This window comes from Schistocerca americana, chromosome 4 (genome assembly GCF_021461395.2).
Source record: "Schistocerca americana isolate TAMUIC-IGC-003095 chromosome 4, iqSchAmer2.1, whole genome shotgun sequence".
In the NCBI taxonomy this organism is placed as follows: Eukaryota; Metazoa; Arthropoda; class Insecta; order Orthoptera; family Acrididae; genus Schistocerca; species Schistocerca americana.
In genome coordinates this window covers 328,183,324-328,327,502 of record NC_060122.1, presented here as the reverse complement: position 1 = coordinate 328,327,502, position 144,179 = coordinate 328,183,324, and positions in this window count along the sequence as shown.

The following is a 144,179-nucleotide window of genomic DNA, read 5'->3' as shown; positions in this document are numbered from 1 at the left end:
CGCCGGCGAGCTCCGCAATTAAATTTAAGAGGGAAACATTTTTCTTGTTGTTTACACCCCCTTATCTCCAGTCCGTTCCCTCAGCGTGATTACGGTCTATTTTAATCCTTAATCTGAATTTTTATCAGCCTCTCAGCACTTTAATGACTCCCTTCTGGTGATAACATTCACTAAAATGCAGAGCGTAACTTCCAAGATTTCTTTTTTCCGCATTATTAGTATGCTAAAATAAAAACGTTATTGATTAAAAAAAGCTAATTTGGAACAAAATACGCAGGGAATGAAACGAATATTTTCGGCTTTTAATTTTTTTGCTTTTATTTGCCTCCCGAGATACAGTAACAGCTAATAACTTCACTCTCTATAAAATCTTAGCCTTGTAAATACTGTTAATGTTATTCCTGTGCAGTCTGCTTTCTTAATTCAACAAAAAAATGTGGTTCAAATAGTTCTGAGCACTATGGAACTTAACTTCTTAGGTCATCAGTCCCCTAGAACTTAGAACTAGTTAAACCTAACTAACCTAAGGACATCACACACTGTCAGTAGGCTGTTTATGTTTTCTCTATGTAAGTAGGCTGTTTATGTGTTCTTATTGGCAACGTTACGTAGCGCTCAATATGAAAATCACTGGCTGTGGCTGCTTTGCATTGTTGTAATACTCGCCATTGTAGTGTTAGGCAGCTGGCTGTGAACAGCGCGTAGCGTTGCGCAGTTGGAGGTGAGCCGCCAGCAGTGGTGGATGTGGGGAGAGAGATGGCGGAGTTTTGTAATTTTTCATGAACTGCTATATTTATATATGATGATATCAAGGTAAATACATTGTTTGTTCTCTATTAATATCTTTCATTTGCTAACTATCCCTATCAGTAGTTAGTGCCTTCCATAGTCTGAATCTTTTATTTAGCTGGCAGTAGTGGCGCTCGCTGTATTGCAGTAGCTTGAGCAGCGAAGATTTTTGTGAGGTAAGTGATTTGTGAAGGGTATAGTTTAATGTTAGTCAGGGCCATTCTTTTGTAAGGAATTTTGAAAGTCAGATTGCGTTGCGCTAACAAAATATTGTGTGTCAGTTTAAGCACAGTCATGTATAAATGATCAAAAGGGGACGTTTCAACACATCCATGCCCGAGGCAGGATTCGAACCTGCGACCGTAGCGGTCGCGCGGTTCCAGACTGTAGCACTTATAACCGCTCGGCCACCCGGGGCGGCCGTAATTCAACACTCCCGTATGTGTCATATGGAGGGTACGCAATCTGATATTTTCGCGACCATTACAATTTGGCCCTCTTTGTAATCCTGTTCTTTGCTAACACACTTTCCAAGACAAGAACTTCCAATTCCTCTTCCGAAATGTTTTCGTCCCTTTGATCATATTTTCATAATGATACGATATTGAGAAGTGAACCCATCAATTTATACTTACTGTTTATAAGGACGCCATATCTGCTTGGGTAATTCAAATTTAATTTTTAAGATCGTTGACAACGAAGTTGTCAACGGTGTGGCAGCAGACATGTATTATTGACAATTCGATAAGATATATCTAGGAAATTAATATTTCTTTTGAGTTATGAGTGTTCCGACTGATATGACGCGGCCCTCCACGAATTTCTCTCCTGCGCCACCCTCTCCATCTCAGAGTAGCACTCTGCATTTCCCTCTAGTACCATGGAAGCCATTCGCTGATGTCTTAACAAATGTCCTATCATCATATCCCTTCTCCTTGTCAGTGTTTTCCACATATTCCTTTCCTCTCAGATTCTGCGTAGAACCTCCTCATTACTTACCTCATTAGTTCACTTTATTTTTTACATTCGTCTGTAGCACCACATCTCAAATGCTTCGATTCTCTCCTGTTTCGGTTTCTCACAATCCGTGTTTCACTACCATACAATACTGTGCTCCAAACGTACATACTCAGAGATTAATTTATCATATGAAGGCCTGTATTTGATACGAGTAGACTTTTTGCCAGTGCTAGTCTGATTTTTATGTCCTCCTTGCCCTTCCGTCACTGGTTGTTTTGCTGTCTAGGTAGTAGAATTCCTGAACTTCATCTACTTTGTGACAATACTGGTGTTAAATTTCTCGCTGTTCTCGTTTCTGTTATTTCTCATTACTTTCGTCTTTCTTCAATTTATTCTCATTCCATATTCTGTACTCTCTAGACTGTTCGTTCCATTCAGCGGGTCATGTAATTCTTCTTCACTTTCTCTCAGGTTAGCGTATCGCATCATTGATATCCTTTCACCTTGAATTTTAATTCCACACCTGAACCTTTCTTTTATTTCCGTCATCGCTTCTTCGATGTACAGATTTAACAATAGGGGCGAAAGACTACGTCGCTGTCTTACACCCTTTTTCATCTTAGCTCTTCTTTCTTGGTCGTTCACTCTTGTATGCCACTCCTAGCTCTTGTATATATTGTATATCATCCCTCTCTCTCTAAAGCGTACCCTTATTTTTCTCAGAATTTCGAACATCTTGCACAATTTTACATTGTCGAACGCATTTTTTCGGTCGACAAACACTATGAATGTGTGTTGATTTTTCTTTAGGGTTGCTTCCATTATCAACCTCAACATCAAAATTGTTTATCTGCTGCCCTTACCTTTCCTAAGGCCAAACTGGTCGTCATCTAACACGTCATCAATTTTCGTTTACTTTTCTGTACAATACTCCTGTCAGTAGCTTTGATGTACGAGGTGTTAAGCTGATGGTGCAGTAATTCTCGCGCTTGTCAGTTCTTGTAGACTTCCGAATTGAGTGGATGATATTTTTGCGAAAGTCAGATGGTATGTAGCCAGACTCATCCATACTACACACCAACGTGGTAGTCGTTTTGTTGACACTACCTCCAATGATCTGAGAAATAATGATGGGATGTTATCTATCCCTTCTGCCTTATTTGATCTTAAATCCTCCATAGCTCTTTTAAATTTTGATTCTAATACTGGATCTCCTATCTCTTCTAAATCGACTCCTGTTTCATCTTATATGACATCAGAAAATCTCCCCCCTCGTAGAGATCTTCAGTCTAATGTTTCCATCTATCCACCCACTCCTCTGCATTTAACGGTGGAAGTCCCGTTGTACTCTTGATGTTACGACCCTTGCTTGACTTCCTATAAGCTGAATCAGTCCTTCCGACAGTCATTTCTTTTCCGATTTCTTCACATTTTCCATGCAGCCATCGCCTCAGTTCCCCTGAATTTTCTCTTTATTTCATGCCTAAGTAACCTGTATTTCGGTATTCATGAATTTCCCTGAACACTTTTGTACTTTTTTCTTTCATCGATCAATTGAAGTATTTCTTCTGTTATCCATGGTTTCCTCACAGCTACCTTTTTTGTATCTATGTTTTTTCTTTCCAACTTCTGTGATTGCCATTTTTAGGGATATCCATTCCTCTTAAAGTGTTATTTCTTACTAAGCTATACCATATTACTGTATCCACAGCCTCAGAGAACTTCAAGCGTATCTCGTCATTCCTTTTTACTTTCTTATCCCATTTCTTTGCGTATTGACTGTTCCTGACTAACTTCTTAAACTTCAGCCTGCTCTTATTACTACTGTATTAAGATCTGTGTCTATATTTGCTCCTGGGTACGCCTTACAATCCGTTATCTGATATCGGAATCTTTGTCTGTCCATGATGTAATCTTACTGAAATCTTCTCATATCACCCAGCCTTTTCCAAGTATACCTCCTCCTCTTGTCCTTCTTGAACAGAATATTCGCTTTTATTAGCTGAAATTTATTACAGAACTCAATCAGTCTTTCTCCTCTCTCATTTCTTGTTCCAGCCTGTATCCTCCTGTAACCTTTTCTTCTACTCCTTCCCCTTAAACTGCATTGCTGTCCCTCAAGACCATTAGAATTTCATCTCCCTTTACGTTCTGTGTTACCCTTTCAGTATCCTCATATATTTTCTCTATCTCTTCGTATTCAGCTTGCGACTTCGGCATGTATACCAAAACGTTGTCGATTCTGATAAGAACAACCGTATCACTGAACTGTTTACAGTAACGCACTCTCTGCTCTACCTTCCTTTCTATAACGAATCCTTCTCCCGTTATATCATTTTATGCTGCTGTTAATATTACCCTGCACTCATCTGACCATAAATCATTGACTTCTTTCCATTTCACTTCACTGACCACTATTACATCTATATTGAGCATTTGCATTTCCCTTTTCAGATACTCTAGCTTCCCTACCACGTTCAAGCTTCTAACATTCCACGCACCGAATCGTGGAATGTTATCCTTTCGTTGGTTATTGAATCTTCTTCTCATGGTCACCTCCCCTTTGGCAGTTCCCTCCAGGAGATCCAAATGGGCGACTATTCCGAAATCTTTTGCTTGTGGAGAGATCATCTTGACACTCTTTTCGAGTTAAAGCCCACGTGTCCTATGGATACACGTAATGTTTCTTTAATGCAGTGCTTTCCACTGCCTTTTGCATCCTAATTCCGAATGTAGCAGGGATAAAACACAAGAAACCAAGCATTAGCTACAAAAATGAGACTGTAATTACGAGACGAAAGACGTGAAAGGGAACCAGATGTGCAAAAGGGAATGAGACAGGGCTCTAGTCCATTCCCGAAGTTATTCAGTCTCTACATTTAGTAAACAGTAGACGAACGAAGTAGATATCTGAAGACGGAATTATGGTTCAGGGAGAAGAAATAAAAAATGCGGAGGTCCTTTGATGACACTGTAATTCTGTCATCCATGGCAAAGGACTTGGAATATCATTTTAATGAATGGATACTCTCTTCAAAAGAAGTTAGAGGCTGAACGCCAACGAAAGTAAAACAAGGATAACGAAATGTAGGAGAATTACATCAAGTGATGCTGAAGGAATTTGATTATGAAATTCAGACAGAAAAATAACTAATGTTGGTTGACGTAGAGAAAGTTTGAAATGTAGAGGAGCTATTGCACGAAAAGGATTTCTAAAGAAGAGTAATTTAGTAACATCTAATATAAATTTAACAGACAACGAGATGCAGTGCGGAGAACAAGAAAACAGAAGCTGTTGAAATGTGGTGTTTTAGAAGAACGCTAAAAATTATATGGAAGATCAAGCAACTAATGAGAAGGTACTGAAAAATTACGGCAGAACTTGGTTACAGGATTTGATAATGGAGGGAAATATAAGGAGTAAATTACACAGGGAGACAAACAGATGAATATAGTAAGAATCTGACGGTTTTGTCAGTTTGGTGCAGTTTGCATTGTTGTCAGATCTCCTCCACTTCTCGTCCTCTCTTCTCCGCCATCCTCAAGGTCAAGGAAATCGTTTTGGGCATGTTTGTAGCAATGTTTAGCTATTTGAAGTTTACAAACATGCTGTAGGTTGCACAAGACATCAGCAGCAGTATGCTGAGTGCAAGTGGGAAATGAAAAAAAAGAATAAATAAATAAAAAGAATATAAGTTTAAAATGGACAGATATATTATTCGCCGTATTTTAAACAGCTTCGTGTTGCAGGGTACATTTATTTAAACATTTAGGTTCAAATGGCTCTGAGAACTATGGGACTTAACTTCTGAGGTTATCAGTCCCCTAGAACATAGAACTACTTAAACCTAACTAACCTAGGGACATCACACACATCCATGCCCGAGGTAAGATTCGAACCTGCCACCGTAGCGGTCGCGCGGTTCCAGACTGTAGCGCCTAGAACCGCTCGGCCAGATCGGCCGGCAAAGATTTAGGAACATTTTGTTTTCCCCAGACGCATTTGTAGTAGTATTTAATCATCGGGACTTTACAAAGACTCGGCAGGTTATGTAATACATCGTCAGCGGTGCACAGTGCATCTTGACAGCCGAGTACAGGCAGCTTCCACTCTACAAAGACGCAGTGCATCCTCTCGCTCTGACGGTGGCGAGTCTGTGAAACACATATCCTGAACTTCTGTAATGCACCCAATATCCAGTGCGTTCCTGGCTGACTACCTCATGTGTCTATCATGTGCCCATTCAGGTCTATGCACAGGATGTGACTGTAACTGGGATGTGCCTGTAATTACAACTCTCTTGTCCCCACCATTGTGAGGCAACTGGATAACAGTACAAGTACAGGGAGTGCTTGACAGGCTTAGAGGCCCCACCGCCTTCCAGACTGAACGGCCCTCCTACCCTCTGCCAGCATTAAAAGAGTTCCTGAGAGGATAGCCCACCACCAGCTCATACAGCTATGCAAGCACCCTCCTCCAACCCCCACTCGGCCCTTCCTGGCTCTGTGTAAACTATAGCTTGAATCCATATCAGTGTTAATCTGACTTATACAATGAAACATAACTGCAATGACTCCGAACAAGGGGAGGAAGGCCACTGGCAGACTCGCCTCTATACTGAAACTTCACGTAAAGAGCAATAGCATTTTTGTGTGTTTGTGGTTGTTTAAAGATGCTATCTATCAATTTTAGTTGATGCTTATAAGTACTTTTCTTTGTTTTCGTTTTTAGAACTACCGAGCCCATTTTCTCCTAAATCACAAGATTGTGTCATGACGCACTGCCTAAGAGATAACCAGATCCATGATAATGGTAATAAGGAGGAGAAGGCTGTGGTATCAATCGAATTATAACAGCTTTGCATGCCACGAATGTTGGATGCTAACACAAATGAGGGTAATACAGGGAGTCCCAGGAAGAATATCAGTATTCAGGGGTATGACAGGAATGATCATTTGAAGCAAAAAAAAACAAAAACAAAAAATCTCTAGTAAACATGGGATCCTAAAGACATACCTTAAGAGCTATCAGCATTTCGTCGACACTGTGAATCAAGTTTCTTCTACTGGAAGCGCTTTGTTTTGCATGCTTTTGAAGGATGGATTATCTAGTACATGTGAGCTCTAAAATGCATATCTTAAGAGCTATGAACACTTGTTCAGTAGAAGTATGTGTTTCAAATTAACGAAGATGAACAAGTGCTCATAACTCTTAAGATACGCACTTTAGAGCTCACATTTGCTGGAAATTATGTTCTGATTTTGGTCCATACTACCACCTCTCAAAATATGAAAACCAAAGAGCTTGTTTAGTGTCATAGTATTGAAGATGAAGAGGCTCTTAATTTATGCATTTTGAAGCCCATATGAGTGATCATTGCTGTCATACCCCGAATATTGACCATTCGGCCTGGGACACCCTGGGAATGGTTTAAGGCAGCATTTAATCAGCTGGCCCAGTTATAGCTTCAAATACTTCGTGATGAAATGACATCCATATGCAGATGGTCACTTACACTAGAAACAGTTCATGTATAAATAGCTTAGGCTTGCACATGATAGTTATTGGCTATACTTCTCTACCGCGTTTTTTACGTAGAAAATCCGTAATCGTCAGGTGCGTATCTTGCATGAACTCCAGGGCTATCGCAATCATCACAGCCGGCAGTGTTGATATCATCATTATCATCTTCTCCACAAAAAGGAGGACCATCACGACGACTCGAGCCGAGACTTGCAATGTCAGCATCACCCAGACACTAAACATCTGGTAGCTCTATAATAATCATCTGTTGGCTGTCAGCAGCTTCTAGGGCTGCCCTCTTATTGTCTATAAGCATCAGGTATGTCATCCCTCAATACCCTCTTATTCAGGGGTATGAGACGCATTTGGGGGAAGGATACTCTTTACCCATATCGACAGTAGTATAGTCGGATAAACAGATCGTATTCTTTTCCTAAACATGCGCCTACTAGTTTTGAAAGGATACTTCCTAAAATCGTAAATGATGCGCAGTATACCACCATTAAATGTAGTCTAGTACATTATTACACTGAACTCACACATCTATCAAAATTCAATGGCGATGTAGAAAAAAATTTATATATATATATATATTTCAGCTTGATGTCCGGATAGTTTTGGTCACATGGTGTACGTCCCCTGGAAGAGGGGTATACAAGAACCCCCATTTAATGGAGCAAACACACTTGAATTAAAGTCCAAATACAGCACTCTGATGTGAGTTTCCCCAAATTTTCTTTCTAGCATTTCATAGGAGTGGGCCAGTATGACATTCAGACCACTTAGAAATTGTGATGCCCTATATATATATATATATATATATATATATATATATATATATATATATATGGTGAATATGGCTCCTCTGAAATGCTACAAAGAGAATTTGGAGAAACTCGCAACAGAGTGCTATATTTGGACTTTAATTCAAGTGTGTTTGCTCCATTAAATGGGTCCTTGTAATACCCCTCTTCTAGGGGACGTACACTATGTGACCAAAAGTATCCGGGCATCAAACTGAAAGTGACTTACAAGATCGTGGCGCCCTCCATTGGTAATGCTGGAATTCAATATGGTGTTGGCCCATCCTTAGCCTTGATGACAGGTTTCACTCTCGCAGGCATACGTTCAATGAAGTGGTGGAATGTTTTCTCGGGAATGGCAGCCCATTCTTCACGGAGTGCTGCTCTGAGGAGAGGTATTGATGTCGGTCGGTGACGCCTGGCACGAAGGCGGCATTCTAAAACATCCCAAAAGTGTTCTGTATGATTCAGGTCAGGACTCTGTGCAGGCCAGTCCATTACTGGGATGTTATTGTATAACCATTCCGCTACAGGCAGCGCATAATGAACAGGTGTTCGATCGTGTTGAAAGATGCAATCGCCATCTCCGAATTGCTCTTCAACAGCGGGAAGCAAGATGGTGCTTAAAACATCAATGTACGTCGGTGTTGTGATAATGCCAAGCAAAACAACAAGGAGTGCTAGCCCCCTCCATGAAAAACACGACCACATCATAAAACCACGGCCTCCGAATTTTACTGTTGGCACTATAGACGCTGGCAGATGACGTTCACCGGGCATTCGCTATACCCCCATCCTGCCATCGGATCCCCACGATGTGTACAGTAATTTCTCACTCCACCCAAGGTTTCTCCACGGTTCAATCGCCCAATGTTAACGCTCCTTACACCAAGCGAGGCGTCGTTTGCCATTTACCAGCGTGATGGGTGGCTTATGAGCAGCCGCTCGATCATGAAATCCCAGTTTTCTCACCTCCCGCCTAACTGTCATAGTACTTACAGTGGATCCTGATGCAGTTTGGAATTCCTGTGTGATGGTCTGGATAGATGTCTGCCTACAACACATTACGATCTTCTTCAACTGTCGGCGGTCTCTATAAGTCAACATACGAGGTCAGTCTGTACACTTTCGTGATGTAGGTGTCCCTTCACGTTTCCACTTCACTATCACATCGGAAACAGTGGCTCGAGGGATGTTTAGAAGTGTAGAAATCTCACGTACAGACGTATGACACAAGTGACTCTTAAGCACCTGACCACGTTCCAATTTCGTGAGTTCAACGGAGCTCCCCATTCTGCTATCTCACGATGTCTAATGACTACTGAGGTCGCTGTTATGGGGTACCTGCAGCAGGTAGCAGCACAATGCGCCTAATATGAAAAAGTTCGTTTTTGGCGGTGTCCGGATACTTTTAATCATATAGCGTAGTTGCTATGAAGGGTATTATTAATGTCCGATGCAACAACTTCTGCTTAATATGGTCACTTTTGGCTTGCGAGAGAAATTATTGTACAACAACACCACTGCTGGATCAAGAAGAGATCTCACCTTTTTTAGCTCCAACTAAATTAAGATCATACTTGGCATAATTGTCCCAGATGCCTGAACTCATTTAATATGGACAAGTTGTTATCAGGGCATCTGTGGTGTCACCACCAGACACCACACTTGCTAGGTGGTAGCCTTTTAAATCGGCCGCGGTCCGCTAGTACACGACGGACCCGCGTGTCGCCACTATCAGTGATTGCAGACCGAGCGCCACCACACGGCAGGTCAAGAGAGACTTACTAGCACTCGCCCCAGTTGTACAGCCGACGTTGCTAGGAAAGGTTCACTGAGAATTACGCTCTCATTAGCCGAGAAGATAGTTAGCATAGCCTTCAGCTAAGTCAATTGCTACGACCTAGCAAGGCGCCATTTATCCTTTGCTGTGTATCTAATGAAGCATGTACAGTAACAAGACCAATGTTCACCAATTGTGGATTAAAGTTAAGTATTCCTGCAGCTACGTACTTTTCTTTATAGCATTCATTACGTATCCTGTTTCAGACCTCACGCCAGCCTGCGTGAGTTTAAGTGCGTGCCTTTCGGTTACCCGTCACTGTGGACTGGCTGTCTTGTCAGTCCACAACAGCATCTGCTGTACTTCGCTACACAGGACCTGGTACATGTAAAAATGTCTACGAAGGTGCATGTTATCTTAAAATTTAAGAAACTTCCCCGCCAGGGTTGCTTACCACTTGATGTATATGCCAACTTCAAGTACATCCTCGCATCTCTTGAGCCCTGTGAGAGTGATCCCACTGCTTCCCATATCAGCCTCAAAGAACATGTACCAAACGTGGCAAATTATCAGGTTACGTGTTCGTATTGCTTCTAATCACTTGGATTGTACGTCTAGGAAAATCCTCCGACATGGCTGGTTACTGAACTTAGAACACCTTTCCAGGGAAGTTGATTCGATTTACCACACTGACATTCCTATGACCATCTCATAGGAAAACAAAATATTGTATGACTCCGTGATCTGTGAGTTGGTCATGGGAAAATAAAACGTTGTATGAACCCGTGGTCTAGGGATAGCTTCTTTGGTTGGTAGTAAACTGCATAAATTTTCAATAAAAATCATCAGCTATGGCGCCCGAAGACTTCCGGCATAAGAAGGTACCCTCATTCAGCCAACTGCCTTGTCAAAGATGGCGGAACAGCAGACAGAGGTTCAGGGCACTCTGTTGCCCTTGAGGAGGGAAACTGACCCTTAATGTAGAAAAGCGGAAAAATCAGTGATCAATGGCATGAGAAAATAGAAGACAATGGAAACCACTGCATTAAAGACACATAGGACATGTGTCCTGTAATTGAAAAGAGTGTGACGATATTTGCATTGGCAAAAGATTCTGGACTAGTCCGCCATGTGGATGTCCGGGAGGGGACTGCCAAGTGGGGGATGACCATAGGAAAAAAGGCTGAATAACCAACAAACGAATAACGTTACAAAAGTCGGAACGTGGGAGGTCAGAAGTTTGATGGCGGTAGGGAAGCTAGAAAATCTAAGGAGGGAAATCCTAAGGCTTAATCTGGGTAATGTGAGGATCAGTGTTATGAAAAGGAAAGAAGACAAAGATGTCTATTTAGATGAGTACAGGGTAATATCAACTGCAGCAGCAGCTACTAGTATAAGGGGAGTAGATAGGATTTCTTATGAGTTGGAAGGTAGGACAGAGAGCGTGTTACTGTGAACAGTTCAGTGATGAGGTTGTTCTCATCGGAATCGACAGCAAATCCACACCTATAACGACCAGGCATACATGCTGACGTCGCAAGTTGAAGATAACAAGATACAGAAAGTGGGTAATTCACGTATGGTACATTTTCTCAGTGCTTCAGGCATTCATCCTATTCCTCAAGACATGGGAGCGATCCAAAAATTGTTACCACCTCAAAAAAATACCTCAATTGAAGTCGGTGTTGGGGCAGTTGAAGTACTACCAGCATTTTATCCCACATTCAGATGCAAAGGGAGATGAAAAACTAATGGCCATTTGGGTCTTGAATGCTATTGTAGGAGAAGGAATAGAAGAAAGGTTTACGAGAGAATATGGGGTTGATGCTAGGAGTAAGAAAAGTGAAAGATTAATTCACAAGAGGAAGAGATACACTTGGAAGAGGATGGGAGAAATGGCAAGATTTCGGATTACTTCAGGCTCAGGCAGAGATTCCGAAATCAGATACCGAACTGTAAAGCTTATCCAGGAGCATATATAGACTCAGATCACAAGTACTAAGTTGTGAAGAGATGTGCTTGAAGTTATCTGAGGCTATAGATACTTCGATAAAGACTAGCTCAGTAGGCAGTGCGGTTCGAGAAAAATGGACATCTCTAAAAAGGGCAGTCACGGAAGTTGGAAAGAAAACTATAGGTACAAAGAAAATAAGTGCGAAGAAACCATAGGTAACAGGAGAAATGAAAGAAGGAAGAACAAAACAAAAGGGAAATTCAGAAACCCAGAAATAGAAGTCGTTGAGGGATAAATAAATAGGAAGCAAAGGAAAGCTAAGACGGAATGTAATGAAATCCTAAAAGAAACGATTGGAAACGATTGTCGGAAGGACTCACTCAACACACAGAAAAGTAAAAACAACCATCGGTGAAATTAAAACAAGGGTGGTTACATTAAAAGTGCTTTGGGAATTCCACTGTTAACTGCAGAGGAGAGAGCGGATACGTGAAAACAGTACACTGAAATCCAGCATGCAGTGAAGATTTCTCTATTATGATAGAAGAAGACAAAGGAATGGATATTGAAAAGATACGGGCTCCTGTACTAGAATCAGAATTAAAAAGAGCTTAAGATGAAATAAGGCGGAAGGGATAGGTAATATTCCATGGAAATTCCTAAAATCATTGGGAGTAGTGGCCACAAAACGATTATTCATGTTAGTTTATAGATTCTATGAAATCGATACACCATCTGACTTTCGGAAAAATGTCATCCACACAATTCCGAAGACTGATAGCCGACAAGGGCGAGAACTACCGCATAATCAGCTTAAGAGCTCATGCATCGAAGTTGTTGGCAGGAATTATACATAGAAGAATGGAAAAGAAATTTGGAGATTTGTTGGATGATCGTCAGTTTGGCTTTCGGAAAGGTAAAGGCACCCGAGAGGCAGTTCTGACGTTGCCGTTGATAATGGAAACATGACTAATGAAAAATCAACACACGTTCTTAGGCTCTGTTGACCTGGAAAAGGTGTCCGACATTATCAAATGGTGCAAAATGTTCGAAATTCTGTGGTAAATTTGGGTAAGCTCTACGCAGAGGCCGATTAGAATGAACGGTCTCATGAGAACAGAATAGGGATAGAGAGTAAATCGAAGAAAAACGAAAGTAATGGGAAGGAGCAGAAATATGAATAGCGAGAAGTTTAATGGCTGGATTGGTGATCACGAAGTAGATGAAATTGAGAAATTCTGGTACCTAGTAAGCAAAACAACTAATGACGGACGGAGCGGAAAGGACATCAAAAGCAGAATACCATTGGAAAAAGGACAATCCTGGCTAAGAGAAGTCTACTAGTATCAAACACAGGCCTTAATTTGAGGATGAAGTTTGTGAGAATATACGTTTTGAGCACAGCATTGTATTGTAGGGAAACATGGACTGTGAGAGAACCGGAACAAAACTGAATCGAAGCAACTGAGAAATGGTGCTACTGAAGAATGTTGGAAAGTAGGTGGACTGGTAAAACAAGGAATGAGGAGGTTCCGCACAGAAACTTAGAGGACAGGAGTATATGGGAAACACTGACAAGAAGGTGGGTAAGGATGATAGGACGTCTGTTAAGACATCAGACAATAACTTCCATGGTGCTAGAGGGAGCTGTAGAGGGTAAAACTGTAGTGGAAGACAGAGATTGGAATACATTCAGCAAATAACTCAGCACGTAGGTTGCAGGTGGTATTCTGAGAGGTAGAGAATGGCGTAGAAGAGGACTGCGGGGTAGGCTGCATCAAAGCAGTCAAAAGACTGATGAGTCGAAAGAATGACCCATTACCATAGTGTAAATAGTATATATATGTAAATTACCACTCTGGAATGTGATACACTGACGTTGACGAGCTTTCGCTTTTTGATAATTGTAATAACTAACTTGAACGTCAGGTGCAAACTGCTATATCACCGTTCTTCCGTATGCTCTACAACATTCAACATTAAAAACTCATTTACTGAAACATGCAACAGATAGCAATATTGTTATCCTTGCTGACTTGATCGCAGCTCTGCACGACAGTGATAATCCCTGTTCTTTTAAATCGTAACTGCCACTTCATTACTGTTTCCACAGTTAATGAAACATCACTTAGTGCAAAAGCAATAGAAAATCAACATCTAGTATGGAAAATCACCTCAATAAACGTTTTGATCAAAATGTAAGGAATAATATCAGACATAATTTTGTATAGTTCTTTCAGTGTAATTTTAGAGATACTATTCTGAAGACAGGGCCCTGTCGTGCAGTATTTTTAATTTTATTTGAGAGTAGGTAATTTAATACAATTATTCGGAAAATGGTCCTCAAGCAAAAAGTAAAATCACCTGAATAAGTTTTCAATTTTTTAAAATATTTGCTGCACAGACTCTTTTCGACACACTGATAAGATTGCTCCATGTAAAGCATTACTCCAGTTTCTCAATAGTTTTCATCCAAGCGTGACTAAGGATGAACATGAACTGAGCATTTTTCATAATTTTAGAGTTCTTAGTACATTTTATTTACTTGCTAATGCAGGGGCTGTAGTGTTCCTTCAGTGCGTCTTCCGTGGCAGACGGTTGTCGACTCGGTTGTCAGTGGGATCCTGTTACGGTCTTTACGTCTGCACATGAAGATTGATCGTTCCGCCTCCGTAAAGACACGTATGAGGGAAATGAAACATAAGAAATAAAACACTTTTTTAAAGCATCACATATTCATCCTGAAACATATATAACTTCCATTAATATAATAAAATCTATGAACACCACCTTGCCATGTATAGTGTGTCGAAATTTATCTACGTTACGGCCCATAAACGACTAATCACAATGTCCACGTATAAAATGTCTGCATCACTTATCAGAAGTGTTATTTCAACACCAACCCAAAAATATGCAAGGATGTTAAAAACACTGATGTAACATACATTAATTCAAAGTCTAAAATGTCTATCAAAATACATGCCATATTACTTGTCTAACTTACAGGTTGAGCTGCACTGGATAACGAGCAAACTTCTGCCTTTGTTCCATACTTGGGGCAAAGAAAAGGGAGGCTTCAAATCAAAATTTTCAATATCGAAATTATTTATACTATTTTTTACAAGTGCACAAAACACACGTTAGCTAGTATAATGTGTCAGCTTCTAGAAGGGTGAAATAATTGTTCAACTAAAGTCTTAGAAACATATATAGTTAAAATTTGAATTTGGACTCTCAAATTAGGTGCCACATTGCTAACTGCTTGTTTTTCTGTTGTTCTATAACAGTACCAAAAACATATGGGTAAAAATTACACTTTAAGCAGGAAATTCAGTAATAGCTGACACTTTGCCTTTGGTGTACGTTTATGTTACTGGCAACTGTACAAACATTTCAGATGTGGAAATATTTAATTTTTAGATACTTCGTGCCTTGGAGCAAGCGTGGTACAGAGTCCGATGTTTGCTCGACGTCCAGTACAGCTAAACCCCTTAGTTACATGAGTAGTGTCACGGGTATTTCGACAGACATTTTACACATTAAAACACCATAAGTTACGCTAGTAATGTCAATGTGTTACATATTGTTCAGGCGTGAAAACTTATATTGCTGTTTTAACGACTGCTAAAATACATGGTTGAGCGCGAAGCGTGTGCGTGTGCGTATGCGAGTGCGTGTACGTGTGCGTGTGAAAGAGAAAGAAGGAGTGATTAAATTTACTGAGGAGGCAGAATTCTTTTTTTCAAAGGAAACCGCAAATAATATCGTACAGACGTTGCGCAATGTATGTGTGACCAGCTTCAGTGAAGCCATACCAGTCCAGAGTTGACAAATCTGTGTGGGAAAAAATATGCCACTGCTCTCCTCGTCTCTACCTGCCTCAGTCTGCTTTCTACAATTACGAGCAGACGTTACGCAGTATCCGTCGAGTATCACATCATCTTTGATGTAGGAAGCTTTCTGACTCATTCTGATAACTGAAAAAAATGGTTCAAATGACTCTGAGCACTATGGGACTTAACATCTGAGGTCATCAGTCCCCTGAAACTTAGAACTACTTAAACCTAACTAACCTAAGGATATCACACACATCCATGCCCGAGGCAGGATTCGAACCTGCGATCGTAGCGGTCTCGCGGTTCCAGACTGTAGCGCCTAGAACCGCTCGGTCACTCCGGCCGGCGACAGACAGGTAATGAGCTGTGATTGTAAGAGAGCAAAAGATGTGTGTCTCCCCCTAGGAGAACTGTGATTGGCCATGTGCAGCGACTGTTCTCTAGAATAACGGTCTGTGATCAGGAACTCAATATATGCCTTTAGACGCTTTCTGGTTGGTGAAAGGGGCGGGGATTAAGAAGTCGAAAAAATAATAAGTGGTCGCTAAGGTACAGAGTTGTGATTAGGAGATCTAAATTTTTGTTGGATTAAGAGCTCTCTGACTGGTCATTTCCAAGAAACGTACGTGGCATTGGATTTGGGAGAGGAATGATGTTGACGTCATGCGTATGGAATGTGTATGTGTACGGTACGTATCTACACACCGAAAAGTGGGCCCGATAGTTCGAGTGCACTGCTGTACTGCTACGTACGCTGTCATTTAGTAAGCATTCGTGAGTTCACACGCACTGCGGGATCACATCACACTAATCTTGCACACCTCATTTTGGGCCTAGAGACCGTCCTCGGCAAGGGTAGACGTGCATCAGACAGGTTCCAATAAACTTTAGACGTGCAGCTGGTTAACTGTACGATTCCCATTGTATCCGCATTTCATGTTTTACTTTGTTACACAGTTCCTGACATGAATATGTGCTATTTCAAAACATCAGCTCAATGAGGATCTCAGGAAAACGCGTTGTTTTAGGTACGACGTGTTATAATCGAATCACAGGAAACTGAAGCAACAGAAATCAGAATAGCGAGAAACTTAAAATCACCATTTGTGATCATGAATTAGAGGAAGTCAAGGTATTTTATCATCTAGGGAGAAAAATAGCCCCTGTCGGACGGAGCAAGGACAGAAAAACCAGACTAGCAAGGGCAAAAAAGGTCATGCCTGGCCAATAGAAGTCTACTGGTTTCGAACATAGAACTTAATTTGAGAAATAACCTCCTGAGAATTTACGTGTGGAGTACAGCACTGTATGGTACTGAAACATAGGGCCGCGCGGAGTGGGCGCGGGGTTTGCGGCGCCATGTCACGGATTGCGCGGCCCCTCCCCGGAGGTTCGAGTCCTCCCTCGGGCATGGGCGTGTGTTGTTCTTAGCACAATTTAGTTTCAGTAGTGTGTAAGTCTAGGGACCGAGGACCTCAGCAGTTTGGTCCCTTAGGAATTCACACACATTTGAACATTTTTGAAACAATGACTGTGCAAGAACAGGTAAAGATGATAATCGAAGAACTTGAGATGTGGTGCTACAGAAGAATGTTGAAACTTAGATGAAGTGATAAGGTAAGGAATGAGGACTTCCTCCGAACAACCGGCGAGGAAAGGAATATATGGAATACGCTGACAAGAAGGAGGGACAGGATGGTAGGACATTTTTTAAGAAATCACAAAATAATTTTCATGATACTAGACGAGTTGTAGAGGGTAGAAACTGTAGCGGGAGACAGAGATTTGAATACACCAAGCAAATAATCGGGGACATATTTTACAAGTGCTGCTCTAAGGTGAGGAGGTTGTCACTTGAATTAGTGAGGGGAAATTGAGAGAAGAGAAATTACGTCTCATACGGAGGTTCGTTAATATTCATTCTTTCCACGCAGCCTTCGCAAATGGAACAGGGAAGGGAGAATGATATTGACGACAGAAGTACCCTCCGCCACACATCTAAGATGGCTTGCGGAGTGATGTACAAATGTGGATACACGAGTTGTTCTCAGAAGCACACATCAGCAATGAGAGAACTCAGAAACTGTATCTACATTTAATAGTTAACAGCGAAAAGTAAAATTATAGCTTGCAGTTCACAGTAAGACATTATGGTGACATTTTGGTGCCTCTGTTGTCTGTTGCGCTTTCCATAACCATCTATTTACATAAGAAAAGTGGGAAAGACTGTTCCTCAAACTAATATAACAAGAAATACGTACTTATTCAGTGAGGGTCGAAGGACAATGCGAAAAACAAACAGTGAAAATGAAAAGTAAGAATAGGGCAAGAGGATAGGAACTTGTTAATAAGATTTTGCTGCAGCAAAGCTCTTCTCTCTAAAGATAGGAATATAGTCGACCACGTTGATGACGTAAAGGGTGCGGGAGAAAAGTAAAGCGAGAGGTTCTCACTCTGTATCTGCCACGAGGGACGCGAATAAATTGCGAGACGCCATCCGAGCGAGGAGCCATCAATTCTGCGATCCCGTCGCATATTTCTGTCAGCATATCCTCAGACACGTCGGTGTAAACCGCATTATTCTCTACCCCTCTGTCTTACACTATTCAGAGCTTTTGCTCAGAAGGCAGAGTGCCACGCAATGTGTGTTACTCCATATGTTTGTGTATGCCCCACGAGTGAAGTCGAAGCGCTTTCCTCCTCCTGTCATCAACACTGCGTGTAAAGATTCTGTTTATTGATTTCTACAGAGTCGACTGCATACAGTCCTGTCACGCGCTCATCCGCGTTTCCGAAACACTTAATTTTACGTCCCTGCGTCTATACCCGACGGGTAACGGGAGCTAATACTGCATCAGATAAACATTCTTATCATACAAAAAGTCATAAATTATATATTCCGGCATGTCTAACTCTAGAACTACACTAGAGAAGTACTGAGAAGTGCGCGATGGTGTGTACACGTTCCACTGCACTAGATGCTGTTTTCCTGTCCAGTTCACGGACCGAAGTTGGGAAGAATGGCTGCCTTCACGTTTCTGTGCAAGCTGGTTTTGCCTAATTTCATCTGCACTTTGTCTAGAGGACGCAAGGGAGAGGTCAGCCGGCCGTGGTGGTCTCGCGGTTCTAGGCGCTCAGTCCGGAGCTGCGCGACTGCTACGGTCGCAGGTTCGAATCCTGCCTCGGGCATGGATGTGTGTGATGTCCTTAGGTTAGTTAGGTTTAAGTAGTTCTAAGTTCTAGGGGACTGATGACCACTGATGTTAAGTCCCATAGTGCTCAGAGTCATTTGAACCATTTTGGAGAGGTCAGAATAACATATGTAGTTTTTTCCTTCAAAGCCGTGCCTTGAATATTATAAGATGGTTCTTGGAAGATGTACAGTTTCGTTTTTCAAACTTTTGCAGCTTAAGATGTTTCAATATTTCTGTTGCATTCTCTCCGCAATCTCAAAAGCCTGTGATCATTTGTACCTACCTCTATCCTCCTTGTATTAAATCAACGAAGCAGCAGTTTTCTTCACCTACAACTGAGAAGGGGACTATCTGACCTCTTAAGCGGGGATTTCCATTAGTCTCAGTTATGTTGTAGGAGGATCTGTGCTGAGTACCTCGCTACCTGCTTTTCACTTGTCGGCCAGTTTCCGAGAAAATGAACAACGAAATTTTATGCGTACCGTCTATTCCCGGAACATCATCAAGTTTCGACCAAACGAGGGTAGCGCAGCGTGTAGGGTTCATGGCTACCACTGTAGTGGCACCCGTTCAAATTTTTGACGTTGTAATTTTACTTATAAATCAATGATTGTAGCGAACTTCCTCCAAATGGGTGTTCTGTTTGTTACAAAATAAATTACGTAATCGGCTTACTGGCTACCACTTGCATCGCTTTCTTTCCTAGAACAGTATTCCGCATGGTATTCGTTCTAGAAGCAACCGAAACAGGATTTCGTAGAGCACCACGTACATTTAATGAAAGCTACCGCGTAGCAGACACACGAAGTTTTTAGAAGAAATTTCGGAAAATACAGTTCGTTTGGATTCACAAAGATTCTTTCTCAGATCAACTTTCATGCGAATCATGCGTATTTGATTATTCCTGTGAAAGGAAGTGCACTAAACTGATACGGAATTAAATAATGTACTTTTATGGAATCCTGCTTCGAAGCGATTTCTGTATTACTCCAGTGGGAGTATTACGATTTTTTGTCTTGAGACTTTTAACTTGCTCGCAAAAACAATTATCACATAGATGGAAAGGTGGAGTACAAATCGTCCTCTCTCACCCTCCCGCCCCCAAGAAAAGTAATGTAAAGAAACATACACGGGCAGATTTGGACCTTTACCACCAGCGCGACAGCCATTAACGTCAGCCGTTGCACTCTTGCGTGATCGAAACATAACCATCGTTACGGGTGTAGGAGGTACATATGAGACATTAGCACCGATTTTCTCGGAAACTAGGGCCCGGCGCATCGAAAGCATACTCAGGACACGTCCCTCTACAACGTAGCTTAGATTCATAAAAATCTTTAATGAACAGGTCTGATGGTTCCCTTGCGAGTCTATTTGATACTTAAATTTCATATCTTTTCACACTGTTATTCCTAAATATACCTTCTTTCTTCGTTCAGTGAAGTGTACAGCTTTTCATTTCTCTAGATTAGGAGTAAGTTGTGAATCTTTCCAGCAATCAGATTGTAAGTAGGCTGTATAGGTTTTTATGTTGGTAACGTCACCTAGCGTTCTGTATGAAAATCACTGGCTGTACTGTGTGCAGTCTGTGGCTGGTTTGCGTTGTTGGAATATTTGCTATTGTAGCGTTGGGCAGTTAGATGTGAACAGCGCGTAGCGTTGCACAGTTGGAGGTGAGCCGCCAGCAGTGGTTATTATGACTTTTGAACACTATTAAGGTAAATACATTGTTTGCTCTCTATCAAAATCTTTCATTTGCTAACTATGCCTATCAGTAGTTAGTGCCTTCAGTAGTTAGAATCTTTTATTTAGCTGGCAGTAGTGGAGCTCGCTATACTGCAGTAGTTCGAGTAACGAAGATTTTTGTGAGGTAAGTGATTCATGAAAGGTATAGGTTATTGTTAGTCAGGGCCAATCTTTGTAGGGATTGTTGAAAGTCAGATTGCGTTGCCGCGAAAAATATTGTGTGTCAGTTTAGTGTTGATCAGAATAAGTAAAGAGAGTAATGTCTGAGTACGTTCAGTTTTGCTCAGCTGTTTGAAAATCAAATAACGTAAGGGGTGTATCAGCACAGTAATTCATAAATTTTTCTAAGGGGACGTTTCATATGTCGACCCTTAGCCGAGGATACTTCACTGGAATCTTCTGATTCTTTTCTTGTAGATTGTGTAATTAGTGTAGCTATTGTTTATTGGTAGCGCGTAATTGTAGAGAGAATTTCCTTTGTGGTAGTAGTTTCTCATTGTTGTATAGTAAAACAGTTGTGGCATGCATGTAGATTTGCGCCGAGTATTTCGCAGCTGCGCTTGCAATTAACGAGATATTATTTTCAGTGCTATGCTAATATGTTTTCTTGTTTTTGCTCTTCAAATTGTGCTTTTCTTGTTATCGTGTGAAATACGTGATAATTATGGCGTGTGAAAAACGTAACACTAGGCTCCAAAGTAAATTGAGAAATGATAGTGACGACGATTGTAGCTTATCAGCACCACTGTGTAATGAATTAACAGACATTCAACGTAGTAATTTGGTAATTGTGCATAGGAAAATGGAGCGGGCGGCAAATAATGGTATAGACAGTGAAACAATTAGTGAACAGGGAAGCATTATCGATCGATCGGTCGGCAACAGCTCGCCTCAGGAATCCGAACTGACAGGACACAATCTTGCAAATACTGTAGGCTCAGATTTTGGGTCATCACCGTTTTCTCAATTAAGTCAAGATCCATTTTCTGCTTGTCAAAATGTGAATGTTGCCGGTGCAAATGCACTGCCGAAAAGCATAGAGGAACGGAGTCCAGACACTAATACATTATCATTGCAATTAATCCAATAAATGAATCAAAATCGGAGACACAGCAACAGTTAGACACAATGGAACAACACCAAAGACAAACACAGCAACAGTTAGACGCAATGGAACAAAATCAAAAACAGTCACAGCAACAGCTTCAAAAGTTAGACACTACACTTGAACAAACACGTGAAGGTTTAACTGCTGAGTTACTTAAAATCGAATCGAAATGTCAAAAAGTCTGTAATGACGTAAAAACACAAATTTGTGAGCATTTCCAACCTATTTTTTCGCGTCATGAAAATGCATTACAGAATCACGAAGCAGCCATAAAGGAACTGCAAACTATTGTTCAAGAAAATCACGACACCTTGTAAGCTTAAATTGACTCAGTTCGATCTACCGATTCGTTTACGTAACTTGCAAAAACTCAAGGAAACTTAAAGGACATAGTAGATACGTTTTCAACACAAATGGACACTCTGAAACTTGGTTCATAAAAATACACTGAGGAAATAAGTTCACTATCGGAGAAAGTAGCCAAACTTTCGGACCAGTTCAGTAACTTATCTACAAAGGTAGATGATGATATGAATGACACAAGACCCTAGCCTTCACAGAAATAGAAGAGTATGAACAAATTAGAAAATTCAAACAAAATCAAAATGAAATCAATACACAGTACAAAAAAGAGATCCGGGAAGTACAAGAGCAGTTGGCACAAGTAATACAAGAATTACATATTTCAGAGCACACTCGCGCTCCAATACGGGAAGAGAGACATAGAAATACGGAACAGCCATAAAATAATAAACAGGGCACTTCGGAAATTATGAAAGAAATTGGCAAGGCACACCGAATTTTGAGATGGAACCACCGAAAAGAAGTAACACTGACGGATTTACGACTTGCCGACATGATAATTTTGACTATAAACTATTCATTACTACACGTAAATTGAAAACATTTAAGAATTCTGGAAACGACATTCATCCACTAGCATGGCTTCATCAATTCTCTCATTGTTTTCCTTAACAATTGTTACAACAATTGGAAATTGACACTGACAATCGCGGGACGCGAAAACAGGAACACAAGAATTACAGGTCACATCCGTCACAATTCCACGATGAAAGAAATAACAACTGGACACGACAAGGTTATTCTTACAACGCAAATCGTGACCAAAACAGACACCACCCGTATGACAACCGTTTGCAGAATAATAGTTACAGAGAAAGCTCGCATTTCCGTAGTGATGAATATGACAGTGATAACCAGAGAAACAGACAATATGGGAACCAAAATAATTATTATCAAGGGACACAGAACAACTTCAGGTGCAACAGTTCAGCGCACAGTTACGATTCCGGGAGAAATTCTCCACCACATGACCGACAAATAAGACACTATGGAAACTATCGACATAACGACAGACCTGAATTTCATCAGAACTGGCGGGATTCAAACAGGGCAGGGCCCTCTCGACAAGGTGAATTTGTAGAAGTTAGGTCTCCTAATCTTAATAATGATGAGCGCCAACAAAGAGACAGACAATGACTCGCACCGCAGGCAGCCACGTGCGCCAGCTGGATAAGAGAAAAATAACATAGACGCTAACCTTGAGAAAAATTTTAGCATTCCTTACCAACGTATACCAGATGATAAATGCGTTGAAGTTGAAACTCTGCGAACTAGGAAGAGTAAAGGATTGCACCACATTTCACATATAAAACCATTTATTGAGAGACAATCTGCATTTTTACTTAGTCTTTGCTATAAAATTTTTCACTTCACGTTACTATTACTCTTTCTCACACTTAGAAACTGTTAAAATGCAACTATGTTTTAAAGTTAATTGTCCAGTCAAGAACCTAGGGAACTTATTTAGACAGTAATAACGAATGCATTGTTATAGTGAACAGATGACACAGTGTTATTGTGTGTGGACATTCCTGCTTGTTAGTTGCATGATTATGTAACGACTATAAGGCTCACATACATAGAACATTTACCGCCACTATTTTAATGCAACATTTTGGTTTACTTGAAAATACATTCTGGATTTAAAGTACTTTCTGAGAGATACCAGATGACACATTGGTTAGTTTATTTGACAGCTACACGACTATATCATGACGCTACTAATGAGTGACACAATGTACATTGTTGCTTTTGCTGTGTATCTGTTTTATATCTGCACAGTTTTTCTGCATTATTCTGGAAAGTAAAACATGTTGTAGTAGTAACGTTTGTGGTATAGCTACAATGAGACAGCCTTTTCCGTAGCACAACAATACATTACAGTACAGTGCTTTCTTCATCACGGCAATAAGCGTAATAACTACGATATCTATATGCAAAGAATTTCACTTTTGTTTATGATGAGGTGAGTACATTGACTTCTGCAGAACTTTGCTTACGGAGGACGATAACTACGACACTTCCACAGAATTATCTTACAACATGATGCACATTTAGCGCTACAGGATACGCATTTGAGTGATTAATTTTGTACTTAAAACATTTATTTTTAAAGATTTTTGAATTACAATGATACAAAGGTTTTCCGTGATACATTTCATTTCATTGCTGTAATCTGTAACATCTGAGGGTATTATTACATTAATCCTCAGGGGGGTACACGCCTACTTTGTGTACTAAGTGTGTAGCGAGCGCTAGGATCCACAGCTAATATGGTATTTGCTTATACAACATTACACATCGGTACCATATTTCTCTAACACAGAATTACACAGCGATCTGATTATTTAACAGAGAAACAAACATTTTTTACCACATCAGTGACAGATGTTTACGTAATTACACAGCTGGACCACTTCAAACATATGAAATTGTATTTTGTCTGTACTTTGTGAACCGTTCATATTTTTTCAGAACCATTGTGATACTATGAGAGCTTTGAATGATGTATTTGGTATGGGATCATGATTTTTAAAGTACGAGGGCGGTTCAGAAAGTAACCTCCGATTGGTCACAGTGCGGGTTGTGGGGGGAGTAGCGACGCCCTCTGTGCGTTCACGCACTCAACAGGTCAGTCGGCATCAAGCCGTGGTCGAGTGAACGTCTTACCTGCGCTAGTTTAGTTTTTGTGGCAGTTTGAAATGTGTGCTGCAATAGAAAACCCCGCCAAATGAGAAGTGCGTGCTGTCATAAGGTTTTTTACAGCCAAAGGATATACTGCAGCAGCTATTCATCGTGAGCTTTGTGCCGTGTACGGACCAAGAGTTATGAGTGAAGGAGTTCTCCGTGAATAGGTACGTTTATTTAAAAGTGGACGAGAAAACGTTCATGATGAAGAGAGGAGTGGTAGACCATCATTGGTGACTGACGAACTCGTTCAGACAGTTGATGCAAAAGTTCGTGAAAATCGACGTTTCTCAATGTCGGAGTTGTCTACTGGTTTTCCACAGATTTCTAAGACTCTCTTGTACGAGATAGTGACAGCAAGATTGGGTTACCGTAAGTTCTGTGCACGATGGGTGCCCAAAATTCTTACCGACCACCACAAAACTCAAAGAATGGCCTCTGCGTTAGACTTTCTGTCACGTTATGAGGACGAAGGAGAACCATTGTTAAACAGAATCGTGACCGGTGACGAAACCTGGATTAAGTACGTGAACCCTGAGACAAAAGAACAATCAAAGATGTGGGCACATTTAAATTCGCCTACCAAACCAAGAAAAGCCTCGCAAGATTTTTCTGCCAGAAAACTGATGGCAACGGTGTTTTGGGATGCCAAAGGGGTGTTGTTGGTTGAATTCATGGAACGTGGTACGACCATTAATCAAGACGTGTACTGTGAAACAATAAAAAAGTTACGACGGGCTATACAGAACAAACGCCGTGGTATGCTGACTTCCGGTATCGTTTTTTTGCACGATAACGCCCGTCCTCACTCTGCTCGCAGAACAACGGCACTTCTTGAGTCCTTCAAGTGGGACGTTATCAACCATCCACCTTACAGCCCAGACCTGGCGCCAAGTGATTATCACCTCTTCATGCATTTGAAGAAATGGCTCGGGTCACAGCAGTTTGATGACGACGAAGAGCTCAAAGATGCGGTCACAGGCTGGCTCCAGGCACAAGCGGGTGATTTTTATGCAGAAGGAATTTCAAAGCTTGTGAAGAGATACGATAAGTGCCTCAATCGCTATGGAGACTATGTAGAAAAATAGTGCAAAGATGTAGTTGTAAGATGTATATATTAAAATATTTTTATTTAACTTGGTGTATTTTTTTAAATCAACCGGAGGTTACTTTCTGAACGGCCCTCGTACGTTTGAGGTAGATGACACCATTGATATGAGCAGAGAATTTTTATTAGATTCTGAAGTTATTGCAGAAAGCTACGACGTTGTTGAGATTTGGCTGAGATTTTATGATGATATTATTATGATGACGATATGTATTACGCTGTTGAGGTATGTTTATGATCAATAAGACGATGCTACCATGTATGAGGAATGAGATTACATGTTTATATGCACATGAATGATGAATAGAAGTATGGGAGTCTGGCTTGTGAAAAAGGATGTTGGAAACCAAGAATCGTACTTTAAGAGTTATGACTTGTGTGCATGTGTGAATGTATCACAACACTGCTATTCACGAGATTTCGTTTCTACGCATTTCAACTGTAATTTTTCGATCAGTGAAATTTTTTTATATGAGACTGTCACTCTAGTGCAAACTGCTGTCGTAAATATTTCGGTAAGAAAGCTAAATGACCTTGACATAATGCGTTGTGGGCAGCTGCCTGGAGAAAAAGCCATTAGGTAGAGAAAAAAGAGGCCATTAACCTCGCTAGTTACATTCCTTTGTAGAAAGCATCGCAAATACGATTCGCTCATTACTTGGAAACATATCGTACTTTCTGCTACTTACTGAAATGCTTATAAACTGATGGGCAATATTCTTCCATCTGCACACCTGATTATGATAAGTGTCTTTCTACGAGAGTTGAGAGAATTTCTACTAACTTATGAAATGCCACATGACTCTTGAATGATATCTTTATGCTTTACTTTGTACATAGTTGCTTATATTATTTGATATCTGGTTTCCAGCTGTGCTGCAGCATTGGTTTTATAAAATAAAATTAAATGCATCTTCTAAAGTAAACACTTTCTATCAACAGATCTATTAAATAATAATTTTATGATCGACATTCTTCGAAAAAGGAGCACTTGGAAAGGAAAGAACAGTAAGAAAGGACTAATAACAGTAAACTGCATACATAATTTGCTTTTCAACTACTTGGTAATTTTTTGGTAGAATAAGTTGTTGTGGTGAACCACTTTAATGACATAGACATTAAGATGTGAATAGACATTTCCATTATCTGCATTGTTGTCTTTAGTGTACTATTTTTTCTACTTGTGGGTTTGTCATGATTAGATATAAGTTATTGCATTTGCTGCTGCTGTTTGCCAGGCATAGTGCTACTGAATATCACTTTGTATTACTCTGTTAAGCCAGTTTTACTACTGATTTATTTTTCTTGTTTCTGCACATTGCCTTATATTAGTTGTAATGTTGCATTTGCTTTGCTAATTTAGATACTCTGCTGCTTGCTTTGCCAATTTGCATCTTTTTGTCATTGCTCTTTGTGTTAATTGTTTTGTACTGCTGCATTGCCTCGTCCTTTAGTTTATGTATCTGAGATAAGTAGATTTGAGTAAGCTTAAGAGAGTGGAAATAAATGATGAGGTAAGAGAATGGAAAATAATTAATGATGTAAGAAATAAGTGAAAATATAAATACAGAAAGCATGCTTGTGTAGTATTTTCTTGGTGGAAACAAATGTTGAAATAGGAGGAAAGGTCAATGGAATGAAGTTTTGGGTTGGACTGCAGTACCAAATGTTACACTGAAAACAAACCCTGTCATTTCCTTTTGTGTTATTCCGCTATATATTTGTGTACCCTTGTGTATTTGTGTTCTTCCTGTCTTTATGTGTTTATCTGATAAGAGATATGTTGTAGAATTTTTCCTAATACTGTGTTATTTACTTTGTAAATATGTAGACATTATATATTCTATTCTGTTTCAATGCTCATGTGTGAAATTAATGTTTCGAAAACTACTTACATTATTTTATTTATTTACTTATGTCATAATTCCTGTAACACTGATGTATATGTTTATTTCTATTCTTTTGTAAAGCCTGTGTTACTACAAATGTTATCTGTACTATTATGTTCTTTAATGATGTATTTTGTACCTTTGTAATTGTATTCTTATGTTTTAAATTTATAATTGTATAGACACCAGTTCTTCAAATTAAGTAACATTTCACTGCACTCTTTCCTGTAGGTCATAGTATATGCGCAATAGATGAGAAGTTGGGACTGTTGGTGTTTGCGCATGTGTTAATACTTCAGCAAGGGACTGGTTAACAGCATTGCTGATTCTAAGGACAATCCCAAAAAAGTTTGTGAGTGCACAAGTGGTGGTTTATGGACTTACTATATTGTCTGCAAGACTCTTTAATGGTGATTGTACACCTGCACAGTCGCAACAGATGGCTGCTGGCCATCTCCACAAGGACTACAGTGGGTCTACACCTTTGATGACTCACCAATACCATTATTTCTACGAGGACTGCTGTGGGTCTGCACCTTTGATGGCCCACCAGTACCATACTCTCTACCAGGACTACAGTAGGTCTGCTCTGTGATGACCTACCTACTGATATTCTTCAAACCTTCGACTGACTCTGCTGTGGGTTTGCTCTGTTCTGGCCCATTACCTGCCTGCATGTCAAGAGTCAGCACTGTCTTTCCGTTGGAAGGACAACACTACTTCAAGACTGCTTGGAAATCCACTACTTCCATGTGCATTTTCTTTTTCTGATCAGACTTTGCGCAATGCAATTACTACTGTGATGAATGATCAGGACTGTGTTTATGAGAACTATTTTTGCTTTTCACCAACATTGTATCAATAAGTGTGTGCATTTAATTTCTTTGTTATTGTAACTATGAAAAATTTTTTCAAATCATTGTTGGCCACTGCCCAAAAAATTTGTAAAATTTTTTTGTGGGGAGCATGGGACCTATGTAAGTAGGCTGTATAGGTTTTTATGTTGGTAACGTCACCTAGCACTCTGTATGAAAATCACTGGCTGTAGTTCGTGCAGTCTGTGGCTGGTTTGCGTTGTTGCAATATTTGCTATTGTAGTGTTGGGCAGTTGGAGGTGAGCCGCCAGCAGTGGTGGATGTGGGGAGTGAGACGGCGGAGTTTTGAGAGCGGATGATCTGGACGTGTGTCCGCCAGAAAGAGTAAATTTGTAAGACTGGATGTCGTGAACTGATATATATATATATATATATATATATATATATATATATATATATATATATATATAGATAATGACTTTTGAACACTATTAAGGTAAGTACATTGTTTGTTCTCTATGAAAATCTTTCATTTGCTAACTATGCCTATCAGTAGTTATTGCCTTCAGTAGTTAGAATCTTTTATTTAGCTGTCAGTAGTGTAGCTCGCTGTATTGCAGTAGTTCGAGTAACGAAGATTTTTGTGAAGTAAGTGATTCATGAAAGGTATAGGTTATTGTTAGTCAGGGCGAATCTTTGTAGGGATTTTTGAAAGTCAGATTGCGTTGCGCTAAAAATATTGTGTGTCAGTTTAGTGTTGATCGGAATAAGTAAAGAGCGAAATGTCTGAGTACGTTCAGTTCTGCTCAGCTGTTTGAAAATCAAATAATGTAAGGGGTTTATCAGCACAGTAATTCATTTCGAGTGACATGACGTAGGCTTCCAGAAGGAATAATTGTAGCCACCACAATCTCTTCTGCCACCAAACTGTAGTAGTGTCGGCAGCATTATGCGGTGTCGAATGAGTTTGAGGGTGGAGGAGCGGGTAGGTATAGACTTGTCAAAGTGGGCGTTCCAATATCCTCACCGGAGTATATGGGTTCGCTGGTGGGCAGGAGGAATAATTTCAGGTATGCTTGCGTTGCAACCAGATTCATTTAGTTGTCTGGTACAGGTGTCTGGTGCTGAGTACAATCATGCTCCAGGCCTACGTCCAGCAGGTAATATCGTGGCAGCAGCAGTGGACAGCACAGCGTACTAACCGTGCTGTGGACGTTGAGTCAACAGCTGACACTGAGTCAAAGCCGCCGACGCAGCTGTATCTCGCAGCCACGCAGTGGAGGCGTCAACGGCTAGTAGGGTTCTAGTTCGAAGCCCCTATCCCATCTGCACTGGATGCAGGGCCATACGAAATGCGATCCCGTTGAATGATGATGACTAACGATGCTGCACCCGCGGACGCTGACTGAGCGACGATGCTTCTCCAGACTTTACGATCATAGCCCAATCTACAGCGGTCAGTGTCTTTATTTTCTTTGTTGGCATTTCAGGCTCTGTTCGTATGCTGTCTGACCCAGTGTATTGTAGCCGGCCGGTGTGGCCGTACGGTTCTAGGCGTTTCAGTCTGGAACCGCGTGACCGCTACGGTCGCAGGTTCGAATCCTGCCTCGGGCATGGATGTGTGTGATGTTCTTAGGTTAGTTAGGTTTAAGTAGTTCTAAGTTCTAGGGGACTGATGACCATAGATGTTAAGTCCCATAGTGCTCAGAGCCATTTGAACCAGTGTATTGTACCGTAGCGTGCACATTAATTACAATAAGACGACTGAACTTTAACTGTGGACATTTATTATTGTATGTGTAATGTAGTTGGTAGCTTATTGAATACCAATAACTAATGTGTCCTCCTTTCCCTTCACTGAGCTTCTGAACACGTTGTGGCATTCATTCGACCAGATTAGAGCAAATGTTTCGTAGCTCGAAGTTACGAAATCACATTTTACTACATTTGCCAACATGCATTCTTTCGCTGAAGACGCCTTCTCACGATAGAGGGTCTTTATAAATGAATATCGGTGTTTTAACGCTTTAAATTATTTATTATATTAAACTTACAGTTATAAATGGATGTCAAATGAAAGAGCAACTCAAACAGTTTTACCAAGAACCTTATAAATGTTCAATGTGAGCACCACTTGCCACACGGCACACATCGGGTCTATAGCCGAGTTCTTCCCAAACGTTGATAAGTGTGTCGTCAGTGATTATAGCAACAGCTGCTTCAATCCGGTTTCTTAATTCAGGGAGGTCTGCTGGTAGCGGAGGCACGTACACACGATCCTTGATGAAGCCCCAAAGTAAAAAATCGCACGACGTTAGGTCGGGTGATCGTGGAGGCCATGCGAAACAAACGCCGTCATTGGGCCGCTTGCGGCCTATCCAGCGCTTGGGTACAGTGAAGTTCAACCAATCGCGTACTTCGCTACGCCAGTGAGGTGGCGCACTGGTGCCAAACACAGATGTTTGAGCTGCTCTTTCATTTGACATATCATTTCTAACAGTGAGTTGAATGTAATGAATATTGTAGAGCGTTAAAATCCCGATATTCATTTATAAACACGCCGTATTTCACAAATTCATGATGAGATTATGGTTTTTTGAATTGCCAGGCTACGGAAGCACATTAATGTTGTTTTCGTCTATGGGCGTCTTGACTGCTTTAAAAGTGAACACGGGGCCAGAGCATGTTGAAATCTTCTTTCACCATTTGTTTGTAAGAATGGGACATCCTGCACCTAAGGATTTCTATTTGGTTGAATTGATCAACTGCAACTAGTGCTCCAGGGCTGCTTGCTGTACAGAAACCCCAAATGTCTTTACAGTCTGTTCAAGACGCTCAGCTCTCACTGCCTCGTGGGTGCTTCCGCTGACAAGACTTGTTCTCTAACCTTGAACAACAAAATGTGACTCTCCACTGAAAACTACAAGTTCCCAATCATTGGAGGTTCAAGATTTATATAATTTGGGCAATTCCAACAGTTTTCTCTTTATGGCAGGTGTTAACAATTGCTTCCTTATTGCCTTTCGTGCCTTCTCCACACAATCAACAAGCATACACGTTACCGTTGAACAGTCATTTTCAATCCTAGTAGCCAATTAATTTCTCTGAAGGTCCTTATTTGCCTTGTGAGGATGAGGTCTACTGTTTGTACATAAAGTTTTTTTCAGTTCTAGGCGCATTCAGGAGGACGACGGTTCAATCCCGCGTCTGGCCATCCTGATTTATATTTTCCGTAATTTTCCTAAATCACTCCAAGCAAATGCACGGATGGTTCCTTTGAAAGGGCACGGCCGACTTCCTTCCACGTCCTTCCCTAACCGGATGGGACCGATGCCCGCGCTGTCTGGTCTCCTCCCCCAACAACCCCACCCAACTCAGTTCCAGGGGTGGTTTTTCGTTTTCGTCCATATACGCCATTTCTTTTTGGAGACAATGGGGCTTATCATTATATGCCATAATAAATTTTGAAATACTAGATTTTTCCGCCACCAGCAACAAAGGCAATTTCTCTTACAGCCATAGATTCGTGTTCGTGAAGAGCAACTATTTTCACTCGCCTCTTAGGTGACAGTTTTCATGTCGAGAGCACAGAAGTAATAGACGCTGTTGCCACACATACACGCAGTCAGCTGAACTGAAGGCGACATACGATCGTTGCTCAAAGTGAAGGCAACAATACTCCTCCAAGAGACCAACAATGTGGTAGATAAAATTGGTTACAACTAACCAACTCCGATTCCTTGTAAAATATGAGCTTGTCCCAATTAAATTGCATACTGCTGTAATACAAACGACCAAAGTGTAACGTAGCCACTCTGTTGTGATGCTGAAGTGGAGTCCTGAATTTTGATAACACTGCTTTTTACTACACAGTGGCCATACCTATGCACTGGGACTGGTCGGGGTGCTGTAATTTTGAAGCGACTGCTTGTTACAGTCTGCGCCAGTTATGCGGTCACCAGGCAGTGATCAGCAACAGCTGACTAGTGGTGATACACGAATAACAGTTCCGCCACCTACAAGGTCCAGCCAAAATCATCCATGTGCTTCGAATGTGCGAGTGATGGATGCTTGTTACTAGCACACTAGACTATATGAACTAGGCCGAATCCACTTGCGGCTTTTTCGTCTCCCATCCATCACAAGTGATGTTACCAAGTATTGATCGCTGAAGGCTCCATACTGTTGCGAAGAGACAACTCTTAAGGAATGAGTAGCGATTTAGCTTTTAATGTCTCAGTTGGGAAAAAGCCTGGACCTGACGGATCACTAACCTATAACATAAACAGTCCTTGTCAGTAAACCCAACTGCCTATACTTTTTAAGTATCGACACTATCTCTGAGACACTTGGAGATCTTGAGTGTTGGAAACAGGCTTCGAGCTAATATCTACAAATTACACTCACTAATGATCAGTATTGTAGGTAGTAGAAGATACCAACTATCTCTGCTGACTGCATTGACCAAATTTAAAGAATACCTCCTCCTGCATAAAAGAAAATTGTTCATGAACACGTGTTTCCTGGTGGGAATCCCAGAAAATTGCAAAAACCTCCCGCGTGACAGAGTGAGTTTTTGTACAATGAAAAACGTTACAATGAGACATTCCTGTAAAGACACGTGATACACAGTGGGCCACGACGTCGATCACACACCTCATCGAAGGCAGAAACTTTCACAAAATTACCAACTCCATCATAATTCGTAACTATAAAGAAGTAAGAACTGAGTCATCTGTAGTAGCTTGGTAGAGCTAATAAATGTAAAGTCAGAATATATTACTGTTCTGCAATACTGTTGTAAGCTATATAGCATCCACATTTTTGTGTTTCTTCTTTGTAATTATACAAAAATCCGCCAAAACTGATTGTGTAATAGTTGAAATAGACGTGGGACACAAGAACATAGTCAAGATCATTTGGATTATCAAGACAAGGAAGTAAAGCGAAAATATAAAAAATACATGCCCTTCAGTCTAAACGCTACCTTAAAATGGCGTCGTATGAATAAAGGACGAGAGTTAATTTTTTCTCATAATGAGCAGCCATGTGTGTTTTCGATGATATTTCGGTTTCACGAACTGAAAAATTAAGTTCAAATGTGTGCGAACTGTTAAGGGATCAAACTGCTGAGGTCGTCGGTCCCTAGACTTAAACACTAGTTAAATTAACTTACGCTAACTTATGCTGAGAACACCACACACACCCATGCCCGAAGGAGCACTTGAACCTACTGTGTGCGAACTGTTAAGGGATCAAACTGCTGAGGTCGTCGGTCCCTAGACTTAAACACTACTTAAACTAACGCTAACTTATGCTGAGAACACCACACACACCCATGCCCGAAGGAGCACTTGAACCTACTGCACTTGTTACCTACCGTGACGATGCATTTTATCGGATGTGTCACACCTGAACAAACCAATCTAGCACCAGAACCGGTAATGTGAACACTGCATAATTTAAGCGGTCATGACGTAAAACATTACTCTGCGTATCCTCAAGCAAATCATTTGTAATCCCGAGCCGTACTGCAAAGGAAAACAACCTTATAAACGAACACATTACTGTCAAAAGTAGAGCCTGAATAAATTTGCGAAAAAGAGATGTGAGAAACAGTTGTGTTCAACCAAATTTCTGACAAACTGCTCAACAGCGATCGCTCTCTGCAATGCACCCCATTTCTCTCTCTCTCTCTCTCTTTCTCTCTCTCCCTCTCGTTCTTATATTGTTTGTTTGTTTGTTTGTGTGTGTGTGTGTGTGTGTGTGTGTGTGTGTGCGTGTATTTGTGCATGTGTGTATGCTATATCGTAGATTCTGATGTACGTTCTTTAAATATTGCAAATGGTGATGACTTTGTAGGAGCAGATTGTATTCGATCAAAAAGGGGTGGTCTAGTAGATGACTGTCTTCTACACCAAACGGTGCAGTGAACGTTTTGGATGCTCACTAGAAGCTTTTTACTGCCCGTAGCCCTCCCGAGACATAAGTCACACAGAAAATAGCTTATCTTTGGTAATCACTTCCTATGTAGATCACAGATTTCCCCATTATCACAATTACATATTGTTGTGCCTAAACAACTGCTTCAGTACCACAGAGGAATTCGTAAATAGAAATAATTGATCGATTACAAACTTGTAAATTGTCAGCATGTAAAGATACGATCGTATAAACATTATTTTCATTACCTGTAGAGTTTATTCTCATTTGAGACATTCTACTAAATAATCGTTACTGTGAATATGGCCTATGCTGCACTAGTAAACTGTAAGGAAAATGTTTTTGCGTTAAATTTATGGATTTTGTTGTTTCGTAACCTTTAATACACAATCCGGCCGCAAAGACATTGTGCAGTTATAAACGCTTCTTGTGGCTAAGAGTAACTAAACGAACAGTTGAAAGTAGCGCTACATTGCACATTGTCCAAATGAGTCACGGTCATATGATGTTCAATGGTGTGCGTTCTTATATGATGACACAACACAACGAATCGTGTACCAGAAGCGAATCGGGCAACGTCAGTCGAAACGTGGACGACACAGAGGAAGGTTCAGTGTGTTTCGTTAGTTGCTAAATTCGAATCCATGACCAGTCTTTGGCTTTGGTTTAGTTGTATACTGTTAAACCGACTGATAGACCCAAAGAATAAGAGATTGTTGCAGATATGCTTAATGAGATCGACTACGCGGAGCGATGAATAGGAAAGACTGTGTTTAGCAATGAGGCCACTTTGCATGTCTCTGGTTACGTTCGTCACTATAACGTCAGAAATGGTCTTCTGAAAGTCCTCGTCCCTACGTTGATTAAAAACGTAACTCCCGTAAAGGTTGGCATGTGGTGTGCCCTGATGAATGACAGAGTTATAGGCCCATTTTTCTTTGCGGAGCAGATTGTGATGTCAGACAATTACCTTGGCATGCTGCAACTGTATACAGGACCACAGTTTTCAAAAGGTGTCATCTTTGAAGAAGACGGCACTCCTCAACATTACGCTGCCAACGTTCGAGAGTTTCTTCTTATTCTTATTTTTTTTCTTCTTGTTCTTCTTCTGTGGCTCTAGAACTCACGACTCTTGGCCTCTCTAGCTATCTCCTTCCATTTATCCTGGTCCCTTAGTAGCATTTTCCAATTCCTGTAGCCGATCTTCCGAAGGTCTTCTATGACTCCGTCCTCCCACCTAGTTTTCGGTCGACTACGTCCTCTCTGTCCACCTGACTTTCCTTGTCAAATATTTTCTGGAGCTTCTGTATCATTCATCCGTGCCACGTGTCCAGGTCACCTCAACCTAGATGACTTCACACTTTTTCTAATAGGCTGATCTTTGTAGATGGCGTACAACTGATAGTTGTATCTCGTTGGAACAATGATTTGAGTGAGTATCATTTCTCTAATACATCCTGCGATTCAGCATCCTTTGTTGCTAAAGTCCAAGTTGCTGGGGCGTATGTAAACACTGGTCTGATCAGTGTTTTGTAGATGGTTAGTTTTGTGGTTCTAGTCAGGAGCCTTGAAGATAGAAGCTTCGTTAAGGCGAAATAAGCTTTACTGACTGCAATTAATCTCTGCTTGTTTTAATAGGAGGTATCGTTTAGGCTGGTTACAATCGAACCCAGGTATTTGAAATGACCGACTCTTTCAAAGGTATAACTACCCATCGTATTTCTTCCTGTGCACTTTCCCAGCAGCTACGTATTTTGTTCTCTGCCCTTTGATATTTAGTCGTATATTCCTGCCGGCCTGTTCAAGTGCAGTGAATGTCTCTTTCATTGCCGTCAGAGTTCTTGCTACAATGTCGACTTTGTCCGCAGAGGCCACAGTCTGTACAGGTTTATGAAAAATCTTTCCCCTATTCAAGATACATGCTTCTCTCATCACCTTCTCCAAGGTGGCATCGAACAGGAGGCATGCCAGCGCATCGCCTTGCTATATTCCATTTTTAATTTGCACTGTGCTGGACAAAATCCAGTATTTATGCTACCTTGCGTTCCTCGTTCCTCTCATTGTAATTCTTACTATCCTCATTTCTTTATACCAAATTCATCTAGATATTGATATAGCAGCTCTCTGTATATACTTTCATACGCTGCTTTAAAATCAATAAACAGATCTTAGTTTCGACCCCATATTCCTTTATTTTCTGTTTCCAGAATTTCTCTTAGTGTAAATATCTGGTCGATAGTTGACTTGCCCGGGAGATGACGCCATTTCCCTCTGTATTACTGGAAGGAGACGGTGGTACAATACGTTAGAGATCATCTTATATCCCAGATTAAGCAGTGTGATACCTCTGTAGTTACCGCCTTCCATCTCTTTCCATGTTTGACGCATTTCCTCCTCTACTCATATTAAATTAACCAGTTTCAGGTAGTTCATTTCCAATGCAGAGCTTCCGTGTTAGAAATGTTCTGTTGGAATGCCATCCGTTCCTGTGGCATTATTGTTCTTTAATTTCCTCACTGCAGTTCTCACCTCTTGTAATTTAGCTGGGTCCTCATTTATATCTGCGTCCTCTTCCTTCTGCATTTCTGTTTGGTTCACTGTACAACTGGTCTTGGATTAAGCAGTTTATCAAAGTAGCAACACCACCTCTACATCTACATGTATGCGATTACTCTGCCGTTCACAATTAAGTGCCATGCAGAGGGTTCAATGAACTACCTACAAGCTGTCTCTCTACCGTTCCACTCTAGAACGGCGCGCGGGAAAAATGAGTACTTAAATTTTTCTATGTGAGTCCTGATTTCTCTTATTTTATCGTGATGATCATTTCTCCCTATGTAGGTGGGTGCCCACAGAATGTTTTCGCAATCGGAGGAGAAAACTGGTGATTGAAATTTCATGAAAAGATCCCGTCGCAACGAAATGATTGCCACTCCAATTCACGTATCATGTCTGTGGCCCTATCTCCCCTATTTCGCAATAATACAAAACGAGCAGTCCTTGTTTGAACTTTTTCAATATCACCCGTCAGTCCCACCTGCTACGGATCCCACACCACACAGCAATACTCCAGAATATGGTGGACAAGTGTAGTGTAAGCAATCTCTTTAGTAGACCTGTTGCATCTTCTAAGTGTTCTGCCATTGAAGCGCAGCCTTTGGTTTGCTCTACCCGCAACATTTTCTATGTGATAATTCCAATTTTGGTTATTTATAATTGTAATGTATAGGTATTTAGTTGAATTTACAGCTTTCGAATTTGTGTGATTTATCGCGTAATTGAAATTTGGCGGATTTCTTTTAGTATTCATGTGAAGTTATTCACACTTTTCTTTATTCAGGGTCAATTGCCACTTTTCGCACCACACAAATGTCTTATATAAATCATTTTGCAATTCGTTTTGGTCATCTGATGACTTTATACAAGACGGTAAATGACAGCATCATCTGCAAATAATCTAAGAGGGCTACTCATATTGTCTCCCATGTCGTTAATATAGATCAGGAACAATAGACGGCCTATAAATCTAGTCTCATAAACTGAGGCGATATTCTTTAGGCACACAGTTTGGTTAGAAGACGCTTGTGAGGAACGGTGTCGAAAGCCTTCTGAATATCTAAAAATATGGAGTCAATTTGACATCCCCTGTCGATAGCACTCATCATTTCATGGGTGTGAAGATCTAGTTGTGTTCCGCAAGAACGATACTTTCTGAATCCGTGCTGACTATGTCAGTAAATCGTTTTCTTGGAGATACTTCATAATGTTCGAATACAGAATATGTTCCAAAACCCCACTACAAATCGACGTTAGTGATATGGGCCTGTAATTCAGCGGATTTCTCTTATTTCCCTTTTTGAGTATTGGTGTGACTTGAGCAACTTTTCAGTCTTTAGGTACGAAACTTTCTGTGAGCGAATGGTGGTATATAATTGCTAAATATGGAGCTGTTGCATATGCATACTCTGAAAGGGACCTCGCTAGTATACCATCTGGACCGGGAGCCTTGCGTTTATTAAGTGATTTAAGCTGCTTTGCTACACCGAGGATGTCTACTTCTTTGTTTCTCATCATCCCAGGTCTTCTTGATTTCAACTCGGGAATATTTGCTTCGTCTTCTTTGGTGAAGGAGTTTCGGAAAACCGTGTTTAATAACTCTGCTTTGGTGGCACTGACTGCATCATTGTTATTGCGCAGTGGAGGTATTGATTGCGTCTTGCCACTGGTGTCCTTTATATACGACCAGAATGTATCTGGGTTTTCTGCCGGATTCCGAGACAGAGTTTCGTTGTGGAAATTATTAACATCATCTCGCATTGAAGCACGCGCTATATTTCGAACTTCTGTAAAGCTTTGCCAATCTTGGAGATTTTGCGTTCTTTTAAATTTGGCATGCTTTTTTCGTTGCTTCTGCAACAGCGATCTGACCCCTTTTGTGTACCATGGGGGATCAGTACCATCACTTATTAATTTATGTGGTATACATCTCCCAATTGTGTCGATACTATCTCTTTGAAATCATTCCACATCTTTTGTATGCTTACGTGATCAGATCAGAAGAAGTGGAGACTGTCCCTTAGAAAGGCGTTAAGAGCAATTTTATCAGCTTTTTTAAGTAGATATACTTTTCGTTTATTTTTTATGGTTGTGGGTGTTACGGTATTCAGCCTAGCAGCAACTGCCTTGTGGTCGCTAATCCATGTATTCGTCATGGTACTCCCTATTTGTCCAGGATTATTTGTTTCTAAGAGGTCAAGTATGCTTTCGCAACCATTTACGCTTCGAGCAGGCTCATGAACTAATTGTTCAAAATAATTTTCTGAGGAAGCATTCAATACAATTTCGGATGACCTCTCACATATTTCTTTCTCTTCGCTTATAACTTTGCTGTTCTGATTTTTGTTGAACTTGTTCTGTCCCTGAATGGTTTCCGTGCGTTATCCACCTCCCTATGAAATTTCCTTGCCTTGTTTGCACTTCTCAGAAGCTCCAGTTCTTCAATATTTTCCTTCACCCATTCCCTCTTTTTCCTTTGAAGGGTACTTTTTTCCAACCTTCGATTTTTTTGTATATTCTTCCATAGTGCTCCTGGTACCATGTCCTTCTGCGTGCTTCAATTTTTTTCATTTATTACTGTTTCACGTTCTCTACCGAACCACAAGGCTCTTGTTTGCCTTACGCCGTTCCCAAGTATCCCGCTTGCTGTTGTCTGCGATGTTTTTTTTATCTTTTCCCATTGGTCTTCAATGTTACATCCTCCAGCCTTTTTAGGTTTTTAGATAAGAAATTTCCCCAGCAATGAATAGATAGGGGTGGTGTTAACTCAAGACCACCACGTTCCGCGGACTTAACGCCATTAGACTTTTACTTTTGGGGTTATGTGAAGCAGTGTGTGTACAGTGAACGTACCAACGACACTAATAATTTAAAACAAGAGGAACACACGCTTTTCTGCTCTGTTACACCAGATGTCCTTACACGTATGTGGGAAGCACTTTATCTTTCAGATGTGTCTTGGGCAACAAATGGAAGCCACATTGAACTGCGCTGAACAGCTATCCACATTTCGAGAGTCCCTCTTTCACGCCCTTCTTGTTTCATATCTCTGTCTTATTTCAGTGCTTTTCGGTGATGGGTTAAAACTGTACCACGACTTTACGGACTTAGTGTATAATATTTCCAGTTAGCCGGGTGCAGATAGGTATATACAACAAGTAATCTCACGGTTCGACGAGAGATATCAGGAAAATGTATAGAAAGCCACACAACTTAAGCTGATTAACTTGTTAAAGAAGTGACCAATAACTATTTCTGAATGAAAAGATGAATAAGTTGGTCTCTTGTCAGAAACTGAAAGAAAAGAGTAGCGAACAACACTAAATAGGGAAATCCAAACAATCTGAGAAATAAACTATTTGACTTGCAAATCGTGAAATATGTATCATAACATTATCTCCTCAAAGACAGACTTTTGTCAAATTATTTTACCTTTCTAACGATTTACGCTTTTAGTTGCGTCGGAGGAAACAATAAATTATTCTGTTTTGGCTGAACGTTTATAGAAGCGCTGCCCTTTGAATTTCACTCTCGGAATGTCAAATAGCCAAATACATCGGTTATTAACGACGTCAGTATTGACGAATCGAATGTAATGCGCCCAGTTTAGTGCTGGAACACATTCCGTTTGTATTTAGGCGTGTGTAGTGCGCACCAATAATTCCAGTTTGTTGTTGGCAAACGACATTCGTTTCCGACTTGATTGATACTCCAGTTCTGTTTGACCGGCTAATAACGTGTCAACCCGATAAACTCTGCGGCAGCTATTTGCAAATCTAGTAACTTCCAGAGCAAAGCACAGGAGCCCGGAACGAATTTACGACCTCCGCGGATAACGCAAAACCATTCCTGAGAATATTTAACAAACAAAAATCGAAATGGGTGTTACACCTTTTCGTAACTGAACGAAATGCAATAGTCGGTTACTGTAAATAAAACGGTTTTGTTTTGTTTTGAAATTACTGCTTTTGAAGGGAAAGTACAAAGACTGTGAATTATATGCAGTTTGTTCACATTTTAAAGCGTTGTCATTTATTTCTGTGGAAGATAAACTCGACAAATCGAAATTAAGTGCTTGGATACATACCGGACAGAACGACAGGAAACATGACCGATGCAAAAACGTATATCTGTAAAGTCGTTATTCATAAGGCAACACAGTAATTCAGTTTGTTAGGCTGAGTTTAATTAGTACATCAGCACGTATGTGAATGTAATTATTAATTTGGAACTAGTTACGCTACAGAATTGCGATGTTCTTTGTGCTAATTGTTATTTAACACCCACGAGATGAAATATGTTAAAATAAATGCCATCGGAGCTGTTGATTTAAAAGTTTTCAGCATTTAATTCGAAACAAGAACATATTCGATATAGCACAGCTTGCGTTCTACCACAACTCAATCTAATAACTATGCAATAAAGGATTTTGCAGAAAGAGCAAATATACTCGAAAGCAAATATATAAGAGATGATCAGATGGAGCGACATAGCAACATATAAGTATGTTGGTATGTACTAAATACTAAGAGACAGCACGAGCAAATTTACTTTTATTTCACTAATGGTCTAAATTTCTTGGCAGCGTTGCACATCAATCCCGCTTCGGGTGCACTAGTAAATTTTTGAATCGATTGCAAGATACAGACGGTAAAAGAAGTACTTGGAACACCATGGTGCTGACAGCATCGCTGACACTTTTGTTTAAAAGAGGGGAAGTGCCCGGCTAAACCGTTACAATGACTCGATACCTGGCTGTAAATAACTCTATTTCGGACAGCGCGTTCTCAGTGTGTCTGTTCAGGAGATAGGGCAGGAAATCTCTATCCTACCAAAGACCTGGCAACTACAATAACAGCCAGGTAAGAGAAAATTTCGCGGCAGTATGTTTGTTTAGCGAAGTAGCGTAATATCTCAATCCACGATTTTTTACGCATTGGAACTGTTAGTTTGAGAATACGATGTAGATTTCGTGTACAGTGACGCTGAGAATAGCATGTTTACTGAAGAAAAGTACATACACCACATTCATTGATATCTCTTAGATCTTATCTACGTTTCCACGAATAATAACTAAGTTGAGAGAAAATTTAAATTGAATTAACATGGGCAGCCTTCTCGCTACAAATAATTTTAAGAGAACGTACTGAATTTATCACCTGCTAAATAAACTTAGAGTTTGACGTAATTAGTAAGATTATAGTCTGTATGAAATAAGAATTCATTTACAGCATTAGTCCTGTAAACATTTGGTTACTGTATACCCAGGGGTTACCATTGAGTATGATGACTAGCTGTGAGTTTTCTTTGAAATTTCAGACTCGACGCAATGCCGGCATTCGGGCTACACTCAGTAGCGAACGAAGCTTCGTTGTGATCGATACATGCAAATTAAGAAGTATAAATATTCATGCAAAATGCACAGATCGCTTTCATCAGCTTCTAGACGACAACTGACATGCGTTTTTAATACTAATATCAACGGAAATGTGGATAACGTAGACTTTTTTATACAAGAAGTAGAAAAGAAATCAAAGTAATGTTGGCTCTACATTACCGTAAAAGTTTGTTAATCCATAAGAGGAATATGTAATTACAAAGAAAAAAAGAAAGAAGTCAATAAATATATCAGTCACCCATGAAATCTGCTTAAAATTACCCAAATTTACTATGTAGCAACAAGTATATGTTAATCCAGAGACTATCTGTTGTCATTAGAGTCGTCGTCAATCTTCTTTCGTTGAGTTCCTCTTTCTAGTCTTTTGACCCATCTAATGTTGTTCTTCACTTCTTTCCTTTTTATGCTGACCTCTTCGCCTCTACTAATGTTTATGTTTTCCAATAATTTCTGTAACTGTCATACGCAATTGTTTTTAACAGGTCGCTTCCATATTAATCCATTACTATGATAAATGAAAAGGCACAGTCAAAGGTTTTTATCAGCATTTTGCGATTTACCAAATTAATTAATTCTGCACGGATTAGAATAGGTGCTACCAACTTAAACTATCTTCAGCTAACACATGTGCCAATACTTTGTCATTTCAGTCACCTTCGTTACATATTTTAAATACTCCGTAAGATCTTTATTTACATATTTCAGATTTGTTTAGTTCGCCTAGGAGCTTAAATATTGAAACTTCTTTCATTATTGCATGTATTCTACACCAACAGATATCTTCTGAGAAATGAGGTCTATCCTTTATATATGCCCTTCTGATCATCTAATGTATAATTACGATCACAGTGGGTTATCTGCGGCATTATCGGTGACTGAATACCGTGTAGTCCTCACGCCGTTTACATACACTACTGGCCAATAAAATTGCTACACCAATAAGAAATGCAGATGATAACCGGGTATTCATTGTACAAATATATTATACCAGGACTGACATGTGATTACATTTTTACGCAATTTGGGACCATAGATCCTGAGAAATCAGTACCCAGAACAACCAACTCTGGCCCTAATAACGGCCTTGATACGCCTGGGCATTGAGTCAAACAGAGCTTGGATGGCGTGTACTGGTACAGCTGACCATGCAGCTTCAACACGATACCACAGTTCGTCAAGAGTAGTGACTGGCGTATTGTGACGAGCCAGTTGTTCGGCCACCACTGACCAGACCTTTTCAGTTGGTGAGCGATCGGGAGAATGTGCTGGCCAGGGCAGCAGACGAACATTTTCCGTATCCAGAAAGGCCCGTTCAGGACCTGCAACATGCGGTCGTGCATTATCCTGCTGAAATTTAGGGTTTCGCAGGGATAGAATGAAGGGAAGAGCCACGGGTCGTAACACATCTGAAATGTAACGTCCACTTTTCAAAGTGCCGTCAATGCGAACAAGAGGTGACCGAGACGTGTAACCATACCATCACGCTGGGTGGTACGCCAGTATGGCGATGACGAATACACGCTTCCAATGTGCGTTCACCGCGATGTCGCCAAACACGGATGCGACCATCAATGATGCTGTAAACAGAACATGGATTCATTCGAAAAATTGACGTTTTGCCATTCGTTCACCCAGGTTCGTCGTTGTGCACACCATCGCAGGTGCTCTAGTCTGTGATGTAGCGTCAAGGGTAACCGCAGCCATGATCTCCGAGCTGATAGCCCATGCTGCTGCAAACGTCGTCGAACTGTTCGTACAGATGATTGTTGTCTTGCAAACGTCCCCATCTGTTGACTCAGGGATCGAGACGTGGCTGCACGATCGGTTACAGCCATGCGGATAACATGCCTTTCATTTTGACTGCTAGTGATACGAGGCCGTTGGGATCCAGCCCGGCGTTTCGTATTACCCTCCTGAACCCACCGATTCCATATTCTGCTAACAGTCATTGGATCTCGACCAACGCGAGCAGCAATGTCGCTATATCATAAACCGCAATCACGATAGACTACAATCCGACCTTTATCAAAGTCGGAAACGTGATGGTACGCATTTCTCCTTCTTACAAGAGGCATCACAACAATTCACCAGGCAACGCCGGTCAACTGCTGTTTTTTGTGTATGAGAAATGGGTTGGAAACTTTCCTCATGCCAACACGTTATACGTGTCGCCACCGGCGGCAACCTTGTGTGAATGCTCTGAAAAGCTAATCATTTGCATATCACAGCATCTTCTTCCTGTCGGTTAAATTTCGCGTCTGTAGAACGTCATCTTCGTGGTGTAGCAATTTTAATGGCCAGTAGTGTAATATTCATTCACTGATGTAACAGAAAAGAAATAGGATACTTTGGCTACAAAACTATTTAATTTTTTTCTTTATGAAGATTTTTTCATTCCGATTTCAGTCGTTCGTAATGTGTTTTGTTCCACCCTTGCCTTCATCCTTACAAAGATTTCATTTAAGTATAGATCTATCTTTCTCATTTTATTCATCATCAGTATGAACGCGTGATCGCTGATGCCGTCGAAAAATACATAAAATTTTAGGTTCCATCGAAACAATATTTATTGACGTACACATTTTGTACGTCACGGTATAAGCTAAAGTCTCATTACAGAATAAATTTTCACTCTGCAGCCGAGTATGCCATCGTTTCAACTACTGTCACACTGGGCTTCTGACGTGGCCACCGCTGCGGCCACGCTATGCATCAACCTCGGGCTTCACTTCGACTCCAGTTCCACGGGGAGGACACGGCAAGTGCTACAACCCGATTTCCCAGAGACTTCGCTCACTTGAAGGGGGGTCAAAATAAGTGATCGCGTACCTTGGCTTATCCGTGGACGTTTGACCGTTTCTGTGAAAACGCCAGTCAAATTTTTGGGGGGCAATTTGTGTGCCTGTAGCGAAGTGGTGGCACCATGGCAAGCGTTGTAGCTTCAAACTTCTGCGCCCACTGTTCGAAACCCAATTATTACTTTTATTTTTGTATTTCATTTATCTACCAATGTCCATAGAGGGTTACTACAAGAATATTTTTCATTTTATATTGAAACAACGATGTCCTTATTGTCTAGTAATTGAACGTCTGGTGAATGAATTGAAAACAAAATAAACACGATAAGTCGATGTTACAATTATTTGAAATTGTTTTCGGCGAAATTCCTGTAGTTTATCTCCATTCACAGTCGATTGAAAGCGCCAGGCTTCGCAAAAGTAATCCGTTATGCGTGGTTTGCCGCGAAATTATTGCCTATCCGTGAAATCTTCAGCAGTGGTAACGCCGTTTCTATCCCGAGTGAAATTCATATTAAGAAATGTCGATGTGGTAACTCTGCCTTTGCACAGTGCTCCTAGTGTCCGGAATTTCAATACTTCGAATGTTTACCGCAAGACCGCTACGGTCGCAGGTTCGAATCCTGCCTCGGGCATGGATGTTTGTGATGTCCTTAGGTTAGTTAGGTTTAACTAGTTCTAAGTTCTCGGGGACTAATGACCTCAGCAGTTGAGTCCCATAGTGCTCAGAGCCATTTGAACCATTTGAACTTCGAATGTTTCTACAATCAGTATCATCGAAGGGTGTGCACAAAATCTTAATGAAGAATAAACATAAGAATAAAATATAAGAATTGAGAATAGGCATAAGAATTAGATACACGAAAATGAGAATTTAAAAATTTGTAACGGCCGTAAATAGCATACACACACATTTAATAAATATAATAAATGTACGACACGTATTGCAGTTAACGTTATATCCTTGTTTCCCCTGGCTTGATAAGACACATTAGTTTAGTAACCTTCTAAGGACATGCGTAGATAATTGACAATAAATAAAAGCAGCAATCGTGTATCGAACACAGGACGCAAAAGTGAGAGATCATAATGCCACCAGGTGTGTTAACATTATCTCGCGCTAAAAGACATCTAAAGTTCGTCGAAAACTTGGGCGGGTGTTTTCTCAGAAACAGTCGAGTATCTACAAACAAATTGAGACACGTGTTCGCTAATTTTGGTTCCTCTTTCACTGAGCGATCTTCCTGAGAAATTGGGTTATGACACCTGCAATGTTCTCGTCACCAGAGATGCAGTCTCGGCGCTGGCCAGTTGCAGCCTCAGTACACACAGGCTACTAAATGGGCCTCATAGCACCAGACTGCCTGGTGCACTTAGGTATAGTTGTGCGACCACTCCAGCAGGGCTATTCACTGTTTGTGAGCAGCTAGCACTCTGTCGTGTCTGGAGATCATGATTCTGAACTAGAGTATACTAAGTCCAGTTTGGTGCCCGGAAGACTACAGCAGTCGCTGCTGGCCATTTCTCTGCAGCAGGACTGGGCTGACGTTGCTACATCAGCAAGGTGGCCTCAGTCTGCCGCCTCAGCAGCTCCCAGCCACGGGCACTGGCCGACTTTGCTGTACAAAGTCAGCTGTCAAAGCTGTTTACCTTCTGACAACATTTCGCGCCTTCGCTATCGCCAGGGACCGGACATTACCCATTCCCTGCTGTCACAGATACCCTACATCTGACAAATAAGTGGCCATCCTGTTGTCCCTGAGTGACTACGTAGCTGTCAGCAACCTGGACTACTACAACGTAAATGGAAAAATAATCATTTTACCCTCGCCATCAGTCATTTGACATCCAGTGCTGGCCAACACCGATCTCTAGACTTTTGCTTGCTTTATGGTCTTCAGCTGGACTCCTGCAGTTTTTCAAATGTCTCCTCACGATCCATTATGTCGTCTTGCACCTAACTTACCTTTCGCCATCCAATAATTTCTTGTCCATCTAGCACCCGTTCATCTATCCTCCATTTATTTTCGATTGCACCAATTACTCAATTGTGTTCTCCAGTGTATCGCCCGATCATTTTGTTACTTTTCTCGACTCTCCTCGTAATTCTCAACAGACGTCTCTTGTTTGTAGATGAGCAGCATTTACATTTCTTTTTGAACGTCCGTGTCCATCTACCGTTAGGCCAACTGATAATGTAAACCGCCTGTACTCTTAGTTTTTCACACATAATCCTCCTTGATTTCCCGAAAGCCCCCCAAACCATGTGCGCTCCTTTTCTTTGGTCCTTTCCTTGTCTGGCTTTATAAATGGAAAAAAGTCATCCACTTCTTTGTTGGTTCGTACTGCTTTATGTACGATTTGCCGGTTATGTACTCTTCTAATCTCATTCTAATTAATTTTCAAGCTTATTTCGAAACTTGCTTTGTGAACCTCTTCCATTCATTACTGAAGTTTATCTACGGCAGAGGCAAACAATACAGCGTGATCAGCAAAACTAAATTTTTGTGCTATCACAATTCAGGGAATGTTTTTGTAATACACGAAAAACGCCGTGAAATATCATCACTGCACTGATATTGTATTGTTTAGTTTACAGTGTTTGTTCAAAAATAGAGTAATTTTTACAATAGTGGTGTAGAGATAGATTATTACAATCTCTGGCCTCTTTCTTGTCTAGTGTTTAAAACAGATAAGAAGTGACGTAGTTCTTGATGTCATAGAAACAACTTGAAAACTAGCCCAGTAATAACGAGTGAAGGATTCAAGCACGAGAACATGTGTTTCGGAGAGGGATATTTATCGTGGTTGTAAAGTTATATCTCTAGGGAGCCTATATAAATATTTTTTCTCCTTTTGTTATTTTTTTACTCTTCATTTTTAGTAATACATATCAACACATTCAAATAATACATCTATCTCAACATAAATACCACAATGTGTCAGCATGTATTTTTGCTGAAAGAGGGCCCGTTTTCGACCCTCGACATTGAACAATCGAGTGTTAGGCTGATGCGTTGATTTTTCGTGCGTAAGTGCATGGATAAGGCATTTAATTTTGTGTGAGCACCTCATCAGTGAGAAATCAGAAACATAACGAGTATTACTGAGTGAACTGTGAGCTGTTCTCTGCGCTTTTAGTCGTGGATTAACTAAGGCGGTTTGCGGTGGGTCGTATATTCTCTTTGAAAAAAATGGTATTCCATTTGTAATACTTGTACTGTTTCATATCCGCAGTATTGTCGCTTCTAAGTACCAACAAACAAATGTGTTGTTTGCTCAACATTCCTCCCTACAATTCTTTGTTAACTAGTAAAACAGGTCCCATTCATCGAATGCATTGTCTATGTTTCGTAGATTACGCTTTTCCACGTAATAAATAAAGTTCTCAAAGTGAGCAAGTGCTTTGCAAGCCACCATCATATGGCGCGTTAACCTGGAGCTGGATAATTTGGGTGCGTCAGTGTATTTCAAGTGAGTGAGTACATCTTTGGATGTATCCATACCTATCATTCAGCAACACTGGTGCTGAGAAATCTGTATGTAATATCAATTATATATAACATCGATATAACAATATATATTTAATATCGGAGAATGATGTCTTCCTAATTTTCATTATCCTTGCAGGTACAGTATTGGGTAACCACTTGTTTACAACTTCATTCATTGTGAGTTGTACAGTAATTTCCATGTAATTCTTTTTACCCAAAAATCCGAAACTTGAGTTGACACAGCGTAAGGTAACGAGATTACCTCACCACATGATTACACCACTATTTACACTATTTAAATTTAGGTCGACTATCCCATTGTTGAGCGTGGCTGAGACTATCTGTTAACCGATATTATATCAACTGCCTGTGTGAGTACTGTTTGTAGTGAAGAACATGCAGAGAGTTATACATTCATGAACTATCTGCTGGTGAAATATCTATACACCTAATGCTGATGATTTTCAGGTTAGATTCAACTATGGGCAACTGAATAAAATTAATTTTATATTGCCTTGCGCCCTTCATCTTTAGCTTCTGAAACTCATCACCCTGACGTATGTATTTATATGCATACAGTTTTGATTTACATACTAGACACTGTACGTTCAGGTTAGAAACAGTTCTGGCACTCTTTAAATTTCTGAAGTGTGGTTTTTTTTTCAGTGTTCGTAAATGCTGATCTACATGTTTGCTTACTTTGGTGGTCTTAAAGTTTTCTTTCAGGTTCCATGATATCTAATGTCACATTGACAGTACTGAGTATGACCAACGTTTTCTTTATGTTCTATTTGAATAGTTTGTCAACTGGCAAACGAATGTTCTTGATGTTTGTGATTTTCCTCTTTCTCTGTCTGTGTGTGTGTTTGAGAGAGAGAGAGGGAGAGAGAGAGATCTGGACATAGACTTAACCTGAAAATCAACATCAGATTACATGCAACTGAATGCGACACATCAACAAAATTTAAACACCTACATACTTTTTGTGTTATATCATGGTCCAAATTCAAAATAGCTGAGCATGATGGCACCAAACTATTCACATAAGCACAGTTCATCAGAGTCTGTTTTAACTGCAATGAAATCACCAATTAGATGCTCTGTAGATCTATAAAAGTATGTGCATTGAAAAACTCAGAATCCTAAGAAGCTAATAACTTTGTGTGTGGAAATGATGTCCGCAGACAATATTTATTTCCAAATAAGCTAATTAAAAAGCCTCATACAGTGCTTGTTTAACTTTTAACTGTGTTAACTTTGGCAGTCTAAGAACGCAATAGATTTTATACACGAACTTTCACACTGGCATTAGTGAAAGAAATCGATAACAGAGAAGTGCTGCAGCTATTGAATTACAAAATCAGGCTAAAGAAAGAAGACAAGTAAAGAAAAGTCTAGTTTACGAGGAAGTGGAGGAAGCATATGGATCGTAGTTAACGTGAGACCTTATACAGTGTCAAATCTTTGAGTCGGGTTCCCCGAAATTTAAGTTTTGGAAGCCGGCTGATGTGGCCGACCGGTTCTAGGTGCTCCAGCCTGTAACCGCGCGACCGCTACGGTCGCAGGCTCGAATCCTGCCTCGGACATGGATGTGTGTGATGTCCTTAGGTTAGTTAGGTTTAAGTAGTTCTTTGTTCTAGGGAACTGATGACCTCAGATGTTAAGTCTCATACTGCTCAGAGCCATTTGAACCATTTTTTAAATTTTGGGAACGTCATCTACTTTCTCTTTACAAGTCACTGAAGTTCGTTAAATGTGACATGCAACTAGTCAATAATACAGTGTAAAATTCTGTGTAAGGAATTTTCACTTACTAAAATAGTAAGGCGTTTGTAGAAGAGAATAGTCCTGAAATTTGGTGTATCTTCTCAGAAGTACTTGAAGAGGTGTAAAAACGCAGCATGGAAAGATATTAACATTCTGTTCCGAACATGCCTGTAATAATAGTATGTAAAATTAAGTGTAAAAATGTCTTAATTTCATCCTGATAGATTTCTGGAGAAATAGACATTCGTAATGACATTGTTGAAAATATATCGTTTATAAACAAACATGTGGATGGTCAATGAAAACTTAAGTGCGTATGCACACAAAATTTCTTAACAATTTTGCCAGATTAAATTATTGTGAAAAACGTAGGTGTTGTATCATTCTTTCGCAAGTGCTTTTTCGCATACGTCGCCGTTTAACTCCAATGGGAACTGTCGCACCGATGCTAATAATAATAAACTTCGTTATATTAATATAGCGCATCTTATACACATTCACTCAATATCGTGTCGGACCTCTTTTTTCACGGCATAGTGCAGCAACCAGACTAGGCATGCTCCCTCTATAGCCGTCCATAATTGCAAAAGTGCTGCCGGTGCAAGATTTTGTACACGAAATGATCTTTCGGTTATCTTCCACGTCGGGTGGTTTCTGGGGCCACGTAATTCGCTCGAATGATTGAGTCGCGAACAGTTGGGACTCAGTGGCAAAGGTCATTGTGATCCATAAAAATTCCATCTTTGGTTGTGAACATGAAGTTAATGAATGACTGCAGATGGTGTCCAAGTAGCCAGACATAACCATTTGCAGTCAATGATCGGTTGCGTTTGATGAGGAGACTACGTCCATTCCATGTGAATACAGCCCACACCATTATGGAACCACCACCAGATTGCACAGTGTCTTGTTGACAGGCTGGGTCCATCGATTCGTGGGGTCCGCACCACACTCGAACTCTGCAATCAGCTCTTACGAACTGAAATCGGGACTCGGCGGACCAAGTCCCGGTTTTCGAGTCGCCTTGCGCACAACCGATATGGTCACGAGATGTCGAATGGCGCTGCAGGCGACGTCGTGCTGTTAGCAAAGGCACTCGCATACGTCGTCTGCTGTCATAGCCCATTAACGGAAAATTTCACCACACTGTACTAACGATGTGGTAATTGATTACTGAGGTCATTGTACGCAGTGTTGCTTGTGTGTTATCACTGACAACTCCAGTCAACCGCCGCTGCTCTCGGTCGTTAAGTGAAGGCCATCGGCCACTGCGGCATCCGTCGTGAGAGGTAATGCCTGTAATTGGGTATTCTCGGTACACTCTTGACACTGTGGATCTCGAAATATTGAATTCCCCAACGATTTCCGAAATGCAGTGGCTCATGCTTCTATCTCCATTTAGGGTTACGCTGTTCGAAGTCTGTTAATCTCTCGCTTGCGGCCATAATCACGTCAGACACGATTTCACACGAATCCCTTAGTACAAAGACCAGTTCCGCCAACGAACCACCCTTTTATACACTACTGGCCATTAAAATTGCTACACCAATAAGAAGTGCAGATGATAAACGGGTATTCATTGGACAAATATATTATACTAGAACTGACATGTGATTACATTTTCACACAATTTGGGTGAAATCAGTACCCAGAACAACTATATCTGGGCGTAATAAAGCCCTTGATAAGTCTGGACATTAAGTCAAACAGAGCTTGGATGGCGTGTACAGGTAAAGCTGCCCATGCAGCTTCCACACGATACCACAGTTCATCACGAGTAGCGACCGGCGTATTGTGGCGAGCCAGTTGCTCGGCCACCATTGACCAGACGTTTACAATTGGTGAGAGATCTAGAGAATGTGCTGGCCAGGGCAGCAGTCGAACATTTTCTGCATCCAGAAGGGCTCGTACAGGACCAGCAACATGCGGTCGCGGTCGTGCATTATCCTGTTGAAATGTAGGGTTTCGCAGCGATGGAATGAAGGGTAGAGCCACGGGTCGTAACACATCTGAAATGTAACGTCCACTGTTCAAAGTGCCGTCAATGCGAACAAGAGGTGACCGAGACTTGTAACCAATGACACCTCGTACCATCAAGTCGGTTGATACAGTAGTATGGCGATGACGAATACACGCTTCCAATGTGCATTCACCGCATTGTCGCCAAACACGGATGCGACCATCAATGATGCTGTAAACAGAACCTGGATTCATCCGAAAAATTTACGTTTTGCCATTCGTGCACCCAGGTTCGTCGTTGAGTACACCACCGCAGGCGCTCTTGTCTGTGATGTAGCGTCAAGGGTAACCGCAGCTATGGTCTCCGAGCTGGTAGTCCATGCTGCTGCAAATGTCGAATTGTTCGTGCAGATGGTTGTTGTCTTGCAAACGTCCCCATCTGTTGACTCAGGGATCGAGACGTGGCTGCACGATCCGTTACAGTCATGCGGATAAGATGCCTGTCATCTCCACTGCTAGTGATACGAGGCCGTTGGGATCCAGCACGTCGTTCCGTATTACCCCCCTGAACCCACCGTTTCCATATTCTGCTAACAGTCATTGGATCTCGACCAAAGCGAGCAGCAATGTCGCGATACGATAAACCGCATTCGCGATAGGCTACAATCCTACCTTTATCAAAGTCGGAAACGTGATGGTACGCATTTCTCCGCCTTATTCGAGGCATCACAACAACGTTTCACCAGGCAACGCCGGTCAACTGCTGTTTGTGTATGAGAAATCGGTTGGAAAGTCTCCTCATGTCAACACGTTATACGTGTCGCCACCGGCGCCAAGCTTGTGTGAATGCTCTGAAACGCTAATCATTTGCATATCACAGCATCTTCTTCCTGTCGGTTAAATTTCGCGTCTGCAGCACATGATCTTTGTGGTGTAGCGATTTTAATGGCCAGTAGTGTATCTTGCGTACGAGGTACTTCCGTCATCTGTGAATGTGCACATCGCTATCCAATGACTTCTGTTATGTCACTGTGCATAAATGTGAGCTATAGTGGCACCCTTCAAATCTTTTCATTCCACATTACAATTCGTAGGACAATAAACCTATAGAATTTGTTCATGAGTAGTTACTGTTCAGAGGCAAACTCTATGGCAGTTATTCGGTGAAATGTAGTCACGGCAGCAGAACAGGGTGGGAAGCCGCAGGGATTCCAGGTGGTCGATGAAACTACCAACTGCTCTGTGGTTCCCATTAAGCGTGAATTAGCCGACTGAAGTTGCACTGTCATATAACTGGTAATGAAGGTAGAATTTAGCAGCGAAATGGCCACACAAGGTGCAGTATGTGGGGAATCGTGTCCTGGCGGGCACTGTCGGAAGGTCCCTCACCGTTCACAGAATTCCTATTTCAGGCTCCGGGAGATTCAGAACAGTCCCTAACACTGCCACGGGCAGCTAGGAGCAACTTCACTGTGCTCTGCTGTTTCTGATGCTTTCCAAAGGGTCAGCGCTGTCTTTTGCTTAAAGAATACAGTGATACTAATCAGAATGCACTTACTGCACGTTTTACGCCGCTTATCGCTGTTAATAAAATGCACACTTTTCAACCAATACAATTGATTAATTACTGAGGAAACGCACTGAACTTCGCGGAAGTACTTTATTATACCCCACTCATCTAGTTCCTGAAACTCATCTCATCAGTTCTTGTCTTATAAATGCTTCATAGAAAGTGACGCTGACTGATTATGTGCAATATACTTAAACAATGTCCCAAAAATCATTGTCTGTAATTTAAAAAATATGTGCTGGGAAAAAAATTTATTTATAAGTGCGCATTCTATTGCGACGGCCGGCCGGGCTGGCCGAGCGGTTCAAGGCGCTGCAGTCTAGAACCGCTCGACCGCTACGGTCACAGGTTCAAATCCTGCCTCGGGCATGGATGTGTGTGATGTCCTTAGGTTAGTTAGGTTGAAGTAGTTCTAAGTTCTAGGGTACTGATGACCTCAGAAGTTAAGTGCGGTAGTCCTCAGAGCCATTTGAACCATTGTTTGATTACGTCGGTGTAGAAAGGTAAATGGGTGAGTAGTCGAGGTAGAGAGCGGTTAAGGATGATACCAAAGGGGAGATTAAAGCTCTGTCCTTTGCCATAGACGTGGTTTCCCCCTCGGCAATTCCCAGCCGTTATCGTTCGTTCCGACAGTGAATCCATTACCTCCACCACCATGTTTCTCCCATCCATGTCCACTCTTGTTCCTTCGTTTCTCGCACTTCCACAGACTAAACGCCTATTGTACTGCTGCCAAAGAAACCAATAGTTACATTCGGCAAGAACGTAACGAAGACATCTCATAACAAAATGTTAATAACATAAAGATTTCTAACATTCTCATATCAATTACTTTTATTATTATTATTATTATTCATATCACGACGTATTTCTTTTGCACTGTTGATGATGTTGCTTTGATTCACTAAGGACATCTGGTTAGATGTAAGAAAGGGTCTCAGGGCTCTAATCTTTACAGGAGGAATAAATATACTGATAAACAAATATTGGTCTAATAAAATTTCCCTATGTACATCGTTTCTGAAATGGAAAGAAATCATGAAGAAACAAAGTTCGTTCCGCAATAAATCGCTGCTGTAAAAATAAGAATTATATTGCAGTATAAATGGACATCTTTTTTTGCAAGAACATTTTTTCAGTGTATCCTCTTTCTCAGTGCCATTACGTTGTGGAGTGAAACACTGTTGCTGTCGTAGTCTCGTGTAAGCGATCACTAAGAAATCAAATTATGATGGGATAAATACAGATTGCTAGAAAACAATTCCTTAGTTCTTAAGCATGAAAATCCTAACAGATGTTATGTTGTAATACTATGTGTCAAACACAGTGCAAAATTTGAAACTGATAGACGACGAAAGATTTCACAGTTAATTTTTCAGTAGTGATGATTTTAATAAAGTGTATTCTCAAAAAAAATCTTATGTAAATGACAAATAAATAAATAAATAAGTGATACTTACTTGATATAAGTAAATATGCGTCCTGCGTGAGACTGTGTTCGCATATTATGAAGTCAGAGTGTTCTCTTTATTAGAATAGTTTTCAAGAGTCATTTCTTAAAGGCTTGTGAATTAATTCTTTTCCCAAGCTTTTCCTGGAGCTGTAGTGGCAACTTCTTGCCAACCTTCAGAGAATGTGTTTTATACTCTAATGTGTTGACTGATCATTATATTGTGAAAGAGTCTTAGAGAATAAAATATGGAAATGAGTTCGCAGTTGCGAATAGAGACGATCATCAATGAAAATTTGTGTGGACAGGGACTCAAACCCGGATTTTCCGCTTATGGCGAGCGGTCACCTTACCATTTGACTATCGGTGCACAACTCAGAGCCACACCCCAAACTTACATATGTCGTCAACCATGCTTCAATTTCAGTGTGTAGCGTCATGTCGTTGATCAGGTCCTCAGATAAGGGTTTGTCAGAATAAGATGTCTCTATGAATTTTGAAGGTAAGTTAGTGGTTTCCCAATTTTTAAAATAAATAGTACACGAAGAATATAAACAAAAACTAATTCTTTAGTTTTATTGTAGAATAATAAGTACAACAAGCTGTCAAAAGTTTTTGTTTTTCTACTCTGCAATTATTTTCGGATGACCAGTCATCTCCTGGCACAACCTGAATACGGCGCATATCTCACTAACAGACAAGAGAAGAGACATCGTGCAATATGGGAGTCATTAAAGCTGCAGTTACCTTCAAACGTTCACAATACCATGGTATCAGGGCCCTTTGGGTAATTTTAAAAGGCCACATCAGTCAGTCATCCAGTCAGTTGCCGCTACAACAAGTCAAATGGCTGCTGCCTCTCTTCAGGGACCGACGAACTAGTCTGCCATCTATACAGACAGAACTCCGTTGTGATTCCACCTGCAGTTCGGCTATCTCTTTTGTTGAGGCACGCAAGCCGCCTCACCTCGGCAAGGTCCATGATTCGTGGGCGGAGTGAAGGGAGGGAGACGTATGCTATATATCATAAAAACTAAATAAAATTTTAAAAATAAGTGCTTCATAGTTTTAGTGACTATCAAATTATATGTATTTCCATTTGGATCTTAGTAAAAAATTGTATGCTGTTGCTTGCGTATCGCATACAAATTGTTGTTGTGGTCTTCATTCATAAAAATTGAGTGAGGAAGCTCTCCACGCTATTCATCCTGTGTAAGCCTCTTTATCTCTGAATAACTACTGCAAGCTACATCCTTTTGAACCTGCTTTCTGTATTCATGTCTTGACCTCATTCTACAGTTTTACCCCCTACATTTCCCTCCGACAGTAAATTGGTAATCCCTCTATGTCTCTATACGTCTATCAACGGATACCTTCTGTTAATCCATTGCCACAAATTTCTTTTCTCGCTAATTAAATTCAGTATCCAATTATTGGTTACTTGATTTATCCTTCTGATCCTCAGCATTTTTCTGTAGCATGACATTTCAAAAGCTTCTATTCCTTCCTTGTCGGTACTGTTTATCGTCGACTTTTCACTTTCGTAGAAGGCTAAATTCTAGCCAAATACCTTGATAAAAGACTTACTACCACATAAATCTATATTATGTGTTAACAAACGTCTCTTCTTTAGAAACTCCTTTCTTCCCATTGCCAGTCCGCATTTTGTATTCTCTCCACGTCATACATCAAAAATTATTCCCTGCCCAAACAGCGAAACTCATTTGCCACTTTTCGTGCCTCGTTTCCTTTTCTACTTCGCTCAGCATCGCCTGATATAATTACACAACACTCATTTACCCATGTTTTGCCTTCGTTAATTTTCATCTTTTATTCTCCTTTAAGGACACTGTACACTTCGTTCAACTGCTCTTCCAAGTCCGTTGCCTTCTTTGACTTACAATACCGTCTGCTAACTTCGAAGGTTTTATTTATTATCCCTGAACTTTATTTCCTTTTCCAGTTTTTTCTTAGGATTCCTTTACTGCTTCCTGTATGTCCAGGTCGAACGAATAACATCTTCAAGTAGTAAACAACCATTCACTTCCTGTGTTTTACCCCTGCTACCTTCAGAATTTCAAAAAAAACCATCCCATTCAACATTGTAAAAAGTTTCTCTAAGTCTTCAAATGTCATAAACGTACCTTTACTTTTCCTTTTCAAAAATGACCGGTATATTTGAAACGGCAATAAAAAATAAACGAGCAGCCATAGAAATACACCGTTTGTTGCAATATGCTTGGGACAACAGTACATTTTCAGGCAGACTAACTTTCGAAATTACAGTAGTTACAATTTTCAACAACAGATGGCGCTGCGGTCTGGGAAACTCTATAGTACGATATTTTCCACATATCCACCATGCGTAGCAATAATATGGCGTAGTCTCTGAATGAAATTACCCGAAACCTTTGACAACGTGTCTGGCGGAATGGCTTCACATGCAGATGACATGTACTGCTTCAGCTGTTCAATTGTTTCTGGATTCTGGCGGTACACCTGGTCTTTCAGGTGTCCCCACAGAAAGAAGTCACAGGGGTTCATGTCTGGCGAATAGGGAGGCCAATCCACGCCGCCTCCTGTATGTTTCGGATAGCCCAAAGCAATCACACGATCATCGAAATATTCATTCAGGAAATTAAAGACGTCGGCCGTGCGATGTGGCCGGGCACCATATTGCATAAACCACGAGGTGTTCGCAGTGTCGTCTAAGGCAGTTTGTACCGCCAAAAATTCACGAAGAATGTCCAGATAGCGTGATGCAGTAATCGTTTCGGATCTGAAAAATGGGCCAATGATTCCTTTGGAAGAAATGGCGGCCCAGAGCAGTACTTTTTGAGGATGCAGGGACGATGGGACTGCAACGTGGGGCTTTTCGGTTCCCCATATGCGCCAGTTCTGTTTATTGACGAAGCCGTCCAGGTAAAAATAAGCTTCGTCAGTAAACCAAATGCTGCCCACATGCATATCGCCGTCATCAATCCTGTGCACTATATCGTTAGCGAATGTCTCTCGTGCAGCAATGGTAGCGGCGCTGAGGGGTTGCCGCATTTGAATTTTGTGTGGATAGAGGTGTAAACTCTGGCGCATGAGACGATACGTGGACGTTGGCGTCATTTGGACCGCAGCTGCAACACGGCGAACGGAAACCCAAGGCCACTGTTGGATCACCTGCTGCACTAGCTGCGCGTTGCCCTCCGTGGTTGCCGTACGCGGTCGCCCTACCTTTCCAGCACGTTCATCCGTCACGTTCCCAGTCCGTTGAAATTTTTCAAACAGATCCTTTATTGTATCGCTTTTCTGTCCTTTGGTTACATTAAACCTCCGTTGAAAACTTCATCTTGTTGCAACAACACTGTGTTCTAGGCGGTGGAATTCCAACACCAGAAAAATCCTCTGTTCTAAGGAATAAACCATGTTGTCTACAGCACACTTGCACGTTGTGAACAGCACACGCTTACAGCAGAAAGACGACGTACAGAATGGCGCACCCACAGACTGCGTTGTCTTCTATATCTTTCACATCACTTGCAGCGCCATCTGTTGTTGAAAATTGTAACTACTGTAATTTCGAAAGTTTGTCCGCCTGAAAATGTACTGTTGTCCCAAGCATATTGCAACAAACGGTGTATTTCTATCGCTGCTCGTTTAGTTTTTATTGCCGTTTCAAATATACCGGTCATTTTTGAAACACCCTGTAAGAGAAGACGTAGGATCAGTGGTGCCCTACACGAGGCATCACAACAACGTTTCACCAAGCAACGCCGGTCAACTGCTGTTTGTGTATGAGAAATCGGTTGGAAACTTTCCTCGTGTCAGCACGTTGTAGGTGTCGCGACGCGGCGCCAACCTTGTTTGAATGCTCTGAAAAGCTAATCATTTGCATATCACAGCATCTTCTTTCTGTCGGTTAAATATCGCGTCTGTAGCACGTCATCTTCGTGGTGTAGCAATTTTAATGGTCAGTAATGTAAAAACAATAGAACAACTTTATGTGTTTACTTTTGCACAAAAATGTCTTTCGCGCAAGCTTTGACGCACAATTTTACGAAAATCAAGTTCTCTAACGTTTGCGAGCAGTAAGGACTGTGGGTGATTTTTGCATTAGAATAAAGATTCTTTTCAGTTGCCTACATTTGACAGAAAATACTAACCTATAGCGTGATCGTGTTTAGCGTTATCTAAGTCACTATTTCCCTCGGTACTACACAGATACTTCTGGGCAAATTTTCGTAGTCAAGATAAGTGGCAAATATAGACACCCTTATAACTTATACGTCATTGTTCAATATTTGATACATCTCAGGCAGCCGCATAGCTTACCTTACATATACACGACGAAGAGCGTGATGTTTTGAAGCGTTAATGTGATGCAGTAGTAAGTCATCTGAGGAAAGCGGAATACATCCTAAATGCAATATTCTAATAATATTACAATGGCTGAAATACTAAAATCTGTTTTATTGAACTTTATCATAACAGTCGTTGACATCGCAGAACGCAGTGTTTCAAGAATATTGACGGGTAGGTTATAATTCTGGATATCAGATGATATTATGCTTTTTCAATCGTTACTTTTAAATCCCTCTCACGGGATCGAAATGAATATGAGTTCACATTGCTTTATATGTAGAGCAACTACAGCCGAAAATGTCTTTTGCGGTTTGTTGGCACTGGTTACAGCAGCGCTTCCCCCCAGGCTGTTTTCAATGGAGGCTGGGTATGGCATTAGCCTGCAATACATTTTATCATAGACGCTCGCACGTTTGTGACTCAGAAGTTTTAAATACCTGGATATAAATGTTGGCCATGTCTTTATCCGGTTTAAACAGAACCTTTAATCTTTCGACTTGAAGCACCTGAAGATGCAAATTTAATTTGTGAAACAGGTCGTGTTCTCTAATAAAGAATTCCAACAGTCGCAGCGGTCTTGTTTATACAAATCATGGAACGTGAGTTCTTCAAAAATTGACTTTATGAATGGATAATTTTTACGTCAGTGTAGTGTGCAGGGGACCTGTTACATTAAGTGGGGGATGCAGGTAAAAGGAATCAGCGGAAATCACCTCACCCTATCTTCAGGAGTGGAAGAATAATCATTAGTATAACGTCCTCCCTACACAAGCAGCTACCCTGGCAGATTACAGAATCGAAAGCGCTCCCGACTCTGGGCAATCATCTTTGATATACTGTGCTGGAGAAGCCGGGAACGATTTCCACTCAGTCTCTTAAAGCCGATAAGCCGCTTTAGTAAATGAGTAATGATTTTTGCACACTTGCCGTCATGTGGATACTGATACGTCAAACGGTTTGTGAGCAACACGGTACTAATATCAATATGATAATCAATTTTACATTTATTGTAAATTCTGCGTCAGACCAGTCATGTGCCGTAATTTCAAAGTTCTCTGTTTATCACAGAAGCATACAGACTTAAAAGGTGGCTCTTGCTAAAAGGTAGCGACATGAATTTCAGCATCAAGAATTTGTCTGTGTGTGTGTGTTTTATTAGCGACTATGTGAAAGAAAAATATTGGTTCTTTCATTTGTGGATACAGCTGCGGAGTTGCCATGTTTATTCACTTTTTAAGTTTCACCCTGAAAGCCGGAAGATCAGTGCATTAAGGTCGAATGAAATGGACATTGATGGCGAGATGAGTGCAGAGTATCGGTAAACTGTGAAAGGTCAGCCTTCGTTCGAAGCAACGACCTGGAACCACTGAGTGGAAACTGCGCGTCTCAGTAGCAGAGCTGACCAGCGCGGTAGTTTTGATTACAATTAATAGAAAGACTTTTCATAAGTTTTATCATTTAATGTGTGTTAGAACACTAAAACAGCCTCAGTATCTCTCGAAAATTGGCTGTCCCTGAGATACGAAAACTTTCTGAACTTGTGTTTTGTGGACACGTAGAGAACTTATCGCATTATAAACCATTGAAAAACTCAGATTTTAAAGGAAATAACAGCGTAATTTTCTAGCGCGAAAGATCTCTAATACAGTTGTCGCGGACACTGTGGTAGTTTTCCACTTTTGTCGTTGGTGAGTATGCATAAAGAGTCGTGAGATATTGAAGCTTTCATGAGTATTAGTTAGCAATTGAGAACTTGAAAACTATTTTTCTGTGCCTAGAATGCTGTCGAGACCCTTATCTCCCTACTAAGTAACCACGAAGGACGTTTATTATAATTTCAAATAACTAAATTTACATGTGTTTAAAACCAAGTGCCATGATTTAAAGTTTTACGAAGGGGACTCAAACCCAGCACGTAATCAGATTATTAACTAAGTAGAATTAGATGTTAGATATCGAATTATTTCACCAGCAGAAAGGTATTTGAACTTTTTTTTAACTTTTGTTCTCCTGTCTTCCTCACTTGCGTGTAATATTATTGTATATTGATAATTTTTACTTTTTGGGCCGTCTGACTACAACTGAATGAAACGCAATTTTCGTGCCATACGCGTTTCGCCTTTATCCTCTGCAAGGCATCTTTAGTGGCAGGTTGCGTGGACGATTTTCTACATACTACGCTTATGTTCCGTTTCTGGCGCCGTTCCTCTTCTTATAAACACCACTTGCGGTTTTTTCCCACATTTCACAGCACTAGGAACTGAACACTTGTTTTGATGCAATGTTTTGGTTTGCATCAAAACCAGTGTTCAGTTCCTAGTGCTGTGAAATGTGAGAAAAAACTGAAAGTGGCATTTATAAGAAGAGGAATAAAAGCGTAATGTGTAGAACATGCAACCTGCCCCTGAAGATGCCTTGCAGAGAATAAAGGCGAAACGTGTATGGCACTAAAATTGTGCTTCATTCAGCTGTAGCCAGACGGTTCAAAATTCCAAATTGTCAGTATACAGTAATGTTTGAATGTATTTGAATGTATTTCGGCCTGAACGCGAATCGAACACGATACTTACCGTCGTTGTTTTCTACCCACGAACTGTTTGTTCGCCGGTAGTTGGATATGTGTATGTTTAACTAGAAATAACGGGACCTACCGCTACTGTTGGCAACACATGAAGAGACGTTAAAAATGAAAATTATTTGTCACTAGTAATTTTGTGTGCCTACGCTAGGGCTTGTAATTAAACCATGAATAATTTTGTACTCGACCAGGAATCGAAACCACATGCGTGTCTTTCGTGGAGGCCTAGAAGTGTCTGCAATCTTGGGAAAACTACGTAATGATCGAACTATATCGTTCCATGTGGTTCAGATACTACGAAAAATGAGATCCAGATTCGAAAACCAGTTCAGAACCAAATTTTTCGACATCTCAACTTCAAATAAAATAAGAGCCCTGGGACGCCAAATGACCATTGCCTCATTGATTAAAACACAGTTTCTACTGTAAGGTAGCGCACTGGTGACCGAGTTTCTGTTTGCCGCCATTTCCTCCTCTTCTGTGGCCCAACCTAACCCAGCTCTGCCCCAGCTGGTAGCACAGGGATATAATGCTTGTAATGCAGATTCTGAACTACGGTGCAACCTGACGTCCTTCGCTAGGTATTACTAGAGGTAAAGGAGATCTGTTCGTGTGTGTTTAAAATACATTCCGTTAGAGGGAATCAGACGCATGCCTCGTAAATAAGAAACTAGGATCGGTCCACCAAACCACAGATGCTCTTGTTTGTTACGTTCATGACTGCGTCAACTGTTCAGCTGTGTGTTAATTCCTAAGGGATGAAACTGCTGAGGTCATCGGTCCATAGACTTACGCACTACTTAAACTAACTTACGCTAAGAACAACACACACACCCATGCCCGAGGGAGGACTCAAATCTCCGGTGGGAGGGGCCGCGCCATGACTGCGTCGTAAGGTATAATGTGTTTATATTACAAATCAGACACGGTTAAAAATATTTAACTCTCAGTTAATTGGTTAAGTATCAGCAGGCTTCTGACGCGTGAATTGTGCTAGTCTCATGTCAGCGGGATGTAAAGGCTCTTTTAACCGTCATAGCCTGGAGCCGAGGCCATTTTGAGATTTTCACTGTTTCAAGAAATTTTTTAGGTCGAGAAATACCATTGCAGAGTATGAAGTTACAAAATACTTCGATTACTACTGCCATTACGGCTATTAACTTGTTAATTTTGCCGCTGCTACACAAGTGCTTGGAGGAAGTATTTAAAGCTTCTTGGTCATTATTAGAAGCAGTTGCCCAAAACAGGTAAATATTTTGTTCGCAGCAAATGGTTGTGGCGTTCTGTGGCAAGTGGACCGTTAAGAGTAGAATTTATTCTTTCTAAATCAAGGCAATACTTTTCAAGTTAATATCGGACATTTCCAATTATTCGTAGATTACATTGAAACTAAATTAACTAATAAAGACAGTAATTCATAACAGATATTGCGTTCTATTACCTCGTTTACTTGCGCTTAGCAACAAAGATTGTAAAATGCTAAAAGTAGTTGGAAACGCCGCTTTCAAAGGCAAAGGTTGTTAATGTGTTTCTTTATATTTTAGGGTCATTCTCTCCAGAGGACTTGGCGACTTCACCTATTCCATGTAGTACACGGAAGAAAATATTGGTAAAGATTAACTGTTTTCCGTTGCAATAAACCCATTCTATGTACTGCAAGTTCACATTTTAGCCAAGCAACTCTAGCTGAAGTATCTACTTTTACACTGTAGAAAAACATCTCAGAGTTCAAAAACTCGTATCCGACTCACAGGCTTTACACTTACTCGCCAAGCGAAAATTATACCTGTATGGATCACCAGTTTCAGTAAGCTGATGTAGCGGTAACTGTTTACCACTGATATTTCTCACCGGACAATAAGCAAATGAGTTATTGGCTGCACAACTGTACTGCAACAGTAATTTTGTGTTCAAACAATGCATAATAACTGAAAAATTTATTAATGCGGTGGATTCCAGATCTTTGTGTTCCTGACCTGAACTGGCTGTGCATAATTTCGGATGTCTGAAACAAAAAGTCGCATGACCTCCCTACATGAGAGGTTTCATTTTGCTTTTTCCTTTGCTTCTGGGAGATAATTTTTTTGGTGAGCAAGCTCTTTGCCTTCTAACCAGTGTAATATGGTAAAATTCGGCCAGTAATAGCTTCACAAATCGCTGTTTAGTGCTGTTGTCGTAGATGAAGAAGTTTAGCGTAATCGGGAAACATCATAAGCAGCAACGTTCACAAATTATCTGAATAAGAAAAGATTATTGTCCACGGAGGAAAAGGTTTAAATATCAAGTCTGCACAACAGGGGCTAGGTCGATTTTTTCGCCTGATAGGACTCATTATAGTTTGCCTCAGAGTTATCACGCGTTGTCTTCCTCCAGCTGTGGAAATCATCAGTTGAAAAATAGTTTAACATCTAAGTGTGTCGTACTGCTAAAATCAGAAAACGATTAACAACCGAAGGCTGACTTCATCCTCATACTGAGGTGGATTTATAAACGGAGAAACCATAGGAGATTATTTGTCCTTGCCTTCCTCCGCCGAGTATCGGAAGTCATACACACGAACGCTTACAATACTACGCGTACTTTGAGCGTTACAATTGACGCTGTCTTCCTAAACTAACAATTCTTTGTTTGCAACGAAGGAAAATTTGCAGAAACGGCAGGTTTCGAACCCGATAACAAGTGATAACAAACTCGCCGACTTAACTACTACACCAACTTACCCTTTGTATGAACCACTGTAACAGATTTTTGTGTTGTAATATGTGAGGTAACACAGTTAACTAAAATGCGGTAACCGGAGCAACATACCCTGCATTATCACGCGAATAAAAAATTTATCTTTAATCTCTGAAAAGGGCGTCGTGATTATTACCACGTGTGATGTTTGCACACAAAATACATTTGTACGATACTCTAAACAATATTCACAGAGAACTGATATTGAAAACTTTTTCCAAGGCATGCAATCGGGAATGAATTTTACTTCTGAGGCGAAGGAAGTGTTCTCCAACTCGGAACGCACGTTTCCATCTGCGCTGAGCTGTAGAAGCGACATTGCAGCAGGCTGATTACTTAACATATGGAACCTGTGTAGTGGCTGTCGTTTCAGTTGGACAGCAGACGGTTATTTGTTAAGAAAACATCGGCAGAATTTGTGTATTTACCAAAAAGTGAACTCTGTGCCTGCTTGGCGCTAATGAGGTAGCTGTCACATACCGGTATATTAGAGTGAGTGGATTGGCGGGTGTTTCCCTTCTTATGTTAGGAGTTTTTGGTTTCATTAACTGACTGTTCTTGAGGGTGACGTGAGGTGGCATATCAGGGCAGATGTTCGTAGTCACACATCAGTGCACAGTGTGTACTAGCTTGCAAAGCGGGATAGTATAAGTACAGCTTAATGAGAGCTGTTAATAATAGGAATTTACTTAAGAAGGCAGCGTTACATTACGTGCACAACTACTAGTATAAATCAGAATAGGTGATCGTGTATCAACAACACATTCTTTGAGCGCCCATATCATTTCAATAATAACCGCCTTTTGAAAGAGAATTTCCATTTTCAGTACTCCTCGAGTTCTTACAGTTTGATCTTAACTGGTCCCTGATGGTTTCAACACTAACCGGTCCTTTTGGCCATCAGAATTTTCATGGGGGAATTAATTATTGCTGGAACATACGACTACCTTAAGTAATACTCCATTATTGGTTGAATATAACTCGGAAAAGCGGCGTTAATTAATGGCTCCGAGCACTATGGGACTTAACATCTGAGGTCATCAGTCGCCGAGAACTTAGAACTACTTAAATCTAACTAACCTAAGGACATCACACACATCCATGTCCGAGGCAGGATTCGAACGCGCGACCGTAGCAATCGCGCGGTTCCGGACTGAAGCGCCTAGAACCGTTAATTAGACTTTCAGTCTATCTCCTGGCGACTTACTGAAAGATATCTGTCAGGTCTGTAAAGATTTGTGGCAGCTGTCAGTTAGTGCTGAGTGCAGACATACACAAATATGTTCACTGCTGCAGGGGCTACTCTCCTTTCCTACGTGTTTCCCATACCGTACGTAGCACAAGGCCGATTCTGCTGAAAAACTTAGCGTCCGCAAGTCCGTCTATAAGAATCAGCGAGCGACAGTAGTACATGAAAGGAAAGAGACTGTTGATTTTTGTGAAACTCACGATCAGGATGTCATATTACGATTCAGAACCCTAAAAGGTTTATTTTATCACTTCATATTAAAATAGTTGCTTTAATATGAGAGGAAGAAACGGATTAAATGCTTCTCAGAAAAAGTATTTCCTTGAGTACTACTATCGCACACAAACAGACACACACACACACACACAGACACACACACACACACACACACACACACACACCATCACCCTACCACGCAGACATTTGTGGTTACACTTGTCTGGTATGAGACGTTCCCGGGGAGGTTCACTGGGGGCCGAACTGCACAATAACCCTGGGTTCGGTGTGAGGCGGCGGTGGGGTGCGTGGACTACTGTAGCCTGTGGTGGGGTTGTGTACCACTGAGGCTACGGTGGGAACGAAGCCTCTCCGTCGTTTCTAGGTCCCCCTAGGTCCCCAGTTCAATATAATACAGTACAATACAATCAATGGTAAATTTTCTGATGACTAGTAACGTGATACTGGCTTCACTTGCTCCGTCAGGTATGCGAACAGAGTTTCGCTTTGGCTACTCGAAGAGCGTACAGGTAGTGATGTAAGCACACTACCTTCAGAGCCATGATGATGTCTTTCTGCCTACGTCTTAGCATCATACAGCTGTGAACGTCAGTCAGCCAACATAAACACATTGGGCATTGTTTACCAGTGCAGCTGTCGCGAGTCACGGCTTCAAGAGCGCAAAGTGTATGTTAAATATACAAGAAACACACTTTACTCAACATGTAGACATCACTACAGATATTACGATTTAGGTTATGACGTGGTCCATATGCCTGCCATCATTGGTGATGATGTGCAGCAGACGAATAACGAAATTCTTCATGACTCTTTTAAGTGTCAGAACATCGATGCTGTCGATGATCTCCTGAATGGCTGTTTCCAGCTCAGCAATGGTTTTGGGGTTATTTCTGTACACCTTGTCTAAAGACAAAAAGGAGTCGCATAGTTCAGATCCGGAGAATATGGCGGCCAATCGAGGCCCATCCCAGTGGCCTCTGTTTACCCCAGAGCCAGAATGCGGTCCCCAAAGTGCTCATCCGGGACATCAAACACTCGTGCTTCGACGGGGTCAACCTCCGTCTTACATGAACCACATCTTGCCGAAATCAGGGTCACTTTGGATACTGGGGATGAAATCATTTTCTGAAACCTCCACGTACCGTCCGGTAGTCACCATACCATCAAGAAATATAGCACCGATTATTCCCTGACTGGACATTGCATACCACACAGTCACCAGTTGAGGATGAAGAGACTTCTCGATCGCGAAATGTGTATTCTCAATCCCCTACATGCGCAAATTTTGCTTATTGGCGAAATTTTCACGTGCAAATGGACTACAACAGGAAGGCGCCTGTGTACGCGCGTACTAATTCCCATCGTGCTCCGCAGCCAACCGTGCAGTTTGAAGGTCATAAAGCAAACCGTTCAGAAGTTATGATGCTTTTAATTCACATAGTTAAATAATTGTCACCCTATATATGTAATACATCCCGCAAGAAGTCAGTTAACATAACGTGCTGGGAAGGACATAAGAAAGAATTAATTTCAAAACTTGCAGTCAAACTAATATACTTCACACTGATGTATAATGTCGTTTATATTGTTTCATTTGTTTTACCTCTTCATTTTATTGATTTATGCAATAATGAAACAAATTTTGTTTTTCCCGGTCATTAAGTACCCGATAAACTTTTCGTTTTTCATTCAATACGTTTTTATTCCTCCGTTCAGCAATGAAAGATCTTCTCTATCAGACAGGGCGTTAATACCCTCGCCGTTGAGCGCCCCTAACACACGCTATATAACGGGTTCATTACGTCACGAATGCTTCTGTCACAATGACAGCTCTGTGGAATCAAGAGACTAGAGTTCGTATTATCGCACTCATGGAAGGTGCGACTTTTTGTCCATCCTAGGCTGATGAGAGGTGCAGCGTACCGTAAATGGTGGGGCGTTCGTGGTGAGAGTATGTTGAAAGAGGCCGTATCGGTCGGAAAACAGGCAGTGGACGACCGTGTGAGTCCAATGAGAGGAAGGACCGATGTGTGGTCCACAAAATACGTGCCAATCCATTCCTCAGTTGTCAAGTGGGAGAGATTTCTAGCCGGTCGTAGTGGGCGAGCGGTTCTAGGCGCTTCAGTCTGGAACCGCGAGACCGCTACGGTCACAGGTTCGAATCCTGCCTCGGGCATGGATGTGTGTGATGTCCTTAGGTTAGTTAGGTTTAAGTAATTCTAAGTTCTAATGGACTGATGACTTCAGATGTTAAGTCCCATAGTGCTCAGAGCCATTTGAACTACTTTTGACAGATTTCTCAGTTTCCTGGCAGTGAAAGGACTGTGAGAAAAATGATAATGGGCCATCACGCCATTGAAGAACGACATGAAAAACTGAAACATTGGAAAATCGCCATACAGAATACTCACACTTACCTTAAAAATTTCTCGTCGGAGCAATGCTAGAATACCCAGTCGGATAAGTTGGAAAGACGCAGATCAGCTTAGGCATAAATTTGGGTTTGGTATTACAATTTATGAGACATCCACAGTTGGTGTGTCAGGTGAGGGGAGGGAGTGGGTGTGAACGAGAGTGTGGTAGACTATAATGTTTATTTATCGCCACAGGAACCTGGTGACAGTCTTGATATGGAAATTAAGTCGTTGGCAGAAAGATGTGAGCGTAAAGCACTTTGCAGCCATTAACTGGCATATTCTGGGATCGTGTTGTGAGTAGAATGAAGGGTAAATGGTGTTCATGCCATTCACCACTACTGAGCAATTCCTTGACAGGTAGAAATTAAGTACGGCCTATAGTCTGATGTAGTACTGGTTTCACGTTATAATTCAGCAGCATATGGATAGTCTCTGCCCATCTGTGCTATCCCCAATACAACTCGATAATTCTCATACGACTAGCGTGGCAATATATAGTCGACGTTCACATTAAAACAATAGGGGCTAAATGAATAAAACTCTGCGCAAGCGATGTATGGAATCTTAGCACCATGCTTAGACTAGTGAACCTGTTGTTATTTCGGGTTATCACTCTCTCTTCAGCACATTGCACGTTGATAAGATCTTCAACATATGCACTTTCTGCGTTTAATAGCAAAGAATCAGCAACCGACATATTTTGATCATCACGAAGTGATGATACGATTCTTTATTTTAGTATTTAGGAACTGAATGACAGTTTTACTCAAGGAAGTCTTATTCTAGATATTACAGTCGGCGTTTTATGTTGCTTATTCCTATTTTTGACAACAACTGCATCTCCTTTCGCAATAGCAGAAGCTGGAATCAAAGTTGGCTGCATACATTCGCTAGTTTGATTTTCAACAGAATTTTCAGACTGCATTTTCTGTCATTTCTTATGGTTTTCTGTGTATTAACTTTTCTTGATTTGGAACTTAGTGTTATTCGTAGCTTACAAAGTCTTTCTGCGGATTTTACTTTTGCAATCGATGCTGTGTTATTGCCTCTTCATTTGTGTACCTGTCTTTCATGCACAGTGCCACTGACATCGATCTCAAGAAAAATATTTTCCAAGTGTGTCAGACTGAAAAAGATGTGTTGCTCACTCATAACGCTTGCAGAATAACTACTGGAGGTGTTCTAAAAATTTTAAACGTACTTGACGATGATCTTTTTTAGTTTCAGTATGGGTAAGTCAGAAAAACAGAAATAGATGTGAAAGTTAAAGATATGTGTTGTTTCGTTAGCAGTCGGTGCATCTGAGTATTATTAGGACGACGCTGTAGTTCCTAAACCCAGTTACAGAAATGCAAATAAGACTCACTGGTATATACTTTGGGTATTTTGGCTCTCGGCCACCATGTCTTTGACACACGAACTGTAGTCACTTCCTAGACCGGCCAACACTTGTATACTTCTTGTTAGAATTATAGCTGAATCAAGACGACACCGCAGGTTACTTTTCACAACCCTGTGAACGAAGAGCTACTTCCTGGATGACACAGAATTAGCCTACAAAGTTCACTTGGAATATTCATATCATTTCCATTAAATGATCTGAATGATTTTCACACAAGGTGTGAAATAAAGGAATTAGTTTATAGTTTTGTGCCCAAGAAAATCATTCTAATTGGAAACTCCAATTAATCTCGTCTTTCACGTAAGATTATCTGTCCTAGCCAGTAATGCAGGGATAAGAGAAAGCCCAATTCTGCAATATTCTGCTAGCTGCAACGGAACGTGGTCACCTGTAAAGTGGGGGCTGCATTTGTTCTTGCTTACAGTCTCGCTGAAGGATACAGTTTTAGCTGCTTCAGCTTTTTTATGAAAGAGCAACAGGCAGTCAGATCCAAAATGAATCATGAAATTTTGAAAAACTGCATTTATATGCTACTTCAATGCAGCAAGTAAACACAGACACAGACCGATTCGAAGTCCATAATGAGTAATATCCTATAATTGTCATTGCGATAGGGCCCGCAACTGAGATGAAATTTTTGAAAGATTTCTTGAAGCCTTCAGCTGCCATTCTCTTTGTTTCCTGAACCACTGTACGATTTCTGCCTTGGGCCATTTTCAGTTATATCTTACTAATTCGTGCTGACATAGACATCCCCCTGTTCCAGATACCTTATGTTTCATTACAATAGAATTTAGCTGTATGTATATCTCGGTATTTTGAATTTCATTCGAATTAGTAATGTGCATATTTTAAAAGCGTTGCCCATTATTTCATTGAACACAACAGTAAACATCAAAGAGAAATTAATCATCACCAGTATATCCTCTCTCGTTATCTAATGCAGTCTGACAACGGTCAGCTAGTTAACCGGTTCCACGTATATGGAAATCTACTGGATCTAAGTAAAGATGTTTTCAAACCTAGTTTGAAGTGAATTTCGTGCAGAGAGGAATTTGTTGAAGTCTTTTTCGATAAGTAACTTGAAAGGTAAACATCTGAAGGTCAGAGGAATAGGTCTGTGACGGAAGACTTTTCTCATTCCTGGATAGTCTTTTCAGTGAAAAAGATTTGTATGTCGTTTTTCTTACACTGTACAAAAAATCCAACTGCGGTATATTCTCTCCTGGGGCAAAATATTATATTCACACTGCCCTTTGCTTGCATATACGTTTTTTTGTAAGGTCTCAGCCATTACTTCTTCTTAAGAAGCTAACATAAAGATAACGTAACTAATCACCAGTAGGAATATTGCACTGGAATTCTCCAGAAACCAGCTGATGAGATCATGCAATAAAAAAAATGCGTTAATAGTAACCCCTTTGTTTCCATATGAGAGCATACAGTATTACTGTTCCCGACTTGTGAACGTTGCCTATTGAATTTCAATGTCGTACGACACTTAAATGGTAGCACTTCATCACATATGTCTGTAATCGAGGCTTCCTGACTATGAAAAATCATTCGTGCCAGAATGATCATTCTTGAAGTAAAGAAATCTTTTTCTAACGTCCTTTACCCAAAAGCAATCGCCCCACACACAATACAAAGCCTCAGAGCTACCTCTGCGGCCTTCATCCTTCTACTAAATTCAAAGTGAACAATACGTCGCAAATTTTCAGTCCTTTTCCCACTTTTCTCTGACTTGAACAATGCTCATAAATTTCAGCATGCAAAATCCAAATCCTAACTACATGATAAATACGAGAACTTCAAGTAAGAAAATAACCGTTGATAAATACACTCATAGCGCTGATCCAAAGGTTCACCTGGTCGATGGTATCTGTCGTTGGTGGAGGGCAGCATACGGCCAACAGCCGGTCGCTGTTGTGCGGGCAGTAAATTCCCATGGGTAAACTGTTCTGTTCCTCATACAACCATGAGCTGTTTGGCTTCAATTTGAAAAATTTGTGGTAAGATCTTATGGGACCAAACTGCTGAGGTCATCGATCCCTAAGCTTACACACTACTTACTCTAACTTAAACTAACTTACGCCAAGAACAACACACACACCCCTGCCCGAGGCAGGACTCGAAGCTCCGACGAGGGGAACTGCGCGAACAGTGACAGGACGCCTCAGACCGCACGTGGCTTACGTGTTTCTGTCTGTAGTTGGATGTGAAAACGAAACGAATTATGCTTGAGGTTCCATAAGGCTAGTAACTTTAGCTGATATCTGGAGTGGACTCGAACACAGGACTTTTGCAGAGAACGAAAATTAGCAGTAGATCACAAGCAGATACCTAACCATAACAACTCGAGAACACTAACAAATATTCCTCCAAACACTTCCACATTCCACAGTGTTGCCGATCGAGCAGCTAGGAACATTGGCCACCTTAAGGAATGATACGGACTTCGTCTCTGTGACGCGTGGCTGGCAGCCGGGTTTTATGTCTAATACAACACGTCCCTGTCATCTCCATTTAATATTTTGAATAACTTCCATTTAAGATGTGACACTGAGTGAGTAAAATTTGTTGTTTGAACCCAGATTTGGCGCTTGGCGGCTAAGGTATGTTTGCACTCCAGTACACATTAGGAAATATGGTCGTATTGGAAAAAGGTGTACTGCAACAGTGTCATGTTGGCTTGGCGGTAGCAAGCTCGATTTACCCTGTGCACTGGTTGGTATGCAAGGCAGTTTGGATCTACCTGGAGAAAAACTGCGGTTTTTAAGTCTTTTTGTCGTTCCTTTATTCTCTCCTCAAACAGCCGGAACAAAATCTGTGATCAAACCATAAGATAAGCTGTGCGTCATAAGCCTCCTCATAACTTCCATTCAACACATTGCAGGGGTAACCAGAAGAGTCTGTTTCGGAAATATTGCTTCACAAGAAAAGCTGAGAAAAGATACCATTAATGACAGCAATTCGTGGGTTGTTTGTCCTTTTGTGGATACATCACCCGAGGCAAATGTTAAGGAAGCAATGAACATACTGGGGTAAATATGGAGGTGCAAAACTTATTCATTAGCAGAATTCTACGCTTTTTCATATTTTCTTTGAAGAGATACATTTTCCTAGTAAATATAAAATCTGATTACGCTTGACGCACTTCGGAACTGTGACTGAAACAATTTTCCTTCATTACATAACTGCCGTCGTAAGATAGACATGATAAGTGTATAATTCAACCACATCTTATGATACATTTCAATCACGGGCTAGAGCTTATGCTTCAAAGCTTCTCAAGCCATTTTCTACACGACCTGTTACCACATGAGTAACTTTGCCATCACTGTGTTGAAATTTTATGACACTTGCGTTAGCAGCTAATACATGCCCACACTCTGTCAGCCACGGCAACTGCAGAACAAGCAGATCTAATAAAACCTAGCAGAATACCTACTCTGTTACTTTCAGTTAGCTTATGCTCCTCGTAACTGCGTTCTTGGAATTCAGAGTCAGATGAACTGTCTGTATTTCCATCAAGGACGCACTGCGCCTCTTTGACTCGTTGTATATTATTTCTGTGTCATAGAAAAGGTGTGACGCCACACAGTATCTCGCACCATTCCGTAATCGTATCGTACGCGATTGGTAGTTGCTATAACTTTGTGTCCCGGAGGAGCAGCTCCGCTTCGAGCGCCGAGCGGGAAGTTTCTTGTTTATTTCACTTGCCGCAGCGTCGCTTGTGTGAAGTTTTCCTCGTCAGTGTTGTTCTGTCTGCCGAGTGAGTCGTAGTGCCTCCGCTCCGCCTTAGTGTCTGTCTGTGTTCGTCTACTTGCAGCGGAGTCGGCTGCTCCGCTATGGCTTCCATTGTTTCCACGTGTATTCCACGATCCGCGTCTCTAGAAATTCACGATTGTCTTGTCGATAAAATTCGTGTGTGATCAGGTCCACACCGCTATTTTGATGCAAATGAGTATGTGTTTTACGTGAAATTTAGGGATCCCCTTCACGTTGAAAGATTGCTGTCGCGACATAGTTCTTAAGTCCCGTTCTAGCATCACGGTAATTTCATTAGTATCGGTCATTTGCAGTTGCTGAAATTGACTATACCAATGTTCGAGTGTACAACCTCCCATCGGTGATTGATGGCAACTTTCTAAAGGACATACTAACTCCTTGTGGTAGCGTGAAAAACGTCCGTCAGGAATGCTGGTCTACTCAACACAGAATACAGTATTACAGTGGGATTCGTTCCTTGGAATTGCATGTCAAACCCAATATTACATCACATTTACCAGTGTGTGGTTATCACGTTTGTGTCATGTATACTCGTCGAGAGGGAACCTGCTTCCTATATAATGACAGTGGACAAGTTCAGTCTAATTGCCTGCGGAGGGTTTTTGTATTACAGCCGTCATTGGTGCAGCGGCGTAAGTTGACGGTTGCTGATCTTGTTCCTTCCACTCGCGCCGTCGGACCAACTTCTGCTTTGGACCATAACGGACAAAAAGTCATTTCCGATAGTCGTGTTAATGAATTGCCGCCTTTACCTCCGCCACAGGTTCACAATCCTATTTCTCCGAGGATAGAACCTGTAACAGTAACGAACAAACGACGTCGCACTCAAGATGGTGATGGTGAGTATTTGACTGTGCCTTCTGCCCCAACCTCCTCCGCATCGATTGTGAGCCTGCTCCTCTTGGCGATAGGATACCTCCCGTCCGTGGTACGGTGAGTGGCGAAAAAGTTATCTCCAGCATCCCTCCTGCTCGCGAAGTGGCTCCTTCTGAGCTGCCTGTGTGTGGAGAGGGAGCAGAGTTCTCCCCTTCGTCTTTGTGCCTCATTTACAGTCTGAAACAATGCAGTGTCCTACTCCTTCGACTCCAGCCGCCGACGGTTTCCTGAATTTGCTGCCTACATCAGCTCCCGACAAGAATAAAATTAGCGACCAAGTATCAACTGTTGGATTGGTTCTTCCACAGAATGCTTCCGCCTTAGTGGCTGGACCAGAATTACATGACCCTTGTTCTGAGGGGCAGGAAGCTGTGCCTATGACCCCTCCCAAGCCGGCCGATGTGGCCTAGCGGTTTTAAGCGCTTCAGTCTGGAACCGAGCGACTGCTGCGGTCGCAGGCTCGAATCTTGCCTCGGGCATCGATGTGTGTGACGTCTGTAGGTTAGTTAGGTTTAAGTAGTTCTAAGTTCTAGGGGACTGATGACCTCAGATGTTAAGTCCCATAGTGCTCAGAGCCGTTTCACCCCTCCAACACCTCCGTCTGCAGAGGCCACCATGCCACGTAGCCAACAGAAACAACGTATACAACATGACCGTGCGGTGCGACGTAAGAAATGTAAGAAAAAATGTTGCGATGATAGGCTTCTGGTCCCCCGCTGTCTGATTCATCTGTGGACTCCGCACTGGACTTTGAGTCTCATCTGTCTACCTAGTTGTGCGCGGTACGTTCCGTATATCCCTGTATAGATGTGAACGATCACCCAAGCTTGCAAGTTCATTTCCTTAATTTTTAATCGTGTGGTATCAGTTGCTATTGTCTTCGCAGCGTCAGTTCATTTATGATTCATGTGTGGACATGGTATTCTTACAGGAGGTGTTATTTAGGCATTTCTCCTTACCTGGTTTTAGTATGATCTTTAATGTACGCCCGAATATTCTACGGGGACTGCCTTGCTTTTTCGCGAAGACATTCCTATTGCTGAGTTGGAAAGGTTGGATTCTGGCAGGGGCATAGGTTTCAACTTTCTAATCTTATTTTGGTTCTTTTATATGCCCTTTCTGGACTGGTCGCACAGTGGATCGTTCGCGTGTTTATTAAGAGTAAATTGCTTATTTGTTGCGTAAAAGACCTCAGGGTACTGTGTTGGGTGCTGATTTTAACTGTGTGTTGTGACCTGCAGATGGATCTCTAAACTTTAATTTCTCTCGTGAATTACATAGTTGGGCCGCTCCTTACGCCTGAAAGACGTCTGGATATGTAAATATCCGACATTTGTTACATATACACACTTTCTGCGACTTCTAGTAGCAGGTTAGATAGGTTTTACTTATCTGACTGTCTGCGCAATAGTATTCTTAATGTTGAAGTCATGCCCGCTTCGTTTATTGATCGCTGTGCTGTTATTTTGTTTATCGTATGATGATACAGAGCTTGAATCAAATACATAATTTGAAGAGTATACAGTGTAAGAAACTACAAGCAAAATACATGTAAAGAATCAAATGTTCAAAGTATTATGCTAAATTATCTACACATTACACAAGTTCTTAGATTTATAAGTCCAATCTGTTGATCCAGTTGAACCCTTCAGGTGATGCATGGTGGATGTCATTTATTGATCCCCCAAAGGCTCGTTTCGGGCGTTCACCAACAATGTGATTAATTGTTTTCAGGGTAACTCCACAGTCACAATCTGGAGATGTTGCCCAGCCCCATTTGTTCTATAGATATCCGTAGTTCCCTTGACCTGTTCGGATGCGGTTGATCATTCTCCATTGGCGTCTGGGGAGTGTGAAACCTGGAACTCGCATAGAAAGCTATTCAACTAGATAACCGTTGAACACTGACGATTCTTCCCACTGACTCCTCCACACTTCGTTGATATTAAGTTGGAAGCTTCAAGATGTCGTTCAGTTCGCCAAGGTGGTTTTCTTAACTTCAGACGCTGATGGTCTGCTATTAATATATCGGAGTGTACGGGTAGCTCGGGTTCTTTTGAATGTTTCTCCAGGTCTTGAGGAGAGCATCTGATCTTCGTAGAGCTGGAGGTTGGATGTTACTTAAAACTGGTAGCCATGCAGTTTGAGTGCTATGTATGCAGCCTATGATAAGTCGCATTGTCTGGTTGAGTTGCGCATCTATCTTACTACACTGAGCACGTTCAACTAAGTTGGACAACAGTGTTCAGCGACCTAGTGCCAAAGCAGTTGAACTTAGGGTTTGAGCGCTGCAACCCCAGGAGGTATCAGCAAGCTTCTAAATGATATTATTACGGTTCTTCACTTTTGCGGCCACGTTGGAGAGATGTTGTCGGAAAGTTAGGGACCTATCGAATGTTATTCCGAGGTACTTCGGTGTGCTGCAGTACTTCAAGGTTTGGCCTCGGAGTTTAACTTCTGGTTTATATGTAAGCGTAGGCTTCCGCGGTCGTTGTCTTCTTCAATAAAATTCTTCAGGGTATCAGACCGCATCGTCATAATTTAAAATGCGCCAACGTTTCGGCCAGCGTTGCAGCTAGCCTTCATCAGAGCCTTACGTTAACGTTAACGTAAGGCCCTGATGAAGGCTAGCTGCAACGCTGGCCGAAACGTTGGCGCATTTTAAATTATGACGATGCGGTCTGATATTCTGGTTTATAGTCAGAGTGTCTGTTCCGTAGGTGGAATGCTGAAGTAACAGTTTTCTGAGGGCTTAGGCGGAGGCACCATTAACTGAAGTATGTGTCCGGATTTCCATGTCGGCAGTTAATGTGCTTTCAGCAGTGGGTTACCAAACAGATGTTATCAGCATATATGAATTTCCTTGAGGTTGTGGCTGGCAGGTCATAAATGTATAAATTGAAAAGGAGAGGGGCCAGTACAGATCCTTGAGGTAGTCCGTCACTTACTTTGAAGACTTTGCTTCTGTCGTTAGCAGAGCAAATCTGGAAAAGTCTGTTGCTTAGCATGTTTCTAAGTAGATTTGTGAGTTTCCGACACTGAATGATGCTCACAAATTTTAAGAGAAGGCCTTCTCGCCATATGGTGTCGTAGGCGGCGGATAGATCCAAGAAAGCACCTATGCTTACGCATTTCTTCTCATATCCATTTTCAATATGTGTTGTTAATGCAAACACTTGGTCATTACAGCTTCTACCAGGCCTGAATCCAGCTTGCTCTATGGGTATTTGTTTATTAATCGTTTCATAGATCCTGTTGTAGGTGAGGCGTTCAAGTAGTTTGCATGTAACGCTTAACGGGGTTATTAGGCAATAACTTTCTACTTTTGTTGGGTCTTTGTTCGGTTTAAGAGTTGCTATTAGCTTGCTTTTCTTGAATAATGGTGGGAGATTTCCAGTGGGGAGAATGTCTGAGAAGAAGTTAGAAAGCCATTTGGCAGTTGCTGGTCCACAGTGTGTGAGAAATACAGAGTACATCCCATCGAATCCAGCTGCCTTCCCAACTTTCATGTTTGTGATGGGATCTCTTACTTCTTCTTCATTGAATAGATTGGAAAATTGGAAATTTTACTCTTTTCTTGGCGTTGAGCTGGGTTTTGATTTCCCTTCTTGTCTGCTTATCCTTTGGGCACTTGGAATCTGGGATTAGGTGTTTGGCAAAATCATTCAGCTTGATGGCAGTTTTAGTTCCCACCGGTGCTGAGTTTGTTGCATCCAGTTTTCTGATAACAGACCAAGCTTTTCGACTTGAATGTGTGTGGTCGAATGATTCTACGGTTTGATGCCAGATATTCTTCCTATTCTCAGTGACTGCAGAAGATCCGTAGCTGTGCTGTGACTGCAACTCTCAAACTTGAACGTCACCCAGTCAAATTGTTTCGCACTTCGTGGATATTAAACGTTGCTCAACTAGCCGACCCCTCTCTCGATGACGTGATACGAGACGTACGGGAGCTACTCTACGGCCCACTGGGAAATACTCTTCCATCCCTGACTGGTGGACACAGCTGGCGAACCTGAGGCTCAGACGAACTTTGATACTTTTCTGTGCTGCCAAAGCGTGAGACCTTCGGAGAACTAACGAATGCTACTATTCCATCCTGCGTGAACTTCATGCTGCTGCGGATCACGTCCCTCCGCGAACTGCGGATGTTAGGCGTGTAAAAGCAAAGTTGTTGACCTTGAAGAGAATAAAAATGGAATGTTTGAAAATACAATCCAAGCCACGTTCAAGGTAGAGCAGTTACGACCTCGTTGAAGGTAGAAAAAATTGTTTTAATCCCGTAATGCCCTGGACCGGCTGCCCCTGATAGCTTTCGCCCAATTACTTTGTTAAACTTTGATTATAAGACTGTGGCGAGGGCGGTTAATATAGGAAGTTGACTTATGGAGACGATAGTTGCAAAACATCAAAGCTGCGTACCTGGTCGTACCATTACCCCTATAATGGAGTGTCGTGACGTGATTTCGATCGCTGCTGTAACGTCCGTCCCTTATGCTGCTGCTTTTCTAGACTTTAATAATGCATTTAATCCTATTTATCACGACTTTTTGTTTAGGATTCTTGGGGCAATTGGTTTCATTGTTGACACACGGCGAGTGCTCTCAAATCTGCTTAAGGGTATTTCAACTCCGGTGATTTTTAATGACCATTTTTTCTGACGCCCCCGGTAAATATCCGTCGGGGAGTGCCTCAAGGAAGCCCACCGTCAATTACTTTCTCTATGTTGGCTCTGGTGCCACTACTTCGGCTGAAAGGTTGGACGCTTTCTGGAAGGACTAGAGCTGTTCGTGCTTATGCGGCTGATGCAGAGACATCTTGTCTGAAGGCTTTAATCGATGGTTATTGTCGGAGTTCAGATGCACTACTTAATGAAGGTAAATGCAGGCTTCTTTCTTTGCGAGGTTTTGAAGTTGCGGTCGTTCCATGGGCTACTGCAGTGCATCGGCATACGTCTCTCTTTGTCATCATTGATCGTTGTCCACTCAAAATGGCGTCTCTCAACTGGAAGTCTGTTATGGAAAAAATTCAGCGAGTGATACTAGAACATGAAAGGCGTTCTCTTACTCTGCTCGAGAAAGTCAGAATACTGGATACATATATCTTATGCAATGCTTATTACGTGGTCCATGTTTATCAGCTTCCCTCGATGACGGCGAAGAAACTACAACAATTGTCTGGTCGTTTCTTATGGAAAAGACATATATTTCGCTTACGGTATAAAGTGGTCACGAAGCCTCGTTCCTTTGGTGCGGTTGGGCCTGGCTTATACACGAAGAAAGACGCAGATGCTATGTGTGCGACGTACTGTTTTGACGATGACTTAAGAAACTCACACACTCAAGTCTCGTTTATTTCACTGTATCCGTCCTGTTGGTCTTGAACCCCTGTTGATGATGGTCGCATTCGTGACTTCTATCTTACGTTGATCTATTTAGAGGCTGACATTTTATGGAGACCCACAACGACCACCAACACCTCAGCTGTCGAACTACACGCCGCGCTGGACAGCAACAACACGACGAGGAAAATACACTGCCTAAAATAACGTCAATGACCAGGGCAGGTAACGGGAACGTCAACGGCCACAACGCAGAAGATACCATTGGTCAACTTCAATAACAGGGAATAAATTAAGTTAAACTCTACAGGAAGATGGCTGGAATCTTAGATGACTTGAAAACACACACGTTGTTGCTTGGAGGAATGTCCCAAACGCGACAACCAGGATCAAACAAAGAAACGTAAACAGTTGAGGCTCGTTAGTAAGTTAAGTGAGAACTCAACTTTCATGTTCTAGATCGGTGGGCGACGAACTTCGTAGCACTCGCCAGCAGCACATCACACTCCTGACGCGGATGCACGCCGCCAGCAGGTCCGGCCCGACGCCGCGCGACGGGGACTTCCTTGCTGCTCTACGCTAACCGACTAACTGCCCAGGCCCGGAAATGGTGAAAGGACCAAATATACGTCGGACGATGAGGTGACCAACCGACCAACCAACGCTCGTCCTGCTCCAATCTACCTCCGTCGGACAGTTCATGTGTGTCGCCAGTGGTCGGCGAGCACTGGCTGTCCGCGCCTCATCGGCACTCCGTCCCCGACTTCACTGCTGCCGCGTCCCGACTGCACTCTGTAATGGTACTTGAATTACGCAACCATTACGGCACCTCACCTGAACCTCTCGATACCAGCTATATTCTACTGCGTTTCTGTAAAGTAGTTGACACATTCCTGAGACAACATTCAGATTTGATTTCATTTGTGATAATCGATATGTTTATATTGCAATGATATTATTCTTATGTGTATTCTTTCTTTTGTCACTATGATCTTTGACCTACTTGTAACTCTGATTTTTGGGCGTGTAAGCGATTATTAGTTACTTAGTTGTTGAGTTGTTAGAGAGTCGGATATTATTCTTATGTGTATTCTTTCTTTTGTCACTATGATCTTTGACGTACTTGTAATTTTTATTTTTGGGCGCGAAAGCGATTATTAGTTAGTTAGTTGTTGAGTTGTTAGAGAGTCGGACCTTGAGAAAGTCAAGTGTTGGACGTCATGTTGGAAAAACGCATAACGTAGTCCGCTTTTAAAATGTGAACTTTAACAGTGACTGTGAGAGAGATGTTTTCTAGTATGTTTTGTATTGTGAAGTGATGTTTTGTGTGATAAGTGATATTGCAATAATTGCAATTAAAAGGAAGTTTAACTTAAATTCGGAGTGCTGATTGCTTTTTTTTTTTTTTTACATCACCATTGTCCCGCAAAAGTGTAATCTTGAAGAATGTTTTGTGAAGCGCATCTACAAAACTTTTGAATATAGCAGGATAAAACCTAGGCCTCTTTGCATCCGAGCTTGGAATCATAACCACCTGTATTTCAACGATTGAGCCTGCGTGTGAAACACAAAAAGATGAGTGCCTAGTGTTTTCATTATTACATGAAATGACTTTATTAACTGTGCTCTAATGACACCTGCCACATAATATGACTGTTGTTGCCCGATAATGTAGTATTTAGCAGAGTGAGCAACACCACAATCGTTATTAAATGCTGACCTTTGTTGTGGTAGGGTTGTTAGAACTCCTGGTCCGTCTCCAACTGACTCCTAGATACACACCGACCCGGAAATACTATCGGACGCTCCAGAGATGGTATGACAGTGCACTTCTCGATACGCGCTGCTGCTGCCGCTCACGGGCAAGTAAGGCAGGAAGTTAGCGACGCCTGTAAATGGAATAATAAAACGAGGCGGCAGTACCGTAATAAAAGATGACAAACAATAAATGGCATGAACACGAGCCGTGCACGACTCAAAGACAGCTACGTTATGTTGGCTGCATGTAAATCAGGCAAAACGCAATCATACTTACCGCATCGCTGTCCTTGAGATGCAGTGCGTTACAAACTAAATATTTATAAGCATAGCTAATGGAAGTAAGTAAATATTGCAAACGGCAGATGTGTTCATACGCTGACGATGCGCATTTAATATGGATCAAAAAGTTATACAAAAGTTAACAGATAGAGTTAAGTACTTCCTACGGAACTACTGAATGAGTTACTACCATATGTGACAGGGCTTTCGTTCATGGAGTCATTGTTATATAAAATAGTACAGAGCAAAATATTTACAGATAAAACAAGCTAAGGGGCGTGGTTATTACGTAAATAAGAGAATAATAATTTACACAGGAAGATGTATAATATTACGATCGTTTTTAATGGGTTCTGATGCCAGGTTGTCTTGGAAAATTTGGATAAAAAAAAAGTGTTGATTCAGTTCGTATGCAAAAAGGTTTTTGGCGTGATGATTAGCTTGTGAATGTAAATATCTGTTACAGGAGATCGATGAGATGGATCTTTAACAAAAGGCAACTTCATACCCAAAGCTCGGCATGTTTAACTTCTTGAGTCGTAGGACATCCACATGCTCTTTGTTGTGGATTACGAAGTTTCTCTCTGTTTGTCCTACTCAGAGACAAACCAACATCGTGTGAGTTTATATGTGCCAAACCTTTGACGTCACTGTCCAGAGGATTCATGAAGGAATTAAAGACAGTGTTTCCGGAGAATATGGGCTTCGCAACGGAAATGAGAGAGGAGAAGAACTGATGGACACCTGCAATAAATTTCATCTAATAACAATAACTGTGTTCAAAAACTTATGTAGTGGAGGGTGTACTTCTAAGGTCCTAAGGACGCTCAACGATTCCAGGTGGATTATATCATGGTAACACGGAGTTTCCTCAATCAGATATTGGATTATAAGGACTACCTTGGACCGGTTATGGACACGGATCACAATAAAGCTGAAATGTAGACCGTTGTTTCAGAGAATCGTCCAGAAGAATCAGTGTGAAAAGGCCTGGGATTCTGAAGTACCGAAGAATGATAAATTCATTTTGAATTCTCTAAGGATGTTGATACTGCGAAAAAGGCAACTGATATGTTAAAAATGGCGAATCGAAGATGTTCGAAGGACATCATCCACACAACTATGAAGACAGCGAGGACAGATCAGAGCGAGAAGTATCGCACAATCAGCTTAACAGCTGAAGCATCTTTGTTGATGCGAATAATAATGTACAGAAAAATGGAAAGAAAATTGAAGTTATGACGATCAGTTTCGTTTTGGAAAGGTTAGGGCACCAGAGAGACGATTGTCGCGTTATGCTTGATAATGACAGGAAGACTGAAGAAAAATCGAGACACGTTCGTGCGAATTTTCGACCTACTGGAAAAAGCGTTTGATAATGTAAAATGGTGCAAAAGGTACGAAATTCAAAAAGAAAGAGGGATAAGCTATAGGAAAAGACAGTCAACTTAAAATATGTACAAGAACTAACAGCGAGCAATAAGATTGGTGAACGAAGAACAAAGTGTTCGGATTAAAAAGGCTGTAAGTCAGGGATGTAATCTTTCCTCCCTTGTGTTCAATCTACACATTGAACAAACAATTATGGACATAGAAGAAAGATTCAAGAGTGGGATTAAAATTCAGGGTGAAAGGATATCAATAGTAAGTTTCGCTGATGACATTATTTTCTTCACCGAAAGTGAAAAAGAATTATAGGATTTATTGAACAGAATGAATAGTATGATTACAGAAAATGAACTGATACTAAGCCGACGAAAGATGAAAGCAATGAGGAGTAGCAGAAATGAAAGTATCTACCAACTTAACGTCAAAATTTGTGGGCACGAAGTATGTGAAATTAACGAACTCGACTACCTTAGAAAAATGAGGACATGAAAAGTAGATTAGCACAAGCGAAAAGGGTATTATTAAGCAAAATGAGTCTACTAGCATGAGATATTTGAGAAAGATGTTTCCGTACGTTTGGAACAGAACACTACAGGTATACTCGAATGGTAGCGCTAGTGGACTGTGGAAAAAACGGAAATGAAGAGAACCGAAGCCTCTGCAATGTGGAGCTTTAGAAGAATATTGATAATTAGGTGAACTGGAGAGAAGAGGAATGAAGCTATTATTTATAGAAACGGCGAAGAAAGGAATTTACGACGAACAGCGGCAAGGAGGCGAGAAAGGGTGAAAGGACTTATGTTCAAACAGCAAAGAATCAGATGGAGCAACACAGAGTAAAAACTATACGCGGGGACATAGATCGGAATACATCCCACAAATAAGTGAGGACTTGAGAGCCAAAGTGCTATCTCGAGGCTGGTGCTACAGAGGAATTCGTGGCAGGTCGGATCACCCCGGTCAGAAGACTGATGACTTAAAAAAATACACAAGTGGCCTTTAAAATTGCTACACCAAGAATATGATGTCCTACAGACGCGAAATTTAACCGACAGGAAGAAGATGCTGTCATATGCAAATGATTAGCTTTTAATAGCATTTTTCCGACTTTGATAAAGGTCGGATTGTAGCCTATGGCGATTGCGGTTTATCGTATCGCGACACTGCTGCTCGCGTTGGTCAAGATCCAATCACTGTTAGCAGAATATGGTATCGGTGGGTTCCGGAGGGTAAAATGGAACGCCGTGCTGGATCCCAACGGCCTCGTATCACTAGCAGTCGAGGTGACAGGCATCTTATCCGCATGGCTGTAACGGATCGTGCAGCCACGCCTCGATCCCTGAGTCAACAGATGGGGACGTATGCAAGACAACAACCATCTGCACTAACAGTTCGACGACGTTTGCAGCAGCATGGACTATGAGCTCGGAGACCATGGCTGCGGTTACCCTCGACGCTGCATCACAGACAGGAGGGCCTGCGATGGTGTTCTCAACGACGAACCTGGGTGCACGAATGGTGAAACGTCATTTCTTCGGATAAATCCAGGTTCTGTTTACAGCATCATGATGGTCGCATCCGTGTTTTGCGACATCGCGGTGAATGCACATTGGAAGCGTGTATTCGTCATTGCCATACTGGCGTATCACCCGGCGTGATGGTATGGGGTGCCATTGGTTACACGTCTCGGTCACCTCTTGTTCGTATTGACGGCACTTTGAACAGTGGACGTTACATTTCAGATGTGTTACGACTCGTGGCTCTACCCTTCATTCTATCCCTACGAAACCCTACATTTTAGCAGTATAATGCACGACCGCATGTTGCAGGTCCTCTACGGGCCATTCTGGATACAAAAAATGTTCGACTGCTGCCCTGGCCGGCACATTCTCCAGATCTCTCACCAATTGAAAACGTCTGGTCAATGGTGGCCGAGCAACTGGCTCGTCACAATACGCCAGTGACTACTCTTAATGAACTGTGGTATCGTGTTGAAGCTGCATGGGCATCTGTACCTGTACACGCCATCCAAGCTCTGTTTGACTCAATGCCCTGACGTATCAAGGCCGTTACTACGGCCAGATGTGGTTGTTCTGGGTACTGACTTCTCAGGATCTCTGCACCCAAATTGCGTGAAAATGTAATCACATGTCAGTTCTAGTATAATACATTTGTAAAATGAATACCCGTTTATCATCTGCATTTCTTCTTGGTGTAGCAATTTTAATGGCCATTAGTGTAGTTTTATTTTGTTTTTTACAGTTCCGAATATTACTTGCTAAAATCGGACCCTTGAAGGATCATTTCGTTGTCCGTCTGCCTTTCTGTTGAGAACACTTAGGAACAGGTAGAGGTATCAGAGGTGTCAAGTTGATATTCACGTCAAATACTTAAGTCAACGTCTCCTTGGCGGTGCAAATCTAAGCTTCTAAGTCAAGATAGCCCAAAGATACGGTCGTATTTTAAGACCCTCTTTTCTCAGGAACGGGTAGAGATATTGAGTGGAAATTTATGTCAAATAACTAAGTGAACAGACCCTTGACGGTGTAAGATGTTTAAACTTCTAAATCAACGCAATCTATAGATGCATTCGTCTGTGAAGGCTTCTTTTCCTCTGAAAAGAAGCATCATATTGAAATTTATAGTTACGTGACAAATATCATAGGATACCTCATAATACAGTGTCGAATCTCCTTACACTCAGCGTAGTGCAGCTTCTCGGTGTGGCATGGACGCAACAAGCAGTTGGAAGTCCCCTGCTGAAATACTGTGCTACGTCTGTAGCCGTCCATAATTGCGAGTGTGTCGCAGATACAGGATTTTGTACACCAACTGGCCTCTCGGTTAGGTCCCATAAATGTTCGGTGGTATTCATGTCGAATCATATAGGTGGTTAAATCATTAGAATGTTCTTCAAACCAATCGCGAACAATTGTGACCTGGTAAAAAGGCAAGTAGCCTTCCAAAAATATTCCGTTGTTGTTTCGGAACGTGAAGTTCATGATTGGTTGCAAATGCTCTCCTAGTAGCCGAACATAACCATTCCAGTCAGTGGCTGGTTTCGTCGGAATATAGGACCCAGTCCGTTCCATATAAACACAGCCCACACCATTATGGAGCCACCATCAGCTTGCATTGTTCTTTGTTCACATCTTGAGATCTTGGCTTCGTGGTGTCCACGCGAACCTCAAACCCTACTGTCACCCATTAACGACTAAAATCAGACTCATCTGACCAGGCCGTGAATTAGCCGGCACGGCAGGTCAGCGTGTTCGGTCAGGGGAATAGCTGCCCTCTTTAATAAAAAAACTGAGTGAATGGATCCACGATGGACTTGAACAATCGTCATGGGACGTGCTCCCCCAACATATACAAGCACCAATAATGAAAAGAATGAGATACAAAAAGGCGCTAGTTATGCTCCACTCGCGTCGCTGATATCGACACCCATCTGGTCTTGTATCTCTGACTGTTCCGCCTTTGGTTTTCCGGCCTGGCGTGTGGCCGGACTCTCGCTCCGGTCGGCGTTCAACGAGGCAACATGTTTTGAAGGCAGGCCCTCAACTCGATCCGCTGTGCCTGGGCCTCGCCGTCCTCGCCGTCCTTGCTGTTTTGCCGAGCGCCGGGTGTACGGCGCTGATTAGTCGACGCGTTTGCGTGCGAAACTATTGCAGGCCCGTCATCTCATGCTCGACATCTTCTCATCGCGTGACTAGAAGCATGAAGTTACGTATGATTCATATTCTACTGTTAACCTGTGAAGATTTGTAAAACTTATGGTGGCATGTTGTATCTACCGGAGATCATTTAAGGATGGTTTTGAATAAGTGAGTGTTATACGGAACTTACGAAGCCTGAGGCTTCGAAGTGTTGTTTCCACGGAGCGGAGTCTAATTATTTCGGCAAATGCAAAAGGGAATAGAGTTTTACTGCTTGTTTTAAAGGTTCCTTGCAGCGTTAATTTGATGTAGTATGTTAATTAGTGTGCTCTTCGCCCAGTTTTGGTTTTAGACTTTCTTTTAATATGAAGGGCAGAGCTTATGTTAAGTCAGTGTAATTTTAATTGTTCTTTTATTCGGTAAAAGTCTCAGTTTGGTTTTCAGTTATGTTACAGATAGTGACGTAGTTAGTAAGCCTTTCATGGTCTTGAAAAAGGTGAATGACTAGTTGAATTTTGTCTGCCGCGCGTATTATTTTCTGTTGCAGAAATGGTCTGGCATGTGCAGCGATGGCGTTTGTCACCTTGCCAGGCAGGTTGAGATCGTGTGTGTGTTCGGAGTGTTTGCTGCCCTGGCTTGCAGCCTGATCATCATCGAAATTGCTTGGCGGTTGCTTTCTACTAGTTTGTTCAGAGTACCACCGCGTATAAGACGCGCTTCCATCCTTTAGTTAAATGTCCGGCCTGTCCGCCGGGACGGACGAGATCTTTTCATAAGTAACTAAAGGAGAAGCATTAGTGTTGTGTATATTTTGGTTACGTAAGCAATGAACTTGATAGTGTACTTATGGTGGTGACTCTCTTATCCTTTTGCAACCAGATCTAATTATTATCTTTTAAATAATGTTTGTTATATTAGTTCATGATCTAATCACATAGTTTTTCTAAGTTTGGTGTAGAACAAACGTCCGAAATGTAAAGATTTGGTCTTTGGTAATTCCGTTTGTATCTTTAAAAAAATTTTGTATTGATATTCTGATTCTGTAGTTCTGTAATAATTAAATTATGTAATAATTAAATTATGTACCAACCACAAGTTTGTCCATCAGCAAAGATCACTAGATTCCTATCTCCTTTGAGTAGCTGTGGTTAAATTCCAATTTTGGTTTCTCTAGCACGTAAGTTGAGCAATAACACAGATCAGTAGTGTCTCTGATTAGCAATCAAAACGTCCTCGGTCACAGCTTCGAATCCCGCCACTGCTTAAATTTTGATTAATTATCAGCACTAGCGGACCCAGACCTCCGGCATAAGTAGTCACCCTCATTCCGCCAATGACCTTGTCAAAGATGGCAGAGGCGTGGACAGAGGTTCAGGGCACTCTCTTTCCCTGGGAGTAGGAAACTGCCACTAAAGGCGGAAGAATCAGCAATGATCAACGGCATGAGGATGCAGAAGGCACTTGAAACCTCTACATTAAAGACACATATCGTGTATCCACAGGACATGTGGCACGCAACTGGAAAAGTGTTATGATGATCTCTCTACTGGCGAAAGATTCCGGAATATGATACTTCTTGGCAGATTAAAACTGTGTGTCCGACCGGGCGTGAGTCGTGCTTCAGTAGCTCAGTTGGTAGAGCACTTGCCCGCGAAAGGCAAAGGTCCCGAGTTCGAGTCTCGGTCGGACTCACAGTTTTAATCTGCCAGTAAGTTTCATATCAGCGCACACTCCGCTGCAGAGTGAAAATCTCATTCTGGAAACGTCCCCCAGGCTTAGGCTGAGCCATGTCTCCACAATATCCTTTCTTTCAGGAGTGCTAGTTCTGCAAGGTTCGCAGGAGAGCTTCTGTAAAGTTTGGAAGGTAGCAGACGAGGTACTGGCAGAAGTAAAGCTGTGGGTACCGGGCGTGAGTCGTGCTTCGGTAGCTCAGTTGGTAGAGCACTTGCCCGCGAAAGGCAAAGGTCCCGAGTTCGAGTCTCGGTCGGACACACAGTTTTAATCTGCCAGGTAGTTTCATATCAGCGCACACTCCGCTGCAGAGCGAAAATCTCATTCTGATTCCGGAATAGTCCTCCATTCGGGTTTCTGGGAGGGTCAGATGACAATAGGATAATATCAACAGCAGCAGAAAATGGTATAAGGGGAATTCGTTATGAATAGGAAGCTAGGGCAGAGGGTGTGTTACTGTGAATAGTTCAGTGATACGATTGTTCTTATCAGAATCGACAACAAACCAACACCGCATGCAACGTCGCAAGCTGAAAATGAAGAGATAGAGAAAGTATAAGACTAAACTGAAAGGGTAATACAGTACGTTGAAGGAGACGAAAATCTAAAAATTATAGGGGACTGGAATGCAGTTGTAGGGGAATGAGTAGACGAAAAGGTTGCAGGAGAATATGGGATTGGGGCAAGGAAAGAGAAAGGAGAAAGACTAACTGAGTTCTGTTATCAATTTCAGCTAGTAGTAGCGAATACTCTGTTCAAGAATCAGAAGAGGAGGAGGTATACTTGGAAAAGCCAGGACGATACAGGAACATTTCAGTTAGATTACATCGTGGTCAGACAGAGATTCAGAAATCAGATATTGGACTGTAAAGCGACCCAGGAGCAGATACAGACTCAAATCACAATATAGTGGTGACAGAGAGTAGGTTGAAGTTTGAGACATAATTCAGGAAGAATCAATACGCAAAGAAGTGGAATACGGAAGTAGTAAGGAATGACGAGATGCGATTGAAACTCTGTAAGGCTTACGATATAGCAATGAGTAATAGCTCAGTAGGCAGTAAAATGGCTCTGAGCACTATGGAACTATACATCGGAAGTCATCAGTCCCCTAGAACTTAGAACTACTTAAACCTAACTAACCTAAGGACATCACACACATCCATGCTCGAGGCAGGATTCGAACCTGCGACCGTAGCGGTCGCGCGGTTCCAGGTTGAAGCGCCTAGAACCGCTCGGCCACCAGCGGCCGGCCTGTAGGCAGTACAGTTGAAGAGGAATGGACGTCTCTAAAAAGATTCATCACAGAAGCTGGAATGAAAACCATAAGTACAAAGAAGGTAACTGCGAAGAAACCATGAACAACAGAAGAAATACTGCCGTTGTTGGAAGGAGGAAGTACAAAAACATTCCGGGAAATTCAGGAATGCAGAAATAAATAGGAAGTGCATGGGAGTTAAGACGAAATGGCTTGATGAAAAATGTGAAGATACAGAAAAGGAAATGAATGTCAGAAGGACAGACTCAGCATACAGGAATGTCAAAACAACATTCGGTGACATTAAAAACAAGGGGGGTAACATTAAGAGTGCAACGGGAATTCCATTGTTAAATGCAGAGGAGAGAGAGGATAGGTGGAAATAGTACATTGAAAGCCTCTATGAGGAGGAGGATTTGTCTGATGTGATAGAAGAAGAAATAAGAATCGATTTAGAAGAGATAGGGGACCCTGTATTGAAATCAGAAATCAAAAGAAATCTGGAGGACTTAAGATCAAATAAGGCAGAAGCTATAGATAAAATTCCCTCAGAATTTCTTAAATCATTGGGGGAAGTGGCAACAAAATGTACGAGTCCGGCGATACACCATATGACTTCCGGAAAAATATCATCCACACAATTCCGAAGACTGCAAGAGCTGACAAGTGCACGAATTATGGTACAGTCAGCTTAACAGCTCATTCATCCAACTGTCTGACAAGAATAATGTACAGAAGAATGGAAAATAAACTTGAGGATGTGCTAGATGACGATCAGTTTGGCTTTACGAATGGTAAAGGCATCAGAGACGCAATTCTGACATTGTGGTTGATGATGGAAGCAATACCAAAGAAAAATTAAAACTCGTACCTAGGATTTGTCGACCTGGGAAAAGGGTCCGACAATGTAAAATGATGAAAGACGTTCGAAATTCTGAGAAAAATACGGTAAGCCATAGGGAGCCAAGAGGGAATAACGAGAGTGGACGACCAAGAACGAAGTGCTCGAATTACAAAGAATGTAAGGCAGTGATGTAGTCTTTTGCCCCAAGTGTTCAATCTGTACATCGAAGAAGCAATGATAAAAATAAAAGAAAACTTCAGAAGTGAAATTAAAATTCAAGGTAAAAGGATACCAGTGATACGATTCGCTGATGACATTGGCATCCTGAATGAAAATGAAGAAGATTTACATGGTCTGCTGAATGGAATAAACAATCTAATGGATAAAGAATATGGATTAAGAGTAAATCGAAGAAAGGTAAAAGTAATGAGTAGTAGTAGAAATGAGAAAATCGAGAAATTTAACATGAAGATTGACGGTCGCGAAGTAGATGAAGTTCAGGAATTCTGCTACCTAGGCAGTAAAATAACCAGTGACAGACGGAGCAAGGAGGACATCATAAGCAGACTATCACTGCAAAGAGAGCATTCATAGTCAAGAGAAGTCTACTAATATCAAACACAGACCTTAATTTGAGGAATAAATTTCTGGGAATATGCTTCTGGAGTATAGCATTGTATCTTAGTGAATCATGGACTATCGGAAAACCGCAACAGAAGAGAATCGAAGAATTTGGGATGTGGTGCAACAGACGAATGTTGAATATTTGGTGGACTGATATGGTAAGGAATGAGGAGGCTCTGCGCAGATTCGGAGAGGAAAGGAATATGTGGAAAACACGGACAAGGAGAAGGTACAGGATGATACGACATCTGTTAAGACATAAGAGAATGACATCCATGGTAGTAGAGGAAACTCTAGAGGGCGAAAACTGTAGATCAGGACAGAGATTGGAACACATCCAGCAAATAACTGAGGACGTAGGTTGCAAGTGCTACTCTGAGATGAGGAGGTTGGCACAGGAGAGGAATTCGTGGTGGGTCGGATCAAACCAGTTAGAAGACTGATGACCCAAAAAAAAAAAGAAAAACGATATGGTCACGGGTCCAGGAGAGCTGCTGCAGACAATGTTGTGCTGTTAGCAAAGGCACTCCGGCCGGAACGGACCTCTGCCGCCACAGCCGATTAACGCCAACTGTCCTGCACTGTCCTAAAGGATGCGTTCGCCATACGTACCACGTTGATTTTTCAGTTTATTTCATACATTGTTGCTCGTCTGTTAGCACTGACAATTCTACGCAAACGCCGCTGCACTTCTGTCATGAAGTGACGGCCGTCAGACACTGCGTTGTCCATGGTAAGAGGTAATGCCTGAAATTTGATATTCTCGGCACATACTTGACACTGTACATCGTGAAATATTGAATTCCCTAACGATTTACGAAACGGAATGTCCCATGCGTCCAGCTCCGACTACCATTACCCATTACATGTCTGTTAACTGCCGTCGTGCGGCCATAATGGTGTTGGAAACCTTTTTACAGAATCACCTGACTACAAATCACAACTCCTCAAACGCACTGCCCTTTTATGGGTTATGTACGTGGCACTACTGCCATCGGCATATATTATGTCACTATCTAATGACTTCTGGCTCCTCAATGTGTATGAAATACTTGAGTCTACGGACCGTAGACCTTAGCATTTCACATACACTCGTCGGTGTAAAATTTTAAATTTCTAAGTCAATGAAATCAAGGGATATACGAGAAATTATGTTACATATTTTGACACCCGCAACTTCACACATCAAAGCCAGTAGATGGACTACCTGGATACATAATTGGGTCATTAGTCTTCTTACTCGTTTGATGCGGCCTGCCACGTATCTCCCTCCTGCGCTAACATCTTCATTTCAGAGCAGCACCTGCACCAACATCTTCAATTATTCCAATATCATTCTTCCCTCACAGATTTTACTCTCTGGCGCCCCCTCTGGTTCCGTGGAGGCTATTCCCTGATGTCTTAACACATGTCCTATCATTCACTCCCTTCTTCTTGTCAGTGTTTCCATATGATCCTTTCTTCGCAGATTCTACGGGAAACCTCATTCATTACCGTTCCACTCAACACAATTTAAACATCTTCCTGTAGCACCACATCCCTAAAACTCTAATTCTCTTCTGTTCCGGTTTTCCCACTGCCATGCAATGTGTGCTCCAAAAGCACGTTCTCAGAAACCCTTCCTTGAATTGAAGCCTATGTTTGATACCAGTAGACTTCTCTTAGCCGGGAATTCTCTCTTCGCCTGTACTAGTCTGCATTTTGTGTCCTCCTTACTTCGTGCAACATTGCTTCTAAGGTAGTATAAGTCCCCAACTTCGTCTACTTCGTGATCAAAATTCTGATGTTATGTTTCTCGCTATGCTCGTTTCTGCTCCGTCATTACTTCAGTCTTTTTCTGGTTTACTATCAGTCTATATTCTGTACTCATTACAATGTTCATTCCATTCATAAGAACATGTAATTTTTCTTCACTTTCAGTGAGGGTGGCAATGTTATCAGTGAATCTTATCATTGACTTACTTCGTCCTGAATTGTAATTCCATTCTTAAACTATTCTTTTATTTCCGTCGTTGGTTCTTAGATGTATGGACTGAACAGTAGAGGCGGAATATTGCGAACTTGTTGAGAAACACCAACCTCCTTCCAATATTTAAACAATGAAATATTATGAGTTTAGATTAACCATTGCGGAAATAGGAAATCACGAGAACAACTGAAATAACGCATCGCTTCACTGCAATTTGCATTTATTGTAACACTTGATTATAGACCAAAAAAATTTCGCGTGTAACACTTGACAGATAACAGCACTAGAACAAAAATAAATCCTGATTCAGTTTTCTGCAACTTTAGTTAAAGTTCAACAGGGAACACACTTTAAGTTCTCCCATAAATATAAAAATTCACGTAGGCGCGTTAAAGAACTGGTTATGAAACAGTCACTTATAACATCAAGGCAGGCACACTCCATTTAAAGGGAAAATATAAAGTTTACACACTGACTAGAACATTAAAATGAGTAACAGGGAGGTGCACTCGTCCACAACTCCTTACGGTGACAGTTAACCTCCAATAAGTTTCTTTCTTTACAATATGACATTAACTACAGCTCAATAGTAGTAAAAATGTAGATTCCACCCATATAAATAAATACATATACACGCATAAGCACAGTTACAAACTGGTGGATAAACAATGAATTGGAAACTGACATCTAAACACCCTAAAAATGGCAACTTAATGCCTACCTAGAGTAACAAATTAAGAATGGCATGCTTATAGATTGACTAGAATAAAGGAATAAATAACACATACACGGCTTCTGACGGCCGACAAACTGTGTTGGGCTATTGAGCAGTGATTAATTTAAATAGCCACAACATACGCTAACCAGGTTAGCGGCGTATTTAAAAACAAGCGTCGAGCAAGGACCCTGGTCAGCAGGTAATCAAAACTAGCAGGATTCCCTTACATGGAAGACGTCCAACACATCCATTCATACCCCAGAATCAACTAGCGCAACATAAACCATTGACACATTTCAGATAATATTTAAAACAACATACTTAAATACCTTTGTTTACCGCAAGCCTTAATTACTAACAGGTTAGGCCCTGTTATTGAAGCCACGCAAATGAGGTAGCAAGTTAAGGTCTACAATTCCACTTTGCCATTTAACACGTGTCGTGACGAGGAAAAGGAAGAATCCAGTTAATTAATTAAAAGTCACTACTTGCATCCAGTATTTGACGATGCGCTCAAAATCAACAGACAAAGGCGAGAGTCAGGTTTCCACTCGCAAACAGCACACGTAGAACACGAGCATAAGGTAAATATTAAATAGACTGCTCCTTGTTCAGTCATGTACACACCGATGAAACAAATAATCTTCGCCGAATTACTGTAGACGCCAAAGTGCCCAGTTGCTTGCAAATAACGTAAAATAATGGTCAAAACGTTTTACTTTAAGTCCGACGACAGCCGTAGGATAGGAGTTTCAACGGACAACCCTTTGATCCATCTGCATCCAAGACAGTAACACTGGCTGCTACCACTGCCTTAACGATGCATCACACATGACACGAGTCACGCCAAACATCAACAAACACGGCGTGGTCTCCTGTCCGCTCCCAGACGTCCGCAGTCAAGAGTTCCTCCTCCCGACCGACGCTCTGTCCCAAACACGGCAGGCAGCCGGTCGCAGGAACGCCACAAAGCCCTCTGGCGAGGGTAAGGAAACAACAGAGCGCGAAGCTGGAATTTCAAAAGGAACGCGCTACAGACAAGGAGGAAACGCAGAGAACCAACCGTGACATTTCGTCACGGCTCACTTGTCTTAGACTCTTTTTAAACCGTCTTTCAGTCTTATTGCTCGCCCTAGGTTCTTGAGCATATCGCATATTACCCGTTCTTCCTTACAGCTTACACCTATTTTTCTCAGAATTTTAAAAAATTAAAACAATACTGTTGGATTTGGGTGGACGAATCCGGCCTTTTTTCGAAACCATGAAAGAACAGCTGACTAAATGAGAACTGTAGCAACACTGACGTAGCCTTAGGTATTGTGGCAGCACCAAGTTCCCCCGACAGCGACAAATTTCGCAGCATAGCTAGTAACCTTTTTACAGATGCGGGATAATATCAGAATTTCAGCCATCCAAATGCGCACTAAAAGTCAGTACTAGACGTAGTCGCAATGTTTAATGTGTGGAATATTTTGAAATACGGAAGGTACTGGACAGAAGATAGTACTTATTCAAGTGACGACAATCGGTTGCATCCAAAGTGGAGCGAACGCCCCATTTCAAAGACAAGAGCATGATAATGAAATACTTACAATCGGCAACAAGAACTGAAAGAAAAATGTCATAAGCATTATGAAAATATAATGTGAACAACACTTTATGTACATACAACCACATATTCTGCGACAACGGTAGTAATCAACAAGTAAATGATTCAGTCAAATTTCAGCACATTTTGGGATCGAAATCATGGATGCTGTAGAAAAGTTATTACATTTGGTAGCTGAGGATACGGCGAATTTCTCCCGTTCAGGCGAAGAATATTCACGTATTGTGTAGTGTAAAATATTAGCAACAGAAATCAGTTACTTCGTAAAAACGGCTATGTTTCTGAATTATTAACTTGCCTGAGAACTTGATTTCCAGAGGCCTCAAAGTTCACAAAATCACATATAATAATTTAAGTCACGTTAGAATTTGAATGTAATAAATAACATTCTGTGTTACGTGCAATGGAAAGCGCTGAAACGGAACGTTATAATGTTTGGTGCGTGTTGTGTTGTGTGTGTGTGTGTGTGTGTGTGTGTGTGTGTATGTGTGTGTGTGTGTATGTAAGTCGTGAAAGTAAATAGTAATGGATGTAGACAATGGCGAGAACACTTTAAAAGCGGAATTTAGTTCTAAATATTAAAGTTTTGGAATAATAATAAACTGGGAAAAATGATGACTTCGTACTTCTATGGATTTTGGCAATTCACAACAACATCAATGTGATTTCCCTAAATCGCTTCAGGCAAATGCCGGGATGGTTCCTGTGAAAGGGCACGGCCGATTTCCTTCCCCATCCTTTCCTCACCCGAGCTTGCGCTCCGTCTCTAATGACCTCGTTGTCGACGGGACGTTAAACACTAATCTCCTCCTCCTCCTCCTCCACAACATCAATGTGTAAAAGTGAAGAAGAATCTTCAATTGGTTATAAAAGTAAATATGCTAAATGCAGATTTTTTACAATATCTTACTTCAGAGCATGCTGGCAATTCAACACACTTGACCACATTCCAGAGAAACGATAAACAGACAACGCTTCCTCTGGAGGGAACAAAGGAAATACTAAAGGAAACCGAGAACGTCAGAATTCCATTCAGGCTGTTTCTTTGTGCGGAGAAAGAACCCACAGCGCCATCCGTTTGGAAAATGACAGCCTGATATGAAATCCCGGTGTGGGTCGGCAGACGAGGAGACGTGATATTGGAGCAGGGAGCCCATGTTCTGTATCTCGCCGGAATACCGAACAGCCGGCAGGCGACCATCTCCTGCTGGGTGAGAGATGGAAACGATGATGTAGCACTAGGCCGGTACTTTGTCTTTCAAGAAGAAAAGATTAATCGTGGTATCGAGTTCAGTTAGAAATACTCGCAACATTAGGAATTAAAAATGTTTAAAAAGTTCCAAGCAATTAAATATTCGGTACGTCTTTGTAGTTTTATATACGATAAACATAAAAAGATACTGCTTTCGCAATTTCAACACCTGCGCTGAAATTTATGTCTCATGTATATCAAACTTTAGTTCCTACTCTACGGGAAACATAGACATAGGTTTAATAGATGTTACCCAAGTTACACAATGATGAGGTACTGGAAAGAATAAGAAGGGCAAGCGGGCTATCGAAAATCTTTCCTAGAGTAAGGGGGGAAGGGGGCGGGGGGTTAGTGAAATACCGCATGTGCCCGTGTAAAGAGAAGTACAGACGAAGTATTGTGAAGATAAACAAGGACTGGAGAATGTGACAGCATAAAGTGTTCATTTGTTCTTCAAATATCCTTAAAGTCGGTCCAAAGTTGACGAAGAAAGCATCTCTTCTACACTTTGCACTATTTAAATACTGATTAATTCTAACTGAGTTTGCGTAATCACTATTGTTCGGATACGAACCTATTGAAGGTCTAGACTACTAGTTTTACAAGCCACAGGGATCACTCAAGCTACAGTCACAAAAGAAACTATTTATTTACTTATTGAGTCATCAGTCTTCTGACTGGTTTGATGCGGCCCGCTACGAATTCCTCTCCTGTGCAAAGTTTTTCATCTCAGAGTAGCAGTTGAAACGTGCGTCCTCAATCATTTGCTGGATGTATCCCAGTCTCTGTCTTCCTCTACAGTTTTTACACTCTACAGTTCCCTCTAAACCCATGCTAGTTATTTCCTAATGTCTTGACAGACATCCTGTCGTATTTATGGTACTGAAATTTTAATGGCCAACGTTATGGATCGTCATCATCATCATATTTACAGATTACACCATATGGCTTGTAATGGTTTAGCAATTCACTAGTTTCTACGACGCCTACACTGCGTCTTTCTGAGGGAGGACATAGTGAAGATAATTTTGGTACGCAATTTTAATAGATACATTTGAAGTGTTTGTTTTAATATTCATTTGTTTTGCTCGTAGAGAATGCAACTTTAGTTCATTTCTGGTACTCAGGTAATCATTTCTTGTCAAGCAGTCATTAGCTGCACGCTGTAATCTAATTTCTAGTGCTGCGATCTGGGGTATTCTCTACATTTTACCCCATGTGTCTCGCTACCACACATCAGAGCTGGGACAGTTACCTGTGTTGATTACATCTTGAGTATCCTATACGTTTTAGAACCAATGTCTCACTCCCATACAAGAGATTTGGGACCGCCAAGATTTATAAAATTTAATTTGTGTTTCTTTTGTGTAATGCCTGTCCAATGTCGTAGATATTTTGGTAAACATTTTAGAAGAAATCGCAGAGCTAACTCCAATGTCTTAGACATACATCTAATGTTAAACGCAAGGTACTTGAAGTGTGACATATTAATTATGATTAAAGAGACTGAAACAACTGAAGCGGCGTACGCTTGTCCAACGCGGGATATCAGGTGCATGTGAAAATAATTACTGTGTCAATCATAAAATTCCAGTGACAGTCTTGTGTGAGGGGTTGTACTGGGTTATAGAAAGGTCTCCTTTGGTGTACATAAACTACACGTTGAAATCCAGTGCGAATTATAGTCATCCCTAAGACATCACATTCTACGCCTTCCCAACACAAACAGTCACTTTCTAATCTAACATATATCTGGAGCTGCACTACATATCAGTCATTCGTCACAACCTACTTTCCAAAATATGATGTAAACTGAAAGGAATAATTGAAAATTTTATTGTTGTGGGGGGCCACAGTCTCGGCGTAGTTTGTGAATATAAATATGGTCCTGGTAGGCTCTATTATTTTTGTGTTACCTACACAGTTGGCCAATTTCGATCTTTAGTCATTTTCAAGAACGTGTCAAGCTTAAGATATTGGCTTGAAAATGACAAATGATCGAAATTAGCCAACTGCGTAGATAATAGAAAAATAATACAGCCTATCTGGTGTAGCCTATCTCCATTAGCACACTATGAAGTCACGCTTAAAAAATCGTCATAATAATGTGAGTTAAAGCCGACGTTCTGTGTGGGCTAACATACGTCGGCGGGTAATCGAGTAGGTCGAAAATATAAATGGGAATCATTCACAGCTTTCATTGGTTGTAGAAAGGCATCTGATAGAGTTATAAGACATAATCCGTGGAAAAACGTCCATAGCTGCTGTGACATGACATATAGTCTACCTCCATAACAGGCCTGTGAGGTGGGTCGCCGAGACGTGGCCCTGTAGGCGCCATGGGACTATGAACCAGAAAATATGGACCCGACAAATGACGAGGAGAAAGAGCTTGTTGTCACGTGAAACTATGGCAGCCACTGCTACGACCAAAGGCAGCTCGCTTCGCCAATAGTCAGCATCCACATTGCCATTAGAAGCCGTAGCTATCGCGGTGTTGTTGCGTCCACGATGTCACGTGGCCGCAAGCAGTCTGTGGCATATACTTCCATCCCCACCGTATTTAGAACGACGCACGGCCACACCCAGGCCAGTTTAAGCCGACGCACTGTCCTGGAAATCATCACTTTCGGAATTTTCACGAACTGGCCGCAATCTACAACGATCTACGCTCAGTGACCTTGAACTACACAGACTCAAGCACAATGACAATGTATCCAACGCTCTTAGACGTTTCTGTGATTGTGAATCCTTGATAGCAGCCGAAACAGTTTTTCCTCTGGAAGTAGAATTTATGCTGTTATGTTCACATTGATAGCATTTTACTAGAAATCCTAGTTTCAAGTTTGTCAATTATTACACAGCTATCAAACAGCTTGATAGGTTTCCGATTGATCAAGAAGTTTTTTTGTGTTTCTGTGAATGAATAAACTGTAGACCTTGTGGTTTAATGAGACGTATGTCTTATGTTACTGATAATAGAGTGTTCATTGCTACTCGTCTACCTGGGAGCTTTTTCTTGCTAAGGCCACTTCACACGCCATATCATCGAAGTTACAAGAAACATATAAAGATCAATCACTATTTTAAAATATAACAATATTGAGGGGATTAATAAACCAATAAAAGCAAACCAAAGTACCAACCGGGTCAAAACTCTATCATCAATATTGTTAATGTTATATAGATGCATGTTAAGTATACCTTTTTATTACTTACTTATCAAAAAGAGGTCCCGACGATCTGCATTTTAGTTCTTCGTTCCTGCAGTGAACTTCTTCATTAATCGTCTTAAGTTGGAAGCTATGTAACGAATGACGCATGAAAAGAATTGTGGAGCAGAGGTGCGTACTTTTATCGAAATGCAGAACCTGCATTTATGTTCCACTCACATCTGTGTTTGAATATTAGATAGAGGTGAATGTACAGAGCATCTCGCATCGAACTTTTTTACTTCTTTCGTCCTTTAAAATTGTATGGAGTTACCACTAGTTCAAGGGAACATTACGGTCATGAAAAGAAAGCAAATAGCGAGGCAGTGCGTATTCAGTCTAAAAAAATGCATCCCTGCATTCATTCACACATTATTCGATCATGTACCGTTGCTATGAGCGTGTCCATACAAAAGCGGCTGCAATTGTGTAAAGAGGTACTGCGGAAGGTATTGTCAAGTTCAAAAGAATTGCAAAATATATTACAAGAGAGACTTCACGAATCATCACTGTGAATGTGTAGATGTTCGACGACGGCTGTGGATGTAATGGAACGCCTCAGGACTACCTATGATTTTATTTAGCAGATATTTCATACATTTATTGTTTAGTAATTCAACAAGAAGAACTGTAACCAACCTTTTGTCGTGTTAGCGACCTTTAATGTAGAAGATCATTATCCTAACTCTAGGAACAGTTTACAATCGCTTACTGTAACAATGTACGAGGCTGCATCAAAAAGTAGTGCCTCCTGCGACATAAAAAATTTAACAATGAAAATATAGTAGCAGAGTTAGTACAGATCATAGGTTTCAGTGTTCTCTACATAACACTAATGTTCAAAATAGTCACAATGCATTTTTACATGTTTACACGTTAACATTGATGCCTGAGTTCAACGATGGCGCAAGCAGCAGGGGACCCATGTTCTGTATATTCACCGTGAAGCGGGCTGTGACATGATTGATAGCTCAGCCGGAAGTTAAAGTATGCTTCCTGAACACCTCACACACTGGCCCAAAAGACAATTTCATTGTTCGCAATCGATAAATAATTGCACAGTTGTATCTTCGTAGGAGACCTTCGTAACCAATACAGCAAATAACTGAATAGCTATAGTTGCAACTGTAACAGCCAACCTTAAAGTCAAGTAACCACAGCAAACTGTCTAGACAGATACACATATAGGCATGTAACGATAATGTCGTGTAGAAGACAATTCAGGCTATGACCCGTACTAATTCGGCTGTTACATGTTCATTATCAAGTTTGATGAGACAGCAGGCGTTACCGTTCGATCCACCCTCGTATCTAACGATTCGTTATGGACGTTATTTACATTGGCTTCCTCCTCTGGTAACATTCATCCCGTGTCACTAAACACTACAAAAACAGATTACTTATCTGAACCATTAACGCTTTCTGCTGAATTATAAGCATTAGAAACGCTTTGTTGTCCTGTAGCTTTCATTTTTGGTAGTATCTCTTGGAAATATAGAAAAACCATTCTAAGCCTTCGGAGGGTTACACAATTCGTTGCATAGGTAAGGCTAGGAAAAAAACTAAGGACAGTTTGGAGAACACTGTTGCAAATGGCAGCAGATTAAAAAGTGATATGTAGAAAGAGTGCCAACGTGAAGTGAATGAAAGTGCAGGGACGTAAGAGCGAAAGATCAACGGAAAAGATGGTAATGTAGATGCCTCCACGATTCTAAGCTTAGTACAGACAAATAAAGGCAGCTGTAAAGAAATAGTTTCAACTACAAATATATATCTTTTGGAACATATCTTTATTAAATGTTGAGAGATCGACATTTCAAACTATGTTAATAAATATTCACAATTCTAACCCATCTCACTAGAAACAACGAGCGTCCTTCTTAACAGACAAAACTCATAAAGGCTGTGCATGACTATGTATGTGTTTGTTGCGGATGAGGGGGGAGGGGGGCCGGCCGCGGTGGTCTCGCGGTTCTAGGCGCGCAGTTCGGAACCGTGCGACAGCTACGGTCGCAGGTTCGAATCCTGCCTCGGGCATGGATGTGTGTGATGTCCTTACGTTAGTTAGGTTTAAGTAGTTCTAAGTTCTAGGGGACTGATGACCACAGCAGTTGAGTCCCATAGTGCTCAGAGCCATTTTTTTGGGGGGGGGGGAGGGGGGAGTTGTTATGGATTACCATGGCAACTAGTTATTTAGTGTCCTTCGCGGTATGAGTTCCTTAATTGCCTTAGACATCTTGGGCCACAGCGTGTTGCATTACTGTTCAACTAGAAGCCAGTCACAACTCTGGAATATGATAAAAGTAAGCTATATAAACTCCACTAGGCTCAAATACATAAAAGAGAAAACCGTGATTCCGCTGCGCTTTATGTCTACGCGAGAGCCGTGACTCAACTTTCCTGACGAGTGTAATCAATTAGCCCAACTTACAAGTTATGATGACAGTTTAGTAGCATCAAACACAGTATAAATTAATCCGCATTTCATTACAAAACTAATACCACGTGCTGATGAAACAGAAATATCTTAGAAACGATGCAGCAAGTGTTAGGTTCCTGGTAGAATTTGAGAAAAGATTTCCTATGAAACTAAGTCTGGATACGCCCCAAATTGAAATAGTGTGGCCCCTCATAACAAAATTTTGGATTAATGAAACAATTAACGTGATCTGACTGCTAGAATATTACCTAGCCATGGAACGCTTACTTTCCATTACGATTTACAGCGGCACTGGAAAAGGAAACAACTTCCAGAAATCCGAGTAAACGCGATAAACATCTCATCATGCTTGAAAATTTGTAAAGCAACATGGCTTGTAGCCCTACGCACAGCGAAAGGCATGAGGGCTCAGTCTGATGATGTCTCAAAAACATAAGATATCAAATAGTCACACTTGTTATAGAATGGTGGACTGGGTCCCTGCCAACTGGGTCAACTCCAATACGTACATATTGTGCTGAAAACTCATGCATAGAACTGCTAAATATAAAGTTCACAGTGATTTATTTTGGCATTAATTGCAGTAAGAATTCTATAAAAATTCTACAAATTGCTGAAGATAAGTCGTACGTTTCGCATCGAGTGGTGATATGCTAACTATTAAGTGCAATTCGGTTTAACTTCGTCTAAATAGGAATGTCATGGAAAGGAAAAATTAATTTAAGATAATGTCTAAATATAAATCTATATAATTGTCTCCCAGAGAAGTTAAAACACTATATTTGTAGCTTGTGTAACATTAACGCTCAGAAAACATACGGCACACAGTGTTCCAAAATTGATCAAAATCAAACAAAGCAAAATCTATACAAGTCGCAAAACATCGACAAAAGCTCATTGATATGGAGCGTGACGAAATTAAATGTTATACGTTTCGAATGGATTAGTATCGAAACTTCTTACAAAGGCACAAAGAGCAGATCCTGGGAGATACGCTTCCAGGTCATGGAAGTTTCAGTGAAACCCGCCACCTTTAAGTTGGCCAAGAAAATAGTTTTGCGTAAACTACATGTTCGCTCTGAAACATAAACAAAATCGTACTGCTAGTGTGCTCTTCCTGCACGCAGCCGGACTGTATCTAACAGCACGTCGTGCCGCAAACAGATAATCGCGCCATCACACTCCTAACAATGTCTTCCGCTAGGCTTGCCACAACACAAATGCCTCTTTAGACACTCGACCAGAATTCACCGTGAAGTGGGCTGTGACCTGATTGATCAGCTCAGCTGGAACTTATACTTCCTCAACACCTCACACAACGGCCCAAAGGACAATTTCATTGTTCGCAATGGATAAATAGTTACACAGTTGTATTTTCGTACGAGACCCGCGTAACTAATACGGCAATTAACTGAATAGCTATAGTTGCAAGTGTAACAGCCAACTTTAAAGGCGAGTAAATAGCAGCAAGTTATCTTCACAGCTTATCATATAGGTACTTCCATTTGTGTAATTGCACTTCCATGGAACTTTTACTCAGCCAATCTTGTTAAGAACGCAGGACATTAATTCAATCAGATCGTAGCCAATACTGATGACCCAACCAGGGGTTTTAGTGGGCGAGCATGTCTTGCACTTAACTTCACAAGTTTGGGTTGAAACAGTTTGGTTCACCACTTTCCTCATCACGAATTAGACCACGTCCCCTTGGTGCAAATAATGACTTATAATCTATTGTTATAATATATATCTTTCCCCTAAAAATTTCTTTTCATTTTTCAAACTCCTATTAATTGCGATCGCTCATAATGCTAATAGCATTTAATTTAGGATTCGTTATTTATCACCATAACCTTTTCCCAGAGTTTCTTTGGTGTTGTAAAATCTCCTTCCTCCCGAGGGTGCAGCGGGTGGGGAGTGGGTGTGGGAGAGGGGGAGTGGCGGGAGAGTGATACCCATTCTGTAACGCCTCCTTCGAGGGATGAAATACTTCATCTTTTCTGGAATCTGAAGGGCCAACTTTCTCTGATCGGATATATGTCTCCCTCCCCTCCCCCCCCCCCCCCCCCCCACCCAACTCCAGCCCAGTGTGCCATGGGCGGCGTTCTTCGCTCGAGAAACTAAGCCGAGATTACGTTTCTCTTGTTTGCTGTTGTCGCTCGTTAACTTACAGTGGAGAGAGAGAGAGAGAGAGAGAGAGAGAGAGAGAGAGAGAGAGAGAGAGAAGCTGTGGTGAAAATATTTTATACTACATAACTTAGCTACCTGATTTGTATAAGACACTTTGTGCTGTAATCTCAGTGAAAGAAACAGTGAAGAAATCGAACACTGTTGATCCTCATGGCATGTGTCACAAAAGCTTCAGAAACTTCTGAATGGCATTGTTTAATTCTGCGTGAATCCTCGTATCAAATGAATATTTAAGTAAGTCCTGACGTAAGATATTAAATCAGTGGCCTGTTCATACGGAAGTGGAACTTTTTCTGTGACTAGTTAAGACTTTCCCCTACAAAAAATTATACTCAACTTCTAATATACGTATTCTGAACAATAGTCCATTAAATTTCGTATGTTGTAATATGTAAAAGTTGTGCTTTGTTATATAATGAAATTAATGTGATTAAAGATTTTTTGTACGTAATTCACACATATTTCTAGATCTGGATGATGACTTTAAGCACTAACCTAGTATGTTCTTGGTATCGTAATTTAACTTTTACGTTACTGTTCAGTCAGCGCATCTACACTTCCAAATCTGTACACACTCACGATGGCACCCCTTCTTTCCCTAAAATAAAGTCATGTGCGTGATGAGGTTATACGATTCAACGACTTGGTCGCAAAGAGCTTCCCAAGTAGTGGTCACTTAAATAAAAGAAAGATATCAGTCTCTCAAATTCAAGGAGTAGGAATGACATTCCAAGCAATCCCAGGCCCGTCGTTGTTCGCGGTCTCTTATGCTCTTACGGGAACTGGAATTTCGTGCTGTGTGGTTATCCACTGCGATTACAGCAGCGGAATATACTTCATCTGCAGCATAATAAGTAGACAGTGCTCCAAAATCGATGTGCATTGAGGTTAGTGACTGATGCGGACATAGAATAGGAAGCTGCTTCGGATGTTGCGTGGAAACACTATAGATGGAGATAGTTGCGATCGATTTTGATTTCTTCAGATGGTTCAAATGTCTCTAAGCACTATGGGACTTAACGTCTGAGGTCATCAGTCCCATAGACATAGAACTACTTAACGTAACTAACACACACACACACATCCATGCTCGAGGCAGGATTCGAATCTGCGACCGTAACAGCAGCGCGGTTCCGGACTGAAGCGCCTAGAACCACTGCGGCCGGCTGGTTTCTTCCTAGTCGGATGTGATCTCTCGTCTAATCACGTTTTAGTATCTATTTACTCGTACCCTTCAGCGCACAACAAGCATACATGTAATTTCGTAGACTGCCTGATTCACTTGCTGTTGCTGTTGCACGGAAAAGAAGGCAAGTTTTCATCCATCGGTGGAACTATATACGTTGTTACACGAATGTTGACACTAGAAGTCGAATCGACCATGCACACGTCTGGTTTCAAGCTGTCTACACCTGTGTATTTCTCAGCTTCTGAGCTGCGTGGTCAGATTGATTTAGAAGAGGAAAGAAGGCAGAATATGGTGACTTGGTGCAACGAACGAGTGTTTTAATTGAAGGATATGAACTACAACAGTTTGTCATCAACAATAAATACTGTAGCAAGAGGAGCAACCATGACATAGAAAAAAGCTAAATTTGCTGTATGTGGAGACTAGAGGCCGCCGCAACATTGGAAGAAATTTAAAAAAAGGAGAAACTCTCTTCACTAACTGTACTACCAGTATACATAGTACATGACAGTGAGGCCTAAAAGAGCAGTCGTACTGACTTTGAGGAGATTTACGTTGGTTTCTAAACAGACTTCATTTATTGAACACACACATCATTTGCAGTAAATAAATAGCTCTTCATTTACATTTAATGAACTATGTCGTTCCTGTTTCGTTTAAATGATACGTCCTCCAAAACAAGTTATTTTCGAAAAGATGTCAAGCTTCTCCTCTTACCCTATCCGCTCATCCATTTTTTCACCTATAACGATCGTTTTCTTTTCGTATTGGTCACTGCTACAACACAAAGCTGCGGCAGCGAAAAGCGGAATTGCTTTTTCCTTTTGGCACTCGACTCTACGTTAAAGAGCTCCCTGTGCGTGCAGTACTGATGTATGCTTTATAGGGCGTCTAATCACAAGGGACTTCATATTAGATCTACGTCTTTGCTTCCGCCATTTTATAATCGATAGCAGTAGCGGCAAGTGATCTGCAGGTGGCAGGTCGTAGGTGTCATACAATATTTATTTCATTTATTTGACCTCATACAATCAGCTCCATTAGGCCCTCTCCTCCCTCAGAACAGGGTTTCACACATAAAGTTCCTTTTCTATATGGCAGATACCTAAGGAATAACAATTTAATAAGACTAATAGTATTAAAACGAATGTATGAAGTGGAAATGTGAGTAAATAATGCTGACTATGAAGTAGCAAAGTTCACACTGGCAATAATTCTACTACAGCAGCTGTTGCCACTAATAGTATTGATACTAATACTAGTCACAATAGTATGACAATAATAACAACAATGATAGCTTCAGATTTAAAGAGAATTCATAGTTGTACAAAACAGATGTTTTCGGATACAGCGAATTCTGGGAAAGGGAAATTTAAGAAGACTGCATCAGCTAAGAATACTGCGAAATGAGAAAGATCTGTTTGAAAAGGATGTGCAAGTTCACAGGAACAGTGGTAATCCTTATATACTGACGGAAAAAAGTATCGCAACAGCAAAATATAATTAGTATCAGTAATAAAATTTTGGCAATACAGTTTTCTAGGTAACACACTTAAGCGATTAACACTGCCAGATCACAGTTTAATGTGAGCGCAAGATAAGACATTAAAAATGTCAAATACTGGTACATTAGTAACCAGTGTAAGAACCAGAATATTGTATGCAAGCATGCGAATGTGCATGAGTTGCGCTGTACGGGTACCGGATGTCAGTTTGTGGGATGGTGTTCCATGCCTTCTGCACACGGTCGGTCATTACAGGGGCAGTTAATGCTGTTTGTGGATGTCGTCAGATGGTGGCACAAATGTGCTCGATTGGAGACAGATCTGGTGATTGAGCAGGCTGAGCAACACGTCGACACTCTGTGGAGGATGTTGGGTTACTACAGCGGCATGTGGGCAAGCGTCATCCTGTTGGAAAACACCCCCTGAAATGCTGTTGATGAATGGCCGCAAGGCTGCTCTAATCACCAGACTGACGTACAGATCTGTAGTCAAGATGCGCAGGATAACCACGGGAGTGCTCCTACTGTAATACGAAATCGGACCCCAGACCCTAACTCCAGGTGTAGGTCCAGTGCGTCTAGCACGCAGACACATTGGTTGTAGGCCCTCAACTGGCTCCTTCTAAGCAACACACGATCGTCAATGGCAGAGGCCGAACAAGCTTTCATCAGAAACCGGCCGTTGTGGCCGAGCGGTTCTAGGCGCTATAGTCTGGGACCGCGCGACCGCTACGGTCACAGGTTCGAATCCTACCTCGGGCATGGATGTGTGTGATGTCCTTAGGTTAGTTAGTTTTAAGTAGTTCTAAGTTTTAGGGGACTTATGACCTCAGATGTTAAATCCAATAGTGCTCAGAGCCATTTGAACCATTTTTTTTCATTATAAAACACAACAAATCTCCCCACTCACCCTCTCCACAGAGCTCTCGCTTGACACCACTGAAGTCGTAGATGGTGGTCATTTGGGGTCAGCAGGATGCACACCACAGGGCCTCTGCCTCGGAGCTGTCCTTGAAGTAAGCAATTTGTGACAGTTACATGTGTCACTGCGGTGTCAATTGCTGCTCAAACTACTGCTGAAGATGCAGTACGATGTGCTAGAGCATTATTGACTGTAACCATATTTCGAGCACAATTGTAGTGAACGCCTTTTGTAACTGAACGGATATAACCTGATGACGTGGCTTCTAAGCTACGAATACTATCGTTACATAAATCGTTTGCAAGAGCAGACAACCGGTTATGATTCTAGATACCTATTTGCGGCTGCGATTTTCCCCTCATACAAAATAGTTGTATTTAAGTACCTATTATTTTCTGTTTTGTACCAAAAGCTCTAGCCTCATGGTGCTTTTAACAACGGTGTCATAATCACCACGTAAGATCCATTTAGTTGCGCACCAGTGGTCGATATAAAAGGATGTGAGCATTGCAACAGCGATGTAAGGTGTTTCTCCTTAATAAGAAATACATTAATGCTAGCGGAGCCTCCACTTTAGACATAAAAATACAGCAGGCTTACTGCCCCTTTTCGCCGGCCGTCATCTTTGCCGTCGGCCTACGGCCTCAGAACAATGTCAACATGTAAATATTTGAACAGGGCTCTCGCAATCAGCCTAATGCCGCTGGCGGTGTATGTGCCTTGAATGCCTCCTACTGTGCAGCACATCATCGTCTAACCTTCATCGTCGGACATCACAGTGATACATTCGTTACATAGCTATACCAAGATTACATTTTCAAACTCTGCTGTATATCTACAATATTATATGCGGCAGCTTATTACGTTTATAGCACTAATATAGCGTATAGTGCAAAGTCACTGCTTCCATTGTGACTGTAATTGATCATTTATTACTACATATATTTCCATACATTTGAGAGTTTGGCTGTCAGTTGTCTTTAAAATACTGCCTTATAAAAATTTTCTCCTACAATAACACAAATTTATGTACTGTTGTTCTGAGGATATCTCAAAGTTACCCGCAATTAGTTTTTTTTCCTATATTTATATTTGTGAGCAAATACTTTTCATAATAACAAGCCATCTTCTTTTCCACGATTTCTGTCTCGGATTTATTTTGAGCAAACTAATATCGAAGGAATTCCACCTTTACGAATCCCAGATGTGATATTGTAAGTAATCAAGGACAAAAACAGAAAGCTTGTTCTTTTAACATGACTTAAATAATTAGACTGATAGAATGCCACCACAAGCAAATCTGCTACAACACAGGGAATGATAGGAAGAAGTATACATTTATTTGGTTTTCTCTTTACTCCCTTGCACTCCGCTACGTTAGACATAATTTCTAGGTATTCGTGCATCTGACTGTCCCTCGATCTCTCAGGAGCTTTACAGTGATTTCTTTTCCTGTTCCTCCTCACTCCAGTCGTTTTCTTACTTTATCCGCCTACACAACATAGTTCTTTAGCATCATAAACCCAGTGCATCCATTAACTAAATTAACACTGTTTACAGTGCCCATATTTTACCTATATAGATTCCTTTGTACAAAACTTATTAATCTTAGGACCTTATTCATTAGTTGTAGGTCGCCGATTAGCGGGGAAAACTCTTTATGTTTGTATCCGTTTACACCTCATCTCTTCAGCCACCTTCCCTAGCAAATTTCGAACTCTGGCAGACTTTCACAATGTCTGCTTACAACAGTACGTTCTTCAGACTTAAATATTTCACTAATTACCAGTTTCTTATTTTGTTTCAAAAGGTCTAGTCCAATCAATGTCAGTTATGGCACTATAAATAATAATAAAATATTGAGAACTTTTAGTTATTCCTATCTAAATAAAAGTTGGAGTACAAAATTCAGACACAAGAACCACTTTTGCGATAAATTTTCGATGATAGTTACTTGAAACTTTTGTCAAATGTGACATTTATTGCAAAACTTTTTTTCAGACCTGTTACTGCTGCTCAACGGTGATATTCTATGTTGCATATTTAGAGAAATGATTTTATGTTTTCGGACACTGATGCTACATTAATGACTGGAAGAATAAAAGAGCTGTGTTTCATCCTGTTAGTCGAAATCTACATCTACATCTACATTTATACTCCGCAAGCCACCCAACGGTGTGTGGCGGAGGGCACTTTACGTGCCATTGTCATTACCTCCCTTTCCTGTTCCAGTCGCGTATGGTTCACGGGAAGAACGACTGCCAGAAAGACTCCGTGCGCTCTCGAATCTCTCTAATTTTACTTTCGTGATCTCCTCGGGAGGTATAAGTAGGGGGAAGCAATATATTCGATACCTCATCCAGAAACGCACCCTCTCGAAACCTGGAAAGCAAGCTACACCGCGATGCAGAGCGCCTCTCTTGCAGAGTCTGCCACTTGAGTTTGCTGAACATCTCCGTAGCGCTATCACGCTTACCAAATAACCCTGTGACGAAACGCGCCGCTCTTCTTTGGATCTTCTCTATCTCCTCCGTCAACCCGACCTGGTACGGATCCCACACTGATGAGCAATACTCAAGTATATGTCGAACGAGTGTTTTGTAAGCTGATGGACTACTCCCAATGAATCTCAACCTGGCACCCGCCTTAGCAACAGTTAATGTTATATGATCATTCCACTTCAAATCATTCTGTACGCATACTCCCAAATATTTTACAGAAGTAACTGCTACCAGTGTTTGTTCCGCTATCATGTAATCATACAATAAAGGATCCTTATTTCTATGTATTCGCTATACATTACATTTGTCTATGTTAAGGGTCAGTTGCCACTCCCTGCACCAAGTGCCTATCCGCTGCAGATCTTCCAGCATTTCGCTAAAATTTTCTAATGCTGCAACTTCTCTGTATACTACAGCATCATCCGCGAAAAGCCGCATGGAACTTCCGACACTATCTACTAGGTCATTTATATGTATTGTGAAAAGCAATGGTCCCATAACGCTCCCCCGTGGCACGCCAGAGGCTACTTTAACGTCTGTAGACGTCTCTCCATTGAGAACAACATGCTGTGTTCTGTTTACTAAAAACTCTTCAATCCAGCCACACAGCTGGTCTGATATTCCGTAGGCTCTTACTTTATCAGGCGACAGTGCGGAACTGTACCGAACGCCTTCCGGAAGTCAAGGAAAATGGCATCTACCTGGGAGCGTGTATCTAATATTTTCTGGGTCTCATGAACAAATAAAGCGAGTTGGGTCTCACACGATCGCTGTTTCCGGAATCCATGTTGATTCTTACAGAGTAGATTCTGGGTTTCCAGAAATGACATGATACGCGAGCAGAAAACATGTTCTAAAGTTCTATAACAGATCGATGTCAGAGATATAGGCCTATAGTTTTGCGCATCTACTCGACGACCCTTCTTGAAAACTGAGACTACCTGTGCTCTTTTCCAATCATTTGGAAGCTTCCGTTCCTCTAGAGACTTGCGATACACGGCTGTTAGAAGGGGGGCAAATTCTTTCACATACTCTGTGTAGAATCGAATTGGTATCCCGTCAGGTCCAGTGGACTGTTGAGTGCTTTCAGTTGCTTTTCTATTCCTTGGACACTTATTTCGATGTCAGCCATTTTTTCGTTTGTGCGAGGATTTAGAGAAGGAACTGCAGTGCGGTCTTCCTCTGTGAAACAGATTTTGAAAAAGGTGTTTAGTATTTCAGCTTTACGCGTGTCATCCTCTGTTTCAATGCCATCATCATCTCTGAGTGTCTGGATATGCTGTTTCGATCCACTTACTGATTTAACATAAGACCAGATCTTCCTAGGATTTTCTGTGAAGTCGGTACATAGAATTTTACTTTCGAATTCACTGAACGCTTAACGCATAGCCCTCCTTACGCTAACTTTGACATCGTTTAGCTTCTGTTTGTCTGAAAGGTTTTGGTTGCGTTTAAACTTGCAGTGAAGCTCTCTTTGCTTTCGCAGTAGTTTCCTAACTTTGTTGTTGAACCATGGTGGGTTTTTCCCGCCCCTCACAGTTTTACTCGGCACGTACCTGTCTAACACGCATTTTACATTTGCCTTGAAGTTTTTGCATAAACAATCAACATTGTCAATGTCGGAAGAGAAATTTTCGTTTTGATCTATTAGGTAGTCTGAAATCTGCCTCCTATTACTCTTGCTAAACAGATAAACCTTCCTCCCTTTTTTTTATATTCCTGTTTACTTCCATATTCAGGGTTGCTGCAACGGCCTTATGATCACTGCTTCCCTGTTCTACGCTTACGGAGTCGAAAAGTTTGGGTCTGTTTGTTATCAGTAGGTCCAAGATGTTATCTCCACGAGTCGGTTCTCTGTTTAATTGTTCGAGGTAATTTTCGGATAGTGCACTCAGTATAATTTCACTCGGTGCTGTGTCCCTACCACCCGTCCTAAACATCTGAGTGTCCCAGTCTATATCTGGTAAATTGAAATCTCCACGTAAGACTCCCTGCCGCCGTTGGGGAAGTAGCTTCCAGCAGCGAGTCGTATACTCTTAGCTCACTTATTTGTTACATAGTTTAATTCTTAATTTCTTTGCGTGTTTTTGGGTACTTGCATTGTTTAATTCATAAATTTCGGGCTTATTATAGTATTTGAGAGTTGTAGCATCACGTTTCACTACCTGAATAGTGTAAATTCGCGTAGTCGACTGTCTTCTGTTTTTGTTTTCAACGGCCATTTCGGTTGGTCACAGCCAGTGTGCTCCCTTTGTAAGTAGGCTGTTTAGGTTTTAATGTTGGTAACGCCACGTAGCGCTCTATACGAAAATCACTGACTATTCTGTGTGAAGTCTGTGGCTGGTTTGCATTGTTGGAATATTTGCTATTGTAGTATTGGGCAGTTGGATGTGAACAGCGCGTAGTGTTGCGCAGTTGGAGGTGAGCCGCCAGCAGTGGTGGATGTGGGGAGAGAGCTGGCAGAATTTTGAGAGCGGACGATCGGGACGTGTGTCCATCAGAAAGAGTAAATTTGTAATATTGGATATCATTAAATTATATATATGATGACTTTTGAGCATTATTAAGGTAAATACGTTGTGTGTTCTCTATCAAAATCTTTCATTTGCTAACTATGCCTATCAGTAGTTAGTGCTTTCAGTAATTACAATCTTTTATTCAGCTGGCAGTATTTGCGCACGCTGTATTGCAGTAGTTTGTGTAACGAAGATTTTTGTGAGGTATGTGATTCCCGAAAGGTATAGGTTATTGATAGTCAGGGCCATTCTTTTGTAGGGATTATTGAAAGATTGCGTTGCGCTAAAAATATTGTGAGTCAGTTTAGTGTTGATCAGAAGAAGTAAAGAGAGAAATGTCTGAGTACGTTCAGTTCTGTTCAGCTGTTTGAAAATCAAATAACGTAAGAGGTTTATCAGCACAGTAATTCATTAATTTTTCAAAGGGGATGTTTCACCTTCTGCCGCTGGATAAGCAGCTGCCAGCAGCAAGTCGTATACTCTTAGCTCACTTATTTGTTACATAGTTTAATTCTTAATTTCTTTGCGTATTTTTAGGTACTTGCATAGTTTAATTCACAAATTTCGGGCGTACTATAGTATTTGAGAGTTGTAGGATCGCGTTTTAGTACCTGAATAGTGTAAAATCGCGTAGTCTCCTTCTGCCGACGAGCAGTGTGTCAGCAGTGCGCAAGTAGCAGCATTTCTGCATTTACTAGGCAATCTTGTATTTTAATAACCGTTTAAATTTTGTGTCGAATTGTTTGTGCTCTCTGTAGATTAGTTCAGACGTTCTTTGCACAACAGTATTTAGCATGGATAGGGACTGCAACTGCTGTGTTTGGATGCGGGCTGAGTTGGTATCCTTTCGCTCCCAGCTTCAGACAGTGTTGGCTTTGGTCACACAGCCTGAGGCTGTTGCCAATGGGCATCACTGTGGGTGTCTGGACGGGGGTTTGTCGGGGACGGCCAGCTCGTCCCACGCATCCCTCGATCGGACTACGGCTGTGACTGCTCGGGATACTGCCCATATTGAGGCTGACACCTCACCCGTGGTAGAGTGGGAGGTCGTCTCGAGGTGTGGCAGGAGGCAAAAGACATTCCGCAGGGCTGAACGGAAGGACTCTCCAGTTTGTCTGACAAACCGGTTTCAGGCTCTGTCTCCAGCTGATACCGATTTTCGGCCGGACATGGCTGCTTGTCCTGTTCCAGAGGTTTCCCCTCAGTCTGCAAGATCCGGTTTCTCTGCCTCGTGATGACTGGGTGTTGTGTGATGTCCTTAGGTTAGTTAGGTTTAAGTAGCTCTAAGTTCTAGGGGACTGATGACCATAGCTGTTGAGTCCCATAGTGCTCAGAGCCATTTGGACCATTTTGCAAGATGCGGGCAGTCGCAGAGGGAGGGCTTACTGGTAGTTGGCAGCTCCAACGTCAGGCGCGTAATGGGGCCCCTTTGGGATATGGCTGCAAGGGAAGGGAAGAAAACCAACATGCACTCTGTGTGCATACCGGGGGGGAGTCATTCCAGACGTGGAAAGGGCCCTTCCGGATGCCATGAAGGGTACAGGGTGCACCCATCTGCAGGTAGTCGCTCACGTCGGCACCAGTGATGTGTGTCGCTATGGATCGGAGGAATCTGGCTTCCGGCGGCTATCTGGTTTGGTGAAGACTGCCAGTCTCGCTAGTGGGATGAAAGCAGAGCTCACCATCTGCAGTATTGTCGACAGGACTGACTGCAGAACTTTCGTACAGAATCTGTATCAGAGGCAGAGACGGCTCTGCGACCGTGTGGGCTGCAGATTCCTCGACTTGCGCCATAGGGTGGTGGGGTTTCGGGTTCCGCTGGATGGGTCAGGAGTCCACTACCCCCAGCAGGCGGCTACACGGGTGGCATGGGTTGTGTGGCGTGGACTGGGCGGTTTTTTAGGTTAGATGGCCTCGGGCAAGTACAGAAAGGACAACAGCCTCAAAGGGTGCGGGGCAAAGTCAGGACATGCGGGGACCAAGCAGCAATCGGTATTGTAATTGTAAACTGTCTAAGCTGCGTTGGTAAAGTACCGGAACTTCAAGCGCTGATAGAAAGCACCGAAGCTGAAATCGTTATAGGTACGGAAAGCTGCACTTAAACTCATAAGGACACAGTGAGAGACAGGTTTATATCGAGGGATATGTTTCCTCATTGCGACGGCCTTTTGTCAACGTACTGGGAGGGCCCATATGCCACCATGGTATCACTGTTCGTCGAGTTGCTGCATCACTAACCTCCACATGATCCACGTCTGCTTCCCGCGGAGTGCACCCTTCATTGAACCCACACAGACAGAAGTCGGAAGGTGCGAGGTACGGGCTGTAGGGTGGATGAGAAAGAACAGTACAATTATGTCTATCGGATGCGCGGCCTTGCGTTGTCACTGAGAAGTTCATTTGCGTTTTTGTAGCGCCGAAAAAACTGAAGCATCTACATCAATTTCCTTAAGGCAGCACAGTAAATTTCAGAGTTAGTCTTTGATCCATGAGGGAGAACATCAAACAGAACAACCCCTTTAGGTTCCCAGAGGCCCTTCACTAAGACTTTACCGACCGAAGATGCGGCTTTGAAATTTTTCTTCGGTGGAGAGGTGGTGAGGGGCCATGGAGTGGGGCCACTCCATGGACTGCCGTTTTTGTCTCCGGGTCGAAGTGAAGAATTATTGTTTCACTGTCAGTGACGATCTTCAGCTGGAAATTGTCACGCTCAGCCTCGTAACGCGCAAGCAAATCAGCAATTCCGTCGTTGCTCTATATTGTCTTCTCCTAGGCGGCGAGAATCCCAGCGGGCACACCACTTTGAGTACCACAACTGGTGGACGAGTGTGTCAGCACTACCAACAGAGACGTCCAGTTGAGCAGCGAAGTGTTTCATTGTGATCCGTTGGTCACCTCGAATGAGAGCGTCCGCACATTCTAACATTACAGGAGTGGCAACTTGTGCGGTCGGCTGGCGCGCTGGAGTTCGGAGAGGTTTGCGCGACCTTGTTGCAGTGATGATAGATGACCAGCCCAACGACTCACCATGCTTTTGTTGCCTCCGTAGACATTCTGCAAGCGCCTGTAAATATCTGCTATGCTCTGGTTTTCAACCAAAAAAAAAAAAACTCATCTTTCTAGCATTAATATTCACTGAATTATTAGTATTCTACGTCACAATTACTTGGTGGATGCCTTCCAGTCTTCGTCTTCCTGCACGGTTTTCACCCTCTAGTATAATTTAGGATATTCCCTGGCGTCTCATCACATGCCCTATCATCGTGTCTCTTCTTTTCTTCAGTGTTTTCCATATGCTTCTCTCTTCGATGATTCTGCGGAGAACCCCCAGTCCATATCTCATCAGTCAACCTAATTTTCAACTTTCTCATGTAGCACCACAGTTCGGACGCTCTGATTGTCTTGTGTACCGGCATTAGCATTGTCCATGATTCGCTACCATACAATGTTGTGCTCCAGACATACAGTCTTATGAAACTACTTACTCAAATTAAACTCTCTGTTGGTGATACGAACAGACTGCTCTTGGTCGAGAATTCACTCTTCGTTTGTGCTGGTGTGTGTTTTATGTCCTCGCTTCGGCCGTTGTGGGCGTTAAGTTTCGTGTTATTCTTATGTCTGATTGTTTCATTACTTTTGTCTCTTTCTGGCTTACTCTCAGTCCACAGTCTGTACTCATTAGGCAGTCCATTCCGTGCAATAGATCCTTTAATTCTTCTTCACTTGCAATAGCAGTGTAGTCAGTGAATCATACCATTCATATCTTTTCACCCCAAATATTAATCTCACTCTTGAACTTTTTTTTTATTTCCGCCATAGCCTCTTCGATGCATATTCTGCATTGTTGGGGCGAAAGATTACATCCCCTTTCTACACCCTTTTTAATCAGAGCACTTCATTCTTTGTCATCTAGCCTTATTGTTCCTTCTTGATTCTGGTACAGTATGTAAACTACCTGCCTTTCCCTGCAACTTTTTCTCATAATTCGGAACATCTTGCATTGTCGAATACAGATTTTACGAGCGTGTCTACGTTTCTTTGTATTGTATTGAACGTTAACCGGGGACGTAGAAACGATGGAGAGGCTCCGTCCCCGCCGCAGCCACAGTGGTCCACAACCCCACGGTGACTTACCGCATCCCACCCCTCCGCCACCCCACACGGAACCACTCTTTCAGGGTTAAGGGTTATTGCGCGGTTCGGCCTCCGGTGGAGAAACCCCCCGTTCAGGTAACGTCTCACCTCACACCAGACGAGTGTAAGCCCTATGTTTGCGTGGTAGAGTAATAGTGTTGTACGCGTAGGTGGAGAACTTGTTTGCACAGCAATGGCCAACACAGTGTAGCTGAGGTGGAGTGAGGGGAACCATCCAGCATTCACCAAGGCTGATGGAAAACTGTCTAAAAACCATCCACAGTCTGGCCGGCTCGCCGGACCTCGATACAAGCCCGCCGGGTGGATTCGTGCCGGGGACCAGGCGCTCCTTCCCAGTCAGGAAAGCCGTGCGTAGACCGCACAGCTAACCGGGCGGGCTATATTTCTTGCTTCCATTGTCAAATGCAACGTCAGAACCGTCCCGCCCGATAGCTGAGCGGTGAGCCGGCACGGTAGCTCAGCGTGTTCAGTCAGACAGTTAGCTGCCTACTGTAATAAAAAAAACCGAGTTAATCGATCAACAACGAACTTAAACGGATGTCTTACGACGTCCGCCCCGAGCAGATGCAACGTGCGGTGTCACCGCCAGACACCACACTTGCTAGGTGGTAGCTTTAAATCGGCCGCGGTCCATTAGTACATGTCGGACCCGCGTGTCGCCACTGTCAGGGATCGCAGACCGAGCGCCACCACAAGGCAGGTCTCGAGATACGGACTAGCACTCGGCCCAGTTGTACGGACGACGTAGCTAGCGACTACACTGACGAAGCCTCGCTCCTTTGCCGAGCAGATAGTTAGAATAGCCTTCAGCTAAGTCCATGGTTACGACCTAGCAAGGCGCCATTAGCCTTACATAGCTTGTATCTAAAGAGTCTCACTTGTATCGTCAAGAGCGATGTATACAACAAGGATGGATTAAAGTTAAGTATTCCAGAAGCTACGTACTTTTCTTTATAGCATTCATTACGTATCCTGTTACAGACCTATCTCTTGCCTGCGTGAACTAAACGCGTGCCTTTCGGCTACTTCCGTGGCGTGGCTGTCTTGCTACGCCACAACAGTTGGCGACGACGATTAAAACGATTTTCTTCTTTATCCTTACTTGATTTACTTGTGTCATGGCTTCGCCACACTCTCCAGATGTACTGTCCGAATTTTATCGCTTGCAGAATCAGCAGACGCAGGCGTTATTGGATGCCCTTGGACAGTTCGTCCAGGGTCAATGTGCACTGCAAAACGATGCGGCCGCCGCCGCTTCATCGCTACCGCAGCCACAACATGCAGTTGCACCCCCATTCCGTAATTTTCAAGCCGACGTGGAAACATGGACGGAGTGGTCACGCCAGTTTGGATTTCAATTCGCCGCCTACAGAATTCAAGGTAGCGAGTGGCAGCCTCATTTATTGGCGTGTGTAGGGGTGCAAACGTACCGTGTGATAGTGAAATTATTTCCCCGAGGCGACGTAGCAACTCTGTCCTACGAAGAAATTTTGTCTGCTTTAGATGCCTATTTCAAGGAAACAGTTAACGTAGCTGCAAAAAGGTATACTTTCTTTCGTACAAAACGTACGGCCGGTCAGACTAATAGGGAGTGGGTTGCAACATTGCAAGGCCTTACTTGGGATTGTGCTATTGAGTGTGAATGTGGGCTCCCTTATTCAGACACTATGGTACGTGATGCAATAGCACAGAACGTTTCTGATGTTCGCATACGGGAACAGATTTTGACACTCATCAATCCCTCCCTTCAACAAGTGATAGACATATTGGATAGACAAGACACGCTTGACTTTGCTCAGGAATCATTTGCAACTTCGCCAGCCATGTGTAACATTAACCGGCCCGCCGGGCGCGCTGCACGGACTGGTAAACTGCCCTCGCACACGTCTGCGCAGCTGCCGCCAGGCTCTAAACCAGGTGTGCCGCGCCAGCATACAAATGCAGTGAAATCATGCCCGCGGTGTGCTACTAGACATTCGAGTGAAAATTGCCGTCACGCCAAGCTATTTGCTTTTTCTGTAATAAGAAAGGACATGTTCAAAGTGTTTGCCAGAAAAAGCTCAGATCAGACAATCACAACCATTCCAGGCCCTTTGCTTCGCGCCGGAATCGAACCAAGAATACTCAGGCTCGTGAACCTTCGCCCATGGACATTCATGTAGTTAATTCCACTTCGTCCAGTGCCACTGTCTCTAACAGTGACTGTGTTCGTCCTACAAATACTGTGCATCGACGTCGCAGGAAATCGCGTCAAGTCGCAAGTGCTTCTGTACCAGTGTCAGTTCAACTTGCACGAGACAGTCGCTCTTGTCGTCAGCAGGACAATAAACTTTTTGTAGATTTGGACTTTAATGGCAAGGTCATACCATTCCAGCTCGATACTGGAGCTGCAGTTTCATTGCTCAATCACGACACGTACAAACAACTGGGCAAACCTCTGTTGCGTGTCGCAAATGTTAAGTTAAATAGTTATTCAGGTCAGAATATCCCTGTGTTAGGACAGTGCACTCTTCTTGCAACATATAAGGGACAAACAAAACTTGTGTCATTTTACGTTCTTCGTTCTTCTTCTGCAGTGAACTTGTTTGGTTTAGATTTATTTCAATTGTTTAACTTGTCTATTGTAAATCAGGTCCTATCAGTGGATCAGACTGTGCCTTCCGCCAGTGTTTCTCGTCTGTGTGAAGAATTTGCAGACATTTTTGCACCGGGCCTTGGTTGCGCTAAGAACTATGAAGCACATTTGGAACTGAAAGTAAACGCGCAACCGAAATTTTTCCGATCGCGCAATGTTCCCCACGCATTGCGTGATGAGGTCGCAAGAACTTTAAACGATTTAGAATCACAAGGTGTGAGTGAATGTGCGCAATGCCTCTTCCATTTCAGCTCCGCTTCATCGCTTACGCCGTACAGGTGTTCCGTTCGTCTGGACGACGGAATGCGAACGCGCCTTTCGCCAGTTGAAATCGGCGTTGCTTTCAAATACTTGCCTTACGCCATTCGATCCCCAGAAACCCCTTTTGTTGATGGTAGATGCATCGGATTTCGGGATCGGTGCTGTGCTTGCGCACAGAGATGGGTCGCATGATCGCCCTATTGCCTTTGCGTCCAAATTGCTTTCGTCTGCGCAAAGAAATTATTCACAGATAGAGAAAGAAGCTTTGGCTCTTGTGTTTGGTCGTCACTTTACCATCATCACAGACCACAAACCTGTGACGTCGCTTTTTCATCCGAACAAGCCTGTACCTCCGCGTACAGCGCAGAAATTCATTCGCTCGTCTATTTTCCTCTCGCAGTACCGCTACGATATCTTGTATCGGTCCACTGCTAAGCACGGAAACGCCGATGCGTTGTCCCGTTTGCCTGTTGCTGAGGATAGAGCATTCGATTCTTCCGAACTTGCTTGCATGTTCATTGATTCGGAAACCGATGAAGTGGGCGAATCGTTTCCGATTGATTTTCGTCGCGTAGCTACAGCCACAGCTGCTGACCCGATCCTTGCTACCGTTTTGCGTTTTGTTGCTACGCAATGGCCTTTGTCAAAGTCTCGGATCGAGGATCCGTTGGTTTGCCGATTTTTTGCTCACAAGGAGAGACTTTTTGTTCGACGTGGTGTTTTTTTGTTGCGTTCTGATAATGATCAGTCCAGCGTCGTGGTCCCACGTTCGTTACAGTCCTCTGTTTTACGGCTTCTTCACCAAGGACATTGGGGTATAGTGCGAACGAAACAACTTGCTCGTCAGCGCTGTACTTGGTTCGGAATCGATGCTGTGATTACGAATATGTGTTCTTCTTGCATGGCGTGTGCCGAACAACAATCCGCACCGCCGAGGAAAGTCTTTGCATGGCCAAAAGCCACTTCCCCTTGGCAACGCTTGCACATCGATTTTGCTGGTCCATTCTGGAATGCTCGATGGTTGGTTCTGGTAGATGCCTTCAGTAATTTTCCTTTTGTCGTCCGGATGTCTTCCACGATGTCATCTGCCACCATCCAAGCGTTGTCTGCTATCTTTTGCATTGAAGGTTTTCCGCAGACTATTGTTTCCGACAATGGCCCACAATTCATGTCTGCAGAATTTCAGTCTTTCTGCAAGGCCAATGGTATTCAACATCTGACATCCGCGCCGTTTTCGCCTCCGGACTTTCAAGTCACAGATGTTGAAGTTAAAAGAGTCACATTCTCGGGAGGACGCGTTGTTGCTCTTTTTGTCATCGTATCGCTCTCAGCCCCGAGATGGTCACTCGCCGGCTGAGTTGCTCCACGGTCGTCCTCATCGAACCCTGATGTCTTTGCTGCATCCGCCGCATCAGGTTCCTGTGCAGCGGCAGACTCCTGCTTTTGCTCCAGGCGACGATGTATTCTATCGCAACTAAAGAGGTTCACGGCGTTGGCTCGCAGGGCGCATTCTTCGCTGCCTCGGCCGCGCGATGTATTTGGTTTTGAGGGCCTCTGGTGAGGTGCGTTGGCATCTCAATCAGCTGCGCCTCTGTCGTCGCACGGGTTCTGCCGCTCCCCGTCTGCTTTCAGCGACGGTGCCGTCCAGTCAGCGCCCTGGGGACCCATCTACTGGCTCGCCTCATCCCCAGGTGTTACCGACGATGCCTTCCATTTCGCCCCATGGCGACGCGCCACCGCAGCCGCCGCCGCCGCCGCCGCCGCCTGTTCTCCCGCCGGCGCCGCCCGCAGTGGACGCTTCGCTGCAGCCGCCAAGCGCCTCCCTGGGTCACGCGCTGCCGATCGCTTCCCGTGACCAGCTGTCCTCCGCCATGGAACTCTTGCCCGCTCCGGACCACATGACATCATCGCGCGTCGGATACCCCTCCTGTCTCTGTACAGGCGCATACACCGCATGTTGACGTGCACCCTGGACTAGGTTTTCATGCGTTTTCTAGATCCCCTCGGACGGAATGGCCGGGTGCGGGTGGCACAGCCTCGCCTGTTGTTAGGCTCCCCATCTCATCGCATACGTCAACATGGGGTCCTCTCCACGGCGGGCGGAAGCCTTATAACACGACCGTTCGCCGATTTGCGGGGGAGGAATGTGGTGTCACCGCCAGACACCACACTTGCTAGGTGGTAGCTTTAAATCGGCCGCGGTCCATTAGTACATGTCGGACCCGCGTGTCGCCACTGTCAGGGATCGCAGACCGAGCGCCACCACAAGGCAGGTCTCGAGATACGGACTAGCACTCGCCCCAGTTGTACGGACGACGTAGCTAGCGACTACACTGACGAAGCCTCGCTCCTTTGCCGAGCAGATAGTTAGAATAGCCTTCAGCTAAGTCCATGGCTACGACCTAGCAAGGCGCCATTAGCCTTACATAGCTTGTATCTAAAGAGTCTCACTTGTATCGTCAAGAGCGATGTATACAACAAGGATGGATTAAAGTTAAGTATTCCAGAAGCTACGTACTTTTCTTTATAGCATTCATTACGTATCCTGTTACAGACCTATCTCTTGCCTGCGTGAACTACACGCGTGCCTTTCGGCTACTTCCGTGGCGTGGCTGTCTTGCTACGCCACAACACAACGAACAAAAGCGAACAAAATGAGATAAAAAATGGTCAGCGTGACGGGCCAGGTTTCGATTCCCGGCTGGGTCAGAGATTTTCTCCGCTCTGGGACTGGGTGTTGTACTGTCTTCATCATCATTTCATCCCCATCCGGCGCGCAGGTCGCCCAATGTGGCGTCGAATGTAATAAGACCTGCACCAAGGCGGCTGGGTCTGCCCCACAGGAGGCCTCCCGGCCAATGACGCCAAGCGCTCATTTCCAACGTCAGAACCGCCACTCTCGAGCCTTTACCTTTCCTAAAGACAACTGATCGCCATTCAACAAATACTCAATTTTCTTTTCCATCCTCCTGTATCAAATTCTTGTTAGTAGCTTCGTTGCATGAACAGATAAGCTAATTGTGTGATAATTATAGCACATATCGGCGCTTTCTATGTTCAGAACTGTGTTGTTGATATTTTTCCAAAAGTCTGACGGTACGTAGACTGTATCGTAGATTCTATACACCAATGTGATTAGTCGTCTTCCAATTATTTTAGGAATTCCAGTGGAATACTGTCTCTTCCTTCTGCTTTATTTGGTCTCAAAGTCTCCAAAGTCTTTTAAATTCTGACTCTAATTCTGGTTCCCCTAAGTCTTCCTTATCGACTCCTTCTTGTATCATCACAAGTCTTCCTCTCATACCCCTCCAATGTACTCTTTCCATCTATCCGCATTTTCCTCTGGAAAATTCCTGTTGCATTCTTCAAATTACCATCCATGTCTCTAATTTTACCGAATGCTATTTTGATCTTTATATATGCTAAATCAGCCCTTCCGACGATGTTTTCTTTTCAGAATTCTTCCCCGTTTTCCCCTCGCTTCCTATTTATTTCGTTCCTAAGTTCTATTCTTGTTTTTCCAAGACAGCTTTTCAGTCTTTCGTCGACCAGTGGAAGTATTCTTTCCATTATCCAAGGTTTCTTAGCAGTTACGTCTTTGGCCTGTGTCTCACTTCCAGCATCTGTGATTGCCCTTTATTAAGAAATCCCCTCCTTTTCAGCTGACCTGCTAATCACACTATCCGCATCCTAATCGTACTTCAAACGTCTCTCATCATTCCCTAGTACTTTAGTATATCATTTTCTTCCACACAGACTCTTCTGTACTATTGAATCCAGTGTACTCTTCATTATTAGTAGTTTGTGATCTGAGTCTGTATATCTTCTGGATATGTGCTACAATATCTGATTTCCGAATCTCTATCAGCCCAGGACGTAATCTTCCCGTTTCTCCTTGTATTTTCGAATTATACCTCCTCCTTTATGATTCTTGAACACAGTATTCCCTACCACAATCTGAAATTTATTGCAGAACTCAATTAGTCTTGCTTCTCTCTCATTCCTAGTGACTAAATAATATCCTCTCGTAACCTTTTGATCTGTTCCCTCCCCGACATTTGAGTTTCAGTCACACGTGAGGATTAGATTTTCATCCCACTTTACATACTGAATTACCCATTCAATATCCTCATATACTTACTCTACCTCTTCATCCTCTGCTTGCGACTTCGGCGTGTATGCCTGAACTACCGTTGTCGGCGTGGGTTTGCTAACGAAACTGATGAGAGCAACCATTTACTGAACTGTTCTCAGCAGCTAACTCTCTCCATTACTTTCCAATGCATAACGGATTCTACCTCCGTTTTGAGTTCCCGAGAGACGTAAATCCCGTCAAGGAGGCTCATGGAGTGACTAGTCCGGTAAGTATGTCCAGGTGTGTCCCCGTGCCGAACTTCTCCAGTTTTGCGGAGCAACAGATCATGGAAGACAAGACGCAGTTCTTGACAGGTGTTGTATGAGCATTTCATCCTTAGGACGCAGGACACTATTAAAATCACCCCCAAGCAAATAATGGTCACAGCGCCAAAGAAGTAAATGGGGGATGTCTTCTGAGTGGAAGCGTGCCCTGTCACGCGTGCGGGTGTGGCCTGACTTGGCATAAATATTGACGATACACGTCTCCATGACGGTAATCACCACGCCTCTGGCGGACGGAAGGCATGTGACGTCAGCTACCTGGATGACCTCACGGGCATAGATGCCTATGCCACATCCAAGGTGGTCACCAGTGGAAGGGTAAGTGGTACACCCAGCGACGTCCGGAAATGTGGCCAAATGTGTGTACATCTAGTGCGATGTCCACGTCCGATGTCTATATCATCTCTCACATCCATTGAATTTTCACTCGGGAGCTAATGTTGTTACTATTAATCGTTGCTGTTCGGTATGTTTGGAGTTGAGCCCTGCCGTGTGGTGGAACCCCATCATCGCGGCTTGGGGAGGGATCGGAGGAGGAGGAGGGGGGGGGGGGGTGACGAGGGGCAAGGAAGCAGTGTGTCGCGCCACACGCCACCTCATGGCGTTGCCGTCGGCGTAACTAGGTCTCCGTCTAGTGTAACTCCGTCCCCAGAGAGTGGTTTGTGTCATGGTCCACATCCCACTTCACGTCGTCGAGGGCACCGTCGTTGTAGCGTCCATACGTTCCACATCGGCAGTAGGAGCAGAAGACGTCTTGGCGGCAGTCGTAACGATGGAGTCCATTAGTGGAGGTGCATCTGGGCGAGCTTGCGGAGTAGGTACCGGCACCTCCTGGTCCAGTGTCACGTTGTCGTCATTTTTTTGTCATGTAAGTTCTCCATGGCATCGTCAGGACTGTCGGCATTTTAAGATTGGGGGGCGGGGGGCGTATGGAGCCTGCTCTTCCGCCGTATACATGATCGTTGTTACGTGTCTGTCCCTGTGCGTCGCAAGGTGGGCGGGAGTCGTGCCAGTCCAGGATCAAGGCTGTAGTCGGGACAATGAGCGTTGTGACGTCAGCATCATCGTCAGTCATTAATTTTGGTAGTGGTGCCGAAGTAGCATCAGATTATGAGCGAGAGGGGTCGACTCGTCGTTATCTATGGCAGCCCGAAGGGACACTGGTACGTCGTCTGTCTGACGACGGTTCAGTGGTGGAAGAAGAGTGTGCCATTGCGCAGATGATCGGTAAAACCGGTGACGTAGTTGGAGGCGCGTCGGTATTGGCTGGCAGTTGGTTGATGCGACGCTGAAGACACTCAGACCTGAGGTGACCTTGTTTGCCGCACCTAGATCAGGTCTTGGGTTGGCCGTCATGGATAACGACCACGTGGCACAAGCTGATCTGTGTATAACACGGCATGTGACAATGGAGATCTGTCGCACACCAGTAATAAAGGGGTATAAGTGGAACTGCGCCCAGCGTTCGACAACATGACCATGTACAATGCCGTTGCGGCGGAAAGCCGCGATAACGTTTTCCGATGGGAGCTCGAATGGTAATTCAAAAACTAGTATGCTGGGCATGCCCAATACTTCGCGGCCGTCAGTGACAAAGACAACATTGCCGTCAGCGTGGCAAAAGCGTAGTCCACGTTTGTGTCACGAAGAATTCGTTCGCACGCCGCTTCATAGACGACTTTGTCGTACTCCGTGTTGCTTGATGCCCAGACTGTCGGAAGCTGTGATTTTAGCTTTGTTACGAAGGAAGAATTTCACTTCCAAAGCCTTTGCTAGGTTGTAACCATTACTGAAAGAGAACTTTAGTGTGGATTTCCGAAAACAGTTGGCCATGGCTATAGTATATGTAAGAGTACGTGGGTGAAGGCCGCTGAAAGTAAACAACATTGAGTGAGCCCGCTCCGCGGGTAGAAACACTCAGCAGCGTCCGCAGTGCACGGGTGCTAAAGGCGGACTGACCCCTAGATCATGGGTTCTGTCCCCATTCTGCTTTAGTCAATGTTGGTGTATACCACACGGGAGATAACTCTCGCCCAGGCAGTTACAGGATCCAGTTTAAGAAATGCTGCTAGACTATCTAATCTTGTACTACTCTCCATAGCTAGCTCACACAAGGCATATTTTAGAATATCTTAGTATTCATTAGACGACACTGATACACAGGTACAAATCATATCGTCGCAGAAGCACTTGACAACAAAAACAGAACTAAGTCCTGTGTACAAACAGTACTGTTGCTGCTGCAGGCACGTCCGCTATGTTCCGCTGCGGCTAAACACAAACTCACGTTCGATGTCGACGGAGTGAGCTGACGGCAAGTGTTTTCCTTTATAATGTCGACATTCTGAAGCGTCTGTAGATTTCTGGAAAATACTGCTGTGGGGCGGGGTCGTCTTCCTGCTCTCTAACACTTACTCCTGATAATATGGCTCTTCAGGATATATCTCCGTATACTTCATCTGAAGTTATACTTTTAATATTACTTTACAGGTACTGCTTATCGAGAATCTTTTTTATTATTGATTTTTACTGTGTTAACTTGCTGACATAACAGAATGATTTCAGAATTATTATTTCATTAAATTTTGTTGTCTGTGTGTTTTGGAAAGAGCGAGGGAAGTGTGTGGGGGAGAGTGGGGACGTACGTGAGTGTGGATGTTTACGTTGTTGGAAATTATGTACAAATATACATGGGAAAATTTTGTGCAGTATTGAGGTACATGTTACGTGTGTCCCGTGTGAACTCTTGTATAAATGCATCCACAATACCTGTTACTAGTAAATTGGTTAATATTTAATTTATGGGGGTAATTTTGACTTTGTTAGGAGTAATTTGTTAATATTTTATTTATAGGGATAATGTTGAGGTTGATTTGTGTTTTGTTTAGAGTTGGTATAGTAAATTTAATTTTTTGTAGTTTCAGTAAAGATATTGTTTGACTTGGGGATTATTCTTAGTGTTTGAGAGCCGGAGCTTTTCTTATTGACCGATCAGTTTATCAGACAACGTGAATTAAGCATTTTCCGCGCATAGAGTATGGCTTTGTGCTTATAGTGCGTGGAGGAGTCGCTCGGTAGCCGTGTTACATGTTTGAGCAGTGTGGCAACTGTTTGCGTACAAAATCTCTGATCGGTAGCCAAATAAATGTAGCGTGTTACGTAATCTGTATGAAACATTATGGCCAGTAGTTCTTTTCAAGAAGCCCACTGAACGGTTCGGTGCAGTAACTCGCTTTTAGCTATGCGTCAGTAATGATCGTGGAATATATTCGGGTTGAATGTGGCTTTTTAGCATATGTAAATCTATAGCAGAGCAGTGTTAAACTGAACTTGCATTGATAATAGATTCCAGTAATACTAGAGAACTTGGTAGCCATTTATTTTGTTTGAGCGGCATTACATTAGAATTACTTGAGGCATAAACCTTTTTATGTAAGTATATAAAATCCCAAACGCCTAATAGTTTCTTAGATACTCGCAGCGTCGAGTTTTAGTTATGCAGTTGTACCAACTGCCTAATATCGTTTAGGGCCCCCGCGAGCACGCAGAAGTGCCACAACACGACGTCGCATGGACTCGACTAATGTCTGACGTAGTGCTGGAGCGAATTGACAACATGAATCCTGCACAGGTGTCCATAAATCGGTGGAGTGCAAGGGTATGGAGATATTTTCCGAGCAGCACATTGCAAGGCATCTGAGATATGCTCAATAATGTTCATGTTTGGGGAGTTTGGTGGACATGGAGGTACTTAAACTCAGAAGAGTGTTATTGGAGCCATAATGTAGCAATTCTGGATGTTTGGGGAGTCGCACTGTCCTGCTGGAATTGTGCAAGTCCGTCAGAACGCACGATGGACATGAAAGGATGTAGGTGATCAAGCAGGATACATACGTATGTGTCACCTGTCAGAGTCGTATCTAGACGTATCAGGGGTTCCGTAAGACTCCAACTGCACACGCCCCACACCATTACAGAGCCTCCACTAGCTTCAATAGTTCCCTGCTGACAAGCATGGTCCATGGATTCATGAGGTTGTCTCCATACCAGAAATCTGGACTTACGGAAAGGCTGGATTCGGTGTGGATGGGGCCGTAATCAGTTACCGTTGGTTGCTCAGTTTTTTTAAATCACATACACTTTATTTGGAAACAGTTGCAAATAAAGTTGTAGTAAGGAACAATTATTAAATTTGACTGTTAATACACAATTTCTAATTAAAAAATTCTTAAGCAAGTTGACTCACGGCTGAAGGCCTTATTGACCAGAATTCAAATTATTTGTCAGCTGAAGGCCCCAATAGTAATAACTCAAAAAAAAAAAAAAAACAATTTGACGGCTGCAGGCCTGGATAGCAAATTCTTAGGAACCAGTTAACCATTTCCAAGAGATACTAAAATATTTTAAAGAAGGACAATCTTAAAAATTTCACTATTAAAAGGCAATATCTAATTAAAAATTCTTAAGATCAATTGCATTCAAGGCTGAAGGCTTTATTGACAAGAAATTCAAATTATCTGTCGGCTGAAGGCCCCAATAGTAATAAATCAAAAAACAATTTGGACGGCTGAAGGCCTGGATAGCAAATTTTTGAGAAGCAATTAAACTTCTTCGAGAGATATTTAAAGAACGATCATCAAAATTTCAGTGTTAAGCTATTTTGTCTAATTAAAATTTCTTAAGACAAGTTACACTCACGGCTGAAGGCCTTATTAACAAGAATTTGAAATTCTTTGTCGGCCGAAGGCCTAAGCAGTAATAATTCAAAATTAAAATATTTAAAAAAAAAAAAATCATCACAACCTGACCAAACCAACGTAAAAGATGGGACAGGTAGCCAAGAGTTGTATTCATTTAACTGGATGGCAACTCAAACTAGTGACAGTTTAAATGCAGACCAACACTCTCCCAAAATCTACTTAACGTCTGATAATCAATACAATGAAGGAATAACCCAGGTAAGGCGGAACCAGCGGAAGGACAGCACTGAGTCTTCAGAATCCGGTGTTTAGAATATCCAGAAGCGGAAGGAACCACTAAGACCAATGTAGTTCCAAACATTCTGCATGGTGTCTGTTTGTTCTATATCGTGTCTCCCTAAAACTTTCGCGCAACGACGCTCTGAGCGTGTTTTTAGGGAATTGACTAGTTTGAACCTGGGACCTGTTGCTGGTAAGGAGACGCCAGACCACACATGACATGTAGAATTCAGAAGAGTTCAGTGAGACTAGCGATGATATAACCAAATACTTAATGATTTCAGCGTCAGTTCCATTGCACTCCCTGTAAAAGAATCTTAATACTAACTAAATTTAGTGGAAGGGGTTCAAGGCTTTCCTATTTTTAGTTAGCTGGTAAAATAACGTCGAAAAAGCAGTTAAGTTTACCATTGGAAATTTTATTCTACTCACAAAACATTGTTTATAAATTGCACTATTGCTAAAAGGAAACGTTTTAATACAGGATGGTAAAAACCGACTGCGTTCAACAAAAATGTGAACGAATATTCCCTGAATGGGTTTCCAAGTTCTACAATGGATCGAAGGATGACCTATGCCATATCGCATCTATAATCTAGGTTTAAATTAAGTTTCACGAAAGAGAAAACTATAAAAATGGTCTACAGTGACCCTCAATTATCTTTAATTACTTGTCGAACTTGTCGTAAATTACAGTGGCTGATGTGGCTTCTCAATAACTATATAACAGAAAAATCATTGTGTTTCAGATTTTTACTTCAAGTGGCAAATGTGAACACCATGAGCTTTAATCGACGATCGACCCTAGTATTACGTAAAGGGGATGTAACAGATGAGACTTCTGCAGTTCTGAGTGAAGCCTTATGCGCTCAAAAATGCGGCATTGCGTGCGTTCATTACCTTGTCGGTGTTCTTCAGGGGGCGGTGGCCGGCGCAGCTCCGTCCAGCTCGCCCTCTCGGAAGCAACTCTCCTCTAACTTCTCCTTACTACAGTTTACCGAAGTTGGTTTTAAAAAACTATCTGGCTGTGTTGTCATCTGACCAATCAGGGTCTCAATGTTAACCTTAAGCTCCGCCTACAAAAATTCTGTCTATCCAATGAGAAACGTTATACTTTCCGTGGTGGGGCAATGTTTTTAAAGTTAGCAACGTAACAGAGACGCGAGAAAGTGTCACGCTAAAACTTGCAGGAGGTGTGGCCCTTTTTGTGTTATTGTAAGATCTATAGTGTTCTTCTGGAGGGCTCTAGCTTTTAACATGGGCTGTGGGGTGGTCCTAACGTAACAGAGACGTGAAAAAGTCTCACGCTAAAAACTTGCGGGTGGTGTGGTCGTAGCGGTTAGCTGGCGACGTGGGTGTCCGTCCCTTATCGTAGGGCCTTCTCGCTTAACAGGGTTCTGCTCTCGGCTTCTGTTCTCGTTTCTCCCCTCGGAACTGCGGTGGGAGGAAGGTATGACATGCATTTAGGCATTCTTGTGTTAGTCTGCGGTATTCCATTTGCTCACTCCTTACTCGTATTACTTTGGTTAATTTAATGTCACGATTTATTCGGAGCTATGTGATATACTACTGGATTTGCTTATCATGTCAGGGTTTTCATGGAAGGTGTTGGATTTGCCTGACACCTTACATAGTCCAAAGGAAACAATATATCCAAACCACAATCAAGGAGGCTGTCGAACTAAACGACTTACCGGACTGCAGCGGCAAGGCGAGGTAAGGTACACTGCCGCCAAATTACGCTTGTCTCCAGGGCCGGTAACTGAGTCGTTAGCGGCCACTAGGCAGAAAAATACCGTTGGTTGAACTTCACCACTAATAACAAAAGGAATTCAAAGATTAATAATAAGAAATGGAGGACGGATAGTTAATTTCGCCACCTCCAGTCACTCCACTCTTTGCTCTTCGTCTCAGTGACCCTGCGAGCAGCATCGCGCAAACAAACGACGTGATCTCAAAATAGTGGAGGTTTCACAACTGGGTTAATGGTCACTCAGCTCAAACGTGCTGCGTCCGGTGGACAACGAGGTTGTGTCCCTCGCACCTACGGCCCCTCGGTCTGGCAGTGCCTGCGTGCTGCCAGCGGTCCCAGCATGTCCTAGCACAGTCGGACCTCACTGTTGCTCTGTCCCAAACGAACTCCTCGACACACTCCAATCCGGAAAACACTTGACTTACCTCCAAAGATAGTACCACCATACTAGATATCGATAACCGATGTTGCTGCCACTCGCGGACAGACAACGCTAGCAAACGCAGTGGCGCCAGTAAACACAAGAAGAAAAGGAGGCACCACCACCCCTATCACACAATGCCAACCTACTAATGGCACCAACACGCTCAATACTCGTACACGTCCATCCGCTCAAGACAATTTGAAACGAGACTCGTCGGATCAGCCAACATGTTTCCAGTCATCAACAGTCCAATGTTGGTGTTGACAGGCCTGAAGCTCCACAACGGAGCCACACGAGTGGGCGTTCGGCTCCGAAAGCCCATATCGATGATGTTTCTTTGAATGGTTAACACGCTGACACTTGTTGATGGTCCAGCAGTGAAATCTGCAGCAATTTGCAAAAGGGTTGCATTTCTGTCACGCTGAACGACTCTCTTCAGTCGTCGTAGCTCCCATTCTTGCAGGATCTCTTTGCGGCCGTAGCGATGTCGTATATTTGATGTTTTACCGGATTACTGATATTCATGGCACACTCCTATGGGAAGATCCCACTTCATGACTCGTGCGCCGACTATAACTACACGTTCAGGCTCACTTAAATCTTGATAACGTGCCATTTTAGCAGCAGTAACTGATCTAGCAGCTGCCCCTAACACTTGTCTTGTATAGGCGCTGCCGACCGCAGCGCCGTATTCTGCCTGTTTATATGTCTTCGTATCTGAATACGCATGCCCATACTAGTTTCCTTTGCGCTTCATTGTATTATAATCCCTAACTCGGTTCCGTTTCGTAATATAAGAAAACATATTACGGATTTTAAATAGAATTTTGTATTGCTGAAAAATCATATGTAATGGTACGAAATTTCGACTGTGTAATTTTATTAGCAGTCACTAAACCGTATATGAAATATGAAATAAATTGGATAAGAATTAATAATAGGATTTAGACTGAAGGAAATATACAAACTGCAAGTGGCTGGTTGTGGTATTTCCTACAGAGTAATTTACAAAAACAGATGTGGTGTTCTCCGACCAAAATGGATACAATAATATAATTAACAATACATCTTTAGATTCACAGACAGTGTCAGCATACGGTAGGATTGTGAACTAGGATGACACAGTACTAAGCGCACTACGTCAGCTGTTCACAAGCCTAGTACAAAAAAGAGCAAAACTCCCTCTGGGATGCAGGACAAGACACGCTCTAAGATGGCGTACACCACTACGAATACTAATAATCGGGAATAATCTGTTACGTCAGAATGGGTTCGAATTCCAAAATTTACTTTTCCTCAAGAGGCCCTCTATAGTCACTCTTAAGTTTATCATTGTTTATAAGATCCTTATATCGTTGCTGCAACTTCATTTGACTTCATATAACTAGACATATATGTATATTTCAACAGTTTGTCAACTAACAATATGCTATATTACCGAAATCATTCCCTATACAGGGTGTCCCAGCTATCTTGTCCTCCCAAAATATCAGTGGAACAATAACAGCTATTGGAAAACGACTTTCACCGGTATCAATGTAGGGCTAGGGCCCATGAATGTACATATTTGGAAACATTCTAAAACGAAAGGATATGTGTTTTTTAACACAAACTTATGTTTTTTTTAAATGGACCTCCTGTATTTTTTCTTCAGCGATCCATAGCATGACAAAGCACATACACAATGGCGTTGATTGCATCGCAATATTCCCATTACATCCCGAGATATTGAGACGCGAAGTTGACGCTTGAAACACCCAACATGCGCTGCTAGCGCACGTCCTGAGGCTCAGGCGTGAACCCCATGCTGAACGTAATCGCGATGTGACTGACATGCGTAATCACACTTCCATACTTGCGGAGGTTACCTTGTACCACTACTACTCAGTGTCTTTCCTATTCCACTCGCAAATAGAGCAAGGGAACAACAGCTCTCTATATGACTCTACACGAACCGGCCTCTGTGGCCGAGTGGTTCTAGCCGCTTCAGTCTGGAACCGCTCGACCGCTATGGTCGCAGGTTCGAATTCTGCCTCGGTCATGGATGTGTGTGATGTCCTTAGGTTAGTTAGGTTCTAAGTTCTAGGGGACTGATGACTTCAGATGTAAAGTCCCATAGTGCTCAGAGCCATTTGAACCATTTTGACTCCACATGAACACTAATATTTCTTATCTTGTCTACTTGGTCGTTACGCGAAATATACATTGGAGGCACCAGAACCGTTCTACAGTCAGCTGGAAGTGCTGGTCTCTGCAATTCCTCAATAATGTAGGAGAAAAAAACGTCTTTGATACAGAGGTTTCTTGTAATAAATGTGCCTTTGCGATCCATACAGAATTAATTTCAAATCTCCTTACTACCGCTAGTAAGTAAAGCAGCCCACCTCTGTATAGCTTCGAAGTCTTCCCATAGTCCAGCGAATTGGGACCCCAAATGCAGGAAAAGTATTCAAAAATTGTTGATACTAGCGTTTCATGTGGGGTCTCCTTTACAGACGGCCCAAACTTTCCTAGAATTCTCCCTATCAACCAAAGCCGACCACTCACCTTCCCTACTACAAATCTTACATGTTCATTCCATTTCATATCACTTTACAGCGATACGTCTAGATATTTAATCGACGTGAATGTGTGCATTCGAACATTAAGGGATACTTATTTCTACTCATTTGTATCTGCTTACATTTTAGAACAAGCTTCTGTTCATGCACCATCTAGAAATATTGTCAAAATCTTCTTGTATCCTCCTACAGTCGCTCAAAGACAACACATTCCCATACGCCACAGCATCGTCAGCAAACAGCTGCAGATCTCTGCTCATCCTGTTCGTTATCCTCATCTACAGAGCATACGTCGAGCAATGGTTGCTAGAAAACAGGCACAGTCGGCAATGCAGTTAGTGATCTCAAACTATATGGCATAGAGCCCTGTAAAAACTGTAAATGCTTAAAAGCCATCGTACAGCACTCTAAAACAAATCTCTTGATGAACATTAATTAGAACAAAATAGAGAACCAATTCTTTCAAGAAATGGTGCCGAAGGACTTTTCGAAAATTTGGGTGTCAAACACACTGATCTTCATCACTTAACACTTCTGGGCTGAGATGCCGTGGTCCATACATAAGACTCTCCCCTGACGTATCGCCTTCAACAGCGGAAGGCATCCTCCGAGGGCTGGCCAGAGTGGCCGTGCGGTTCTAGGCGCCACAGTCTGGAACCGAGCGACCGCTACGGTCGCAGGTTCGAATCCTGCCTCGGGCATGGATGTGTGTGATGTCCTTAGGTTAGTTAGGTTTAATTAGTTCTAAGTTCTAGGCGACTGATGACCTCAGAAGTTAAGTCGCATAGTGCTCAGAGCCATTTGAGAGCCATCCTCCGAGGACAATCGGCGATTGTCCTCGGAGGATGCCTTCCGCAGTCGAAGGCGAAACGTCAGGGGAGAGTCTTATGTATGGACCAGGGTATCTCCGTCCGGAAGTGTTACGTGATGAGAACACCCGCCGTGAAAGCCTTCATTTTATGATCATACTGATTTCAGTTGTGTTAATTTTAGGCACAATAACTGATACATTGTACATAAGTCCCCGGAACGTTGTGAAAAACTTGGCAGAATTATAAAGGGTGTCTTGAGCAGCACATCGAGGATAGGAACCCGTGCCCAGAAATGTTATCCAATGACGTTACAGACGGTCGAAGTTATAGGGACGGCGCTTGCCACTAAGCTACTCCTTCGGCAGTAAACGTGACTTTGCATGCTGATGGATCTAGGCGGTAAGTATCGCAACGTTGTTTGTCGCTCAGTAATCGCTACTGATTGCCACGATCAGCAGTGGAGGAGATGGAGCTAGCTGCTGCCTAGAAACGCTTTGATTGCTGTGAAATAGATACTCCGTCGCCTCGTTGGATGGCGGTTTCAGTCACAGGTTTCCATCTGCAGTTTATTTTTCTCCTGGAACCCTCTGAAATCTCTAACGCTTTCCAGCGCACGGGAGAAAAACAAAGTGCAGATAGAAACCTGTGTCCGAAACTGACCTACACCGAGGGAATACAACATCGTATTCATGGGAGAATAAGGCCTTTCTACACAGCAGCTAGCTCTATCTGCCAATCGTGATTATCAGTCGCATTCACTGAATAACAAACAACATTGCGAGACGTTCCACCTATGGTCCGTCAGCGTACAAAGTCACGTTTGCCGCCGAAAGAGCAGCTTAGTGGCACACTTCGGCGCTTATACACTGAAGAGCCATGAAACTGGTACACCTGCCTAATATCGTGTAGGGTCCCTGCGAGCACACAGAAGTGCTGCAGCATAACGCTGCACGGACTGAGTAATGTCTGAAAGAGTGCTGGAGGGAGCTGACACAGTGAATCCTGCAGGGCTGCTCATAAATCTCAAAGAGTGCAAGGGGGATGGTAGGTGAGGTACGTCTCTTCCGATCATCACATTGCACGGCATTCCAGATAATATGCTCAATAATGTTGATGTCTGGGGAGTTTGGTGTCCAGTGGAAGTGTTTAAGCTCTGGACGTGTGGCGTGTCGCATTGTCCTGCTGGAATTTCCGAAATCCATTGGAAAGCACAATGGACATGAATGGATGCAAGTGATCAGGCAGGATGCTTACGTAAGTGTCACCTGTCAGAGTCGTATCTAGATGTACCAAGGGTCCCATATCATTCCAGCTGCACACTTCCCACACCATCACAGAATCTCCCCCAGCTTGAACAGTCCCCTGCTGACATGCAGGCTCCATGCATTCATGAGGTTGTCTCCATACCAGTACACGTCCATCCAATCGATACAATTTCAAACGAGATCCGTCTGACCAGGCAACATGTTTCCAGTCACCAACAGTCCAATGTCGGTTTTGACGGGCCCAGGCCAGGCGTAAGGCTAGGCGCAAATTGAGACGCGTGTAGCACGTGTGACGTGACACGACACTACAACGCGACACGCATGTTACGCACAATCCGCGCGGGCCCAGCGCATAATGCCACGCATACGCATACTTCGCACGGCCGACTGGCGACGCTCCGCGCGGACAGAACCGAAGTGCGCGCAACCTGTTATCTTTCTCAAACGATTTTACAGAAACTATTCACTAAAAATATTTGATTTTTGCCTTACTTATAGCGTTATATGTCAGCTTCTTGGCGAAGTGCCCATCATCTCGCTAATAACCATTATTATTGTGATGTACACATTTTAGTAAGACACTACGTAAAACTCAAAAAGTTTGGAACGAAAATTAGGAGTCACTATGATTTTGCGTTTGGTGCGTATTACACCATATGTTGCTGCGTATGAGATTTAGCTAACATGTTGAATTTTTGTTTAGACTTGGGAGGATGTCTCTATCTGCCTCCGATCTCGAGAAAATGGATCCTACGTGGTGCACTCACTTCCGATCTCACGCCCGCGAGAACGAAATACTCGCAACATCTCTCATATCTCGTAAACTGCTCGAGACATCGAAACGAAAGTTTGGCGAATGATAGCACACAAGGAGAGTGTTTTGCCAGTTATTAAACACACGGAACTATCTTATCTATGGCGATATATCAATACTTATACGTCCCTTTTTTATTTATTTCACCTCAGTGACCGTAATTTTTTAATAGTTATCGACAGCTAGCGATACAAGAGCTTCCCAGTATAAAAATAAATATGAAATTTCTTCTTTTACCTTACTGCAAACCGACACTATGGGATTTTTCGTTAGCTATGGAGCATATCCATTTATGATACACCCTTGGAACAAGTGGACCATTTCCTCTACCTGGGAAGCATACTGTCATCTAACTGCTCACCTGGAAAAGATGTGGAGAATAGATTACGTGCTGCCCATGTAGCATTTGGACGTCTTACAAAGCGTGTCTTCCTGAATAAACACCTAACACTGTACACATTGCTAAGCCATCAACGACACTTCCACACCTGAACCGTGACAAAGGAAATCTCAGGAGAGAAATGAAAATTCGGATACGAGTATCAGCCGACGACGACGACGACGACGATTGAGCTCTGTGATTGTCAATTACTTGTTTAATGAGGCACTCCGTTTCGGAATTCTGTCGCAATAGCTGCTGTGAGATGAGTTTGCCAAATTCCACTGTGACAAAGGAAGTACAATTAAATCAGTCACGAAGAGAAATGTGGCCGTTACTCACAAACGGTGATGCTTCTTCACTCTGTTTCCTCTACTTATTTGATGTATTATATATTCGATGAACCCTCTGCCAGGCACTTAAATGTGGTTTGTAGAGTATCCATGTAGACCAGTGTTGTCTCCTAAATAAAACAGAAGCTGGCGTCATTATTTGGCCATTAATCACCTTGTCGTCGTATAATTCAGTAACGGTGAGTTTCGTCGTTTCGTACCTCTTCTGATTTCCTGGGAAGCTTACCTCTGGCGTTTGTACTGTTGTGTGGTTTGGTTAACGCGATACCTCGGCCCCACGGCTGGCAATTTCCGGCGGGGGAAGAGGGGGCGGCTTGCGTGTGATGTGCCTTTGATGCCGGTTCCTCTGTGCGGCGTCTTTCCCGACTTCCGCCGAACAAAGAGCTACCAGGAAGCTCGGCGTTGCGCCGGCCTCGAGCGCAGCCGAGCCGCTGACGCTTCGATTAACCTCCGGCCACCGTCCTGCAGAGACACACGCCCTCTCTCTGCACATGCTCGCATTCCTTTGATCTACGTTTTCCTGACCTAGACTTTTTTTTACTCACTGCATTTGTTTCGCATCTTCAGGAAAATGGGCTTCATTCGTTGAGTAGATTGCGTCGCAACCGAAAAAGGAAAACAGCAAAAAAGCAGAAGTCAAAAGGACAGCTTGTTTGCCCCGGTGATGCCAATCTTCACTAAGGGCATCACATTAGTGAGATACGCTGCAAAAGTATCGTTCATTATCTTTGATGGCCTTCAAAGAAATGCTACATTTATCATCAAATGCAATTTATCTTGGTATAAATAATAAACCAGATGGCGTATACTCTGTAAAAACAAGGAACACTATAGTTAAACAATGAACAAAATAGTTACAGAAAAGACCACTTGTTCACTATCAGTTGTGCAACTAAACCCCCCACCCCGATAGTGCTGTTGCTGAAACGGTGAAGGATGCGGGACCCTGGGCAGCCCAAATTCGGCAGAAAAATTAAATAATTTCATTTCAGTACAATCTACTCTCATCAAGAACCCGTAAATAACCTGAGCTCCATCATTAAAGCAATGAAATTACAGAGGTGCCAATAAGGAAGAATGTCAAGTAATTATTGGCAAAAGAAATCAAAAGCAGATTAGTGCAGTTAATTCTGAAGCACCAATAAGTCAATACAATTTAGAGGCGCCAAAAAGGGACAATATCAAAGAATTTTTCAAATATGGAAAAATGCTGGTTAGACCACTTACAAATATTTGTTTTAGAAACACTATTAATGCAAAATGGTTTAGATTACAGCGCAGAGTTTATCAATTACGAGAATTCGCACTGAAAACATTGATCAGAAACGAGTATTTGCCCAGTATTTACATTAGGCATTAGGAGCAAGAGGCAAAAAGTATGTCAAATGTGTGTGAAATCTTATGGGACTTAACTGCTAAGGTCATCAGTTCCTAAGCTTACACACTACTTAACCTAAATTATCCTAAGGAAAAACACACACACTCATGCCCACGGGAGAACTCGAACCTCCGTCGGGACCAGCTGCACAGTCCATGACTGCAGAGCAAGAAGCGACCCATTAATTTTACATGGTAGAATATAAATAGGTTTTAGATCTTTAAAACAGATCAAACAACAGCATAAAAGAGAATCAAAGTATGTAAATAGTTATTATTTAAAATAAGCGATCAGGTTTTTTTAACTCATCAGACTTCTAACTGGTTTGATGCAACCCGCCTCGAATTCCTCTCCTATGCCGACCTCTTTACCTCTTTACCCACGTCATTAATTGTTTACTAGATGTATTCAAATCTCTGCCTCCCTCCACATTTTTAACCTTCTACATCTCCCATTAGTACCTCGGAATTTATTCCATGATATCTTAACAGATATCTTAACAGTTCACCTAATTTTCAACATTTGCGTGTAGCACCACACCTCAAATGCTTCGATTCTCTTCTGATTTCGTTTTCCCGCAGTCCATGTTTCACTATCATACCGCGCTGTGCTCCAAAGGCACGTTCTCAGAAATTTCTTGTAGAAATTAAGACCTATGTTTGACACTAGAAAACTTCTCTTGGCATGGAATGCCCGTTTTGCCACTGTTAGTCTGCTCCGTTCAACATTTGTTATTTTGCTGTCTAGGTAGGCGCATTCCGTGCTTAATCTACTTCGGAACATAAATCCTGGTGTTAAGTTTCCCGCTGTTCTCATACTTGCTACTTCTCATTATTTTCGTCTCTCTTTGTATTACTCTCAAATCATAGTCTGTACTCATTAGTCAGTTCATTCCATTGAGCATATCATGTAATTCTTCTTCAATAGCAATGTCACCACTTTCGCTCTGAATTTTAATTCCACTCTTGAACAAATCATTCATTTTCATCATTGCTCCTTCGACTGAACAGTAGGGGCGAAAATTACTTCTCTGTCTTACACGATTCCTAAACCAAGTACTTCGTTTTGGTCTCCCATTCTTATTATTCCCTCTTGGCTCTTGTGTTTGTTGTATTACTCGGGCATCCCTATAGCTTGCAGTTATTTTTCTCAGAATTTCGAACATCTTATATCATTTGCCCTGTCGAACGCTTTTTCCAGGTCGACATATTCTTTGAAGAGTCTATTTTTATTTAGTCTTACTTTCATTATCAACCGCAACGTCAGAACTGCCTCTCTGGTACCTTTACCTTTCCTAAACCCAAACTGATTGTCACTTGTCATCTCTTGCTCTCTTCGGAACTATGCGGATGATATTTTTCAGAAAGTCAACTTGTATCTTGACAGGCTCATACATTCTACAGACCAACTTGAGTAGACTTTTTTTGTCACTTCCCCCAACGATTTTAGAAATTCTTATGGAATTTGATTTATCCCCTCTGCTTTATTTTATGATAAGTCTTCCAAAGCTCTTTTAAATTCTGATTCTAACACTGAATCACCTATCTCTCCAATATAAGGCAAATCTCCCACCTCACAGAGGCCTTCAATGCACTCCTTCCATCTATGCGCTCTCTCCTCTGCATTTAACAATAGAATTCCCATTGCAGTCTTAATGTTACCAGCCTTGCTTTTATTTTCAATGAAGGTCATTTTGACTTTTTCAATGTGCTGAGTCACTCCTACAATTATTTCTTTTCCAATTTCTTCACATTTTTTGTGCAGTCATTTCGTCTTAACTTCCCTGCGCTTTCTACTAATTTCACTCACCAGCGACTAGTATTTCTGCATTCCTAAATTTCTCTGAACGTTCTCGTACTGCTTTCTTTCATCGATCAATTGAAGTATTTGTTCTGTCACCCCCGATTTCTCCGCAGTTATCTTCTTTGTACCAATGTTTTTCTTGTCAAATTCCGTGATTGCCATTTTTAAAGATATCCATTCCTCTTCAACTGAAATGCCTACTGAGCTATTCCTTCACGCATTATCTGTAGCCTTAGAGAACTTAAAGTTCCTCATTCCGTAATACTTCCGTATCCCACATCTTTGCGTACTGATTTGTCCTGACTAATCTCTTAAGCTTTAGTCTACTCTTGATCACTACCACGTTGTGATCTGAGTATATATCTGCTCCTGGGTACGCCCTACAATACAGTATTTGGGAATCTCTATCTGACTATGATGTTATGTAACTGAAATTCCTTCGTACTTCGAGACCTATCCAAGCGTACCCCTTCTCTTTTCATTCTTGAGCAGAGTATTCGCTATTACAAAAAGAAATTTATTGCAGAACTCAATTAGTTTTTCTCCTCTCTCACTCCTAGTAGTACCAAACCCGTATTCTCCCGTAACTTATTACTCCGCTGTTACCCATACAGCGACATTCCAGTCTCCCAAGACTATTAGATTTTAATCTCTCTTTACGTACTGAACTACCGGTTCCATATTCTCATCTACCTCCTGTGTCTCTTCATCTTCAGTTTGTGACGTCGTTGTGTATACCTGAATCACCGTTGTCGGTGTTGGTTTGCTGACGCTTTTGATGAGAACAGCCCTATCACCTAACTGTTCACTGTAACGCACTCTTTGCCATAGCTTCCTATTCATAATAAATTCTACTCGTGTTATACCACTTTCTGCTGCTGTTGACATTATGACACTCTTAATTGACCAGAAATCTTTGTGATCTTTCCATTTCATTTCACTGACACCATTATATCTAGACTGAACCTTTTTATTTCTCTTTTGACACTATCTAGCTTCCACACAACGTTCAATCTTCTGACATACCACGCCCCGACTCACAGAACGTCATCCTTTCGTTGGTTATTCGATCTTTATCTCATGGTCACGTCCCCTTTGGTAGTCCCCTTCCCTGAGATCCGAGTGGTGGACTAGTCCCGAATGTTATGTCAATGGAGAGATCATCATGATTCTTATTCAGCTACAGGCCATACGTCCTGTGGATACACATTATGTGTCTTTAATGTAGTGGTTTCCATTGCCTTCTGCATCCTCACGCCGTTGATCATTGGTGATTATTCCGCCTTTAGTGGCAGTTTCCCGCCCCAAGGACAAGACAGTGCCCTGAACCTCTGTGCGCTCTTCGCCGTCTTTGACAAGGATGTTGGCAGAATGAGAGTGACTTGTTACGCCGGACGTCATCGGCCGGCAATGCTGATTATTAATAATAATGTATGAGGTGGCGTGTTTCGAAACGGGGACCGAGGATGCTTTGGTTAGTAATCAAAGGCGCTGCCCCCTTTTTTGACCACTTTTTTGCATAGGAACTTTCCCGGCGCACAAACGGAGGTGTGTGGCAAAGTGAGGTGAGGCTGCAACCCTAGACCTGGCCACCATGTCCTGTTCCTACCGTCCAGGAATCAAGGATAACGTAGGGAACGAGGAGTAGAGGAGCAGTGAACATCTTTTATTTATTTATTTTCCTAAGACACTCCTACAGTCGAGTCCACTTAAGGAATTCTCTGACATCGGATAGCGCTTTTGGCAAATGGTTTAAATGGCTCTAAGCACTATGGAACTTAACTTCTCAGATCATCATTCCCCTAGAACTTAGAACTACGTAAACCTAACTAACCTAAGGACATCACACACATCCATGCCCGAGGCAGGATTCGAACCTGCGACCGTAGTGGTCGCGCGGTTCCAGACTGTAGCGCCTAGAACCGCTCGGCCACCCCGGCCGGCCCTGCGAAGCTGAAACGGTTGTAGACGAAAAGGATAGCAGTCAATGGAGCTATGAAGCGGCATTGTCATAGAGGCCTTTCAATTTGTGAACCGCAAACGGTTGTAGGCGAGAACGATAGCTATCTATAGACCGACAAAGAGGCGTTGCCATAGAGACGTTTACAAAACCGTGTTGTAGACGCGCACAGCTGCTACGTC